Source organism: Carica papaya, chromosome 6 (genome assembly GCF_054855325.1).
Source record: "Carica papaya isolate Zhongbai chromosome 6, ASM5485532v1, whole genome shotgun sequence".
Lineage (NCBI taxonomy): Eukaryota > Viridiplantae > Streptophyta > Magnoliopsida > Brassicales > Caricaceae > Carica > Carica papaya.
Window position 1 is genome coordinate 7,297,797 of NC_142314.1, and position 143,783 is coordinate 7,441,579.

At 35.4% G+C, this 143,783-nt stretch overlaps 12 protein-coding genes and 1 long non-coding RNA gene across 45 annotated transcripts in view; 7 read left to right on the forward strand and 6 right to left on the reverse strand.

Annotated features, from left to right (window-relative positions):
• Positions 1–28,833: 28,833 nt before the first annotated feature.
• LOC110818977 (uncharacterized) lies at positions 28,834–33,694 on the reverse strand. 3 transcript variants are annotated; one of them, XR_015821615.1, is made up of 4 exons: positions 32,995–33,694; positions 32,611–32,802; positions 31,703–32,121; positions 28,834–31,397 (listed from the first exon to the last, which is right to left on the reverse strand). It is a non-coding gene; the product is annotated as an uncharacterized LOC110818977 (long non-coding RNA). The 3 variants fall into 3 exon arrangements; XR_015821616.1 differs by having other exon boundaries at positions 28,834–29,124; positions 29,250–32,121; XR_002540563.2 differs by having other exon boundaries at positions 28,834–32,121.
• A 1,013-nt stretch (positions 33,695–34,707) lies between these two features.
• On the forward strand, positions 34,708–35,999 carry LOC148253269 (putative pumilio homolog 8, chloroplastic). The gene has a single exon (XM_088222715.1). It carries the CDS (start codon positions 34,837–34,839, stop codon positions 35,902–35,904), a length of 1,068 nt encoding a protein of 355 aa, XP_088078841.1. The 5' UTR covers positions 34,708–34,836; the 3' UTR covers positions 35,905–35,999.
• A 5,174-nt stretch (positions 36,000–41,173) lies between these two features.
• Positions 41,174–43,012, reverse strand: LOC110819012 (Octicosapeptide/Phox/Bem1p family protein). The gene has a single exon (XM_022048088.2). The coding sequence runs from the start codon at positions 42,884–42,886 to the stop codon at positions 41,366–41,368; it is 1,521 nt and encodes a 506-aa protein (XP_021903780.1). The 5' UTR covers positions 42,887–43,012; the 3' UTR covers positions 41,174–41,365.
• A 1,570-nt stretch (positions 43,013–44,582) lies between these two features.
• On the forward strand, positions 44,583–54,269 carry HAP6 (ribophorin II (RPN2) family protein). Its single transcript, XM_088206572.1, has 20 exons — positions 44,583–44,736; positions 44,892–45,036; positions 45,367–45,556; positions 45,668–45,757; positions 46,022–46,084; positions 46,356–46,425; positions 46,555–46,619; positions 47,989–48,043; positions 48,981–49,108; positions 49,192–49,307; positions 49,765–49,834; positions 50,530–50,634; positions 50,764–50,853; positions 50,940–51,088; positions 51,272–51,383; positions 51,456–51,539; positions 52,007–52,087; positions 52,169–52,393; positions 53,123–53,245; positions 53,672–54,269. Exons 2-20 carry the CDS (start codon positions 44,894–44,896, stop codon positions 53,786–53,788), a joined length of 2,076 nt encoding a protein of 691 aa, XP_088062698.1. The 5' UTR covers positions 44,583–44,736; positions 44,892–44,893; the 3' UTR covers positions 53,789–54,269.
• Positions 54,270–55,109: 840 nt separating this feature from the next.
• Positions 55,110–62,253, reverse strand: LOC110818952 (nuclear transcription factor Y subunit A-7-like). Of its 10 annotated transcripts, none has more exons than XM_022047999.2 (8): positions 62,102–62,248; positions 61,871–61,937; positions 61,275–61,369; positions 60,177–60,238; positions 59,272–59,414; positions 56,176–56,277; positions 55,907–56,071; positions 55,110–55,758 (listed from the first exon to the last, which is right to left on the reverse strand). In XM_022047999.2, the coding sequence occupies exons 3-8, from the start codon at positions 61,283–61,285 to the stop codon at positions 55,573–55,575; spliced, it is 669 nt and encodes a 222-aa protein (XP_021903691.1). In that variant the 5' UTR covers positions 61,286–61,369; positions 61,871–61,937; positions 62,102–62,248; the 3' UTR covers positions 55,110–55,572. The 10 variants fall into 10 exon arrangements, with proteins under 10 accessions (XP_021903691.1, XP_021903690.1, XP_088062701.1 ...); XM_022047998.2 differs by having other exon boundaries at positions 61,275–61,373; XM_088206575.1 differs by lacking the exon at positions 61,275–61,369 and having other exon boundaries at positions 55,907–56,059; positions 61,855–61,937; positions 62,102–62,252.
• Positions 62,254–65,531: 3,278 nt separating this feature from the next.
• On the forward strand, positions 65,532–80,232 carry FAAH (fatty acid amide hydrolase). 7 transcript variants are annotated; one of them, XR_015821476.1, is made up of 22 exons: positions 65,532–65,799; positions 65,914–65,992; positions 66,080–66,189; positions 66,304–66,364; positions 67,082–67,272; positions 67,350–67,479; positions 67,655–67,732; positions 67,819–67,966; positions 68,163–68,275; positions 68,366–68,441; positions 69,014–69,097; positions 69,566–69,617; positions 71,001–71,081; positions 71,173–71,256; positions 75,244–75,347; positions 75,488–75,580; positions 77,168–77,266; positions 77,364–77,432; positions 77,982–78,046; positions 79,125–79,190; positions 79,636–79,731; positions 79,811–79,895. XR_015821476.1 is itself a non-coding variant. In XM_088222562.1 (22 exons), exons 1-22 carry the CDS (start codon positions 65,797–65,799, stop codon positions 79,868–79,870), a joined length of 1,938 nt encoding a protein of 645 aa, XP_088078688.1. In that variant the 5' UTR covers positions 65,534–65,796; the 3' UTR covers positions 79,871–80,232. The 7 variants fall into 7 exon arrangements, 6 of the variants coding, with proteins under 6 accessions (XP_088078688.1, XP_088078691.1, XP_088078689.1 ...); XM_088222562.1 differs by having other exon boundaries at positions 65,534–65,799; positions 79,125–79,186; positions 79,811–80,232; XM_088222565.1 differs by having other exon boundaries at positions 65,534–65,799; positions 67,115–67,272; positions 79,125–79,186; positions 79,811–80,232.
• Positions 80,233–80,352: 120 nt separating this feature from the next.
• On the reverse strand, positions 80,353–101,386 carry LOC110819002 (Phosphoglycerate mutase family protein). 8 transcript variants are annotated; one of them, XM_088222573.1, is made up of 11 exons: positions 101,126–101,265; positions 99,934–100,049; positions 99,728–99,801; positions 99,469–99,576; positions 99,260–99,339; positions 98,793–98,955; positions 82,276–82,350; positions 82,078–82,166; positions 81,497–81,616; positions 80,891–80,935; positions 80,432–80,805 (listed from the first exon to the last, which is right to left on the reverse strand). In XM_088222573.1, the coding sequence occupies exons 3-11, from the start codon at positions 99,785–99,787 to the stop codon at positions 80,676–80,678; spliced, it is 870 nt and encodes a 289-aa protein (XP_088078699.1). In that variant the 5' UTR covers positions 99,788–99,801; positions 99,934–100,049; positions 101,126–101,265; the 3' UTR covers positions 80,432–80,675. The 8 variants fall into 8 exon arrangements, with proteins under 8 accessions (XP_088078695.1, XP_088078698.1, XP_088078697.1 ...); XM_088222569.1 differs by lacking the exon at positions 99,934–100,049 and having other exon boundaries at positions 80,353–80,805; positions 82,078–82,162; positions 82,272–82,350; positions 99,728–99,819; positions 101,126–101,383; XM_088222568.1 differs by lacking the exon at positions 99,934–100,049 and having other exon boundaries at positions 99,728–99,819; positions 101,126–101,382.
• Positions 101,387–102,877: 1,491 nt separating this feature from the next.
• On the reverse strand, positions 102,878–106,790 carry LOC110818946 (APO protein 3, mitochondrial-like). Its single transcript, XM_022047985.2, has 3 exons — positions 106,163–106,790; positions 104,305–104,735; positions 102,878–104,017 (listed from the first exon to the last, which is right to left on the reverse strand). Exons 1-3 carry the CDS (start codon positions 106,537–106,539, stop codon positions 103,608–103,610), a joined length of 1,218 nt encoding a protein of 405 aa, XP_021903677.1. The 5' UTR covers positions 106,540–106,790; the 3' UTR covers positions 102,878–103,607.
• A 277-nt stretch (positions 106,791–107,067) lies between these two features.
• On the forward strand, positions 107,068–110,324 carry TBL12 (trichome birefringence-like protein (DUF828)). 2 transcript variants are annotated; one of them, XM_022047983.2, is made up of 4 exons: positions 107,068–107,594; positions 108,150–108,290; positions 109,125–109,374; positions 109,618–110,324. In XM_022047983.2, exons 1-4 carry the CDS (start codon positions 107,068–107,070, stop codon positions 109,927–109,929), a joined length of 1,230 nt encoding a protein of 409 aa, XP_021903675.1. In that variant the 3' UTR covers positions 109,930–110,324. The 2 variants fall into 2 exon arrangements, with proteins under 2 accessions (XP_021903675.1, XP_021903676.1); XM_022047984.2 differs by having other exon boundaries at positions 109,641–109,824.
• A 437-nt stretch (positions 110,325–110,761) lies between these two features.
• On the forward strand, positions 110,762–111,575 carry LOC110818991 (uncharacterized). The gene has a single exon (XM_022048059.2). It carries the CDS (start codon positions 110,965–110,967, stop codon positions 111,457–111,459), a length of 495 nt encoding a protein of 164 aa, XP_021903751.1. The 5' UTR covers positions 110,762–110,964; the 3' UTR covers positions 111,460–111,575.
• A 375-nt stretch (positions 111,576–111,950) lies between these two features.
• LOC110819019 (LisH/CRA/RING-U-box domains-containing protein) lies at positions 111,951–122,008 on the reverse strand. 4 transcript variants are annotated; one of them, XM_022048098.2, is made up of 3 exons: positions 121,852–122,008; positions 121,101–121,225; positions 111,951–113,426 (listed from the first exon to the last, which is right to left on the reverse strand). In XM_022048098.2, exon 3 carries the CDS (start codon positions 113,402–113,404, stop codon positions 112,247–112,249), a length of 1,158 nt encoding a protein of 385 aa, XP_021903790.1. In that variant the 5' UTR covers positions 113,405–113,426; positions 121,101–121,225; positions 121,852–122,008; the 3' UTR covers positions 111,951–112,246. The 4 variants fall into 4 exon arrangements, with proteins under 4 accessions (XP_021903790.1, XP_021903794.1, XP_021903793.1 ...); XM_022048102.2 differs by having other exon boundaries at positions 121,101–121,143; positions 121,852–122,007; XM_022048101.2 differs by having other exon boundaries at positions 121,101–121,186; positions 121,852–121,995.
• Positions 122,009–137,958: 15,950 nt separating this feature from the next.
• Positions 137,959–140,804, forward strand: LOC110808586 (peptide methionine sulfoxide reductase B5-like). The gene is made up of 3 exons (XM_022034123.2): positions 137,959–138,373; positions 139,897–140,053; positions 140,478–140,804. Exons 1-3 carry the CDS (start codon positions 138,045–138,047, stop codon positions 140,634–140,636), a joined length of 645 nt encoding a protein of 214 aa, XP_021889815.1. The 5' UTR covers positions 137,959–138,044; the 3' UTR covers positions 140,637–140,804.
• Positions 140,805–141,594: 790 nt separating this feature from the next.
• Positions 141,595–143,783, forward strand: part of KEA3 (K+ efflux antiporter 3) — a 19,963-nt gene continuing 17,774 nt past the window's right edge. Inside the window, exons 1-3 of one of the 5 annotated variants that reach the window (XR_015812874.1) lie at positions 141,595–141,975; positions 142,743–143,132; positions 143,479–143,580. Coding sequence is in view for 4 of the 5 variants with exons in the window: in XM_088206490.1 (XP_088062616.1) it covers positions 141,940–141,975; positions 142,743–143,132; positions 143,479–143,580 (528 nt within the window). In the remaining variant the exon portion in view is untranslated. The remainder of the gene's footprint in view (positions 141,976–142,742; positions 143,133–143,478; positions 143,581–143,783) is intronic. The other 4 variants (XM_088206490.1, XM_088206489.1, XM_088206488.1 and 1 more) reach the window with 4 other exon arrangements.

Sequence of the window (143,783 nt, forward strand, 5' to 3'; positions counted from 1 at the left end):
ACTTTAGATGATCAAGATTCCCATTTTCTTTTATAGTCAATAAAAATATCCATGTAAACTTCTTTAAATAAGTCGTCATTCAGGAAGACATTGTTGACGTCAAGATTAGCCAAATGCCACTACTGAGAATTCGCCACGACCAATTTAGCTACTTGAGAAAATGTATCCAAAAAATTCACACATTCCTATTAAGTATATCCTTTGGTCACTAACTTGGCCTTGTATCTATTAATTTTTCTTTCAAGTCATCATAGTTGATTTTAATATTGCTTAGTGGTAAAATAATGGTTCTTGCTTGAAAAAAGTGTTGAATACTAGAGCCTTATGAATAGCTGATAGATTATCATAACCAATCTACTGAGATAGATAATAAGTAACTGATGGCAAAGTGGAGCTAGAACCAGACATGTTGTAGTAAAAGTCTCTCAAATAGTAAGGAGCGTCACTCGGTCAATAAGTTTGTCTTACAATTGTAGCTAAAAATGGATGAATATAACTATTTGAATTTTGTGGTATGCCAAGACCAGCATCAATAAGGAAATGCTCAAAAGAAAAAAAATAAAAATAACATCATTGTTTGCACCAGGAATATCTATAGATGAAAGAGGCAGAACTAAGTCTGTAAATGGATCTGACTCTTCAACATGATTGAATGCATGAAAAGAAAACATCTTTTTAAAGAAGATTACATCCTTTAATATAAAAATTTGTTATGTTTATAGATCATACAACTTGTATACCTTCATCCCAAGGGAACATCTGATGAACACATTCTAATTCTAGGATCAAACTTTCTTTGGTACTCAAACAATGTAGTAGTAAAAGATAAACAACCAAATATTTTAAATCGATCATATTCAATATATTTATGATATAACAGCTAAAAAAAAATAATTTGTTGTGCAGTAACAGAGATGACATTTGATTGATGAAAAAAATAACTTAAACATACATTCATTTCAAAAAGAAATAAGCATTCTAGACACAAAGTAGAGTGTTTTTGCTATATTAAGATAATGTTGATGTTTTTTCTCGACAATAGAATTCTATTAAGAATACACATGAATATTGACGTAGAACTCCCTTACTGCTTATAAAAATCTAGAGAATTTTATTGAGGCATATCGACATGTGAGTACTAGTTAAGAACTCCCTTACTACTCCAAAAATCAACAAATTTCAGCTTTTTTACATTATTAAATCTTAAAACTTCAACCTTGAAATCAAATTGGTTCTCAACTATATTTAAAAGATAGAAAAAATTGATATAATATCTAATTTATTTCTCAAAAGAAAGACCCATGTAAATCGAGTACAATCATTAATAATCATAAAAGATTCGAATAACTAGTATTAGCCTTTACACGAAGAGGTCTCCAAATGTCATAATGTACTAAATCAAAAGGGGACCTAACAAAATGGTTATTTGAAATAAGTGGTAATCGCTTTTGCTTAGTTAAAAGACAAATATAACAGGCTACTTATTATTACAAGAGATATTAATCAAAGTAATTTCTTGACTACATAATTGTAACAAAAACTGTATCACTTGATTTTATTTTTAAAAATAGTTAAGTATTTAGTTGCATAAACTGTTCTCATTTCTTTCTAAAACTTTATGTGAAAAATTAACCAAATAATAATAAAAATTGATAATTAAAAACCCTTATTTTGTTTATTGTAAACATTTTTTAAAATATTTCATAATTTATAATTATATGGCCCTTAAATCTGAAAATTAAAACAAATTTCCTACTACTTCCTATTTAATAATTTATTAATTTTAGTAGTTAATATCTACTAATTAAATTTATATCTATTTTTTTCAAGTTTTATTTTAATTATTCTTTACAAAGTATGTATGGCACAAAGTTAATTATTTTGTTGAATTTATTTAAAGATTTAGACTTAAATTTTTTAAAATTTTTATTACATATATATATATATTAGTTAAAAATATTATTTAAAATGATCATAAAATAGTATGATATGAGTTTTAAAAGAATATCTTTTTATTTATATATTGAATGCCACATAAATGGAGTTTTTATTCCTAAAAACATGTGAATAATTAACAATGAAGACAACATTTTCTTAACTTCAACAATTTTTTTTTTCAAAAAATTGAAATATGTTTCTTTTTAACATTTTTATACTTAAAATTGTTATAAATTTATAAATAAATTCGACAAAAATAAGTTTTTTTTAGAAAAAAAAAAGTCACGTAACATGTTTAAATGATCAAGTAAAAATAAAAAAAATTAAAAAATAACTAAATTACCTTTAAATTATTACAAAAGTACTTTTAACATAATCTAACTCTAGTTAATTAGTTAGATTATGTTTGAAGTAAATACAAATATCCAAAACAATTTCCTAAATGTAACTTAAGTATATAAAAACTTTTGTAGGTACTTATTTATTACCCACCAAACACGTCATTAAGTTAAGAAAAAGAAAAAGGAAAAGAAAATATTAGGAAAATAGAATTTTAGGAGGATGACATTTTAGGAAACTGGTCAAAAAATTGAATTGGATTCTCATACACTTCAATTAATAGTTAGAAATGGATGGCTCATTTAGATGAATAATAATGTTAATTTTGGCTAATCTCATAACTTCAAAAATATGCATGCACCAATCTTTTTTTTTCCTATGTAGTGAATAATTGTAAAAAAAATATTTTTTTTCTGAAATAATTACAAAATATATATAATGAATGTAATACCCGAGTCCAGAATTTGTCGCAAGATGAATTTTAACATTTTAAATATATAAAAAAATTATTTTTAAATTAATCTATTTTAACTTTTGTTTAATTTATAGGGAAAAAAAATAGGTTAGAGATGAAATTAAAAATAATTTTAAAAAAAAGGTGAAAATTTGGATTTGAAATATGTTTTTGAAAAAAAAATCGAAAACTGGAGGTCAGAGTGCAAATAAGAAAAATTTTGTCACGTAGGAATACAAAGTCCACACCGCGTGGTAAGGTACACTGACGTCTGTGCCACGCGGGATGCCACAGGGGCGATCTGCGTACCCCGTGGTCAAATGGGTCAGGATCGATCCTACACACGTGGACAGTCCGGATTTGTTCTCCCTTTAAACACGATCAGACGATCGAGATCAAATCGTGATAAACAGTTCAGATTCATTTCCTCCTTAGGCACAATCGAATGGTCGAGATCAAACGTGATGAATGGCCAAAAGTAACGCGAGGTAAATATAAATATTTTGCATCACACTAAATCTGAACCCTAGCCACTAGCCTCCCACTGAAGAAGAAGAACCAGTCGCCAGACAAAGAGGCAACTGCTGACCGTCGCCACACCGGAGGCACTTCTAACCACCAAATAAGGTAAAAATTCTCCTACCCGCTCAAAATTCGATTTCGAGCACCCCTGTTGTAGCGCCCGGGAAATTAAAGAAGAAAAAAAAAAAAGGGGGGGCCACATCAGCAGCCACGTCAGCAGTCCCGGCCAACCGGGACCTGCCACATGGCAAGACCACGTCGATCCGGGACGGGCCACGTTGGCGATCCGCATATGCGCGATCGGACGGTCCAGATCAAACGTGCGATCGGACGACTCAGATTCAATCAAAAACAGACGGCCCAGATGCGATCGCACGAACGGCTCAGATTCAATCAAAAACGGACGGCCCAGATTAAATCAAAATGGACGGCTGAGATCAAAAGGCAAAAGGGTATAAATAAGACCCCCACACCAGACCACAAAACCCTAGCCGCCTGCCCTCGCCGGAGAAGACGAACCAGAAGCCGGCCGCCACCACCCGCCGCCGCACCGGAGGGATTTCCAACTGCTGATCGAGGTAATTTCATACCCCGACTCGTTTTTCCACGCTGATTTCCCCTGTGGCCAAATCGAAGCCAAAATTCCGGCCAAACGGTCGGAAAACACGGCCGAAGCCCAGCGGCGCCACCGCGTCCCTCCTCGATTTTTGCCTCCGATGAGGCCCTTCCCGGCCTCTGTTTAATGCAATTTTTATACCACCGTGATCACCATTCTTTTCTCTACAGGTTGATCGGAGCCGAATCACCAAAACACGAACTTCACCGGAGAGCCGCCGCACCCGAGAGCACCGCCGCCGGTAAGCTTCGATTTTTCGTAATGTTTTGGCCCCCCGAGGGCCCTAGAGTTGTTTAATCGCAAGGATCGATGCAAGTGTGGCCGAATTCGGCCGGAAACGGCCGAAAACGGCCAAACCGAGGCGAATCGCCGCCGGAGCACGGCGGAGCCGCCGTGCCGGAAATGCGATATTGGCCAAAAGGGGACCTGGGCCTAATTTGGGATTTTTTGGAACACGTGCAGGTACCAGTAGTGCGTTTCAGTTCCCTGGAAAAAATTCAGGGAAAATTAGGGACAGCCTGTAGGCGCACTGTGAAGCCGTGTTCGGACCCCGAAACGTGTAAGGACCCCTCACCCTATTTCCTATCACGGTTTTAAAGTTCAATAAATGATAAAACGGTATTTCGTGAATCAACGAATGTGTGAAATTGCTTAGGGTCGCTAATGGAGCCCGAGTCTAGTGTGTTTGTCGGTTAACTGTTATTTGGCCTGTTTTACAGTTTTAAATGCAGTATGAGGTTTGATGTTTTTATTTTATAGTTTCGTGTGCATATTGTACTGTTTTATTGATTATGGATTGAATGACTGGGATATTGATACTGTATGTTGTCTGTTTGGCATAAATTACTGTTTTGCTTGTTTGTATGTGGATTGATGATGCTGACTGAGGAAAAAGAGAATGATAGATTATGTAAATGGGTAATTGTATAATGTGGTCAGCCTGACTAGATATCCTGAGAGATGGTGGACGGACCGGGTCCGTAGGGAACCCTACCGGGATTGTGGTCTCCCATACCGGACGGGGTATGGAGATCTTATGTGTTTTGGCGCCCATACCAGACGGGGTATGGGGACGGCCCGTTTCACCCTCATACTGGACGGGGTAATGAGGTCTATAGTTTTGGCGCCCATACCGGACAGGGTATGGGGACGGCCCTGGAAAAATGATTTAAGTGTTAAGGGTTAACGGGTAGCGGGACCCCTATGGATCCCCATAGATACTAGTGGGCTGGTAAATGAGGAAAATATGTTGTGTAACGATTGAATTACGAAAGGCTTGATAAGTATTATGTTATACAGTTTATATATGATTTCATGATGATGATGATGTTATTGTTTTCGTACACTGTTTTATGGATTCTATCGAGGTAAGTGAATGGTAAAGGTTTTATTATTAATAAAATGATTTGTTGTAAATTATGCTCCATTGGTCTTTTTGTGTTTTCTACCCACATTTATCTCCGTGACGGTGAGATATCGTGATGTCTTTACTGGGCTAGTGTAGCTCATTCCTTATTTAATCATTTCAGATCAAGAGGACATCGTTCCCGAGCCGGTTCCGCAGGAGGACGACGAAGGGGACGCCTAAAGACTCCATAGTCATATTCGTAGCTTTTACTTTCAAGTTTCTCCTTTAGGTAGTTTGATCTTTTATATTTTGTGAGTACGTTTTTTGTTTTAGTGTAAGGGATGTTATTCAAATTTTGACTTCGCTTCCGCATTTGATATTTTTAATATACATTTCATTTTAAATTTCCGGGGCCGTTACACCTGTGGTCATATTAGAGCAAAACGAATGTGGGTGAACCAAAAATCGCGGGCAAAGTCTAGCAGCATCGCCATGGGCAAAACCTGCAACCTCATCAAATGAGCCCCTTCTTGATTCTCATTTCAAATAATTTTTCGATCATTGTGTTCACCGTCTTTTTTTATACAGGTTGATCGAAGAAATAATCTCAACGTTGAAGGAGAACCTACGGAGCCGCTGTACCCAGAGGCCCCCCCGACCGGTGAGTTCGATTTTTTATGATTTTGTGGTCAACCGAAACCCCTGACACATTTTTCTACAGGGATACGGCCAAAACCAGCTAAGCTGAGACGAATCGCCACCATGGGCAATAGAGCTAGCACCGAAGCATGGCGCTGCCGCCATGCTGGGATCCCGAAATTGGACGGAACAAGTTTTGGACACCGATTTTAGATTCTTAGGGTATTTTTAGGTACGTGACAAGTATTTCGATTTTCTATGATTTTTTGGTCAATCGAGGCCCCTAACATATTGTTCTGCAGGGATACGACCAAAACTAGCCAGGCCGAGGCGAACCACCACCATGGGCGACAGAGCCGACGCCGGAGCATGGTGCCGTGGCCATGCCAGGATCCCAAAATTGGACGGAACAAGTTTTGGACACCGATTTTGGATTCTTATGGTATTTTTAGGTACGTGACAAGTATTTTGGATTTCGTAAGGATAATTCAGAAAATTCGGTACCCATTAGAAAATATAGTAGACAGCGTGGCATCCCGAAATACCAATCTGGGTAAGGATCCCTCACCATTTTCTCCGCTACGAAAAGTTGAGGCTTAATAATTAATAATTATGTATTTTTATAAAAAATTAGAGAACCTTAAAAATAATTACAAGTCACTAGTGGAACTGGAGCCAGGTAGTTCATAGTTGTTTTGATTTTCTATTTATTTTTTTATATTGCCTATATTTGTTTATTACTATACTGTGCGTAGCTTAATTGATGGTTTTTAGGGTATTTTTGATTATTTTGTTATTTGTTTCCCCTACATTGCATGCTGATATTCCGGTTATTGGTTATTTAACTGTGTTAAACTATATTGTTATTTAAGTAAACGGTGAGTATAAAATGAGATATAATTATTGCATGGTTGATTATTATGCTGATGGAAATCTGTATAGGAAAGACTTACTGGGTACTCGAAAAATGACGGACGGACCCGGTACATAAGGAACCCTACTGTGAACGTTACTTTAGTCGAACGGGACTGAAAAGTCCTTTACAAATAAAATTTGGGAGATATGATTCACCCTCATACCGGACGGGGTATCGAGGTGGTGGCATATTTGGCGCCCATACCGAACGAGGTATGGGGATGACAGGTTAACTGTTTAATTGGATATTAGGTTCACGAGTAGGAAGACATCCCTATGGACCCTCAAGGATACTGGTAAACGGAAAAAAATGTAAAATGATCGTTTCTTGTTATCTTCTATGTGATAAATAATAGTGCATGAATATGAATTTTTATAAGTTATTATTGGGAAAGACTTGTTACACAAATATGAAATAAATGGCTTTCTTTATAGTAAATGAATTTACATTAAACTAAGAACTACATTAGTTGTTTTTCTGATTTTTACCAATCTTCAGTTTTCTATATATGTTATTAGTCTGATATTTTTATTAGGATAGCGTAGTTCACATTTTCATTAACTATTTTATATCAAGATCCAGATCTTGATCAATAAGGGAGTTGTTAATAGTTCATTACTCGGACTCCCTTTAAGAGATAGTAAAAGTCGTCATATGATTGCTTTGTTATTTGTCTTTCGTTTATTTTCTTAATTTTCGTTTGTTCTTTTAGAAGGGACATTCTCGTAATTCTATTGAGCATTCTAAAGTATTGTGTAATGAATGTAAACTCTAACTTTATTATTTCGTTTTTGCATTTAATTTATGACTTTATTTTATCTAAGATTCTGAATCTTTACAACGAAAATCAGCATTTGTGATTACAATTAATTTTTTGTTACACTACGATAACATTAATGATGAAAATAAGTAGATATTTGGAGTGACTATAATTTGTGTCATAAGTATTAAAAATACTGTTAAAATAATTATTAATTAAATTTTTTTAATAAAAATTATTTAATGTTTGATACATATAATTGTAGAAAGTATTATCACTTTAAAAATTAAAAATCGTGTGTTTAGCGAAATTAATTTTTAAAATTTTAAGTGTAATTTTTTAATAAATAATAAAATTATTTTTTAAAATGTATGAATTATAATTTATAATTTTAAACTTGTAAAAAGTAAATTTTATAATGTTAATAAAATACTTTGGATTTTTAAAAAATTAAACAGTTAAAACACATGACATATGCGTGATGCAAGAAAATATGAGAATTAATTCTTAAACCCTTTAATGTAGTAGTAATTAAATTTGTATAATACTTTTTTAAACTGACATCTATCTTTATGATTATCTTAATTCGCATGCAGTAACTACAGGAATCAATCAAAATAATTAAAACGTGAATATAAATATTATTTATATATATATAAATGTAATTATTAGTTTAATATTCAGTTGGGTTTTCAGAATAAGAGTATTATTTTTATTATTTATATATAATATATAATTTCTTTTTTTAAAAAAAAAAAAAAAAAAGAATGAGATGAACAAAACGTGGCAAAAGACAATTCTTGTCGGCATTTCTGTAGTGAGCAGTTTTTTTAGACAACCATTTTCGAGTGAGTAAATGAACTGCCCAATCACATTTTGCCACGTAATATTCTTCGATTTAAATTTGGGAGTCTTCTCTTCCTCTTTGTTTAGTTCCACACCGTAGACCAAGACTCTGTTTGATCATTCCGTAGCTGATTTTTAAGTCTTTTCAAGAAATTTCTCAAAAAAAAGAAAAAAAAAATTAGTTAGAAATAATTTCAAAATTAAAACTTCCAAGAATTTATTATATTTTTAAACAAAATAAATAATTATATAATTGATAAAAAAATTTAATTAAAATATTCACAATAAATTAAAAACTTAATATAACATATTTTTTAAAAAAATGTTATCAAAGCTATATTTAAGTTAATAACTAATAATGAAAAAAGTGTATCATTTTATTTATTTTATTAAAAATATCATCATTTAATGTGATTAAATTATATTAAAAACTCTTTTAATAAATAAATCTAAGAGAACACCATGTTTTGATTGATTAGCTTTTAACATATGTATTTAAATTGCTTATATCATTAACCATATTTGATTATCTTTAAATGAGTGAAGTGAATTTAATATATTTTCACATGATTCTTATCATGTTTAAACAAAACTTACTTGTATGTCATCAAAGTTAAATTTATATATATATATATATATCGATATGCCTATATGAACCCTATAATTCTTTTTTGTCGATTTTTTGAACCTTAATTAAAATTTGTATCTCAATCTTTATTTTTAGTTTAACTAATTCATTAGGTATCTAAGTATTGGATTTGACAATTTTAGAAAGAAAAAGATAATTTCTTCGCATACACATCTATTCAAAATAAGAGCAAACTTAATTTCTAGAAAAATAGTAATACTTTTCTTCACTATACTAAGAAGAATCATTTAAGGAGAATTTTATGTCATTTAACAGATGAATTTCATTTGATAAGCAAATTTATAAAGCTTTTAATTGATTCCCCCATTTCTCTTAATTTTTAAATATGAAACTTCATCACGAGTAAAAAATTTTAGATTAATCTTGTTAATCTCATTAATTACTTGTTCACAACTTGACTTTTACAAAGAGAATGCGGCTCTTAGATTGTACATTATTTGCCAATATAGTAGAGTTAGCAAGAAGATAAACTAAGTACAAAAAAAAAGTGTTGTTGAATCGATTCTAAAAAGATAATTGTAATCAATTGGTCTTTTGTTAAAAATATGATGAGAATGTTTGGAACAAAGAATTATATAGATAGTATATTGTGATATTACATGTTATGTGTTAACTATTTCATTATTATATTCGTCAATGAATCTTCAATTGATGAATTTTTAACAATAAATAACAAATTACATTATTTGTCTAGTGGGTCATTTACTCTAATAACTAAAAAATGAGCAGACTTAGTTAATCTATCAATGATAACCCAATAACATCATGTTGGGATCTTCTTTTAGGTAGACCCATCACGAAATCCATAGTAATATATTCTCATTTCTACTCTACTACTGGTAACGATTGAAGTAGTCATGCTAGTCTCTAACGTTCAGCTTTAACTTACTGGCATATCAGACATTTAGAAACAAACTCTGCTATATCTTTCTTTATCCCACTCCATCGATATTTGGTCCTTAAGTTCTTATACATCTTAGTGTTGACAGGGTCCATAACAAATTTAGGGCAGTACGCTTCTTTTAATATCTCATTTTTCATACTATTATTATTCAACGCACACACTCTGTTTCTAAACCTCAATACACCATCTTCCGATAGTCTGAATTCGGGCTTAAGTTCCTTACTGACATGTAACGATCCCGGAAATATTCAAAGAATATAAATGATAATTGAAGTGCAGAAGCGAAATAAATATTCAATGTTTACATTTCTTACACACATAACTTAAAGTACCAAATAATGTTACAAAATTTACCCTTTTGAAAGAAATATAAAGAAATAAGGAAATGAACGGAAAATAAATAAAACTAGCATCCTACTCGCAATCCTCTTGCGGATCGGGCTCTGGATCCTGGTCTTCTTGATCTGAAATAGTTAAAGAATGAATGAACTACACTAGCCCAGTAAAAATATCACACTATATCACCGATATAAAAAAGAATGTTGGTAGAAAATCAAAACAACTAATGGAGTACTTAATTAAGCAAATCCATTTATCAATAATAAAATCATTTACCGTCCGTTTACCATAGTGAGATTTATAAAAATAACCTATAGAAAAAATAACATTACATAGATCATGATTTCATATATAATCGGCAACATAGCACATATTATAAATCTATATCCATATTTAATAAATCAAACAACAACTGTCACTCTTTTATCAACCTCTGGTATCCATTGGGGTTCATAGAGATGTCCCTGCTATACATGAACCCTTTCCTTTAACATTCTCAATTACAGGCTATCCTCATACCCCATCCAGTATGAGAGTGAAGCGGCCGTCCTCATATCTCATCCGGTATGAGTGCCAAATTACTAAACTTCAATACCCCGTTAGGTATGAGGGTGAAGTGGTCGTCCCCATACCCCGTCCGGTATAAGTGTCAAATTACTAAACCTCAATACTATGTTCGGTATGAGGGTGAAGCGGCTTTCTCCATACCCTGTCTGGTATGAGTGCCAAATTACAAAGTCTTGATACCCCGTTCGGTATGAGACAACATTCACGGTAGGGTTCCCTATGTATCCGGTCTGACCACCATCTCTCAGGATATCCAGTAAGGCTGCCTTTTTATTCATTCACTTAACCACACAATTTTTCGTTTTCCTTTAACCTTCATTTTTCTCATTTCAGCCGTAAATATATAAAATGAACCATACATACATTCAAAACCATAAAATCAATTAATAAGATATTATCATGCATTTAAACTATAAAAACAATTAACAAAACAACAGTAGATAATTTCCAGTTCTAGCTCCATTAGCAATCTCTAATTAATTATGCACATTTTTTAAATTGTACAAAATAATGTATTTATTGTTAATTATATTTCAATTGTATAACAGAGAATAGAGTGATAGATTCTTACTTAACTTGGTGCCCGAAAGTTAAATTGTTTACTGCGCCTACAGGCGGTTCCCGGGTTCCCTAAATTTTTCTTTGGGAATCAAAACGCACGATAAGTACCTAAAAATGTCCCAAATAAACCCAAAATCAGTCTCAGGGCCCACTTTGGCCAATTTCAGAATTTTGGCACGGCGGCTCCGTCATGCTCCGGCGACGGCCGTTGCGGTAGTCCGCCACGGATCGACTGTTTTTTGCCATTTTCAGCCGAATTCGACCTATTTTGCATCAATTCCTATTAGAAAATATGTTAAGGGGCCACGGTTGGCAAAAAAAAATATAAAAAATCAAAACTCACCGGCGGCAGGGTGCTCCGGTGCAGCGACTCATCCGGCTCACATTGCGGTTGGGTGTTTTGTTATAGTCAACCTGTAGAGAAGGAAACAGTGATCACAACGATGGAAAAATTATACATAACAGGAACCAGAAAGGGCCTCATGGGAGGCATTTTGTGAAATTTCCTGCGACGGCGCTGCTGGGCTTTGCCCACGTTTTTCAGCCAATCGACCAGTCTTTTTACTTCAATTTTTCCATGGCTGTGTTTAAAATTGAATTTTGAGTAAAGAAATTTTTTTTCACCTCTTTTGGCGGTCGAAAAAGGCTCCGGCGCGGCGGCAAGTGTTGGCGGTGTCCTTCTTGGCGGCTAAGTATTCTTCTCCGGCGAGGGGATATGGCGGCTAAGGTTAGGGTTTAGTGCGAATGAGGGTTATTTATATCCGTCCTCATTTAATCTGGACCGTCCATCGCGTTTGATCTGGACCGTCCGATCGCAATTAAATAGGGAGTGACTCTGGGTCATTTATCGCGATTTAATCTGGATCGTTTGATCGCGTTTAAATCTGACCGTCCGATTGTATTTGGGAAGGGAACACATCCGAGCCGTTCGTGCGCGCCGGAATGGATCTGGGTCGGTCGATCGCAGGCACGCGGATCGCCCGCGTGGCACCGCGTCAGCTTCCGCTGCCACACAACGCGTCCTAATTCGTCTGGGCTACTGACCGGGCATCCTACGCGGCAAAACTTCTATGAATTGCATTTTGACATCCAGTTTCTGATTTTTCTTTCAAAAATACCTCCAGAACCCAAAGTTTCACTCTTTTTCCCCAAAATTATTTTTAATTTAACCCTCCATTAATTTTACTTCATTTTTACTCTAAATTAAAATTAAAAAATTGAAAAATCAAGAAATTATATTTATAAATAAATCTTTAAATTACATTAAAAATTTATTTAGAGTATTACAACTCTCCTCCCCTTAAAAAAAATTTACTCCCTCAAATTTGTCTCTCTCACTCTCAATCAAACAACTGGGGATATTTGGCTCTGACGTTTGATTCTAGCTCCCATGTGGCCTCTTTCAATGTGTGATTTTTCCATAGGACCTTAACAAAGAGAATTTTTTTGTTGTGGAATAATATGCTCTTTCAGTTCACAATGTCGACTGGTACTTCTTCGTAGGACAGATCCTCCTGAAGTGAAAGAGCCTCGTAAGCCAAGACATGAAAGAGGTTCGGGTTGTACTTGCGTAACATTGACACATGAAACACATTATTGACCCTGAAAAGTTCTGGAGGCAGTGCCAGTCTGTGGGCGGCGGTACCAATTCTATTTAATATTTTAAATGGTCCAATAAATCGGAGATTCAACTTCCCCCTCTTGCCGAATCTACTGATTCCCTTGAAAGGAGTGACCTTAAGGAACACCTGATTGCATTTCTCAAATTCTAAATCTCTTCTCCGGGTGTCCGCATAACTTTTATACCTGCTCTGAGCCGTCTAAATGTTCTTTCTGATCTTAATTATTTTGATTGTAGTCTCCTCTACCAGATCTGGGCCGAACATTTTTTTATCACTCACTTCTTCCCAACAGATCGCCGATATGCATGGGCGCCCATACAACGCCTCATACGGAGACATGTCGGACTTCACCCACATTTTTCGGCCAAACGGCTGGTTTTTTTGCTCTGATTTGGCCATGGGTGTGTTTAAAATTGAATTCTGAGGAAAAGGAAATTTTTTTTTACCTCTTTTGGCAGTCGGAAAGGGCTCCTGCACGGGGCCGGGTGGTGGCGGTCTCCTTCCTACCGGCTGGGTCTTCTTCTCCGGTGAAGGGGTCTGGCGACTAGTGTTAGAGTTTGGTGCGAATGAGGGTTATTTATATCCGTTTGCATTTAATCTAGATCGTCCATCGTATTTCATTTGGATCGTCCATCGCATTTGATCTGGATCGTCCGATCGCGATTAAATAGAGAATAAATCTGTACCGTTCATCGCGATCTAATTTGAGCCCGTTCATCAGGATCCAATCTTGGTCGTCTGATCGTGTTTAAATCTGACCGTCCGATTGAATTTGGGGAGAAAACGCATTCGGGCCGTCCGTGCGCACGAGAACGGATATGGGTCGTTCGATCGCGGGCACGCAGATCGCCCGCGTGGCACCGCATCAGTGTCTGCTGTCACGCGGCGCGTTCTAATTCGTCGGGGCTGCTGACCGAGCATCCTACGGGACAACTTCTCTAAATTATATTTTGACCCTCAATTTTTAATTTTTCTTTCAAAAATATCCCCAGAACCCAAATTTTCACCTATTTTCTCCAAAATTATTTTTAATTTAATCCCCAATCAATTTTACTTCATTTTTACTCTATATTAAAATTAAAAATCAAAAAATTAAGAAATTATATTTATAAATAAATCTTTAAATTACATTAAAAATTTATTTAGGGTATTACACCATCTTCTGATAATCTGAATTCTGGCCTAAGTTTCTTAGTGACATCTTCCATAATTAACATCTTCCGATAGGCATGGTATTGTGAGAATGGTTTAAGTGTTTAAGTAATAAGTTTTAATTAAAATATGACCTTTAAATATTTAACAATAATACAAAAAGGAGGAAAGTTAATGAATAATAAGAAAAAAAAAAAAAAGTTTACTCAAAGAATGTAATAGATATTATTTGAGATAATTTTAATGGTAAAATATCATTACATTGAATATCTTATAAGTTCAATATTATCAATTCAAACTTTAATATATCGTACAATTTTATATTATTATGATCAAATTTAAGTGAATAAAAGACCGTAAATTTTACGAAAAAATAGTATTTTTATATAAAAAATATAATAATACATTTATATAATATGAAATTCTCTTATTTTTAGTACAAGTCTCTAGTCTCCTGCATTATTCTCGTAATAACTTTTTTTTTTTTGGGGAGTCAAATGATATGTGATAACAAAATAAATTATACATACATATATATATATATATATTTGTGTATATGTTCAATGATTATGTGACTATAATTAAGTTACTTTAGCATTACTAATTCTTCTGAATTCTGATGTTACTTAAAATAGGTTAAATTGGCAAACCTACTAAAACGATCTTCAAGTTCAGATATTTTTGAGTGCTTCTCTCACTTGATATTTTGGCCTGGACTTCATTGACAACACATAAAACAGAAAGCTTTAATTCAACAATGGAGTTATATGATATTTTAGTCAATTTGTACTCGCATCAATCAATTCATTTCTTCCCATTTAGTTATATTTTTTTTAAAAATCATACATATACATAATATATATATATATATAGTCGGATAAACATTCAATCATTAAAATCAAATCCTGTTTCAAAATATTTTTGACTGATTTCTTCCAACTAATCCATTATGTTTAATTGACTATGAAGTTTTAAAATTAAACAGCAAAATTTCGTGTTACCAAAAATATTTAACCTCTGATTTATAATTGGTTAAGAACCAAAAGTCAAAAAACCTAGAATCAATTTTGGTAGAGATTCCTTGGGTGATGTTTGTGTCATGTTGTATGATAATTCAACGATTCTATGGGGGGCATGAAGTGATTTAAATACTCTCTCTCTCTCTCTCTTGCAAGAAATCATTATTATAATATTTCATCATTCCTACTTCCTAACCAATAAGATCTATTCATAAAATCTATTAACAACATAATGAAGAAAAGTAGAGAACCTAATTCAAATATACTTTCATCCTCAATTCCTTCAATTGAGAGATATATACACACACACACACACACATATAGATACATGTGCAATATTTATTACCCTATAAAAATGCCCAAAAACCTTAATGATTAGTGAAAAATAAGACAATGAATTTCAAGATAATTCAACAAAAATCTACATTTTTAAAATGATCGTGCATTGACTTTGTCATTTTTGTGAAATGTATTTTTATATTATTAGAAAAATTAGTATATAAAATTTTAGATACATAAATCTAGACGAAAAATTATTTTTTTTTCTAAATGAAGTGAAGAAAAAAGTTATTTTGTTTAGGTTTATTGTAGAGACCCAAAACTTTGGGTAAAATAAATTTGAATTAAAGATGCGAAAGTGTATAATAATGTTAGGGTTTACATTCCTTACACATAATTTAGAATAACCAATAGGACTACGGAAATGTTCATTTCGTAGCGGTTCATAAAAAAACGAAATAAATATATAAAAATAGTAAATAAATATTGTAGAAAGATTAACCTCCACTAGCTCTTGATAGAATTCGGGGGACACTTACTCACAGATCTCCTACTGAATTTGGATCTTCTTGATTTGAAATAGTTAATAGGGGTGAGCTACACTAGACCAATAAGAATATCACACTACTTACCGAAACGAAAACTGAATATTAGTAAAAAAAAAACATAAAACGACTAATGGAGCTCTTAATTTAAGAAAGTTCATTTATTATATGAAAAATCATTTATTGCATACTTACCGTTATGAGATTTTTAAAATCGACTTATAAAGACAATAATTCAACTAACATTATGGTTTCTTATATAAGTGAGCAAGAACAACAGCTTTTTTTTTTATCTACTTACTCGTATCTCTTGGGGTTCATAGGGATGTTCTCCTATGCGTGAACCTAATATCTAAACTTGTCAATTAACCGGCCGTCCCCATATTCTGTCCGGTATGATCACCAAAAATATCATTTCTCGATATTCTGTCCGGTATGAGGGTGAATAGGGCTATCTCTATACTTTGTCCGGTATGAGCGCCAAAAATATCATCTCTCGATACCCCGTCTGGTATGAGATAATGTTCACGGTAGGATTCTTTATGTACTCGATCCGTCCACCATCTCTTAGGATATCCAGCAACACAACCATTTATTAATTCACATAATCAAATAATTTCTTATTTGTATATTAATTTCACATTTTATAAATCAATCGTAAATTATGCAAGACAAGCGATATATGTATCAATGAAACACAACTGAATCATTTAACTATTTTAATATATTATCATGTATTTAAAACTGTACAAATAAATAATCAGTTTAACAGGACAAATAAATAACTAACTGGTTCTGACTCCATTAGTGACCTGTAATTATTTTCAAAGTTTTCTAAATTTCACAGAATACTATATTCTTGATTATTAAACTTCAATTCAATAACAAAGAATAGGGTGAAGGATTCTTACCCGAATCGGTGTCTAAAATACCATACTTTTTACCGCGGCTCCTGGCGGTCCCAAGATTTTTTGAATCTTTCTGCAGAGATAAAACACACTTCATGTACCTAAAAATACCCCCAAAATCCAAAATAAGTATTAAAAATCCATTTGGCAAAATTGGGATTCCAACACGGCGGTGCCACCGTGTTCCAGCGATGGCACCGCCGTCTGCGGCGGCGCCACCGTGTTCCAGCGATGGCACCGCCGTCTGCGGCGGCGATTTGCCTCAGCCTGGCCGTTTTTAGTCGGCTTAGGCCGGTTTCAACTGAATTTACACGTATCCCTATGAAAAAATACGTTAGGAAGTCTCGATTGACTTAAAAAAATAATGAAAATGAAACCTGCCAGTGGTAGGGTTTCTAGGTGCGACAGCTCTGCCGGCTCTCATTCGCAGCTAGGATTCCTCCTTTGGTCAACCTACAGAAAACAGAACGGTGAACACAATGGTGGAAAAATCGCACAAAACAGGAATCGAGAAGGGGCTCATCAGAGGAGGTTGCGAGTTTCGAGCCGCAACGGCCTCGCCGTGCTTTGCTTGTAGTTTTAGGCTCACCTGACGTTCGTTTTGCTCCGAACTGACCACAAGGGTGCTCGGAATCAAATTTCGAGCGGGTAGAATAATTTTTACCTTTTTGGCACTTGGAGGTGGCTCTGGTGCGGCGGTGGTCGGCGGTCGGCTTCCTTCTCCAGTGTCTGCTCCTTCTTCTCCAGTCAGGGGGGCTAGCGGCTAGAGTTTGGCTTCTATATGATACGAAATATTTATATCCATCCCGCGTTAATTTAGGTCGTCCATCGTGATTAATCTCGATCGTCCAATCGCACTTAAGGTAGAAACAGATCCATGTCGTCTACGCGGGCAGGATCAATCCTGGACCATCCGATTGTGGTGCACGCAAATTGCCAGTGCGGCCTCCTGCGTGGTGCCGACGTTAGTGCTCCTGACCACACAGCACACTCTAGTTCGTCATGCCTGCTGACTAAGTAGTTCTACATGGTCGAACTTTTTTTATTTGTACTATGACCCATTGTTTTCAAATTTTCTTTCAAAAACACTCAATGAACTCAAATTTTTGCCCATTCTTTCCAAAATTATTTTCAATTTTGTCCCTAATTCATTTTTTCTTAAAAATTCAATCAAATTAAAATAAAATAAATTTTTTAAATTATTTGTATATATATTCCATAATCCGTAAAATTATTCCAGACTAATTTTCGAGCCCAGATGTTACAACTCTCCCCTCCTTAAAAGAAATTTAGTCCTCCAAATTTGTTGCCTTTTTGCTAGTCAAACAGGTAGGGATAGTGGGCCCTGAAGCTTGATTCTAGTTTCCAAGTGGCCTCTTCCTGTATATGATTATGTCATAGGACCTTGATAAATAGAATTTCTCAGTTGTGGAGTACTCTACTCTTTCGGTCTACAATGTCTACTGGTACCTCCTCATAGGATAGATCCTCCTAGAGTAAAAAAGGCTCGTGAGATAAAATGTATTAGGGGTCTGGGTTGTACTTGCGTAGCATAGATACGTGGAACACATTATGAACCTTAGATAGCTCTAGAGGTAGTACTAGTCAGCAGGCAGTCGTACCAATATGGTTTAAGATCTAAAGTGGTCAAATGAACTGGGAATTTAATTTTCTCCTCTTGCCAAACCTATTGATCCCTTTGAAAAGAGTGATTTTAAGAAACACTCGGTCACCTTTCCTAAATTCCAAATCCTTCCTCCGGGAGTCCGCATAACTTTTTTGTCTACTCTGAGATGTGTAGATGTTCTTCTTGATTTTAACTATCTTACCTGTAGTCTCCTCTATAAAATCTGAGCTGAATAATTTTCTATCACCCACCTCTTCCCAACAGATCGGTAATCTGCATGGTCGACCATACAATGCCTTGTACGGAGCCATGTTAATACTTGTTTGGTAGCTGTTATTGTAGGCGAACTCTATCAGAGGTATGTGATCATCTCAATGGCCTCCAAAGTCTAAAATACAAGCTCAGAGCATATCCTCTAATGTGCGAATTATTCTCTCTGATTGCTCATCAGTTTGAGGGTGGAATGCGGTGTTAAGAGATAGTTTCATTCACATGGCTTGCTAAAAACTAGACTAAAATCGAGAAGTGAACCTGGGGTCTTTGTCGGATACCACTGACACTGGAACTCCATGTAACCTTACTATCTTTCGGATATATATTTTTGTTAACTTATCCAAGGGGTCGGTCATCTTGATAGACAAAAAGTGAGAAGACTTGATGAGCCGGTCGACAATTACCCAAATGGCATCATGTCCTAGGTATACTTTAGGCAACCCTGTTATGAAATCTATTGTGATATGTTCTCACTTCCACTCCGGGATTGGTAATGGCTAAAGTAGTCCGGCTGGGTGTTGATGTTCCACTTTAATCTGTTGGCATAGTAGATACTTGGTAACAAAGTCGGCTACCTCCCTTTTATCCCCCTCTACCAAAATCGGGGTCGCATACTTTGATACATTTTAATACTTTCGGGATATATGGTGAACTTAGAGCTGTGAGTCTCTATTAATGTGTCTCTTTTTAATTCACTATTATTGGGAACACACATTAATAGAGGCTCACAACTCCAAGTTCGCCATCGGTAGAAACTCAAAATTCATCGGTAAAAACTCGAAATTCTGGATGTACTCCCTGTTCTGCATCTTTCTTAAGGGTAGTTATGGTGGAATCGGTTAATTGTGCTTCTCTTATTCTCTAAATCAATTCAGGTTGGACAATCAGGTGGGCCAAGCATGCAACTCTCTTTAAGTCCTGAAGTCGTATATGTTGTGCGGCCCCTATTACCCTGCATTTAGAAACTATTAAGTGAACTAATATACCTACACTTTTTCTACTTAGCACGTCAACTGCTATGTTGCCCTTGCCTAGATGATACAAGATATTACAATCATAATCCTTGAGGAGCTCTATCCAACGCCTCTGATGCATGTTCAGATCCTTCTAAGTGAATAAGTACTTCAAGCTTTTATGGTCAGTAAAAATCTCAAAAGCCTCCCCATACAGATAATGGCGTTACGTCTTAAAGGCGTGGATAATGGCAGCAAGTTCCAAGTCATGAGTGGGTAATTTTTCTTATTACTCTTCAATTTTCTGGACCCATAAGCTATGACCTTTCTATACTGTATTAGAACACAACCCAACCCCAGGTAGGAGGCATCACTGTACACTATATAACCCTTTGTCCCACTTGGTAAGGCCAACACGGGTGCAGTAGTCAATCGCTTCTTGAGTTCTGTAAAGCTCCTTTCGCAGTCTACATTCCATTCAAACTTAACGTTCTTCTTTGTGAGTTGGATCAATGGAGCAACTAGATTGAAAAATCTTTCTACGAACCTGCAATAATAGTTTGTCATTCCCAGAAAGCTATGAATCTTCTTAACCGAGGTTAATTTCTCTCATCCAAGCACTGCCTCAACTTTTTCAAGATTCATTGATACTTCATTCCTTGATACGATGTGTCCTAAAAAGGTAGTATGTTCAAGGCAGAAACCACACTTGCTCAATTTGGCATACAATTTCTTCTCCTTGAGAACTTGTAAAACCTGAGTTAGGTGGTGAGCGTGTTCCTTTATACTCTTTGAATAGATCAAGATATTATCGATAAACACAATGATGAACTGATCCAGAAATTGTCTAAAAATCTTAATCATCAAATCTATAAAAATGGCTAGTGTGTTGGTTAGTCCAAAGGGCATGATCAAAAACTCATAATGTCCGTACCTAGTTCTGAAAGCTGTCTTGGGAATGTTCTCTGCCCTAATCTTTACCTGGTGGTAACCCGAACACAAATCTATTTTAGAGAAGATTTGGGTACTCTGCAACTGGTAAAAAAGATCATCAATTCTGGGGATGAGGTATTTGTTCTTGATCGTGACCTTGTTTAATCCCTTATAGTCAATACACAATCGTAATGTTCCATCTCATTTTTTTGTAAATGTGACTCCGGCACCTTAAGAAGATACACTATGCAGGATGAACCCACTGTCCTGCTATTCATTGATCTGCGTTTTCAATTCTTCTATCTCGATACGGCTCATGTGGTAAGGGGTCATCGAGATAGGTTGGGTGCTAGGCTGGAGATCTATGGTGAACTCAATTTTTCTGTCCACTGGCAATCTAGATAGTTCATCAGGGAACACATCAGAGAAGTTTTGGACTGCCAGAATCTTAAGAAACGCAGACTTATTTCTTAAGTTTGCCTAATATAGAGAAGACAACAGAGTTAAACACTATGAAATGAGAAAATTACATTTAAAATTTTCATTAACTTGTAAACAACTCTTCCTTAGGAGGGTTGAATACAAGTTTCTTGTAGAAATAATTTACGGTGGCGTGGTACGCCTCTAACCAGTTCCTCTCAGGATTACATCACAGTCTCCCGTGTCAATCTCTATCAGATCCACATTTAATTTCCTATTTACTATGTCTATTATACAAGATTTATATATAACCTCCTCTACTAGTGTCCTACTTCCAAGGATGGACACAAACAACACAGAAACAAGTCTTTCTGGTGATACACTTAAGTTTTGTATAAATGTGTGTAAGACAAACGAATGTGAAGTACCAGTATCAATCAAAATATGTGTAAAGTGATTACAGATAGTATACATATCCAATATCACGTCCGGGTTGGCTTCAATATCCTGCTGAGTGAGATTGTAAGCTCTGCCCAAATAGGAGGTCTGGTCAGATTCTGGTTCCGCAGGCACTCTCTCGCGTAATGTTGGGTACTCCTACATATACAACAAGTATTATTGAGACAATAGCAGGACTGATCCCTATGATCCTTGTCACAGTGCTAGCCAGTCCTACCACGTCCTGTTACTAGAGTCTTAGGAGGAGCCTGAGTCACTGGTCTAAGCCTTTTATTCTGCTGAGTCGGGTAGTGGGTGCTAGTCTACGGTGTGAAACTGGGGGTCTGGGATTCCCCATTATTGGAGAAAAGATATGAAGGTTCTTTTCCACTAGTTGTGCCTTGGCCAGAACGGCTAAGCAGGTACTAAGTTCAAATACGTACAACTGCTGTCTGATCTCAAGACGAAGGCCCCACTCGAACTTCCTTGCCTTCCTGCCTTCATTCATCATGCTCTCAGGGAAATACCAACCCAAACCTAGGAACCTTTGGACATACTCTGACACAATCATCTCACACTGGATTAGGTGTACAAACTCCATCTCCTTCAAATTTCAGAGGTGCTCTGAGAGGTACTCTACATTGAAAGCCGTCAGGAACTGTTCCCAGGTGATTGGAATGGGCAAGTTGGCCTGCTTGAGCTGCCACCAGTGGCCTACCTCTCCCACAAGCATGTAGGTGATAAGTATAACCTTCTATTTGGGAACCACCCCAAGAGTTGTGAAGGTCTTCTCTGTCTCAGCTAATAGAAACTCAGTTTCTTCAAAAGAGGATGCCCCTGCAAAGGTATATGGGTATAGTCTCTTGTACCTCTCAATGTAGTTTGGATCCATCATGGGTGGAACTGGGTCCCGTGGAAGAGGAACTGGATTGTGCTGGGGAGGGACCGGGTGGCCTTATAGTGGTGTCGGATGATATCATGGAGGCACCAAATTATACTGTGGTGGCGCCGCACAATACGGTGGAGGAGCAGGGTTGTACCGAGGTGTCTTCAAATCTTTCCACTGTGAGCGTGGCTCAAATTATGGCAGCGAGGGAGGGTTAGACAGCTCCTTCCTTTCCTCCTGAGCCTGCTGGGCAAAGATGAGTCTCTTCAAACTCTCAAAGAGTTTATCAACATCCTCTCAAAATAAACCATCCCGTGTTGCTCGGTTTAGTGGAGGTTTTCCTCTCTTTATTTCTTGCACCTACATTTAACAATGAAAGATTGAGTGATAGTTTTGTATTTGGTATTTTTAAGTCTTTGTGTAAGGAATGGTTCGAAGGAAAACAGCTCTGATACCTACTATAGAGACCCAAAATTTTGGGTAAAATAAATTTAAATTAAAGATACATAATCGTATAATAACATTAGGATTTACATTCCTTACAAATAAATTAGAATATCCAATAGGGTTACGGAAATATCCTATTCATAGTAGTTCATAAAAAAATTAATAAACATACGAAAATAGTAAATAAATATTATAGGGAGGTTAACCTCCACTAGCTCTTGATAAAATCCAGAGGACATCTACTCACAGACCTCCTACTTATTAGAATCTAAATTTGGATATTCTTGATTTGAAATGGTTAATAAGGGTGAGCTACATTAGTCCAATAAGAATATCATACTACTCACCGATATGAAAACTGAAGGTTGGTAAAAAAATATAAAATGACTAATGGAGCTCTTAATTTAAGAAAGTTCATTTATCATATAAAAAACTATTTATTGCATACTTACCGTTATGAGATTTCCAAAATCGACCTATAAAGACAATAACTCAAATAACATTATGATTTTTTATACAAATGAGTAAGAACAACAACTTTCTTTTTTATCTACTTATTGGTACCTCTGGGGGTCCATAGGGATGTTCCACTACATGTGAACCAACTATCTAAACTTATCAATTAACATGTCGTCCCCATACCCCGTCTGGTATGAGCACTAAAAATGTCATCCCTCGATACCCCGTCCGATATAAAGGTGAACCAAGTTGTCTCCATACTCTGTCTGGTATGAGTGCTAAAAATACCATTCCTCAATACCCCGTCCGGTATTAGGTAACGTTCACGATAGGGTTTCCTGTGTACCCGATCTATCCATCATCTCCTAGGATATTCAGTAAGATAACCATTAATTAATTCACATAATCAAGCAATTTTTCATTTGTATATTAATTTCACATTTCACAAATTAACCGCAAATTACGCAAAGTAAGCGATATATGTATCAAGAAAATACAATTGAATCATTTAACTATTTTAATATATTATCATGTATTTAAAGCTGTATAAGTAAATAATTAGTTAAATATGACAAATAAATAACTAACCAGTTCCGACTGTATTAGTAACTTGTAATTATTCCCAAAGTTTTTTAAATTTCACAAAATACTATATTATTGATTATTAAGCTTTAATTCCATAACAGAGAATAGGGTGAGGGATTCTTACCTGAATTGGTATTCGAAATACCATAATTTTTATCTCACGTCCTGGAAGTCCCTGTATTTTCTGAATTTTTCTGCAAAGATTAAACACACTTTATGTACCTAAAAAAATACTCCAAAAATCTAAAATCGGTGTTAAAAATCCATTCCGGTCAATTTCAGAATTCTGGCACGGCGGTGCCACCGTGTTCCAGTGATGGCACTGTCGCTCGCGGCAGGGTTTGCCTCGACCTGACTGTTTTTGGCTGGTTTAAGCCAATTTTGACTAACTTTACACGTATCCTTGTGAAAAAATACTTTAGGGAGCCTCGGTTGGCCAAAAAAAATCAAGAAACTAAAACCTATCAGTGGTGGGGTTTCCGGGTGCGGCAACTCCACCGGCTCTCCTTCGCAGCTGGGATTCCTCCTTCGGTCAACCTACAGAAAACATAACGGCGAACACAACGGTGAAAAAATCGCACGAAATGAGAACTGAAAAGGGACTCATCGGAGGAGGTTGCGAGTTTTGGGTCGCGGCGGCCCCACCAGGCTTTTTCTACGGTTTTTGGCTCACCCACCATTCGTTTTACTCTGATATGGTCATAGGGGTGCTCAGAATTAAATTCTAAGTGGGTAGAAAAATTTTTACTTTTTTTGGCAGTCAGAGGTGGCTTCAGTGCGACAAGGGATCGGCGATCAGCTTCCTTCTCCGGCGAGGGCGGGGGGAGCTGGTGGTTGGGGTTCGGATTTCGTATGATACGAAATATTTATATCAATTCTGCCTTAATCTGAATCGTCCATCGCGATTAATTTCGACTGTCCGATTGCGTCTAAGGTTGAAACGGATTCAGACCGTCCACGTGCACGGGATCGATCATGGGTCGTCCGATCGTAAGGCATGCGGATCGCCAGTGTGGCCTCCTGCGTGGCGCCTACGTCAACGCGCCTGGTCACATGGCGTGCTTCGATTCATTGAGGCTGCTGATTAGACGGTCCTACGTTGTCTAACTTTTTCTATTTGCATTTTAACCTCCTGTTTTTAATTTTTCTTTTAAAAAACACCTCCCATACTCAAATTTTCACTCATTCTTTTTAAAATTATTTTTAGTTTCGTCCATAATTTATGTTTTCTCGAAAATTCAATCAAATTAAAATAAAATAAAAATTTTTAATCATTTATATATATATTTCATAATCCGTAAAATTATCCCAGACTATTTTTCGGGCCCGGGTGTTACATTTATTCTATAATTTTGTAGTTTTTTGTAATAAACAAGATGTATTTCTTTTTCTTTTCACTCGGTAAAATAAAGAACAAAGATTTTTTAATTTGTTGATGTTAATTTTATAAACAAATGAATTTTATAATTATTTGTGTTCTGATCGATGTAGCGCAAGATTATTAATATATTACTTTGTACTAAAAAAAATTATAATTTCACAGTGTCCTAAACAACCCCAAAGATATTTCTTTATCTCAATAAAGTGAAGGTAGAAGAGTTAATTTGTTGAGAATGGTTTTCATAATTTTTATTGTTTCTTAAAGTAGAGAAGAGAGACAAAATAGGAAACGAATCACGTTATTGACGCTGTTGTTTACCCATTTAGCCTCTTTCTGAATCCTCCTCATTCAAGGATACATGTGGGACTCTTTGGATGGAGACGTTCTACCAATGGCTACTCCCAAATTTCATCTTCTCTACCCTAAATTGTACTTACATAATCTCATTAGTGACTTAAGAGATTATAAAGTTTTAATTTCATTCATTAATATTATCTTAATTTTTGTCAAAAAAATTATAACATATTCATTAATTCTCGTCTCTAAATTATTTTAAATACTCTCATTTTTTTATCGAATGAATAATTCTTTTATCGCGTTTGTACTACTTTGATATTAATTTCCAATTCTCTTCCTTTTGTAATCTTATCTTTGGCTACATCTATGCACCCCCAAGGACTCAACAAACCAACAAGCTGAAATTATATTCCACCCACCTAACTTATCACTCTTCAACTTCTTGGATTCTTATGCAATCAAACTCTTCTTTTCTAGAAATTATGGTTTTTTTGGTAAGGAATGAGAAATACTATTTAAGCTCAATTTGTTAGCTTTACGATAAGAATGTTATATTATTTGAATAAAATATTCTTTATAAAATCGTAGATGGTAAATAAATTATTAATTAATTAACTCCCTTTTTAATTTAATTAAGATTTGACTTCCTTGTTATTCCTTAATTTGTTACAATAGTACCAAGACTTATTGTTATAAGAAATTAATCAAGTCAATTACTTTTCAATCTTGTATTGGTAAGAATTCCAGACTTCTACATATAATCAACCTTTTAGACATTCTTTTCTCAATGTAAAAGGCTAGAGATCCTTACCAAAAGAAAAGACATTTAATTTACTTCTCAAAATCACTGAGCTTGAAAGTGAAAGGTATTTATTTAGTCAATAGCTTAATCATACACTATTTAACTATTTGTACATTCCCAAATTAGCTTAACAAATAAAGTTAGTACATTGGTTAAACGAGTTGAAATCAAATCTCGATCACATCACTCATACTTGAGGATATTACGAAAGAAAAAAGTCATTATCTCTTACTTTACAATCAACCATCTAATGAACTTATTCATCAACCCGGATAACATTAATTATAGCTTGTTTCTTACTGCGTTAATAGAATATTGCGACTTAAGAATTACTACCGCTGTAAAAATTTCTTCGAGAGATTTTATTTCTCTCAAGAAAGGCTTGAGAAACAAGTTAAATATTGCACCAGCCAAATCTTATTTTATTAACATTTTTGAAACAAGGCAATGACAAAAAAAAAGGTGCAAGGAAAAAGTGGAGAAAGTGAGCAAATTGTAGTGAAAACAACAGATATATCTAATTAAATTTGATGTAATATTTCATACAACATAACATTAGAAGGACTGTTGAGTTTTGTGTAATATATATATGTGTGTGTGTGTGTGTGTGTGTGTCTATATATTTTTTTTTCTTAGTAGTCTATGCATACAATTGAGGGATCACAGCAGCATTCATCTAGGAGACAACAACAACACAAAGCTGCAAGACTGCAAATCACAAAAATAAAAGGAAAAAAGTTACATTCAGATTCTATGTCAACTACATATATACACACACATAATAAACTAAAAACTAAGTTAATGACTGCTGTATTATTTCAAGATGATTAAATACACCAACCATATTAATTTATTCAAAGTACATCAATCATGTTTAGGAATATACAAAAATTCACTTAAATGAATCTTGATATTTTGACCCTTACCTGGATTCGAATCCAACTGGCCACTCTATACAAGTATTCGTTAAGAAGTTGATTGTATTTATATTTCTACAGGTACCTAAGTATTGCTTCATAATTGAAATATATGAATTTCTATCAAAATTCATTATCTTCCAAAGCATCTAATAATTACTTTAAAATTAGAAAGTTTTTTGGACTAGAAGAGATAAATGAAATGGGTTCGAAAGCGGCAATTCATCGAACAGATGGGATGCATACGAAAAGAGAAGCATTGAACTAAAAACGTACCATCCTTCAAGAAAACCAGGTTCTCTTCTTGGAGGGGGTGCGTAATACTGTGGAGGAGGCATCACTGGAGGTCCATGGTAAGGACATGATTGATCAAAATCAACCGGTTAATATAAAAAAGATTTAATGGTTGATGATCTTGAGCAATCAATAATGGAGAAAGAAAGAAATTGAACTGTACCTGGAGGTGGGTAAGGATGAGCAAATTTGGGTTCCATTCTTTTCGCAGAAAACAGAACAGAAGAACTTGGCGAAATTGATAATGGGTTTAGATGAGGATCGTGAGGCATTTATATAGAAGAGAAAAAGTTGAAAGAGAATAAAGTGCATGGTGGGAAAAAGTGAAATCCAGAATGGTATAGAAAGCTAAAACCAGAGAGAACTATATAGTAATCTTTTTCTAGCTTTATAATATATATATATATATATCACTTCAATTTATATTATTAAACATGTAAGGAACATATTCTTCAGTTTTTACTTGAATTAATTGATGGGCTTTGAAGGAGGAATATATATACACACGCATATATATATATATAATGTGACAAATTCATCATCACGTATACTATACCCTGATTTGGCAACAATTATGCTTTAACAGATATTCTTTGCACACTGAACTAGTTTTAAATGTTTTGATCCTAATTTGATTGCTTTCAGAAAAATTCTTTTTGTCAAATGATAATTGTTTTAGAGTTTGTGGAAATTCTTTTTAAATATTAAATAAAATATTTAGGTAATAATTCAAATTTTTTTAATAAATTTCAAAGTCTAAAATAATTAATTATTTTTAAAAATGTATCTATATATATATATATATATATATATTTTAATTCTTGTAGTGGAAGAGTAATGATTCTCTTTCAGTGATGCTCTTCATCACTTGTCAAGTAATTCCATTTCACTTTTTTGGTTTCCCAATCTATCAACCTTTTTGGCTTTTATGCAAAATCCTTTTCACATCTGACTCTCCAAAATATTTCCTCACAATAAACTTCAAATATATTCTTAATAATTCTCTTTTTCTTATATTTTAATACTTTAATTATCACCAAGTATTTCTGCATATTCTCTCTCAATTCTTCTTCTGTAAAACCGTGCGACCTGATAAAAGTAAAATCATAGTCTAAACCAACAAGAGTTTGAATTAAATATCAAGACTTACTTTTTTTTAAGCAGATAGATCTTCAATCCTACATTAACTTTTCAGAAGAACAAAAATATGTTGAACAATCTTTTTAGAGCCATTGTACTGATGTACTTCATTGTTTCTTTGAGGAAAACTCAGAAAGACAAATATCACAGCCAGCAGAAAATCAACCAACACAAGTGCTGGAAGTTCGAAAAATCAACAGACTCTGTTATGGTGCTTCGGAGTAATCTCCTAATGAATTATTACAACAATGTTAAAATGATTATTATGCAGATTTACTGAATTATAATAAAATGTTAGAAAGTTAAAATAGATGCATCATGCCTCCGAGATTTTTCCGAGTGAAAGCAGCTGGAGAAGATGAAAGTTGCAACAAATGAAGTCATGAAACCAATACATACAGAAATATTAAGAAGAAACTCCAGGACAAAAGGTTATCAATATATCAAAGAATCAGGATATAATTGGTTGCTAACCTGGATAAACAAACACCAAAGAAGCAGAACCCAGATCACCGAATCAAAGCATAGCAAAGCTGATGCTTCACAAAGTTCGGACTAAGCTAGATTGATCAACATAAAAGTTTAACCCAAGTTTGACCAATGCATAACAATTAACATTATCAACTTTAATTTAACATAATATATTATCCAGATCACCAATTCTAGAGAAAATATTTGCAATCTCAATTTTATTTTTATATAATTCTTAAATCTCTAGTCTCCCAAAAAAGATGGTAATGCAAAGAGAATGTTTCTAAAGCTGTTCCCACACTTCTTTTAAGTTTTACAATCAGGTTCACCAAAAAAAGTAATCACACTCCTTTAATTTTTACAATCAGGTTGGCCAAAAAAAGGTTATATTTGCATACCAAGAAGATGAAAAAGATCTTTCTCCAAACATTCTGTCAAGTTAACCCTCTAAAAAAGACTTCACAGATTTCACAATCTTTAGAAACAGCAGAAAGAATATCCAAAATTACTATATTAACTCAGTATATATAGTTAATATTCACAACCATTAAATAAAACTAAAGGTTGTTCACACAGTTCACTGAATCGAGCTTATAATAACAAAGAATAATACAAACTTTGAATCGAGTTTATAATAACAAAGAATAATACAAGCTTTGAGAAAATACCTCATGCTTGGTTTGAATCTGAATTAAATAATAGGAATCAATGTATCTATTCACCCTCAGCAACATTTAGGATGATTTCACATGTTAAATGTGCGCTTACAATTATACTTAAGCTGAAAAGAAGCAGTGAATTATTCCAAAAAAAGTTGAGAATTGTGATAAGATCCATGGAGGAGAAATCAACAAACACGTTTCTTGGTAATAAAATTCTGCCATGCCTCTTTTGTCATGCACCAAAATCAAAAACTCATACCCATCACTAAATGAAATGATAATGTATCATCTAAAGATTAAAAAATTCATCTCTAGCTTTTGAAAATGAAACTATTCTATATGCTTGATATTAAATCTGAAAATTTTAGAAAGTTAAGCCTGTAAGGGTATAAATAACTGTTCATACCAATTTAAAACCAAGAAAAAGGGGGATTAGCGAAAATGTTATTCATTATGAAAAAAATATATGTATATATATATTATTAGATAGATTGGAAAAAAGATATACACCAACTCAACACTACCACTTGCATGAACCCAAAACTTAACTCAAGATAAACTAACTCAAAGTGACGAAAGCCGGAGACCAAGCCACCAGAAAATCCTCAAAATTCATAAGATGAAAATCAAACCACCATGAAATCCACAGAATTGACACCAAAAATCGAGAGATAGGCAGAAATCAAATGAGGAAAAGAGAATAAATAATAAACATAATAGGACCAAGATCAAAACCCACTCTACTGTTAGGGTGAAACAGAAGAGATACCATCAAATAAAAAAAAAATAAGAAAGAAAAAGCAAACAGCATTACTTTTACCTTCCCACTTACTCTCATTCCTTCTGATATTGAGGACAAAGCTTGTGGAGTTCTGGTACAGCCTGAAAAAAGAAACAAACTCCTCGGACTATCCACAAATTCACACTTCTTTCCAACGAGCGGCTGCAGCCTTGAAGTCATATGGTTGAATAAAGCATGAGGAAGCACTAGCAAATGTTTTGTTTTACTAAATGGCACGAAATTTGTATATGAGTAGATTGAAGAAAACTGGCCAACAGATGCTGAGATACTTGAGAATGAGAGTTTTTCCCAAAATGAAGGGTAGTACTTTGCCATAAGTGAAGATACAAAACCAAGCTCAAGCTATAATCACAACTGGGCATGTGTCTCTCTCAGTAGTTTCCAGTTCCCGGGTTCAATTCCATTTTGTTTACATGCCCAGAGGCTTAAAGAGAGAACCCACAACCATCTTGCATCTCAAATGTTAATTGGAATTCATCTCAAAATTTTAGACATCAAATATTTATAACACAACTATATATACACAAAATAAGAAAGAAAAAGTAAATTAATGAAAATGAATCTCCTGAAAAATGTCGCACATGAAAACACAGCTATATACCATATCTCAATTTAAAAGGCGTACCATAATTTTATTAATAATCATAAATGATCCTTAACATCAAGATTGAGTTCCATCAGAGTTCTCTGTTAATATCAAAAGAGTGCGAATGAGAAATTAACTATGATGATAAAGTTGAGAAATCCAGCAATCAAAGAGAAAACAAAAGGAAGAGCAACAACTTGGCAAAGTTAGAGGACCATTGCATTCCAAGATAACACAAACAAAATCAACGAAATGAAGAAATCCCAATAAAATGAAACAATATCACAGGAGAAAAAAACAAGTAGAATCACAAGAGGAAACAGATCAGAGATTAGACAATATAACAAATAAATATAGAGATTATAGATTAAAAAGAAAAGCTAATCTTCCTAGGATTAAGACTGACCAGAGTGACAGGAGGAAGCACTGTTGCCAGGCACCAATCTGCCCAAGCTCCAGTGATGCACTTTCTGACACCCAAGTCAAGGCACAACCAGTTCATATAGGCCCTCATCACAGCATGAAGCCACACATATCTAGTCCTTTCCTCTGACTTAACCCATTCTCTCTTCTCTCTCAAATCTTCCATCTCCATATCTCATATGAGAACACATTTTTTCACTGTATTCTCTCAATCTATTATCCTTCCTGCTGTTCTCACCTTCCCCTTGATCCCTCCCTCATCATCTCATCTAAATAACTCTTCCTTCTCTCCCTCTCACCCACTCTAGCCTCCACAACCATTCCTCCACCCCTATCTGAAAATCACTTTTTGACTGAGGATCCATTATTATCCCTCCCTTTGTTGCATCTCTCAGCTACATACTGCAGACAATTAATGCAAATTAGTCATAACTGAAGATGAAATAATGGAAGAAAGAAAAAGGGTCATTGGGGTTAATCGCAGGCACAAACAATATTGTTTTACAGCGGGAAGAAGAAGGCACACCTTTTGAAATAAGCATAGATTCTAGAAGCCAATAAGACACATGACCTTAATAAGTATCACAGATTCCTTTCATAGAAACCAACCTTACTATAGATTGCTTAACAACTAACAAGATAGCCCTTAAACAATTAAACTAAGCTCAAATTTGCTTGATGCAACCTGGAAAACAGTTAAAGTAATCCCAATGAGAACATCCAGAAAAGCAATCCTTCAGATCAAAGGAAGATTAAACTAAGCTCAAAAATCACCGGAATAGATCTACTGGAACGATAAGTTTGCCATCACAAAACATGAAGTTAAATGGTTGAAGGCATATAAAGTTAAATAACTAAATGGAAATAGAACAAGGGAGAGGGAATTCTCACAGCTAAGATAGCCCTTTCTGGGTTGGTCAGGACTGAAGATTCCAGAGCAAGCAGTGGCTTTAATTGTCACAAAACAGAGCATCAAGTTGAGAAGACTCTGATGGAAGATCAGAGACATGAAAGGATCCGTTGATAGTGACGACAGTGATACGAATGGGCGAGGAGGAAGAGGGGAACGAGGAAAGCTGCTGCCTGACACAAAAAAAGACGAACCATCAAACAGAGGTCTCTTATACAGATTTAGTCCACCATACCAGCAAACAGCTCTTACAACACCCAACATGAATTTCTTCGAGACGTTTACGCAAACAGGTTATGAGTAACCACTCAATAACAGCTACAACAAATCAACTGAACCAAAAACGAAGACTTCTTCATAATTACCTCCAAATGCTACGCGAAATCGAAGAAGATGATTCTGCTAGTCTGAAGAATAAGCCACCAGAAACATGATTTGGTTAACGTTGCCGACTTCGAGAGCGTATCTAGCTATGGGGTTTCCTTTCCTTTTTAGAATTCTACAACAACTCTATTAGGAAACTGAACTCTAAAACAGGAAAAAAAAAAAAGTTTCAATTCTACAACAACTCCAGTAAATCAATCCTAATGACAAACTGATTCGGAGATCCATCCAAAATATAAAGCACCACCGAGCAGCCTCTTATAAATTCCAGAGCTGCACCGTTAATGTCTTCATCCTCTCCAGTTTCTCTTCCAAAACATCAATTTTCCTACCCCCAATAACTCATCTCCCAATCTAGCCGTATGCGTCCTCCTGTTGACATCTCGCAATCCGGAGAAAATCCACAAATTTCTTACGGACGTTCTCAGGTAATGTACTAAATTCTCTCTAGACTTGTTTTGAATGCATGAATTAAATTGATCACTACTTGCTTACTTTCAAATTTTAAACTAAAAATTGTGTATGCTTTATTCTCTCTGAATTCCTCACTAATGTCCTATGAGCTTCTTAAAATATTGTTAATCATTCTCTTTGTTTCCTATTAAATCTTTCACTACTTAGTTAAAATTTTTTAGAAATTTTATTATAGTTTTTTTTTTTTGAGTCGTTGCGGGCCGGAAAGCGTACCGGCAGTTTGAGTCGAGAAAGGCCGCTTACTTTCCCTTAGGCCGGGCCAAGTCAGTCTTTAGAAGCTCGTTTGAAGCCGGAAAACTTTAAACGAAGCTTACATCACCCAATAATCTTTTTTCTGATTAAGATTAAAAAAAAAAAAAACCTACCCATCAATCATCCATCACAACCAACTATTCATAAAACAGAAATTAATTACAGAAATCGAACTCTAAATTCTGAAAATTAGTCGGTACCCTTTTATCAAGTCTACCAGAGGCCAACCATCGTTTCGTTGCATAAGACGGTGCCGTCTCACTTCGAGTTCCTATCTTCTTTTTCATTATCTTCTTTTCTTTTTTTTGGTGAGACTGGGCTAGTTTGTTTTCATCATATGTAATGGAGGATAAATTTTGAGTTGGTTGTTGGTGAACCCATTCCAGAACTGGGTGTTGTGAATTTAGAATCCCGTTCTTTGGTTCCCATTGGGTTTACAGGTCCACCCCATGACAGCAAGAAAAGATGATCTTGTGCTATACTACGCTCATCTCTTTCCTACCGAGGCACGCAGACTCCCATTCCCATTATCCTTACAGTAAGAATAAACAATAGCATACAAATAATGAGTACGAATCGGTTATCCTTTCAATAAGAATAAACAATAGCATGCCATAGCCGAAAATTCTTTGATTCTCTTGCTTTCCTGGCAGATATCCGCAAGTCCAGGCTTTCTAATTTGTATGTTGGAGAACAGGAGAGAATTTCTAATTTGTGAAAATAAATTTGTGGTGTCAATATTTGGAAAATAATATTGTAGTAACAATCAGTCGTACTTTCTTTCATGATTTAGGTTTAATAAATAATATGTATTGTATATATTTTTATCACTCATAAGAATTTTAAAGATTTTTTTAAATATATAAATTTTTAGTAGGAGGTAAAATTTTAGAATTGCATAAATATGATTATTGAAGTTATATGAAGTACTGTAAAACTCACAAATCTTTTATGGGTTTATGCAGATGGATGCTCCAAATTCTTCATCTTCAGACAATATTTCACATCTTTTAGAAAATCTTCAATTGAATTCTGATAACAATAACACCATCAGCTCTCAAGTAGAAAATTCTTTGATTTCACAAAACACCCAACAAATGTCTACTAACAATTATCGTCGTGAAATTAGGTTCAATGATTTTCAAAATTCATTGCATGAATCTCCACCATTATATTCACTTTGGTCTGGATATTATTTAGATAGTAGAGAAGAACCAATTTCACAATTTGGTAATTGGAATCATCAACAAAGTATACATTATGATCATTATGATTTAGAGGTTCAAAGACTACTTGAAATAGCCTTGCACCAGTTGTTCGAGCTAATGATTGATCAAGAACGAAACAAAACTCTTAAGGTGTTCATGGATTCATGTAATGAATCACAGCTGCAATTAATTGTGGAGAAAATAATATCTCAACCTGAATCGTTTCTGATTGCGTCAAAAAATTCATGTGGGTTAAGTGTCATCAAGAAACTTCTTCGTTTGATTCAGAAATCATCATTGATGAACCAAATGTTGGAACTTATTTCTTTTTTATTTTTTGATATGATGATTGACAAGATATCTCATCATATTATCTTGGATTGTCTTCACCTCCTTGATGTAGAGAAGAGAAAAGTACTTTATCAAGTGGCCATTCAGCATACTATGAACTTAGCTAGTCATGAACAAGGATACGTGTCCTTGAATAGTTTTATTACCCTTTTAAGGAGACCATATAGAGATGACATGCTTAACTTAATTTCAACACATGCAATATGGTTTGCTCAGGATCCATGGGGAAACTTCGTTCTTCAACATGTCTTGGAACTTCATAACCCTTTGTATAATGAGAAAATTTGTTCTCAACTTAAAGGCAACTATGAAAGAATCTCAGTGCAAGAAGCAGGGAGTTATGTAGTTCAAAAATGTCTTCAAACACCAGTAGGAATGTCATATGCAGTCAAAGAGCTTATCAAAAGTAAGAAACTCCTGCAAATAGCAAAAGACAAATACGGCAATTATGTAGTTCAGTCGGCACTTGAAGTTACAAAGTCAGCGAATAGCCCACTTTATCAACAACTTGTTGGCAAACTGCAACAACATATGGATGTTCTCAAGCATACCCATTTCGGAAAACATGTCTTCAACAAGATCAATAATGTGAGTTTAGGACGTTGAATTTTATGAAATTGTTTTGTATTTTGGTGATTTAGATTTTTTTTACGTATTTCTTTGTATTTTTTTTTTAAATTGAAGAATATTGTAGCAGTAGTAAAAAGATTCATGTGACTATTTTGTTTAAGTTAATTGTAAAAGACATTATCTTTAATTGTTCTTGTAAGACTCTTTTTTATTTATAAAATTTATTTTTTTACATATCTAATTACTCCATTAGATTTTCTAAAATTTTTAAATATATATATGTATAAGTTTAGATTGTAGACTTAACTCATTGACAAAAATATTTCTGAATCTGTAAAGAAAAGAGGGAGAACTTGTATTTGGTGAAATTTTTCTTATTTGATACATATATGCATATATACATACACACGTATATTTATTGAGTGGCATGGGCTTGGTATGAAATTTTTTATTTGATATGTATACATACATACATACAACGTATAAATTTTTGAGATAATTAATATTTATATAAATTAAAGTTAACAATTTTATTAAATTAAAAATAAAAATAAAAAAATCATAATCTACAATAACATGCGCAGATTACTAGTATATAAATTAAAATTAATAATGAAAATCTATTGGTACCGGTGGCTAATCAAGCCAAGTGGGTCGGTTTTTCGGGTCAACCCGCACGAACAAGTAGAATTAGAAAGAATCAATTCACGTTTTTCCTTATTATATTTTTTATTTTATGATTTAATAAATTTGATTAAATAATTTAAAATGTAAATACACTGATATTATTAATAATCAAAATATTTAAAAAAATTAAAAAAAAAATAGTCTGCAAACCAAAATTTCCCCAACTAATTATTATGGAATAAGCAAAATAAATATATAATAATTCCATAAATTCGAAACTGGGATAAGTAGAAATAATTTGCACAATTAATTAATTAATTAATTAATTATGATGATGATGATGACGAGGATAACATTTTATGTTTAAATTTAAAGCTGAATAAATTAATTGATTATTAGGTAATTAATTACTAATTAATTAGTTGGAAGTTATCTTTCTTGTGAACGTTTTTTATGTTCAGAAATTATAAATGCCTCCCATAAAACAACAATTCTCTTTATTTATTTTTTTTGCTTGCATCAACAAGTTATCTTTCTTGATGTTTTCAGAAATAGGATTATATATATATATATATATATACACACACATTATATACACACCCAATACCCATGTAGGGGGTTCTATATTTTCAATTTCTTTAATAAATAAGTTCACGTGAATACTAGTAAAATTTACACTAATTTAATCTGCATGAATTATATATGTTATGAAGAGGATATAAATGAATGATGTTAAGCAGGGTAATGTTTTTTGGAAATTATTTTGTAAAATAAAATTAAACCCAGTATAATATATCGGTGGAATGTTCATCCAAATATTTTCAACCATAACATTACTATGTATGGTACGTTTTAAATCTATAAAATTTAAATCTTTCCTCCGATAACCAATAACATGATATTCGGTGAATCAAAATCTAATTATTTAAAAAACAAATAAATTATACGAAATCATATATACATATATACCAAAAAAAATTTATCTATATATGCATTGAAGTGATTTGGCACACTGAAATGAGAAGAAGAATGAACCCATAATTCACAATTATCAAAATATATATTTTGATCGTTGTCCTTCCGAGTTTCAAAGACTACTTGAAACAATGTTACCCTGCATGTTCGAGCTAATGATTGATCATGAAATAGCCTTGGAAAAATTTAATATTGGAAAGGCATATATATAGATAAATAATCTGAATTTGCGGAAGCTTATTAAACATTGCAATTAACATCCCTTACGTAATACCAAAACGTGTTTAACAAATGAGGAAATAAACTAATTAAAATAAATGTTCGAAAGTAAGAACTACAATTATAACTATGGGATCTTTAGGCGTCCCCTTCGCCGTCTTCCTGCGGAACGGGCTCGGGAACTACGTTTTCCTAATATGAAATTGTTAAGTAAGGAGTGAGTTACACTAACCCAGTAAAAACATCACTCTACCTCACTGCCACAGGAATAAGGGTGGTTAGAAAACAAAAACGACCAATTGAGCATAATTTGTAATAAACCCATTTGTTCATAAAAACGTTTACTTTCCATTTACCTAGGTGAGATCCATAAAACAATACACAAGCAACACATTATCATCATCACGTTATCACATAGACTTTATAATACAACATTTATCACGCATTTGCATTTCAATCTTTAAACAGTATAATTCCTCTTTACCAGTCTACTAGTATCCATGGGGATCCATAGGGGTCCCGCTACCCGTGAACCCTTAACATTTATAACCTGATTTCAGGGTCATCCCCATACCCCGTCCGGTAAGACTCTTTTTTATTCACAAAATGTATTATTTTCTTTTAACATACCTAATTACTTTTTCGAATTTTTTAAAATTTAAAAAATATATATATATATATATGTATAACTTTTTTCTTCAGTAGGGGGTGTGTACGTATATATGTATAAACTTTTTCTATGGAAGGGTATATATATATATATATATATATATATATAAATCTCAATTACAAAATAAAGTATTTTTAATTTTATTTTTCAAACTAAGGTACTCAAAAATTATTTAAGAAATATGAAATTAATCAAATATTTCAATTAAATTATTTAATATGTTTATGCATACATAGATCGCATTAACTCAAATAACTTAAAAATGAAAGCTTTGATCAACTACTTTAATAATTTAGCTTTCAATTTTTATATCAGAATACAAATAAATAATAATAATTTATCTTAAAACATAATTTTTCATTTGATAATAATATATAGACTAGCTTTTTTTAAATAGTTTTTCATTTTCTACTTATATTAAATTAATTAACAAATTATCATAGGCTCGCTGTTTTTTTTTTCCCCCTTTATTATGTCTTTTAATTACGAGATAACTAATGTTTATATAAATTAAAATTAATAATTTTATTAACTCAAAAATTAATTTTTTTTTTAAAAAAAATCATATTCTACAATAAAATGAGAGCATTAATATTATATAAATTAAAATTAATTATTGAAAATCTCTCGGTGACCCGGTGGTTAATCAAGTGGGTGGGGTTTTCAGGTCAACCGGCATTAACATGTAGAATTAGAAAGAATCAATTCACGTTTTTCCTTATTATAATTTTTAAATTTGATTAAATATTTAAAATGTAAATACACAACTATACATATTGTGTATATATATATATATATATATTTTTTTTTCTCTCAGTTTTTATGATACTATTTCATAATAAAGTTATTTTAAAAAAATTAGGAGGTTTTGGATAGTGCAGCTGAGTCTGCAAAACCAAAATTTCCCCATCTAATCATATTATAGTATAAGCAAAATAAATATATAATAATACATGAATAATAATTCAATAAATTCGAAATTGGGATGAGGATAGGTAGAATTAATTAATTAATTAATTAGGACGACGATGATGATGAGGATGAGGAAACTAAGTAATTGATTATTAGGTAATTAATTAGTTGGAAAAGTCAAGTCAATAAACTTTCCGCATGAAATGGCGCCACGCCAACTCAAAATAAAAAATCAGCAAACGAACTGACAGCTTCTCCGGTGCTCTGCCCACTGTTGCTCCCATCTCAAACCACGTTAATTTTCAATAATTTAATATATAATTTGTACATAATAATATATATATATATATATTTCCCATTTATTCTTTGTAAGGCATGTGTATATATATATATCATTACTCGGTCGCTTACTAATAAGCAAACGACAAAAAATATACAAGAGAAAAAAATTGTCACATCTGTTATAACTTGAATGCAAAGGAATTGCGATGTGATGTGATGTGGTGGGGTCATGTGACTCATCACAAGTCTATTACAATAAATTGATATAAACTGTTTGGTTAGCGAGAAAATGAAAACCCATCTATCCAAAATTTTTCCAGCTACTGCCAAATTAAATGAATAGAAAATGGATAAGTCTATCTCAGTGTTTTCTAAAAAGTCTAATTCGTTGAATTAGTGTAACATCTAACTAATCCTCAACACCTGGCGATTCTATGCCAATATCAAATAACCGAGTTGATGGATTCTTTTTCCCCTTTTATATCTGGTTTATTATTAAAATGATTAAAAATCAATGTTTAGATCCTAAAATATCTTTAGCCGATTGTTACATTTTCTGGTCGTTTTGTGAACGCTTTTTATGTTCAGAAATTACACCTGCCCATAAAACGACATTTCTCTTCATTTTTTGCGTATCAACTAGTTATCTTTCTTGATGTTTTCGGATATAGGATTCTATATATATATATATATATATATATATTATATACACACACACACCCAATACCCATGTAGGGGGTTCTCTATATATATATATATATATATATATTTTTTCATAAAACAAGTTCACGTGAATACTAGTAAAATTGACATTAGTTTGATTTGCATGAATATGATCATTATTTTCTCATATTATTATTAATTATTATTATTCTAAAATTTTGACCATTATCTTAAATTTATTTTTAAAAAATGATTGCTAAATTTGCAAATCACTTGTTAATTTATGTGGGTACTCTACCTCAAATAAATTAAATCATTATCTTTGTTTATAAACGTTGTGAGGAGGACATAAATGAATGATGTTTTTTTTTTTTTATGAATTATAATTATTATTTTGTAAAAAAAAAAAATTTAAACCCAATATAACATATCATTTAAATTGAAATATTTTCAACTGTAAACATTAAAAGTATTAAAAATTATGGTACGTTTTAAATCCATAAAATTGCAATCAAATTTTGTAAAATCTAGTGACTTACAAAACAGATAAATTTTGTAAAATGAAAAGTAGAATGAACCCAGAATTCACAAACGAAAAAAAGAATAGAAGGACAAATCTGGATTCGAGACGCCATTGATTTGATTCTTTTTAAGCAAAAACAGAAAATAGTTTCAACACCAAAATTGATGCCACGGAGTGCCAGAATATGACAAAGTAAGGTCCAAAAATGCTGCAAGCAATCCACTCAAAAACATGGACCAAGTTAGAGGTATACCAGATCAGATCAGATCAGATCAGATTCAGACAATTTATAAATCATGAAGAGCTCCACCATGTCCAATACCAGTGTTTGAATATGGGTTTCACCTATTACCTCCTAAGCCAACAGCTTAAAAGCACTAGATCAAGAAAAAATTATTAATAAATTTTCACGATAACGTATACTCGACCGGCAGTTAATTCAATCATAAATTCGTTTCATTTCCACCAGCACAGTGTACGGAGAACGAACAAGTAAAATTCACAAGAAATTAAAACTTCAAAACTTACAAAATTCAATTATAACAAATATATATATTTGTAGGTAAATATGGGATATAAACTATATAATATATAATATATTCATATACCTTGACTTTTTTCAACACTCAAACTGAAGCCTGAGAAACTTTGGCCACCACTTTCGTCTCTTGACTCAAGCCTCCACCCACCGGTCTCATTTCACCCGTAACGGCCGTACCAACTCCCTGGTACTGGGGCGATACCACAACACCCCCTCCTGCGGTGTAGTACACCTGTCTCCCAACTCCACCCTCGTACGCCATAGCCGCGTACCCACCATCTGTCACGCCTACTGCGCCGCCGCTCCCACCAGCTTGCCGCACCATCCCCATCGGAACCTGCCCCTGAACAGTATGTTGCCCCGCCGCTGATAGAGGCGGAGCTGTCTGTGTCTGCGTTGGTTGCTGCGCCACTATGTTGTATACTTGTTGCTCCCTGTATACATCAGCTGCCATTCTCTGCATGTTGGGGTAGTAGCCTTGACCAGCTGGCGCGGTAACAGGTCGCACCATTGCCGCCGGTGCTGGTGCGTGGTAGACGGTTCCCGGAGCTGGACCTGGTATCATGAAAACCTGCTGCTCCGGTGGTCCTGGTGCTCCAGTCATCGTCGCCGGGAAACCTCCCGCAGGAATTTGCTTGTCTGTCCAGAATCCAGCCGAGTGCTGCAGGTGCTGTTGAATGTTTACTGGTAATGCTACCGGTGACGATTTCTCCGGCAACTTCTGAGCGTAGTATCCTCCGGCTTCGGCGTAAGGTCCTCCCACTAAATTGTCATCAACCTTTCTCCCGTACATGATCTGCTGTTCTTGCTCCCTAATCTGCAGCCTCTGTAATTCATGCAACTGCCTCTGAATCTCCACCGGATTCAAACCGTGATCCGATCCGATGACGCGATCATCAGGCGCTAAACCGACTGGTACCTCCGGCTGAGGCAGGGGAGCAGGGGGCGGCGTGGCTACCGGCTCTGGAATCGAGTCACGAACTTTCACAGGAGGCGGCACCATTCCTTTCTCCAATCCAAACAAGAAGTCAACATTATGCGGATTGCTGACGGCTGGCTTTTCAGCTATAGCTTGTGCAGGACCTAAATTCAAAGCCTCAACGAACCGGTCCCGCTCGGATCTGGAGCCCTCGGATCCGAAGCTACCTGTGGAAGAAACAGGGAAGAGAAAGAGGCGCATCCTGGCAGGCTTGGCGGAAGCACGGTAGAGACGATCATATTCATGCATCAAGTGCTCGAGATCGTCTTCGTTGGTGACAGAGATCAAAGCGTCGAGGTCCTCGCCGGGAAGCTGGTACTTGAAGGAGACATCAGGGTCACCGCAGAGAGAAGCGAGCTTGGAGATCATGACGGGGAGCTTAATCGATCGGTCAACGGCAAGAATCTTAGTCTCGCCGCCGACGTAGGCAAGCTGGTTATCATGTGGACGAGGCTGGATCTTACCACCATAACTGCACATAAACTTAGCCTTGTAGTTCTGTGATTGCTGCTGCTGCTGCTGCTGTGACTGTTCCTCCCATGGTGGAGGAGTATCAAAATCGATCTCGCGAGAACGCGGTGATGAATCTGCCGAGTCTGGATAGGAATTATACGAGTGTTTCTCCATTCCGAAAATTTAAAAGCTCTCTCCCCTCCCCCTCTCCCTTCTCTCTCTTCTGTGTATCTGTTTCGTTTTTTGGGTCAGGAAGTGGGTGCTCTTTGTTTGTTTTTGGTTATATTCGTTAGAAGATAAGCAGTGTCTATTTGAGAGTGGTGTGAGAGGGAGAATGATATTACGACGGAGCGGTGCACGAAGATTTGTGTGATGTTAGAGTTTTGGGGACACGTGGCGAAAAAAGAGGGGAGTTGTATGGGATAGGGTAAGGGTGTGAGTGTGAACGTGGGTTGGACTTTTATGGAGAAGTGAGTGGGGACCACAGAGCATTGATGATGCGTGAAGGGATAAGAAAGTGATGTTTTGACTGAGATGGGCGCTTACATGGTTTTTTTTTTTTTTTTATAATTATTATTTTTAGCTCCTATTTTCCATAAATTTTGAAAATTTTAAAATATTAAATTCTATATGTATTTTAATTTTGGTAAATTATCAAAATGTGGATAAGAAATTATTGATGAAATTTTCGAAACTAAAATTTTAATGTACGCATAGGATGGAACAAAATCATGACTCACGTACAACTAACAAAATCTTTTCAACTATCAACTGCATCAAATGGCATTTATTGTTGGATCTGAATTTGATTGCTTTTAGTAAATGATTTAAAAATATAACAATAATTATTGTTATAAATATATGTTAAGAATTTATTTAATTTTGAATTCATTGATTTTAAAAATATTTTTATATTAAATATATAAGCACTTTGATTATTATTATTTTAAAATGTCTTAGAATCCTAATACTTAAATAATAAATCAATAAACTTATTTTAAATTCATGATAAAAAATTTAAACATATTTTAAATATATAATGATAACCACAAAAAATTATAACAATATGAATAATAATAATAATAACTTATTACTTACTTTTTAATAATAATAATAACAATTTCGTACCAACCAACTACCCATTTGTATCATAAATTAAATATTAATACCGTTACATTCATTCTTTATACAAATTTTAAGCATATCGTAATTAGTGTTAGTATTATAGAAACAAAATATGTTTCTAATATCATTTACTATATATTAATAACTTTGAAAAATATATTTTTTGTAAAATTATATTAGGAGGTAAATTCATAAATATATAAACAAAGCGTTTAGTTTTAAAAAATATAAAAAGAAATTAATGGAAGACAAACGAAGTTTATAAAAATAAAACGCGGCATAGTAGAGAGACCATTAAGAGTTTCACAATCAAATTACTTGTTGGATCATTTTTTATTTTCATTTTCATTTTGCCTTTGCAACATATTTGAAAAAAATATAAAATTTATTTATAAATTATTTCTTATGAGAATATGTGAAATTGTAATAGAATGACAACAAATTAAATATATATATATATACTTTTTGTGAAATTAAAAAATAAAATTTTAAAATTTGGATTTAATTTTCATTATATTTTATATTTTTTACGTAACCTATTGTTCAAAGTATTTAATAACACATATTCGATTATTAATTACTACAATATAAATTGTGATTTGATTTATAAATCTATATAAGAAGGCCCTTGGGCCTTATACCCAGTACAAATTATTTTTTACTAAAAAATATACTGGATCCGGATCCGAGTTATTGCCTTCGACAAGTCCAATCCAATAGGTATAAAATGGGCTTGTACAGTATTTTGCAATTTCAAAAGAAAGTCAAGGGTAAAGTTGCCACAAAGAAAATCTTACCTTCCTATGTTAGAACACCCTTCCTCCCCTTCGTTTTACGCTAAAATCACAGTCTCATTGACTGCCAAGACCATCGCACTGAGCATTCTCTCTTCGTTCTCGGTATGGTTTCGTCTGGATCGTAGCCCTAATATCCATTTCTGGTTTTCTCAATTGTTTTAATTGTTAGAAATTCGTGTTTTATTTACGCATTTTTGCGGATTATAAGGATGGGAGATGTGGATTCGATCGCGTTTGGTTTGTGAATTTTATTGCAGGAATGGCCAGAAGTCTAGGAGGATTTCTGGTGCTAATCCTAGCGGTATCGCTATGCGAAGCTGCTTCGATTTTTGAACCGATCTCTGATTCTCATCGCTCTGCCGCTCTCGAGCTTTTTACTCCAATCGACGGATCATTTGGCAGGTCATTTTTTTGAAAACCGTAATGAGATTCTCCCTATTGCTGGTAGATACAATGTTTTTTCTAGTGTGAGAAATGGAATGGAAATTTCAGTTTTCTTCACCTTTGACAGTTGATCTGATTTTTCTCTTTGTTTATGTTCGATGAATCCTGTGTAATGATCCTCTTGATTTTTCTTCTGTGCTTTTGTGAACATCTCCTCTCTTATATGTTTTCTGTAATGTCAAATTACTTGGAAGTATTTGTTAGTTTTCGCTATCTTTTTTTTTTATTTTTTATTACATGATCTGAGCTTAAGGGAAAACCAGTATCTGATTTGACTAGTCTCACCAGCTTGGAGAAGACATATGAGGCACTTAGAACATTTGATATTCTTGGAATCAAGAAGTCTGACGTTAGCACCCAAACTTGTGGTTCTGTGTCTGAAACTCTTGCGTCACCATCTTCAACTCTCATGGATCTGTTTGAAGCGTTAAAGGTCAATGGCATTCTAAAATGCAAGATTAATGAGGAAATCTTTGAGGTACTATTCCCACCGAAGTATATATTTTAGTTTGAACTCTTTGCCTTTGTTGTTCAAACTTGTGGCATTATGTCATCTGGATACGTTAAAATCTGTTTTGCTATTTTAAAGGGTGTCATCTCACGACTTCAAGCTGCTGTAAATGATGCCAATTCATTGCTTGAATTTCACCATTCAGTAGGAAGCTTGGTGCTTATCAAGGTAATGCTAATAGAAAGATCATATTTCTAAGTTTAAAATGTGTTTGTCTTTTCCTTTTTTATCCCCAAAAAATGATATCCTCCTCTAAATATTTGCATATTCTTCTTGCATATAATACATACTTTTCCCGTAAAATTCGTTTGTTATATGCTGTTAGACTTTCATCTGACTGACCTTCATCTTGGAGGATTTATAGAATTAAATTCTCTGTTCTTTGATTTTTCTTACTCCTTTCCCCATTAATGATTTATTTTCCGAATGCAGGGTCAAAGTTCTAAAACTGATTTACAACTTGGTGATGCTGAAGGAATTTTCCGTTCCATCAAGGTTGGTTCCGAGATTAACTTCATTATTTCTGAATTAAATCTTCATATTAAACCTTCCTGATCATACTCGATAAGGTAAAACCCTCAGTCAGGTGCACATTTAATCAGCACTGATGTGTGATATTGAGTGCTGAAGTTGCTTATCTCCCATCTTTTAACTGTATGTTCTTTTTAATCTTTTGACATAAATTTGATGTGCCTATTATGGACTATACATACATGCGCAGATACACAAATTTCAATATTAACTTACGTAAAAAATCTTCTCCCAGGCTCTTAGCCAGAGTGATGGAAGGTGGCGCTACAGTTCTAACAATCCCCAGTCTAGTGCCCTTGCTGCCGGTAATGATTTATGAAACATGATGGAACCAATATTGTGTCTTTTTTTAGGTTGGAGATCATATTATTACCAACTTTTTATGTTTTTGGCATGTCATTTCTTGAATTCTAATACTCATTGTATTCTTGCAGGTATAGCATTTGAAACACTTGCTGGGGTCGTCTCATTAGCATCTTCAGAGATTGACCAATCTTTGGTAATTTGAAATTTTTGACCTGGTGTATTGGAAAGGGAGGCTTGGTGTTAATTGCTTGGGATTATATACTACCTTTATTATTATGGGACTAATTGCTTTACAAGAAAGTTTTATCATGATATGGCTTATGTTAAGAGATTATTCAAACTTGGCTTTATCTCAGGTGAAATAGCCGTTTAATATCTTTCTAACTGGGGATTTAATTTAGCTCTTCTTTTTCTGCTTCTCTTGATTTTTACTTTGGAATCTTATTTATGTATTTATTTATTCTTTCTTTATCTTGTTCTTGTGTGCCTTTTGCAATATAAGTTTTCTTCTTCAAGCGTTAATTTGATGAGTGACGGGTTTAGCTAGCCAAGCTCTTACATTAGATGTGTATCATTTTATCCAAAAGAATTAGTTCTAACAACCTAAGGAAATTCTTATGATCAATTAACAACGTGTTTAAAATTTTAGCCTCTTTCTCGTCTTTTTTTTTTTTTTCGTGAAAGAAATGTTACTTGAGGTTCCCATATTTGAATTTTCAGATATTGCTGTAGAGTGAATGCATAGTTTTGGATATCTAGTTTCCTTTTCAGTGTTTCGGGATATACTGAAATGTTGGACTTAGGATAAGCAGTTGTTTTTTTTTTTCGCTGTCATGCCTGTGTGCTGTAGAGAAAATGATTCCTCAATATGTTCATGGTAGTTCTATTCACCATTCAAATGGTCCAATCCCTTAAGACGAAATATATATATTTTTGGTTGTGGAAAAAGAGTGTTTCCCCATGGTATCAAGGGAGTATCAACCATGTTCGGAAGTATATCATACTCTACTCTAACAAAAAGTCTAAAAAGTCTGGCTATTCTCACCTAATTGTTAGAGCCTGGCTGTTTGTCTGTGGAATGAGGACCTGAAGCCAGTTCTACCTAATATAATGTAAAGGGATGACAATCCCTTATAAAACCTTTTGATTTTTTCTCTCCAAGATACCACAAATATAGTTAAAGGAGTCACTTTGGCAACTATATTCTTCTCCTTTGATCAACTATATGGCTTCAAGCACAGAGTTTTGTTACCACTGTCCTCACTCCTATCACAGCTACAGTTACTTTCCTAAGACTCTTTCGCTACCGGCTCTCAGTGAAAAGGTGCCTAGATGTCTCAGCATTTAGACTTAAAGGAAACAATGTCAAATGTCTAATAGCTAACCAACTGCATGAAAGTGCTTAGTCTCTTTTCAAATTGTTAATGGTGAGGATCCCTTCAAGCCGAAGATCATCACTTTCTTCCCATTTTAAAAATGTCTCTAATGTGTGTGTCGGATTTTAATGTGTGTCGGATTTTACATCATGCCGAATAATTCTTTTACTGTCGTGCCATTTACAGGTTGGTACATTAAAGAATGACATGCTGAAGCTTTTTGACAGTATTGAGAAATATGGTATGCATGGTTTTTCTTCCAAGAGTTCTTGTAAAATTTTAATTTTTTGATTATTGATGATAATCTGATATGATCTTTTTGAGATTCTGTCTAAATAATATATTTTTGCTTATATTATGCTTTTGTTGATAATATTGTTCTGCACTTAATAATAATCGTCTTGGCATTTTGTTACTATATCATATATTTTTCATTTTGACCTACAAATTCTTTTTATATTTGCTCTAATGGGCTATTTGTACTGTTATATTTCGTTCTGGATAACATGCCAAAAAGATGACTTCAGAAATTTAAGAGTGTCATGGTAGGAACAGTTGCCTGCAAGCAAGACTTAGATTAAAGTTGATGCATCCTTTATTGGAAGCAATGATATGAAATGAACGAAAGCTCTCGTAAGATTGTTTCAGTTTGGGGGAACATTTGGTCCAATTTCATAGGTGCTATAATGCAAAGGCAAGGTGAAAACAGGTTGTGATTAAGGCAAATTCAGAAGGCAGAGTGGCTGCTGAATATGAAATACTAAGTCTTGGGTGTACAGCGGTTAAAAACCATATGTTGTTATGGCTAATTCTTTGTCAAGAAGTTCACCGGATAAGAATTTTATATAGTACCAATATGGTATCTGCTTGGGGGAAAGAAACTCTTGCCTTTTTCTGATAGCCAGAGATTAATTTTTGTGAATGATTACACATATTTTGCATGCAATACCGTGCATCTGCACTGGGTTAGGAACTTGGGGGGTGTTGAGGACATGCGCGTGCACAGGCATGTTCTTTGGACAATTCGAGCAGCTTCATCTCAGCTGGATGTGCAAATTTGCTTAAAATAAATAAATAGATGAGTTTAAGTTTTTTGTACATTGTATTATCTGTTTGCTTAAATTTTCTTATAAAATACATATTGTATCCTCTGCTATAAACCATGTTTCTTGTCACAGATGACGGTGCCTCTTATTTTGATGATAAGCTTGTTGATTCACGTGAACATCAAGGTCCACTTTCAACTACTGCTTCAGTAGTAAGAGGGTTGACAGCCTTTACATCTGTAACAACTGGAGGATTGAATGTGAGTGGGAGCTAGGATTGTTGCCGATGCCTACTCTTTCTGTTCTCAGAAATATATTTTATGCTTATGCTTGTTGTTTACAGCTTCCTGGAGACAAAGTGTTAGGTTTGGCAAAATTCTTCCTCAGTATTGGGATTCCTGGTGATGCCAAAGACTTCTTCAACCAAGTTGATTCATTAGCTTGCTTGGAAGACAATAGGCAAGGCTTTTCTGATGGCATTTACTATATCTTTGTTTTCTTTTATGTAATTTATTAGTTTCTATCTTAAAATTGATTTTTAAGGAACCCTAAATTGAATGGACACAAAAAAAATTGAGCCATTTTTTCAAGGAAAAGAGAAAATGCTATTTCTTACTAATCTTATTTTTTCAACATAACAAAATTCTAGGAATCAAAAATATCAATTGTTTTGCTGTGTTTGACTATTTAAAATGCTCTTATACATGCTTTGCTTGATGCTCTCTATATTCGGGATTTAGAAGATGTTGTCATTACTTCACCACTTTATACTGTTGAGAGTACGAAATGTTGGCGACTTTTGTTTGTCGTCGTTGTAGGATAATTCAAATTTATGACCCAATAAATCCTTAAGTTTGTTGCTATTTAAAATGAAGTAATCCTTTTTCCATTCTGCTAAACATCTTTATCGTTACAGGTTGTCCATCCCACTTATTTTGTCACTTCCATCTACAGTGATTTCATTGACTAAGAAAGAGCCACTCAAGGTATGTATTGCTCTCTTGTTTTTGTTTAAACCGATGGTTGTTTAATGAGGTTAATTCAACAATTGGAATCCTGCTTTTCTTACTCTGATTAGGGAAGAGCGGAGAAAGCTGAAATCTGTAATTCTCTTCCTTGGATTCAAATATTATGATCTATCATTATCCAATTTGACAATACCGAGGGCTGAGAATGTCACTTCCCTAGGCAAAACAGTTCAATCAAGTGCATTTTTTTTAATCATTTTGTGGTACCATATTCCGATTATAAAATCCAATTCGTGATCCCGTAAATATTGGTGCATGTCAATGTAGCTCTGAGATGTAGATAATTCTTTTGGTCCTCTGTAATATTTATGGGGAAACTTTTTGCCATTATGCTTCACCCACCTGGTTACGACTTTAACCAGAGCGTATGCACCTGTTAATTTTGGTGTGAAGATACTCCTGTAAGTCAAAATAGTTGTCTGGTAGCCCAAAAATAGCAACATTGTATGACTGTCTAACATTCTGAACATTATGTTTTCAAATTCCTACTTCACAGTGAAACGGTTTAACAAATACCGAGGCACAAATCTGCAAACTACTTTCCATTGGATGCCTTTATAAGGCAATATTTTCCATGATTTGCTTGACAATTCTATATTGGAATTTAAATTAGTCTTGATCATGACATCTCATGCTCAATCGATTTTAATCAGGTCAAAGTAAATACTGTTCTTGGTTCTACTGCACCAGCCCTAACGGTGAAGCTTGTGCAAGCATTCAAATCTGGTGCAAAGGATGCTTCCATAATTGAGAGTCAGGTAAAGGCGTGCTGCTACTTGGTGAATTGTACTTTCCACTGACTATAGTATATTTCCAGGATTTAGCACTTGGTATGCATTTACTTTCAACTAGTTTATATTGGTATTTACCTAACCTTTGTGATGCAGGAACTTAAGGTTAACCCTGGAAGTGCAGTACATGTCTTGGATGCTTTGCCTAAGAATGTTGATGTTGGAAATTATATTTTCGTATTTGAGGTATCATGATTATTCTCTTTAAAATCTTTAAAGCTTGTATTCACATGATGTTTTGTCTGTAATCTGATGAATTTGGATATCAATAGATTGTGCTTCATGATCCTGAGCATGAGACAGTATATGCTACTGGGGGCAAAACTGAAGTACCAGTATTTGTTACGGGATTTATCATAATTGAGAATGCAGAGATTGCAGTACTTGACAGTGATCTTGGAAGTATAGAAACACAAAAGAAGTATGTTGCTTACTTTTTTAAATATGTTCTCCTTTGCCTGTGTTGTGTGGTTAGATACATGTTATGTAAGAGATCTTCATATGTTTGGTTGTATTCAGGAAGCTTTTCTTTTGCTGCCTCTTTATTTATTTTCTGAACTTTGATCTCATTATTCACGAATGGCTACGTCCTGCATTTATGTAGATTAGATTTAGCTGCAGATGATGTTGTATCATTATCCGCTAACCACCTTCAGAAGCTCCGCCTATCCTTTCAGTTGACAACTCCTCTCAAGCGTGCTTTTAAGCCACATCAGGTTTATAAATCTCTGTTGACATTTTGGATGATATATTCTCTACAACTTATTGACAAATTTTCTTCCCTGCAGGCATTTCTGAGTTTGAAACATGAGTCCAAGGTCGAGCATGTATTTGTGGTTGGGAATTCTGGAAAGAAGTTTGAAATTGTTCTAGTTAAGTTTCTCGACTGGTTTGGTTTTGTTTGTTCTTTAACATTGTTCTGGTTAACCAGATTACTTAGGGAGGAAGTCTTGTGCTTAAAATTTTTTATGGCTTTGCATGAATTGGGAGATAGAAACATTTGGAATTGTTTGAACGATCTAATGGTTTATTAAAAGTTTTCCCAAGAGTTGTGAGATGTTCCGTACCCTTTCTTTGAATTATTCTTATAGGCACATGCAAAAACTGTTTCTTTTTCATAAGTAGCTGCAAATTCTGTTCAGCATCTTTGAAACTTGTAGTGTTTCTGAGTTAAGATTGAATTGCTTATTTAAATTGCATCAGAATTTCCCTGGTTGCTGTTCACTTTCTCACAAAATTCAGCATGCTCTTGCAATGAAAACAAAACATTGGAAACAGTTTGCTATGGCTGGAAAAAATCTAGTTTCATTATGTTAACTGCATTTAAATGTTTTCTCAGGATTTCCTTGGACTGGTCGAGAAATTCTTCTATCTTTCAGGTAGATATGACATTCAGCTAACTGTCGGTGATGCTGTCATGGTAAGCTTTATTTTTACCCTAATAAAATTTTCTTGAGTTTTAGTTCAACATTTTGAGGAAACATTTCTTTGTTTTGCTCAGGAGAACTCTTTACTACGGGCTATCGGCCATGTTGAGTTAGACCTACCAGAACCTCCTGAGAAGGCGCTCCATCCTCCACCACAGCCTGTCGATCCTTATTTGAGATATGGGCCTAAAGCAGAGATAACTCACATTTTTAAGGCTCCTGAAAAGCGTCCACCTAAGGAGTTGTCTCTTACTTTCTTGGGACTTACCTTCTTGCCATTTATTGGATTCTTGATTGGGGTAAGAAGTCTCTTTCTCTCTGCACCTGTCCCTTCCTCCCCTTTTGGCCACTTTTTGCCTTATGGTTGACTATGCAGGTGGTATTTTTTCTTTTTTAATTTTTGGTAGCTCAGATAGTGTGTTGACAGTGCTAGGAGCCTTAGAAATAGAATGGTAGACCTTTTGAGCTGCATGTGGAAGTTGATCTCATTCGGGAAGTTGTTTAAATAGTGATTTTTGAGATAAAATTATCAAGGTCTTTCTGCATCTGCACTTGTCTGCATGCTCTCATGGGTTTTCATGTGAATGGACAGCCAGTTCATTTATATGTGCGTGCTTGAGTGCTGTTTGTGGCCTGTTGCACCTGCCTGTGTAACGACTGTTGGCATAGGTGTTTGTTCAGTGAATGGACTCTTGAGATCAGTAGTTCTAGCCAATACTTTTGTTTACTTGGGGGAAGTGAATCTTTATTAGTTATTGAAATCCCTATAGTATATACTTACACTATGTCTGGAGCAAACTGGTCCAACAAAAATATGGAAATTATTGCCAATTTATAATTTTATGATTAGAACAAAAAATTGGATTTCCAAATGAACTCTTTCTGTGAAATCCATCTATGGAAAATATTAGCATTCTCTATGGCCCTCATTACAATGTGGACGGATCACTGTGGTCCAATCATGTTTGGACATTTTCATATTCTTGGGCAGTGAATTAATATTTATTTGCTTTAATTTTTTCTGACAGCTATTGCGGCTAGGGGTGAACCTGAAGAATTTTCCTTCTTTGGCTCTCCCTGCGACATTTGCAGTCCTCTTCCATTTGGGCATTGGAGCAGTTCTGGTGCTATATGTGTTTTTCTGGTTGAAGGTTAGCCTTTCACTTTGTAGTTTTTGTTTGCTCAAAGTTTCTATCTGTGTGCCAGATGGAAACTTTGAGCAAATAGTCTTGGATTGCCTTCCAGTTTTTATATTCCCTTAGGAAAGAAAAACATAATCCCTTAATAATCTTAAAAGGAAAGATTATTTTGAAATTAAAAAAAAAAGAAAAATCTTAAAAAGAAGAAAATTTTAGTTTCATGAAGACTATTGAAAATGTACAGTCATTTTTATTTGTAGGCAGACCAAGAATTATATTTGGACGCATAGTGCATGCATGTACACTAGGTTTTGGAAGTTAATTTTCCCAACTTCATTTAAGAATAGGGCTGAAAATCAAGACATAAAATCTTCTTATTTTGTTTTCTTGTGTTTGAGTTTCTAATTCTTGTTTTATCATCTGTTGTCTTTTGCACAGTTGGATCTATTTACAACATTGAAGGCACTTGGGTTCTTGGGAGTGTTCCTTATGTTTGTGGGACACAGGATCCTTTCATACCTGTCGTCAACATCAGCCAAGTTGAAATCTGCCTGAGATCACTGAGAATTTTACTTATCTACGAGTTACTCGAGGTTGAGGAAAAAATGAAAACATTTCTTTTATGGTACAATTTTGTAGGACACTTGATAAATTGTGGTAACGGTCCTTCAAAGAATTTCTAGTGCAGTCTTTAAAGAAAAAGCTAATTTACTAGAAACCAGTTAGGAGTTTGGGTGATCTTTGGTTAGGCCATTGTGTGCGTGGTTTTCAAGGGTGGTAGATGCTGCAGTTGCAAGGTTGGTTGAACAGATTGTGGTTCGCAAACTTGAAACAAAATATGACTTAAAAAGGAACTCTTCTCACTTTTCAGAAAACTAGGAATGCTTAAAAGGAAGCAGTTTGTAGCCCGTTTGCTAGGAAGAATAGCCGAGAAAAAAGGCTTAGCAATGATGCCGTGTCAATCCAAATTTGATGTATTACTCAATTTTCAATTTTACTTTTTATATCGTAGATGAATAATTCAAGATATTAGTTATTTTGTTGTCTGAGTTATCATTAGGTCATCTTGAGTTGACTTCGGATTTTTTGATGATATGTATTTCACAAGGTAGGAATTTGAGTTCTTATTTGAAATGTCGTAAGGGGAACGTATTATCACAAATACCCACTGAGCTAAATAAACTCTTTATAGAAATAAAATTTTTATTGGTAATTAAATTTTTTTAATTCGTAATTAATAACAATAATAACCTGTCTCTACGGAGAAAATTAAATTGCATATTTTCTTATATAGTATATCTTCAAATTAAAACTTAAAAGATAGAAATAAAATTTTGACAACAAAAAATATCAAAATAAGCTGTATAACCAAATCTCTGTATCTCTAACGCAATGCAATGTTTCACAGTACCAATTCATTTTGCATATTAATCAGATTTCTTTTATTCCCAGTGCAGCGAATCTTTTCAGCCAACAGAAATTAGAAATAGTTGACAGAAACTCTTTCCGAAGTACAATTAATTAAAGCTTTTAAATATATAAATTATACCAAATTAGACCGGGCCAAATGAACTCACCACATTTTGTTTTGTCACTCGATAAAGAATAATTAAAGTTAATAAAAACAAGAATAAAAATTTAAGAAAAAATTGTTTTTTTCCCCCTTAAAAAAAACAAAGCCTAGTCCAGTCTGATCCAGGTCACGGGCTGTGTCCGGTCAGTCCGGGGGCCGTAGAACCAGGTTCTTATCTCTGTTGTTTACCTTCGATTCTTATTATTTCCATCCTAGTAAATTAATCAGATGAAAATCACGTTTAAGGAAAATGAGAAAGCACCTGTAAGCAAATATACCAGACACGGAAAGCCTACAACTCCATTAACCAAATATGCCATCTTATTATCCATCACCAATAATAACAAATGAAAGAGCTAATACACATCTTACCTTAAGCTAACATAATCAAACCCAACAAAGCCACAATACTCTGTTAGACCAAAAACCCTCAAATCACCTACAGTATAATGCCCAAACTAGTGCACCACACACAACAAACTTAACCATCATCCCCTTCGGGATAAAAAAGCACAAAGTCTTGGAAAAAGAAAATTCCCTTTTCCTGGAGAACTATAACCAAACCTCATGATACTAACGCCTCTTGCCTGCAGCCTCCCTACGGACCTACTACATTGAAAGCCTCTATACATACTAACCACAACGTAAGTAATACAGCAGTAATGAGCAACACTGAGAAAACAGAGGCTAGCATAGGACCTCAGTTCCAGTGCAATCATTTGCAGATGATTGTTTGCATGTCCATTGTGTCACTAATTATGAAATCTCAAGATGTACCATTTGTTGAAGTAATATCATTTTTATCAGAGTTGAGGTTGATACTGGGCTGAGATTTGTCACCTGATGCTGCCTCATTTTGTTGGTTTTCATTCTTTTTGGAATTGAGGAACCGGCCTCCACATCCTCTAGCTCTTCTTAGTGCATGCAAATGCCGAGATTCATGCAAGTATGGCTGCAAGAGCACAAGTAACACTGAACCTAAGAGAAGCTGGGATAGTAAAGAGACTTAAATGACCAATGACAATCCACATTTATTTTGACCATCCTGCAAGGTTATTTGACTTCTTAAAAAAGTAATTCTGTTGCTGTTCGTGAACTACCTTCCTTGACTTGATCGCTTTATTTTCTGTTTCAGCTTTTGCACGAGATTGTCGACGTCGCAAGATGCCATGATATTGCTTTGCATTGACAAACACAGGTTCTTCAACTGCATCTGACGGTAAAGGAACTCCAGCTTGCTGAATTCCCATCAACTGAAGGTGGACCTAGAAACAGTGTAATTGTTTTATGCATGTAATTGCTTGTCAAAGTAACAATTACCATTTCACCAATAAGTCTTTAAAGAATCAAACATAGATGAACAACATACCATTGGTTGCCCAGCATAGGGCTGAGAAGGATATGGCTGTGCATCATAGGGTGCAAAGATACTTCTGTAATAAGGATCTGGATAAGGATAAGCTCCGGGTGCCTTCATTGCAAAAGCCAAAGAAGAAAATGAATTATTTTCAATCTTTTGCACCAAGGAAATAGGTTATGCATCAACTTCCTAGTTTTACTTTCTTAACTTTCATTTGCACCATCTGGTTCAGTTCTAGAACATCATCCAGAACTAATTGTCAGTAGGAAGGTGAATCTTAGAGCAAACAATTAAGAAGCCCATGACAAATGCATCTTCAAAAGCTTAGTGGAAAGGAAGAAAAATATTGTAATTTACAACTTACAGCAGCAGTGTTCAGCTGCACAGGTAATTACTTGCGACTCCATCCAGTAGCTTTCAATCCCACTAGAGAACTGGGGCATTAGAATGAAGAATGAGGAACTTATAATCCTCATTCTCATATTCATTATATGGAAATCGAGGGAATAGAAAACGATGAAAGACAATTTCCATAATTGCCCTTCTTGGCTCACCACAAAACCAACAGAAAATGCTAAGTTTATATGCTTAATGATGATTAAAAATCACCTATAGGACAGAATGAAAGACTGAATTTAAGGACAAGAAATTGTAGAAAAGCAACAGGACACATTGGTGGAAAGATCATTGGAGAGATCAATCTCATCTGTTATTCAGATTTATTCAGCCTTTTATCAGAAGTAGCATGGGAGCTGAAGAGTTGCTACTTGCTAGTGCTAAGATAAGGATGAAAATTTACCATAGAGAGGGAGAAACAAGATTGAGAAAGCTAACATAAGGAACACAAAAAATCATGATGATCCCAGCAAACTGGCAGCAAAGCATAAAAAGCAGACAGAGGAAACCATAATGATATTATTATGTGGAACTAACAGGTATAAGAATGAAGGAAAGAGAGTGATCAAAAAGTTGAATCAACTATAAGGGTCTCTGATAAGAAAAACTACGAGGAGATCACATAAAATTTTCACAAACTCAGCTTCCTCTACCAACAAAACATTATGTCCACCTACAACTGTCTCCTAGACAATTACTGACACAGAAATTTGCCTTTATTATTCATCAATTCCTCATCTATACAGTAATTGAAGCTTTACTAAGACTCAGCATATTGTTTGATATTTAATCAAAGCTTCAAAGCAAAGAGGAAAATATCTAATTGAGAAAATAAACACTCATATAGACATAATTTGCAAAAGACAAACACTCATAATCAGATAAGTTACAATTACAATGATTGTTCTTCCAAGAAAAAACATATACAATATTGTCATTAATATATATTTAACCTAAAAAATAACCAAAAGAACTTCCCTTTGTCTAAACACATGGCACTAGTGCACATAAAATTGCCAAAACTAAGATCTGGTCTCTGTACTACTTATTTTTGTTCAAATTAGTCTCAGTCTCATTTTTCAATCAACTTATTTCTAATATTTTTGAATTTTTTTTTTTAACTCTTCTCTTAACAGAAATTAATACCATCAACTTAGGTGCCACATGTTATTGCAATGTAGCACATTCTTTTTAGTTCAAACATTAGTTGAATGCCACATTAGACGCCACGTGGCAGTTGACGTGATATTTCTTTTAACTTGGACCGGTTAAACGGAAAAAAAAAATCCTTAGCTGCCTTCTTCTTCCTCCTCATCCTACGCTCCCCCTTCCCCCCCACACTCTCTTGCTGAACTCGTTGATAGCAATCTGGCGCTGCCGATACAGCAAGTGCATTATAAGCGGCAACAAGCATGCAACAACAGCATAAAGATACTTGCATCGTTTCCCATTTTCATTCTTTCCCAAGAAGAGAAAATGAATAGTATTCTCGTTTAGTACTTTCTCACTCCCACAAGCATCTCTTCACATGTCTCTCTGACCAATGTATATTCATTCAATATCCCAAACCTTGAAGAAATCTCTCTCTCTCTCTCTCTCTCTCTCTCTCTCTCTGACCAAAGTTAGAGATCGAAGCAACGGATCCTGGTATATTAGAAATTAGCACTTCTACTGCAATATTTTTTGTATTCAATTCAAGAATTAAAGGAGAATGTCTTCGACAAGATACCAGATAAGGAATGAGTACAGCTTCGCGGATCCATAGTTGTATAGAGCTGCGGGTAAAGATGATCCAGAAGCTATGCTTGAGAGTGTTGCCATTTTTTGTCTCGTCAGTGTCTTCCGCCAGCTCAGGAACCTTGTCGAGTGAGTCTCTTTCTTCATTGAGCTTTCATATTGCTACTGATGGTGGAGCCAGATTGCTATCAACTGCATCAGCGCAAGATTGGGGGGAGCGTGGGAGGAGGAGGAGGAAGAAGAAGAAGAAGAAGAAGAAGAAGAAGAAGAAGAAGGTGGCTTAATTAGAGATTTTTGTTTTTTTTTTTTAAATTTGTATCGGTATCCTGTTCTGCTACGTCAACTGCCATATGATATCTGCCATGACATCCAACCAACACTTGGATCAATAAGAAGGTGTCACATGTCAATAAGTTTGACACATGATGCTCTAAGTTAATGGTATTAACCTCTGTTAAAGGGAGGGACTAAACCAAAAACTTTCAAAGTTACAGGGACTAATTTGACCAAAAAATGAGGCAGAGATTAATTTGAACAAAAGTAAATAATACATGAACCAAATCATTATTTTAACTCATAAAATCAAGTGCCCCTATTCGTACCAGAGCATGAAATAACACTCACATTTCTTCATATTGAAATTATAAAGTTAAAACCAAAAGCAAATTGTACTTCGATTTAGTAAATTAAGTTAGTGGAAACAATAATTTGCAGATCATTAATAAAAAAATATAAGAATGAAGAAACAAACATAAAAAATGCATTTAGAAATTAATTTGATCAGGAAATTCTATGATATAGTCATTGGAAGAGAACTATTTAACATTGTCGAACAGAGATATAGACATAACCAAAAGATTCTAACACTCACAATATAATTATAAGAAAAATGCAAGTCAAGTATTACGAACAAAAACTGGAAGGAAGTTTGAAAGACACAGGATGCTAAAGAAATCATCTTAAAGATATTACCACAGCATGTCCAGCTAGTTGAGGAGGCATTGGGTATTGGACATTTGGGGTTGTGATTCCAGGGTGAGCTAATCCAGGTGCAGGAGGTGAGGACTGGATATGTGATTCTGACTGCTTTCGCTGCTCATCACTCTCACTGTTATCTGACCAACAGTTTCTCAGACCATGAGCAAAAAGTAATCCAACCATCAAGATTCAGAAGGTGCGAGTTAAAATCACAAATCATCACTCAAATAGATGAAATATATTCCACATGAACCTCTACTCCTTAAAGACAGTACAGCAACCATAGAGATTTCTTTTCTTTTTTTTCTAGTTGAAAGAAGGAAGTCCATGAGCAAAAAAATGAAAACTTGAACAAGATGGTCAACCCTTTCCATAAAGTACAATTAAGAGAGAAAGTTGGATTTGAAAATATTCTTCAATTTATTTACTTTAGAAACTAAATTTTCACCAAAAAATTTGAGAGAAAAAAAAAAGAAATTTATTAATAGCACAAAGGTTCTGCCACCTAGAGAAGATAACTGCAGGATTTTACACATTCCTCAAAAGATAAAACTATCGAGAAGGCCCAAAAGAAATACCAATGTTTCATACAGTTTAGACTAGAGGAAGTATGGGTCATCTAGAAGTAATTTCACCTCATTAGAAAAAAATTTCTAGAAAAATAAAGTCTCATGATTCATGGACAAGATGGTTATACCTACAAACAGGATACCTTTTCCAGGTAAAACAATATGATTTGCAGCAAGGAAGCAGAAATATAAGACACATTGGATATATCAGTGCTTCATTTCAATGTGACAATAAAGCACCACTCAGATTTAATATCTGAACTTTGGAGCTAAAGAACTAAAGAAGAAATATATGTGCGTAAATTTAGTCAAGATTTAAACGAGAAGTACCAGAAAAGTCTTGAACAGAGGATGTCATGAGGCTGTTGTGTGCAGAATCTGCAAACTTAAACCTGGCAGAACAATTGACAGAATCTAGGTCACAGCCATGTTTTATATTTCATCTGAATAACATGCTAACTAAATTACAAATTTTTGTTCTTGTTTGGCCAAACTAGAGTGATCTTCCTATAGTTCAAAAAGAGTAAATGCTAAACTCCACAAATCATAACAAATATCCATATAATATGCAATTTAGAAAAGCCCCTGAATAATGTCTCTATGCATGGTTCGGAAGCACTTTCTGATTGAAAAAAATCGTCAATATTTTGGGCTACAATACATAGGCTAGAAAATAACAACACCGATATACAACTTGAATAGAAATCACTGAATAACAATACATAATCATGCTAAACTCCTCCAAATACAACCACCATCAACAGGAGACAAACTTAACCACCATGACAGACTGCACCCTAGCATGCCATCACAGCTCTATTGATCTCAAAGTTCCTATATGGCTAACCACAACGGCCTAATTGAACCACCTCCATCACAAAACTGCAGTCACAGCACAGTGACCCTGTTGCAAGCATCAGAAGTTGTCCCCATGTAATGCGAAGTAGCAGTTACAATCTTATGAAGGCAAGAAATCCGATAGCCAACTTTAAGAAAATGTGCCCTTCAGAACTGACAAAAATGTCATCTTCTACTGCCCTCAAGTATAAGTAACAATCTTGGGAGTCACTATATGGATTACCTAATAACTAGACAAAACCATGAGGAAATCCTGTTAACTTAGACGGATAATATCAACATCATAAACCCACACTGTATATAGGTATTTGAAATATTTTAAAGCCAAATCAGCACCAAGAAAGGGATCATTGTACCTAATATGAAAGCCATTGCATAAAATTGATCCTTGAGATATGGTAATTAGAAAATGTGGAACTTCTTTTAAAATTTCAAAAGGAAAGTCATTAGATGCTTGAGCGGTAACTTAAAGCTAAATCAGTTCTGAGTTTTGCTTACTTAGTTTATCTAAAATGTGAAACGTAAATTAAAGACGAGTCCTCAGCATATCTAGCTGCAGAGTATCCTTACAGAAATTTCATTCCACGTTCCCCGGCAAAAAAAGGTCATTTGCTCCTGCCTACCATCTGGGTTACCACTCAACTAGCAATCAACTCAACTTCAGTCTATCTAACAGAAAGCACCAAGAGAGGTAATCACATCTCAAAAAAGAGGTTAAATTAAAATCAGACAGTTTCTCAGCAACAAAAATCCCAAAACAGAACCAGCAAAACCAAAAGAAATCGGCCCACATCCATTTTTAGATAAATAGTAAAACAGCTTCGTTAATCAAGTGAGTAAAACCAACCGAGAAAATTACTACAAAATATTTTTCAATTAATCAAGTGAGTAAAACCCCAAAAATCAAACGAACTAACAAACGTAAATCTTCAAAATGAACTCAACCAAACAGAGGACCAAATATGCAACCATTAAAAAACGCAAGAATACTTCAAAAATTCAGCTCTAATTTCCATAAATTTGGAAAGGATTTCACACAACTCGAACAAGCAAATCACCACGGCGGGGAAATTGCTTCCGACAAATATAGTAAAGACCACCAACCATCCGTTTGGTAACGAAGAAACAGCAAAACGACGAAAATCAGAACCTTATCATTTCCATACCCAACTCGATTACAGTCAACCAGGCCACAAAATCCCCAATCTCCCAATTTTCTTCAAAGACATTTTCCTAGCAATCAAACGGAAAGTCAATTACGTAAAGGAGCGGCAATCAGAAACACCTCTAACTTTAGGAATCACCACATTGTATAATGCCTGGAACCGAATTTACCCAAGAGAGTAAAGAATAAAAATGAAAAGCTAGGGTTTGGGGCTCGGAAAGCAAAGTTTTACCTATAATCGAGAGGAAACTGTACGTTTCTTGAGACAGAGCTGTTGTGTATGTGGTTCTCTGTTAGTGGTGTTGTAATTCTGTTTTGCTGTTGCAGGTGAAATAATAATAATAAAATCAGTGCTGGTGGTGTGTTGTAACTTGGGGAAATGGAGAGAGAGACAGATGAGGAAACGTACTTCCGAATTTAGGAAATTTTGAATGAGTAATGTTACTGTGTGGTTAAGTCCACGGAATTACATTTGAAGAGTAGTATAGTGACCGTTGGATTATTATTTTATGCTTTTTTTAGTTATGAGAATCTAACGGTCAAAAGTTTAATGATGACTTACTATTCTCAGCTCATTACCACAGTACACTCACCTAACTCTTACATGTCCACACCACACACCTTTCTTTCACTCCTCTTGGCATTTTCCACATTTTTTTTTTTTCTACACATTCACATATTTCCTTTTAAAATTTATATGAAATTTAGGAAGAAGAGATTTTTTAAAAGTTCAAATAATAAATGTGCGTGTATTGTTTGTCAAAAGAGTATTTTTAATGATAAAAAAAAAAAAAAATTTATCAACAACAAAAATTAATTATTATTTGTAAAATTTTTTGAATTATCAAACTTTATTTTCAAAAAAAGTTCTGATTTTTTAATCTGTTTACCTACAATTCTTAAAAAAATAATAATAATAAAAGCGTATTTATTTTGAAATTAACTAAAGTTACCAAATTATGGTTGAATTTTAAAATAATATGGGTGTTATTCAAACACAAATAAAAAAATAATTTTTTTCTAAACTTTAATAATATAAAAAGTTTTTAAATTAATATTTAATTTTTATTTCTTTACAACATAAATAAAATATGTGACATAAACTATATCAGATTAAAAAATATATAAAATTACCATAATTGTTAGAACATCCCCACAAGTCACGAGATAAATTTCTAGCCTCTATTAAATATTTTTAAAACTACTTTTTCCGGACGAAAAGAATAATAAGCTTCTTGACATCTCCGTTGGAAAATTCAATACTTTTATCTTTCGGGAAAAAAAAAAAAAAAAAGAAATGGTATCAACAAATATTTTAAAATTTTTTAGGCCTATTCATTTTTGATACATTGAATTTGGGTATATACACATTTTTTTATATCATTAGTTTTTTTAATTAATTATTAGAAATCAACATTAACGAAGTTTAATTCAATTTATGTTTTGATATATATATATATAATTTATGTAAGTTCACTAAAATTATTATTGTTAAATAAAAAAAATGATTTTACTAAGTTACCCGTATAAAGCGTACAAACTTCATTATAAAAAATTAATTAAGAGGATCGAGTGCGTGCTTAATTTAGTCATCTTAACCATGTTTCATCATAAGTAGAAATCAATCAGAGCCGTTGATAGAGAAGAGACCTGCAAGAGAAGTACGGGCAGAAATTTCTGCCCGTAGAAACACACAGCTAATAAAGACCACGTATTCAGTGGCCCCCACATTACGAGTGTGGACCGTGGATAGAAAAGAGAGGGGATTGCTGACCGTTGCGAAAGAGAGGAAAGAAAGTGTAAGGAGTCACGGACGGTGCCCACGTGGTGTGGATTTTTTCTCATCCCGGCCTTCTGTTACGTGGCAATCTAAGAATAGACCAGAGCGACTCGCTTTAACTTTGGGTTACAAAAGTAGATAGCTTTGTTGGCTTCCTCCAACAAAGAACAAAAAAAAAAAAAAAAAAAAAAAGTGGCATTATTATTTATTACTTGGTGCTGCCATTTCTGAATTTCATAAATTTTATAAAATATAACAAAATTTTACATAATAAATTAAAATTTATATTTTTTATTTATAAAATTATAAGTTCATTTTATATTCTAAATAAATCTCTAACTATTCATAAACTGCAAATAGCAAACAAGTTTGTGTTTGTCTTTTGAAAGAATCTAAAGTTTGCGGCCAAGCTTTTTCTGCCATTTTATTCCCATGAGTTGGGAATATATGCAGAAAAGAAACATACCAAAAAAATTATTTATAATTAATAAAATAATATTTGATAACATATAAAATTAAAATATATATATATATATATATATCATGATAGTGGAAATTCAAAATTTAGTAATGCATAAAAAAAAATTATCATATTGGAAATTCAACGAAAAAAAATCATAATCATAATTATAATCATACTTTAAAATCTTCAATATCTTTTAAATATAGCTGTTCATAATTCTCTATCTTCTTCCAAATTTAGTTGGTCATGGCTATTGTCTACTTGGACGTTACCAAACAATCCAAAATTTTCATTCAAAATATGACAACTTGCTTAATCTTTAAAATTTTCATCTTCTGTTTCCTTCTCCTTAACTTGTTTCTCCTTTCCAGCTTCTGCTTCTTTTTACTCACTCACTTCTGTCAACCTGTCCCCCACGCCTTTCCTCTCATGCTTCCTTTCATCACTGACCATCGAACGCCGCAGCTACGTCGATCTCTCATCTCCGCAGACCTTCCGCCTGTTTCCTACTCTGCATGTCCAGTGCATGTGTGATTTTCGTATGTGTTATATGTGAAGTGTGTACATGCGTACGTAGAGGGAGCTGCTAGGAGAAAAGAGGATGCAATAAAATTATTTTTAAATTAAAACAGAAAAATATTGAAAATTTTGGTTCTGTAATTAACTAATTATGAAATAATTTAATTTTTTTTCAATAATAATTTTGATTGATATATATATATATATATATTAATATCACAATTCTGTCTACACAAATTTATAGACCATTAATTACAATTAATTATGATATAATTATACATCGAATTTCTTCCTCATTAATATTTTGATTTATTTTTTCTTTAATACTTAATTTATTTTTATCTTTAATATTTTCGATCTAAATTATAAATCATTTTCAGTTTCACTCTGATCCAACCTGGTCTCAAACAATCCATTGCACACTTCTTTTTTTACTCATGTATTACGTCAAATTAATTAAATATAATTTTTAATTTAAATAAGTTTGATTTGGTTGATCATTAGTTAACTGCAAAATTATGTGATTCAAATTTGGTATGATATATGCCTTAATTACATGATTAAAATTAGATTCACAATTATCGCTTAACTATACATTAGTCACAATTTCAAATTTGATGTGATTTTTTTTTTAAATAGATCACTAGTATTTAATAAATATAGATGTTAATTTTCATTCTGTAAGTTTTTATAAAAAATTAAAATGAATCGACCATATCTATAATTACTGAAACATGAATAATATATATATATTTTAAAAAATAGAATAAATATAAATAATTAGGAAAAAAAAAACATTTGGGTCTACAGGGCTCAATAACCCGACCCGAGGAAAATGCGGAGCGAGTGGGTAGAAATTGAATGCGCTGTGACGATTTTGTAGATTTCCAAAGACAAGAGACGGCAACGTATTAATCAACAAATGGCACTCAACAACTTCAACTGTCCGCACTTGCTTCCTCTTACTCTCACGTCACTCTCTGTCTCTGTCAATTTCTGGCGACGACTTTTTCAATCGCACAAACCAAAGCATTTGATGACAAGAACAACGAACTTGTCGTCTCTCTGCATCACATTCTTCTTTTCATTCTAACAACTCTCTCTTAGCAGGTTTGTGCGGCTGATTTCCAGATTTTCCTCCATCTTTCTGATTTTTAAACTCCGCATGGTGTGACATCTTGTTCTTCCTGACTTCGTTCTTCTTCAATAGTATTGCTTGAGTTTTGATTTGGTGGAGGCTTTGATTTCGTGAAATGTGAATTGATTTTTTTTGGTTTAACAGATGGGGAAGAAACGCGTGATGTTGCCGGCCAACGAGGTGGATTTGTCCACCGTCAAGTACGAACCGGAAGTGATCAAAGGTGAACTTCGGCCTTTCTCGCTTTTTTACGTACAAGATATACGGAAAGTATAGACAGCTTATTTTTTGTGTTTGTATGGATTTGCAGCTCCGCATTTGACTGGACTTATTTTCAAGTTGTTTGTTAAGCTAGTTGAGGCACCAGTAATTGGTTCTCTGATTATTGCTGTCTTGAAGAAACAGAACAAGATTGTTGAGGTCTGTAACTGTTTTGTCGGAGGAAGTTCTTAATGTGTTACATTCTTCCTTTCATCTTTACGGGCTTCGTTAGTTCGTTGCTTAGGACTTAAAAAGAGCTTATGTGATTGGCAGATGTTGCAAAATACTGCGATACCAGAGGCACCCATGTTTAAGCCTGAATTTCCTACTCAAGGTCTATCCTCTTATTTCTCTGATTCTTATTGTTTTTTTCTTTTCGGCTTCGTATATTATAATATTTAAGTTTTTAGGAGGAGCTTCATCTTATGGACAGAAAATGAAGTTCTCCCTATCTTGGCTCTTTATTGTATTTTGTCTGTAAAAGAAAATTAATTTGGAAAATTATGGGATACACTATTTATAGGAAAACAAAATACAGTAACATTAGAATAGTTCTTAAGAGTTAGACTATAATAAGTAGAAAGAGATTAATTATAAATAATTTGAAGAAAATAGAGCGCCTTACCACTGGGCACTGCCAATGTCTATATCAGCACTTGTGCACGTTTTCTGCTGGTACTTTAGATGCCTCCGCAGGCTCTTCTCTGTTTGAGACAAATTCTAATTTGCTTTGAAATCTTTTGAAGATACGATTTGCTTGTAATCATATTCTTAACATTGTCTAATACTAATCAATAGCTGGCATGTCTTTTGAGCGTCTCTGTTGATTATAAATACTTACAAATTAAAACCTACTATACATGGTTTTTTTTGTTTGAAAAATCTTCAAATGTAAAGATTGTTGAGGAATAAGGAAATATCTGCATCAAGATTGGCAGCAAATTTTAGATAAATTTCAAGTGAGAAATGAAACATGTTAAAAAATTACATGTGAATGCCAGAATCCAGTTTTCATTTCATAAAGCTGACTGTGACCATGATGTTAAATTAGAACCAGAAATTGATGTTACCGTCGTTGATGAAGATGCAAAGCCTGAAGATAGAGTTGAGACAGCCTTGAAGTGTCTTCAACTTTATGATCCTGCTAGCCGTTGGAATAGTGATTTAATTGCATCCTTTCGATACTGGAAGATACGCGATTATGCACATGCTTATCGGTCTAAGCTTGCAAGTCCTTCAATGGTTGGTTATCTTCATATACTGGGATTCTCATTCTTTACAGATAAATTGAAGAGGAAGAATCATACTTTTACTTGTAGGTAGCAGAGCATATAATTTCTGTCATAAAGGAATTTAACTATGACAAGCCCCCGACTCCACTATTAATTTCTTTTGATGTTGACAAAGTCAGAAAGCAAGCTGCGACTTCTACACGAAGGTTTGATGAAGGTATTTCTGATGATAGTATAGTATGTTATTCCTGTATTAGCAAGCTGCAGCTTTTTTTTTTAAGATTAAAAAAAAATAAAAATTTACAATTTCTGACATTTTTTTCATGCTTTGTCGAAATTTAACATCAAATATTAATGAAAGGACCTCTCACATCTGATTTTTGGTTGCGCAGGAAATCCTTTATCCATCTTGGATGGTATTTTCATGGCAATTAAGGATGATATTGACTGCTTTCCCCACCCATCGAAGGGTAAATAATGATCACCAGTTTCTTGATGTTTATTTGATGTATCCTCTTGAAGATTGATATGCTTAACTTGGTCTATGTGGTGATAGGTGCAACAACATGGATGCATGAGGTCCACACTGTTAAGAAGGATGCAGTTAGTGTTTCAAGGTTGCGAAGATGTGGTGTAATTTTCTTAGGAAAGGCAAATATGCACGAGTTGGGCATGGGCACAACCGGGAATAATTCAAACTATGGGTAAGTTTGTCGTTTAACAATGTAGGATGGGTAAAAAATGTTGTATACTATTTCAGAAGGTTTCTAATTGATAACATATCTACTTATGGCTATCTTTTTTAAAGAAATTTATGACTTGTCCGATTCCTTAATTAGCAAAAATTATTGCAAATCTTCTGCTTTTTATTGGTAAATTTTCGAATAAAATTGGATGCAGAACAACAAGAAATCCTCATGCACCTGAAAGGTACACCGGAGGATCTTCCTCAGGTCCAGCAGCAATTGTAGCTTCAGGACTATGTTCTGCTGCCCTTGGGACAGATGGCGGAGGTTGTGCAAATATTATACTATGTTAGGCTTGCTCGTAGATGTTATCCATTATATCCTTATATTTTAGGCTTAATTTAATTGAAAAGGCAGGTTCAATCCGCATCCCTTCTTCCCTCTGTGGTGTAGTGGGCTTGAAAACGACATATGGACGGACAGATATGGAAGGGTAAGCCTTCTAGCTCACAGGCTACTATCATGCATAGACTTGTTCTTGGCTGTTTGTAACAAATTATTTTGTATTCACTTGATATTTCTAGCTCAGACATCACAAAAATGCTATGGAAGGAGTCCTTGACATTTTCATAACTTCCTTATTGTCTTTTTGGAAACTGTCACAAACTTTTTTTATTCAGAAATTTTGGCACGACTTTGATTTTAGAAAATGCATATATGGAGATTATGTATTTTCAGCATGAACCTATCTTGTTGGATAAAATAATATGTATTAATTTGGGATGGATCTTAAATTATATTCTCTTTTTTTAATGAAATAAAGATTTTAAATTATATTTTTATGTGGCAGTGAATGATTAAGGTAAATAGCAACATTCGAGTACTGCTTACTAAAGCTCGTCGAAATAGTGAATATTTGAGATTGCAGCTGCCAATTTTTTTTTTTTTTCTATTTACATATAAGGGTGAATGATAATCTAGAACTAGAAGCAAGATGATTTTCTTTTCTTTTATGTGGTAAATCTTTGTCAGGTCGAAATAAGTGAAGCAATTTTATTTTCCAAGTTGTTTTGACAGATCATTATGTGATAGTGGGACTGTGGAAATTATTGGACCCATTGCTTCATCGGTGGAGGATGTCGTGCTAGTGTAAGCATTTCATTCCTACAAAAATGGTTTTTGTTTATGTGTATTTCATCCCTACAAGGATGTCATGCTAGTGTAAACATTTCACCATACAAAATCATTTTATATATATTTACACAGTCCAGATCATCAGGACATGTAACCTTATGTACTTTGCATTGCAGAACTCTTTCCATCCTGTACAAATTTATCAAAACTGATTTAGTATTTTAAGCTGTACACGACTAGATGCATCCCTTAAATTGTTTATTCCTTATTTCCTATCTTATTTGCTCAGAGGACAAACTATCTCTTTTTGCCACGTCTATATAATTGTTGCCACAAGTCATTTATCATTATTCTGCAATCATAATGCTCAAACAGAAGAAATAGCATAGTCTTCTTTTGTTTTCTTCTTGACTGGGATCAATGAACATGCTAATTTCTTGCTAGAGACATTATATCTTCGTGATTGCATTGTTAATTTGTCAGATATGCAGCAATTCTGGGTTCCTCTCCGACCAATAGAATCTGTTTGAATCCGGTAACTTTTTTTAACCTTATTATTATTTGTGTAAATAAAAAGAGGGTGGTCAGTAGCTTTACTTTTTGTTTTCCTGTTAAAGTAATAATCATTTCAAGGGCTCCAGAGTGCATTGCTTTTCACAAAGAATGTTCAGAGTATTTTCCGCGTGCTACTAGATTTTAGTATTAAAGAATTGGCATTACTGTTTTGGATATCATGTAGTCAACACTACAAGATGTAACAGAAGAAGTCTTGCTGGATGACATTCAGCAATATTTTCTATGGTCCTAAGGAGTTAATATTAGTGGTAGTATTTGTGGTATGACTAATATCGTAGAACTAGCCATCATTTGTGTTTGGTGCAAAGAGGACACTTACAATAGAAGAACAAGAATTTAGTTCTTTCATTTGGTGGGAAACGATTGTTCCCCAGCATGTTGGGAACTTAGTTCTTTCATTTGGTGGGAAACAATTGTTCCCCAGCATTTTGGGAACTCAAAATTTTAACCTCCCAAAATGACATATTTTAATTCCTAAAGTATTCTTACTCCTACATCAAACAAATCTCATGATTACATTTTCTTTTTTGTTTTTATATCTTCTTTCACAAGCCTGGCGTGATTACATAACAATAAATTAGATTTAACATACTAATGTTTCGGAAGCAATTTATTTATACAAGTAGTTTCATATTTAGTAGAAAAATTTAACTAAATCAAAGTTGGTTAGAAATATTGTCATTAGCATTCCTTAAAAATATGGAAAACTAACTTAAATCATATTATTCTATTCAGTTTTACAAAAAAAAAATCAAAATTAATACGAGGTAATATAAAGTTTGTTAATTTATACACTATATATTAGTTCTCCTTGACTACCCAACATGAAAAAGAAAGCATACCAACTCAAATATGTCAAATGCATCATTATAATATCCTATGCTATTTGTTTATGCCATCCTATTCATTTCTTTCATTCTGCAAACCACCGGCTGTATAAGGTTTGGTTATCAAAGATCATGATGATTGATTCAACTTTTGTGTTAAGTAAACTATTGTCAAGGAGCAACTACATAAAAAGGACCTTCAACTTGATAAATATAAAAATTAGATAATGAAGATAGCTAAGCTTGTTGTTTGTTGGAATGAAAGGAATAAAAATACAAAACTATATCACTTATTGAGGGGCATGCTTCAACTAGAAGGTCTGCAATAGAACAAATAAACAAGTAACTTCAAGAAATAGATGTTTGTGTATGACTCTGGATAGGTCCAAGTGTCAATTTGAGATAATGCTTATGTGATTTTTTTGTACCAGACTATCATACATTAGCCAATATTCCAATGTTAAATTTTATAATTCACAGCTCTGTTATGATTATTGTTCATGTCTTTCTTGTAGTCCCCTCCTTGTTTTCCAAACTTATCATCATATGATAATCTGAATGCTTTGCAAGCAATGCGTCTGGGGAAATATACGGCGGTGATTTCTCTTTCTTTTCTTCTGGAAGACGATTAAATTCAATTTATTTCATATCAAGTGAAATCTTTAGAACTCAATTGCTCCCCTGCAGTGGTTTAATGATGTATTTTCGAGTGAGATCTCGGATAAATGTGAAGATGTTCTTAACAAACTGTCAAAAGCTCATGGATGTGAAGTAAGTAGCTGTTCCCATAACATAATTTTTTCCTTTCTTTACCTTCTAGTTTGAAATTGATGAAGTTTCCAACTCTACTCTTAACATGATGATAATATGTTTGGATATAATACTCTTCTTCCTTTCATATTATACTCTTTTCTTTCATGGTTTTAGAAAATTGTTTATGTTGGCATCTGAATTTTTCATTAATCTCCTACTTAATTGACAGCATACATGAGCTTCCTTGAAGCTGTCTATGACGACAGAAAAAACCAGAAAAAGAAAGAGACTTTCCTTACATACTTAAACAAGATAAAGTATATATTTACCTTTCCTAATTAAACTTATCCACTAATAGAAGCAATTATCATCCAAATAACCATTGATCATCTAAACAGCTTTTAACAAAAACATAATTGTAGATGATTGGCAGCAAAAAAGCCAAACATTAACGCTCCTCCTTGACAATTTTGCTGGAAACACCAAACATCAATCTTAATGTCTCAAACTTGGACTTAACAGTCCATTGTTGAAAATATCGGCCATTTTTCCCTGGATTTGCAGCGTAGTAAGTTGATCTCCTCATCTTTTTCAGCTTCTTTCACATATTGGTAGTTGATCTTAATGTGTTTTATTTTGCCATATAAAGATTTTTGTAGCGAACAAATTATTTCTCTTCCTTCTTCAAGTAGCCATTCAAGAAGGCTGATTTGATATTAAGTTGATAAGTGTTCAACTTTTGAGCTACTAGATTGACGAACGAGCTCACTGTGTCATATCTTGCTACTGGTACAAGAATGTTATGAAACTAATCCCATATTGTTGACAGTAGCCCTTGCCAATCAATCTAGCATTCAGTTTGTTAACAGAGCCACCAACATTCAACTTGGTTCTATACACCAATTTGAGCCTAATGACCTTCTTGTTTGCAGGTCTTGCGGTGAGAATCCCAGTCTTGTTTGTCATGATCATCTATTGTTCTTCCTCTATCACTTCCTTTCATTTTGATGATTGCGATTTAAATATTGGTGGGTTCTGATAAGATGAAATTGCAGCAATTATAGAGGTCTTAAAAGAGTTCTTGTACCCTTACTAAATGGTCAGAATCTGTTTTATGATTATAATCTGATCTCTCTTTCTCAGCAAGCACTTAAGGGCTTTCAATAACATCCCCCAGTACACACTGATTTCTTGAAGCTCAAATTCTAATTTTGTCTGATGCCGATAAGCATTCTTATCAACTTTGACTTTTTTGACATAATATCTTCCTTTATTTGAATGTTGAGGACTCTGACATTGCCACTTATGCTCGACAAGATATCAGCTTGAGTCTTTTCATCTAGCTTATCTCTTTTAACTTCTAGAACATGAATATAGCAACCACTTGTGCTCTGTTGCTGGTTCTCAGCAATACCAATGTTTATGTGGTGTTTTATCCTTTAATGCTTTTGTGGGTAGCCTATTTTGAAGGTAGACTGCTGTGCGCACAGCTTCTATCTAAAAGCTTTTGGGTGATTTTTGTCAAACAACAAACACCTATCCATCTTCACGGTAGTTCTTCTTTTCCTCTTGCTGACCCCATATGTAATTAACTGTAGGATTCCTTTTATTACTCCAAGAATGTCTGTATCTAGAGTGTTCTTATTCAATAATAACATAACTTTCTATTCTTCCAAACTTGAAGGTGTCATCATTGAAATATCTCCCTTTCCCTCAAACTCCAAGTTCTCTCTGTTGCTTATTCTGACCCTAGACTTGTTGGACTTGTCAAGCTTCTTAAAAAACCTCTGCTCAGGTGTCATAGGATGGCTGCAGCTGCTGTCAACGAACCAAGTGCTGCAGTCCGAATTGGTTGAGTAGCATTTAGCAACAAGGAAGCTTTCTCCTTGTTGCTTTCATTTTCCACAACTTTGGCCTTCTACTCATCTTGTTCTCCTTTGTTTTTGCAATTTTTTTCAACATGCCTGAACATTTCACAAATCATTTACTGGATTCCAGGCCTATACTAATAATACTTTTCAAGATGGTTGGTCTTTTTGCAATTTGGACACGGTGGATAGCTGCCTTTTTTGGTCCTTTATTCTTATTGCTTCTGGCCTCTCCTTATGGAAACCTCCCTTGCTTCAAGCATTATTCCCTTCAGCTTTGACTTTGGTTTTCATCACAAAAGCATCTTCTTTTGCATCATTCATTCTCAAGGATCTTCTCTCCTAACTGACCTGCAAAGCATTCACAAGTTCGGCTAATGGAATTGTTGAAAATCATTTGATTCTGCAAAAGAAGATATCTTTGCTTCAAAACCTCCCTGGAAGATGCATAAGGACCTTTCAAGCACCCTCTTAACAATCAGCTCCTCTCCCAACATTTTTACTTGATTCACAATCTTCATGACTCTATTTGTGAAGTCTTTTACATTTTCCATATCTCCCATCCTAAGAACCTCAAATGATTTTCTCAAATTGAGTATATGTATTTGGTTTATTTGTTCACTCCCTTGGAACTCCTCTTTTTTAAACATAAAATATGAAATTTATTCAAGAGCACCAAGGGGATGCAACCCATGTACAAAAGGATTAACAAACTAATCAAAATATTGATAGGTCACCAAGATCCTGAGTACAATAATGCGGATTGTTCCTAATCACAAAACTTAGAGTCTGGAATCAAGTGTCTTTACATCTATCAAAATTAGTTTATATACTCTCAAAAACCCTTTTATTACTTTCTTTCTATATGAACAAAAGGTAACCAAAGAAATAAGTTTTAACCTTTTATCCCCTAGGATGTCTCTCCAGGGATACAGTTCATTCTTAATTGATCCTGCAATTACCAATTTAACCCCAATAATCCATAAGCCAAACTCCAAATCCTAAATGTGAAAGGATACCACAATGGGATGTGATCAAAGATTCTGCATCTCTTTTACATGAGTAACATCCATTTACAAGAATTTTGCTTCTCCTTGTCAACTTATCCAAAATAAGAATGCATTCCTTAGCTGCCTCCCAAGTGAAGAAAGCCACTCTTGGGATTGCCTTTATCTCCCAAAGCTGTCTAGCAGGAAATCCTTCCCCCTTCACCCCATTGTTGCTCAAATGATCACGGAAAGACTTCAACAAAAAGACGCCCAATGAGTTAAATTCCCCCCCTTGGTTTTTCTCAAGTTGTGTAATCCATTTCCATCTGTGAGAGAGAATTTATAAAGTTCATATATTCTGCATTGCCCAATCATTTCAATTCATGTTCAGGTCAATATTCCATACCTCGATGCCTCTGGTGCCCGCCAAAGACTCCAAGGAACTCCTTAATTCTTTACCAGGCTTCTTTTCTAGTTTTAGAAGACATAATCCTTGTGAAAAGGTTTGAAAAATCGCTGAGTGAATGAAAGAAAGAGCTTTGGATTTCTTTGCTGTCTCTTTTGCATGATGCTTTGAGCAAGTGTTGGATTTGCTCTTAAAGGAGAGGGTCTTCACTGAACTCCACAGTTTCTCAAAGGTCCATTGCTTTCAGCGCAACATTCATTCTAACAGTGAACAGCTGGTAGTTTTCACCATTGAAGTTAGGAGGTGAGGAAGAGCTTGAACCGTTGGAGGCCATTTCTATTTGTGTGGTGACCTTGAGTTTTTTACGATTGGTTTTCCTTCTTTCTTGGTCCCGGTCTTAAAGCTAGAAAGCTCTTCTACAATTTGTTGGCATTTGACACAGCAAAGAAGCGAATCTAGAGCAGAAACACTGATCTGAATTTCTCATTAATCTCCCACTTAATTTACAGCATAAATTAGCTTCCTCAAAGCTGTTGATGACAGCAGAAAAAATCTAGAAAATGGAAGATACTTTGCTTACTTGAGCAATCTAAAGTCTATATTAACCTTTCCTAATTAAGCTTATCCACTAAAGACAAACAATTGTCATCCAAATAACCATTGGAAACTAATAAACATTAGACAACATAATTCTAGATAATTCACAGTAAAAATATCAAAAACTAACACTTCATGGTTTCAGATTATTGAGGTTGTAATACCAGAGTTGCATGAGATGCGCACTGCACATCTTGTTTCAATTGGATCTGAAACAATCTGTTCCTTGAATCCTGATTGTGAAGATGGGTATGTTTCATGCCTTCAAAAGGAAAATTGTTATTATAATTGTATAGCTCCAATGACACAGTAGCTATATGTTCTGACTCAGAAGGATTATTTAACATTTATGATTTTAACTAGTTTCCTTCTTTTTGACTATATCTTAGGAAAAATGAAAGATTAACATATGATACGCGTACTAGCCTTGCACTTTTTCGATCATTCACTGCATCAGATTATGTTGCTTCCCAATGTCTAAGGTGAGGTGAAACATAATGAATTTACTCAAGTATCTCTCTCTCTCTCTCTCCACCCTTTATCTTTCTTTTGTAAGATATAGAGATGTGTGTGCACATATGGATGTGCTAGAGTGCTTTTACAGCAGCTGAAGTTTTCAAAATACTATCTATCTGACCCATACACTAAAAGTGAATAAAGAAAATTGTCAAAAAGAGTGGAACAGACATATTTTATCTTAGAGATGTAGAGGTTGTGAATTCACCTGATAATTTGAGAGATATAACCTGTGTTTAATATTTTACCGTACTAATTTAACTCTAGCTAGTTGAAGTTGACCTGGATAGTAACCTGCAAAATAGTGGAAGACCTGCCGACCGAGAGAGGGGATTAATGTCTGAGAGGATATGCATGCTGATCCAGAAACATTATTGTTTGCGTGAGGATTACATTGTTGTAGATTATCGTGAGGACAAACTTCTTGGTTATTTCTTCTTGGAAAATGGTGGAACTTAATCCAGATAATTTTTTAATGCAGAGTAACATTCTAGCATGTTTACTCTTAATGTGGGATTGCAATCAAGGGAATTAAAAGAAGGTTTTATTCTCTCTTATTTGGATGTTTTTTGAAATTTGGGGAAGAATGAACTTAGGAAGTCCTACAACAAATTTAAGAAACTGAAGTTGTTTTCAGGTTGTCAATATAAAATTTAATGAATATTTGAAAATTCTCCAATTTTCTATAATTTATTTAATCTGAATACTTAAATAAAATTAAAGCATTGAGTATGATGGAAAACCCGGTTTAAAATTAAACCACGGATTCCATTTCTGATGTCAAATTAGTTTTGAAGATTTGAGAGTTACATCAAATAACCATAAGCTGAATTATTTTCACTTGGTCCAAAGGATTGAAAATATAAATCTGGAGGAGAAAAGGTAAAGATCTAGATGATAATAGTTTTTTACTGTTAATGAAATATGGAGTTTCTCGTTAAATTTGTCTTGTGATGCCCTGTATCCTACTGATGTAGTACCCTAGCGAAGACAGTTTATAATTTCACGATCCAATGATCTTAAAAGCACTTTTGGGTGACAGATCCGTGAATTACAAGTGATATCAAACTTGACTCAGGCCCACTACTATGCTGGAATTGTGGGTCTTGTGTTACATATTTAGGAGCATGAAAGAGGATAGAATGTCAGTGGTCTGTGAGATCTTTTTTGGACGAAAGAAATGAAAATCAGTTTGTGATTTGGCTTGAAAGTTTATGTTGCTTCCATGGGAGTTTGTGCGTGACACCATACATCTTGCATCATAATGCCTTGGGGAAGATCATGGTAGGTATTTGTGGCCAATGATCTAGTACTTTTAATTGGCAGGCCATGGTGTTATAACCATGTTAAGCTCATTATAATTTACCATATTTTTTCATTTTACAAGCCACTATTTTAGGGAAAAAGAAATGCACTATCACTATTTTCATTTTAGATATTTAACATGTTCAAGGCATTTTTTTAATAATTCAACACAAACACTATAGTTAACTAAAATTACTTTTCTTGCCATCTCATATTTACTCATAGTTTTTTTAATTACCTGTCCAAAGGATGACAGATGCATTGATTACCGGAGATCTGGGTTTTGGTGGGAGTCTTCTTGATTTGTTACTTGTATGGTCTTGGGAATCAAGATGCAGTTCTTGTTTGTATGGCTCATGCTTGGTGATATTCTTTTAGGACATAACTATAATTTTCTGGCTGTTTTGATTTGTTTCTCTTGTAATTTTATCTCATTTGATCCAGGCGAAGGATAATGTATTACCACATGGAGATTTTCAAAAAGGCTGACGTGATAGTGACTCCTACAACTGGGTAAGTAAGCTAAATATTAGCAACTAGCAAGTAAAGAAAGCTCCTCTGAATCAACTGCATCATAACATGCCTTAATCCAATTAATTCATGGAGTTTGGTTATAAGTCGTTTCTTCCAAAATATGGTCTGAGCAGATTCTAAAGATCTTTCCTGAAATCATTACCCTATGACATTTGTTCATATTAACTGGTAAATTTCTAGCCTTAAAATTTGTAGGTCTGATTGCTAAAACAGAAACTTCAAGGTCTAATTAGGTCTAGGACTTGTCTGGGGATCTATTTTCATTTGTTAATTGGTGCAGTCATAGTTGGTATTTCTTTTAACATTTTTTTAGAACTGCTATAGGACTTGGTCACTTATCTGTTTATATATAGTAGATTTTTAAAATTTGAGTTGGCTTTAAGATTCTGCACATTTTTCCGAGTAAATACAAAGTTTTTGCTCATCAGTTTCCTGCTAGAGCATTGGGTCACTATTTATAGTTTGCATTTCACAAATGCTTTTGTGAAGTTTTTTAATTAAATTTACATGGCTTTTTGTGTCTAACAGCATGACAGCACCTATAATCCCTCCTAGTGCCCTTAAATATGGGGAGACAGATATGCGTGTAACAGGTTTGTTTTATGAACTTCTTTAAACTTGTAGCCTGCAAACAAATTGTCTCAGTTATTTTTCTAGAAAAGATGCATTAAACTGAACTCTTAGTTTCTGGATCAGTAGATGATGAGAGTGGTAAGAAATTCTCTTAAGAACTACCCTTAGGAGTTAAGAAGGGAAGAAAAATGTGTTTCATTTTACACGTTTGCTCATTCTCACAGTCGATTGCCTAAGGAAGTTGACAAATTGCAATAATGCAAATCATTTTGTTTATGAGAAATAGAAGTGTGAACAATGACAATGATGGTACAAAAGGTTCTTCCAAATCTTGAACTTATGGTCATTTTAATCTTAGTGGGACGAAGTAAAAGCATATTTGATTGTATAAGCCGCACTTGCTGGGTCCGATTAATACTCACTATCAGTCATGTTTTGTTGGTTATAAAGACTTGGCAATAAAACAAATTCGCAAACTGAGTTGTCTTGATGCAGAACTCTGTAAGTGTAAATAAGTTAAAAGATCTTTTTAATTTTTATAACTTAAGGAAATAGTATTTAGGAGATATGAGTTATTTAATCATTCAAGGTTTAAAACATTTTTTCTTCTGCTAATTGTTTTCTATTTTAGTTTGGGTTAGGACTTGTATAAAAGGTTTCCAATCAACAACTTTAAAATCTTGGAAGTGATAATTTTCTAGTGAATTTATTTCTTGTTTTTATATATTATTTTCTCTCTCTATTTTTCCATGCCTACCATGATATTTTATTCTCTCTAAAGTCTTCACCTTGATCCTTTTTTTCCTCTATCTGTCTATTCTTCTGATCTCTTTCCTGTATTTTCCTTTAAAAGATCTGTTGTACGACATCCAATTCCAAAATCAATTTTATGCATATGATCTGCAATGAGAAAAATACAATTTTATGCATATTTGGGTCCTCTTTTTCGGTCAAAGGCAACAGTTCGCTGTGGAAGAACTTATTATATTCTTCAGGCAGTAATGGTCACATGTACTCAACAATGATGCCGTTTTAGATTTGAAATTATGTATTTTCTCCTTCTCCAAGATTTCTGATGCATCACTTACTTGGTTTCAGGTTATCTCATGAGTTTCATTCTTGCAGCAAATCTTCTTGGCCTACCAGCCATTACGGTTCCCGTGGGTGATACTTCTCTTTTCATTTGAACTAAGTAGTTTGAAGAATTTGACTTTTACCAAAAGGAAAATACTAATATCAAGTTCACATCCAAATGTTTTTTCTTTTCTCTTCCTTTTTGAGGGGAAACATATCCAAAAGCTTTTACATCCTTGTGGACCAAAAGGGAAGGATTCAATCTTTTCCCACTAGAATGTCTTTCATGGAACTTTGGAAAGAAAGTTTATATTTTAGAGTTTGATAGTTTTTCCCAGGTGTATATACAAACGACCTATACCTTGTCGGGAGCACGTTTTAGGGTAGGTATTAGCACTCTATGGTGACTGAGGGTATGAATAGCAGAAAACAAAGAGGTAGAAGGACAAGGAAGCTTTATTAGCTTATATTAATGATTGTTTTGCTAGGTAATATTTACTCTTAAACTTTTTGAGCCCTTCTAATGATATTCCAGGTTGGCTATGATAAACAAGGACTTCCAATCGGTTTGCAAATAATTGGCCGTCCATGGGGAGAAGCTTCAATTCTTCGATTAGCTTCTGCAGTAGAGGTACAAGTTCTCACATCTTCCAGACATTATATATATGGAGGCTATAGGATCTTACTAACCCCTTTTGTATCTCTTAAAGGAACTCTGTGCAATGAAGAAACAACCTGTATTATTCTACGATGTTTTGAAGTCAAAATAGAACAGCCCAGCTTCCAAGATTGAAATCTGATATCCTCTTTGCAACATTGTTTGTGACATCTCTTTGCCAGTACAAGTAACTCCAAAGTTTCAAGGATGTCATGCAGATTGATAACTTTTTATCCCATCATCTCTGGTTAAACGCCTTTCTTTTCTGGGATAAATTAATCTTTTCGCATTGGCTTTGGCTTTTAATACTTCCATCTTGGCTTTTCATTAACTGAAAGTGACTCTCATTTTGGCATCTACTCGGTGTCAAAAGATGCTATCTATATCATTAACCATGATGTGAATCTTTACTATATTAAACAATCTAATACCTGCTCATTCAGAAATAGCAAATAAAAAAAAGTTGGTAACTGACATTGGCTGGCAAAAATATCTGTTTTTATTATTATTGGAAGAGAAAAATATGAGTTATTAGTAAAATTCACAAACTTGTTTTATAGATCTATGAAAATGCTACTGAAATGGGACACCACATCTAAGAATACCTCTTGGATAAATTTGCAGATGGAACCTGAAGATGGACAGGATACTCTGTTGTGAGTGTCCAATACAATTCTGCAACGTTTTCCACTTTGTTTCAACTCCAAACAATTTCTATATCATTGTTTGTACACATCAAAATGCACCTAGCTTGCTATAAAAAATAGGATGGTGCTTTAGTCACTGAATATCACAATACAACATGGTATGCAAATATGAATCATAGATCTTAGAATGGGTAGAAATCCCAGGATAAATACTGCAAGCAGAAATCCCCACCTTCCCACACTAAATGATGAATATTATAATGTTCTAAGTCAGACGGTAAAATTTGTATTGGACTCTCCCTCCTCATGGAGCTTCTTGTCTGCAACATCACTGGGAAGATCAAGCTCAGCAGGGATCTTTCCAGGATAATTAGTTGTCGAGGGATCTGACCCCATCATGCTGCAGATAAAAGGAAGTGTGTAATTATCCTAAACAAGCTCCAATGTGATATCAGTAGCATTTGATGAGCAGAGGGCAAACTTGCCTTCTATCGACAATGATCATTGACCGCAGCTCACAATTTGCGAAACTGAAAGATAATACATAGTAAGATTGTATTATCAAACACAAATTAGATTTCAAAATACCTTTAGACCATGTTCAGGACAAATCAAACTTAGAATTTTCCTACGAACTTAATTCTCATCGTTTTAGATAAAATTTTTACTTTATTGAAGTTAAATTTAGATATTTTCATTAAATTTAGATATTTTCATGTGAATTTTACAAAAGTTCTTGGCTTGGAATATAGTGATAAGTGTTACAACAACGAGATGTGTGCTAGTGAGTCAATTTCTCTTTCAGGCCCAGAAACATTACTTAGGACAAAGGATGAGCACAATAGAGTTTTTGGCAGCAGTATCTCAAGCAATTTCAAAAATGACAAAAACAAAAAAACAGAAAAAGCAAAAACTAATGCTGGAAAGAAATGTGTGCACTATTTTGCTATAGGGAAAAAAGGCTTCCATTATATCTCACAATTAAGATTGGGGGAATTGTCAAGAGACAGATCATCCATAACCTGCAGGTGGTTGAAGAATGCAAATCAAGATATTTTAATAAGTAAAATTTGGGCATTATTGATGCGTACTGTTTGCATATTTCTTTCTTCACAACTGGATGACAGTCATTTCCAAATGCATTTAACGTGTGGAACAAGAATCCACTGTGAGTAACAACTGCTATCTCCTTCTCTTTTCTTGTCCATAACCTGTAAGTGGATTAGGAAGACTCAATTCTCATAGCCACTCATACTTGTAGAAAAATATTTCACAGAATGGTCTCAGATAGAAGGAGAAGAAGAATGACCCAACATACAAGTCAGTTAGGATGAAAGCAGAAACTTTCCATGGATATTCACTCTGCTTACTGGTAGGATCTTGAACTTGAAAAAAAATATAGGATTTTTGGAAAACAAAAAAAATTGAATCCTACATTACGATGGAGGAAATTACATAATGATCTTGTCAACGCTGATGAGAGCATGTTGCTTTTCGCCCAGAATGCATAAATACAAGAAATTGCAATCCAATATGATGTTTAGGTTAACATTCTTGAGGTCGAAAGCCCAAGCAACCTATAGAAACATCCTCATATCCGATTTTATTAAATTTTAAGAAGGTTTAAGGTTTTGATACAAACCTAAACCAAGACCATAGGCATGGGACTCACCAATTCATAAACTTCAATCCCCTAGCTGCAAGTTCTTCGTTTGTCTCTCTAACATTTGCCATCCACATTGTGTCCTCATCACTTTCTATCTGAAAATAAACTTGAAGTTATTCAATAAACACCTACAAGAGATCAGCAGTCTATATCTAAGTAACAGAGAATCATTTCGAGGTGCATCTTAGATATTTAATTACTTGCCAGTGAAAAATCAATTGCAGGAAAAAGAAACTGATATTCACTGATATTTCTTCTTCTATCACATGGATGGACTCCCTGCAACCACAAGTATAATACAGCCATCATGAGTTGCTTAATGTGTGTATCAAAGAAAGAACCAACATAAACAAATAATCTTCAATTTACTCTCGAGGAAATAAATCACTAAATAAGATAGCAGGCATCAATATTTTATCTTTAAGTTCAGGCAGCTCCCTTTTGCAGGGAAGAAGCAACGAAAGTGAACCCTAAGCCATCCTCGCATTACAATAAATCACACAGGAATAATTTTTCCAATCAAGCAGGCAGTGAGCCCAAGCTAGACGCATCAGGACTGCAGCAGGTCTGTATACTTCTATAACGGCCCCGGAATTTTGAGATGAAATATGTGTATTAAAAAGGTCAAATGCGGAAGCGTAATAAAAATTTTGATTAACATCCCTTACACTAAAGCCAAAAATGTACTCAAAGTATAAAAGAACAAACTAACTAAAACAGAAACTCGAAAATAAAAGCTATAAATATAACTACGGAGTCTTCAGGCATCCCCTTCGCCGTCTTCATGCGGAACGGGCTCGGGAACAATGTCTTCCTGATCTGAAATAATTAAATAAGGAATGAACTACACCAGCCCAGTAAAGACATCACACTATCTCACCGTCACGGAGGTAAAGATAGGTAGAAAACACAAAAAAGATCAATGGAGCATAATTTACAACAAATTCTTTTATCAATAATAAAATCATTTATTATCCACTTACCTCGGTGAAGTTCATAAAACAACATACGAAAGACCAATAACATTATCATCATCACGTTATCACATAGACTTTATAATACAACATTTATCACGCGTTTGCATTTCAATCTTTAAACAACATAATTCATCTTTTACCAGCCTACTAGTATCCATGGGGATCCATAGGGGTCCCGCTACCCGTGAACCCTTAACACTTGTAATCAGATTCCAGAGCCGTTCCCATACCCCGTCTGGTATGAGCGCCAAAACTATAAACCTCAATACCCCGTCCGGTATGGGCGCCAAAACACATAAGGTCTCCATACCCCGTCCGGTATGAGAGACCACAATCCCGGTAGGGTTCCTTACGGACCCGATCCGTCCACCATCTCCCAGGATATCTAGTCAGGCTGACCACATTATACAATTATCAATTTACATAACCTTTCATTTCCCTTTTTCCTCAGTCAGCATCATCAAATCACACACAAACAAGCAAACCAGTAATTTATGCCAAACAAGACAACATACAATATCGGGTTCTCAGTCATTCAACCCATAATCAATAAAACAGTGATATATGCACACGAAACTATGAAATGAAAACATCAGACCTCATACTGCATTTAAAAACTGTAAAATAGGCCAAACAACAACTGACCGACAAATACACTAAACTCGAGCTCCATTAGCAACCTTAAACAATTTCACACAGCTATTGATTCATGAAATACCATTTTATCATTTATTGCACTTTAATACCGTGATAGGAAATAGGGTGAGGAATCCTTACTTGTTTTCGGGGTCTGATTACGGCTCTATAGTGTGCCTACAGGCTATCCCTAATTTTCCCTGAATTTTTTTCGGGGAACTGAAACGCACTACTGGTACCTGCACGTGTCCCAAAAAATCCCAAATTAGACCCAGCACCCCTTTCGGCCAATATCGCAATTCCGGCATGGCGGCTCCGCCGTGCTCCGGCGACGGCGATTCGCCTCGGGTTGGCCGTTTTCGGCCAAATTCGGCCACACTTACATCAGTCCCTGCGATAAAACAACCCTAGGGCCCTCGGGGGGCAAAAAAATTACGAAAAACCGAAGCTTACCGGCGGCGGCTCTTCGGCGAGGTTCGTGTTTTGGTGATTTGGCTCCGATCAACCTGTAGAGAAAAGAATGGTGATCACAGTGATATAAAAATTGTATCAAACGGAGGCCGGGAAGGGCCTCATCGGAGGCAAAAACCGAGGAGGGGCGCGGCAGCACCGCTGAGTTTCGGCTGTGTTTTCCGGCCGTTTGGCCGGGAGTTTGGCTTCGATTTGGCCACAGGGGAACTCAGCATTGAAAAACGAGCCGGGGGTATGAAATTTACCTCGATCGGCGGTCGAAAAACTCCCCGATGCGACGGCGGGTGGCGGTGGCCGGCTCCTCTGGCGTCTGGTTCGTCTTCTCCGGCGAGGGCTGGCGGCTAGGGTTTTTGTGGTCAGGTGTGGGGGGTTTATTTATACCCTTTGCCTTTTAATCGCAGCCGTCCATCTTGATTTAATCTGGGCCGTTCGATCGCGATTTAATTTGGATTAAATCTGTGCTGTCCATCGCGATTAAATTTGGGCCGTCCGTACTTGATTGAATCTGGGCCGTCCGTGCGCGCGGGGACGCATCTGGGCCGTCCGATCACGCGCACTCGGATCGCCCACGTGGCCCGTTCCCGGGTCGGCGTGGCCTTGCCACGCGGCAGGTCCTGGTTGGCCAGGGCTGCTAACTGGGCCGCTGACGTGGCTGCTGACGTGGCGCTGACAGGGCACAATTTTTCTAAATTGCGTTTTGACCCCCGGTTTCCGATTTTCTTTTCAAAAATACCCCCAGAATCCAAATTTTCACCCATTTTTCCCAAAATCAATTTCAATTAAATCCAAATAATATTTTTACCCAATTTTATCATTATTATTATTTTTAGTTTTATTAAATTAAATTAAATTAAATTAAATAAATCAATTAAAATTCAAAAATTATAAAATAAACTAAATAAAATAAATTAAAAATTAATAAAAAAAATAATAAAAATGACAAAATTAGTGGGTGTTACAACTCTCCCCCCCTTAAAGAAATTTGATCCCCCAAATTTGCCTCTTACTCTTGGTCGAACAAATGGAGATATTGGGCTGTAAAGTCTGATTCTAGCTCCCAGGTAGCCTCTCTGGGCGTGTGGTTCTGCCACATGACCTTTACAAATGATATTTCCCTGTTGCGGAGTATCCTACTCTGTCGGTCCGTGATACCAACGGGTACTTCTTCATAAGACAAGTCCACTTGGAGTGGAAGCAGTTCATGAGTCAAGATATGAGAAGGGTCAGGGTTGTACTTACGTAGCATGGATACGTGCAACACGTTGTGGACTCTGGAGAGCTCTGGAGGCAGTGCTAGTCTGTAGGCAACAGTACCAACCCTGTCTAGGATTTCAAACGGCCCAATAAATCGGGGGTTCAGTTTCCCCCTCCTGCCGAACCTACTGATCCCCTTAAAAGGAGTGACCTTAAGAAACACTCGGTCGCCTTTTTCAAACGCTAGATCCTTCCTCCGGGTGTCTACATAACTCTTCTGTCTACTCTGGGCTGTCTGAATGTTCTTTTTGATTTTAGCTATCTTCGAAGTGGTCTCCTCTACCAACTCCGAACCGAACAATCTTCTGTCACCCACTTCCTCCCAACAAATCGGTGACCTGCATGGGCGTCCATATAACGCCTCATACAGAGCCATGCCAATGCTCGCTTGATAGCTGTTGTTGTAGGCAAACTCTATCAGGGGTAAATGGTCGTCCCAATGGCCCCCAGAGTCAAGGGCACAAGCTCGGAGCATATCTTCCAGTGTACGAATTGTTTTTTCTGATTGTCCATCGGTCTGAGGATGGAAAGCAGTGCTGAAGGACAGCTTTGTTCCCATAGCTTGCTGGAAGCTATTCCAAAACCGAGAAGTGAATCTGGGGTCTCTGTCGGATACCACTGTCACTGCGACTCCATGCAATCTGACTATCTCCCGGATATACATTCTTGCCAACTTGTCCAAGGAATCAGTCATTCTGATGGCCAGGAAGTGGGAAGACTTAGTGAGTCGGTCAACAATTACCCATATAGCATCATGTCCTGATCGTGCCTTGGGTAGTCCCGATACGAAGTCCATGGTGATATGTTCCCACTTCCACTCTGGAATCGGTAAAGGCCGAAGTAACCTACCTGGGCGTTGATGTTCTGCTTTGACCTTCTGACATACCAAGCACTTAGATACAAAGTCAGCTATATCTCTCTTCATCCCATTCCACCAGAACCGAGGTCGCATAGTTTGGTACATTTTGGTACTTCCTAGATGCATGGCAAACTTTGAACTATGGGACTCCGTCATGATGTCTCTTTTTAACTCACTGTCGTCTAGGACACACACTCTGTCCTTGAAACGAATCAATCCGTCGGCAGAGATCTGGAATTCTGAACTCACTCCCTGTTCTGCATCCTTCTTGCGGGTTACTAGGGCGGGATCGACTGACTGGGCTTCCTTTATTCTTTGGATTAACTCGGGTTGGACTGCTAGGCGGCCCAAACATGTGGCCCTCTTCAGATCTCGCAGTCGAACCTGTTGCGTGGCCCCAATTGACCTGCATTCTGAAACCATCAAATGGGCTAGGGTGCCTGCACTTTTCTTGCTGAGGGCATCGGCTACCACGTTGCCCTTACCTGGATGGTATAGGATATCACAATTATAGTCCTTGAGGAGTTCCATCCACCTTCTCTGACGCATGTTGAGATCCTTCTGAGTGAAGATGTGCTTCAAACTCTTATAATCGGTATAGATCTGAAAGGTCTCTCCATACAAATAATGGCGCCAGGTTTTCAAGATGTGTATGATTGCGGCAAGCTCCAAGTCATGGGTAGGATAGTTCTTCTCATGATTCTTTAGCTGTCTGGACCCATATGTTATAACCTTTTCATGCTGCATCAGGACACAACTCAGACCCAGATAGGAGGCATCACTATAAACTGTATACCCTCTTGATCCACTCGGTAGAGCCAGCACGGGTGCAGTAGTCAGTCGCTTCTTCAATTCTGAAAAACTCCTTTCGCAGTACTCATTCCATTCAAACTTTGCATTCTTCTTTGTGAGTCGGGTTAGAGGAGCTGCTAGGCTAGAGAACCCTTCGACGAACCGGCGGTAATAACCTGCCATCCCCAGAAAGCTGCGAATTTCCTTAACTGTTGTCAACCTTTCCCAACCAAGTACCGCTTCAACATTTTCGGGGTTCACTGATACCCCTTCCTTCGATATAACGTCCCAGGAAGGCGGTTTGCTCAAGCCAGAATCTACACTTGCTCAACTTTGCATACAACTTCTTTTCCTTGAGGACCTGTAAGACTAAGATATTATCGATGAATACGATGACAAATTGATCCAAGAACTCTCTGAAGATCCTGTTCATTAGATCCATAAAGATGGCCGGGGCGTTGGTTAGCCCAAACGGCATGACCAGGAACTCATAGTGTCTGTACCTGGTTCGGAATGCCGTCTTGGGGATGTCTTCTGTTCATATCTTTACCTGATGGTAACCTGATCGTAGATCTATTTTAGAAAAGACCTGTGCACCCTGCAACTGATCGAAAAGGTCATCAATCCGGGGAAGAGGATATTTGTTTTTAATTGTTACCTTGTTTATCCCTCTGTAATCAATGCACAGTCTCAACGTTCCATCTCCCTTCCTTGCAAAAGTAACTCCGGCACCCCAAGGGGAAACGCTGTGTCTAATGAAACCACTGTCTTGTAATTCAGTGATCTGTTTTCTTAGTTCTTCCATCTCAATGCGACTCATTCGGTAAGGAGCAACAGAGATGGGCTGGGTACCTGGCTGTAAGTCTATGGTGAACTCGACCTCTCTGTCCACTGGTAGACCGGGCAGTTCATCCGGAAATATGTCTGGAAAGTCTCGGACTACTGGAATCTCTTGGATACAAACTTCTTTCTTGGGTTTACCTAGTTAGAGAAAATACAAGATTAAGGCACTGGGAATTAAGAAAACTTGTCATCAGGGAAAATCAGTACTGAATGATTTTATTAACTTGTAAATGGCTCCTCGTTGGGAGGATTAAATACAACCTTTTTGTTAAAACAGTCTATGGTGGCGTGATACGCCGCTAGCCAATCCATTCCTAGGATTACATCAAAATCCCCCGTGTCTAACCCTATCAGGTCTACCCTCAGTTTCCTATCTGCTATCTCCACGGCACATGCCCTGTAGATAACCTCTCCTAGCAATGTTTCCCCCCCAGCGGTAGATACAAGCAACAATGAATTAAGTCTATCAGGTGATACACAAATTTTGGAAGCAAGAACATGTGAAACAAAAGAATTTGATGCACCAGTGTCAAACAAAACATGAGCAATGTGGCCAGATATAGTATACATACCATGTACCACGTCCGGGTTTGCGTCGGCATCCTTCTGGGTAAGGTTGTAAACTCTGCCATGGATTGGAGGCCTTCTTTGATTCTGGTTCCTCGGGCATTCCCTTGCATAGTGCTGGGCACTGCCGCATATGCGACAGGTGTTGCTGAGGCGGTAGCAGGGTCGGTCCCCGTGATCCTTGCCGCAGTGTTGGCAGATCTTCCCACGTGCTGCCCCCGTAGCCTGAGGAGGGGCCTGGATGGCGGGTCGGGGCCTCTTACTGGGTTGGACAGGCGCGGTAGGTGCTGGCCTGCGGAGCGGGGCTGAAGGTCGGGAACTCCCCGTTAGCTGAGGGTGGGTGTCGAAGCTCCTTTCTATGATCTGCGCCTTTGCTAGGATTGCTGAATATGTCTCGAGCTCCATTACCAGTAAATGTTGTCTGATCTCCGGGCGGAGACCCCACTGGAATTTCCTGGCCTTTCGGCCCTCATCCATCAATGTCTCCGGGGCATATCGGCCCAGCTCCAAGAACTTACGGCATACTCCGACACTGTCATGTTTCCCTGGACCAATTGAGCAAACTCCATTTCCTTTAGGTGTCTGATGTGTTTAGGGAGATACTCTGCGTGGAAGACCGCTAAGAACTGCTCCCAAGTAGCTGGTGTAGGCAGGGTGGTCCGCTTGAGCTCCCACCAGCATACTGCTTCCCCTACCAGCATGTAGGAGGCAATGGCAGCTCTCTGCTCAGGAACTACTCCCAAGGTCTCGAAAGCTCTCTCAGTCTCTGCCAGCCAGTATTGGGCCTCTTCAAAAGAGGATCCCCCTGCAAAAGTAGAAGGGTTCAGTCTTCTGTACCTCTCTATGAAGCCGGGGTCGATCAAGGAAGGAGTGGGGTCCTGAGGTAGAGGGACTGGGGTCGGCTGAGGGTGAACTGGGGGGACCTATGGTGGCACCTGCTGATGTGGTGGGGGTACTGGAATGTGCTGTGGCGGTGCCTGGTGGTACCGTGGCTGTGGTATCGGGTCGTACCGCGGCTGTGGTGCCGGGTGGGACTGTGGAAGCGCAGGCTCCTGCCGGGGTGGCTCGGGGTCAGCCTGCTGTAGCGGGGGCTCAACCTGCGATAGCGGAGGAGGTTCGGGTAACTCCCTTCTCTCATCTCGCCTTTGCTGGGCAGCTACGAGAGCTTCCACCATCTCAAATAGTCTGTCTAAATCCTCCCAAAGCGAGTTATCTTGGGCCGCTCGGTTTAGTGAGGGTCTTCCTCTCCTCATTTCCGTGTACCTGCATTCACAAGGAATGGTTGAGTAATGATCTATCGGTGAGTATTTCTCTAAGGCACTATTGTGTAAGAGATGGGTCCGAGGAAATGCGGCTCTAATACCAACTATAACGGCCCCGGAATTTTAAGATGAAATATGTGTATTAAAAATGTCAAATGCGGAAGCGTAATAAAAATTTTGATTAACATCCCTTACACTAAAGCCAAAAACGTGCTCAAAAAATAAAAGAACAAACTAACTAAAAGAGAAACTCGAAAATAAAAGCTATAAATATAACTACGGAGTCTTCAGGCGTCCCCTTCGCCGTCTTCCTGCGGAAGGGGCTCGGAAACAATGTCTTCCTGATCTGAAATGATTAAATAAGGAATGAGCTACACCAGCCCAGTAAAGACATCACACTATCTCACTGTCACGGAGGTAAAGGTGGGTAAAAAACACAAAAAAACCAATGAAGCATAATTTACAACAAATTCTTTTATCAATAATAAAATCCTTTACTATCCACTTACCTCGGTGAAGTTCATAAAACAACATACGAAAGACCAATAACATTATTATCATCACGTTATCACATAGACTTTATAATACAACATTTATCACGCGTTTGCATTTCAATCTTTAAACAGCATAATTCATCTTTTACCAGCCTACTAGTATCCATGGGGATCCATAGAGGTCCCGCTACCCGTGAACCCTTAACACTTGTAATCAGATTCCAGGGCCGTCCTCATACCCCGTCCGGTATGGGCGCCAAAACACATAAGGTCTCCATACTCCATCCGGTATGAGAGACCACAGTCCCGGTAGGGTTCCCTACGGACCCAGTCCGTCCACCATCTCCCAGGATATCTAGTCAGGCTGACCACATTATACAATTATCAATTTACATAACCTTTCATTTCCCTTTTTCCTCAGTCAGCATCATCAAATCACACACAAACAAGCAAACCAGTAATTTATGCCAAATAAGACAACATACAATATCGGATTCTCAGTCATTCAACCCATAATCAATAAAATAGTGATATATACACACGAAACTATGAAATGAAAACATCAGACCTCATACTGCATTTAAAAACTGTAAAATAGGCCAAACAACAACTGACCGACAAATACACTAAACTCGGGCTCCATTAGCAACCTTAAACAATTTCACACAGCTATTGATTCATGAAATACCATTTTATCATTTATTGCACTTTAATACCGTGATAGGAAATAGGGTGAGTAATCCTTACTTGTTTTCGGAGTCTGATTACGGCTCTACAGTGCGCCTACAGGCTGTCCCTAATTTTCCCTAATTTTTTCTTGGGGAACTGAAACGCACTACTGGTACCTGCACGTGTCCCAAAAATTCCAAATTAGACCCGGGGCCCCTTTCGGCCAATATCGCAATTCCGGCACGGCGGCTCCGCCGTGCTCCGGCGACGGCGATTCGCCTCGGGTTGGCCGTTTTCGGCCGAATTCGGCCACACTTACATCGGTCCCTGCGATAAAACAACCCTAGGGCCCTCGGGGGGCAAAAAAATTACGAAAAACCAAAGCTTACCGGCGGCGGTGCTCTCGGGTGCGGCGGCTCTCCGGCGAGGTTCGTGTTTTGGTGGATTTGGCTCCGATCAACCTATAGAGAAAAGAATAGTGATCACGGTGATATAAAAATTGTATCAAACGGAGGCCGGGAAGGGCCTCATCGGAGGCAAAAACCGAGGGGCGCGGCGGCGCCATTGAGTTTCGGCCGTGTTTTCCGGCCGTTTGGCCGGGAGTTTGGCTCCGATTTGGCCACAGAGGAACTCAGCATTGAAAAACGAGCGGGGAGTATGAAATTTACCTCGATCGGCGGTCGGAAAACTCCCCGGTGCGGCGGCGGTTGGCTCCTCCGGCGTCTGGTTCGTCTTCTCCGGCGAGGGCTGGCGGCTACGGTTTTTGTGGTCAGGTGTGGGGGGTTTATTTATACCCTTTGCCTTTTAATCACAGCCGTCCATCTTGATTTAATCTGAACCGTTCGATCGCAATTTAATTTGGATTAAATATGGGCCGTCCATCGCGATTAAATCTGGGCCGTCCGTACTTAATTGAATCTGGGCCGTCCGTGCGCATGCATCTGGGCCGTCCGTGCGCACGCTTGATCTGGGCCGTCCGTGCGCGCGGGGACGCATCTGGGCCGTCCGATCGTGCGCACGCGGATCGCTCACGTGGCCCGTTCCCGGGTCGGCGTGGCCTTACCACGCGGCAGGTCCTGGTTGGCCAGGGCTGCTGACTGGGCCGCTGACGTGGCTGCTGACGTGGCGCTGACGGGGTACAATTTTTCTAAATTGCGTTTTGACCTCCGGTTTCCGATTTTTTTTTTCAAAAATACCCCCAGAATCCAAATTTTCACCCATTTTTTCCAAAATCAATTTCAATTAAATCCAAATAATATTTTTACCCAATTTTATCATTATTATTATTTTTAATTTTATTAAATTAAATTAAATTAAATTAAATAAATCAATTAAAATTCAAAAATTATAAAATAAACTAAATAAAATAAATTAAAAATTAATAAAAATAATAATAAAAATGACAAAATTAGTGGGTGTTACAACTTCTGCAGATAATCCCTTAAAAAGCTCAGATATATAAAATACTTTAACCTTCCCAGGACACTAATATATAACTGATTCATAAGAGATTACTGGTTTTGAACTACTAGCTGTTCTACCCATAAATGATGAGAACTTCAGCCCTTTCCGTTGAAAAGAATGCTCCATTTGATACTTGCAAACATATTCTAATTTTTGTTTTTCCGACTGTCTCACATGTTTTCTTCTACTATTTCATATATATATATGTGGCATTACTTTAAAAATAATCATAAGCTAATTTTAGTATTTAGAAAATTGATCTGTTTATATTCAAGTATTATATATACATATAGGAATATATACATAATCACACGTAACCATATGTCTATTTATACACATAAATACATATATGTATAGTGTATATGCTTATTTCGAAAAAAAAAGAAATGAATAGTGTACATGCACGAATAAATACATTGAGATATATACATGTAATATGTACTTCTATATATATATATATATACATATATATATCAGCAAACATACACAAGAATATTCTTACCTATGTACCTATATATGCATGTAATTATGAGGGTGTTTGGTCAGTATTTATTTGAAACTTATAAACAGCTTAAAGCACTCTGCTCAAAATTAGCTGTGTAGAATTATTTTTTTGTATTTTTTCTTTTTCAGTCTTTTACAACCTGATAATATAACAACATAATTACTGGCAGGTTGTGCTGTTTTTTCCCTTCCACCAGAGAAGTTTGTTAGTTTTTATCTTTTTCTTTTTTTCCTATCCCTATAAAATGTTGCTGATTATCGATGAATAAATAAAGAGAAAAGAAAAGAAGAGCTATTTCTTATTCTCAAGTTCTTCATGGTATCAGAGCAAGCTTGATCCAAATTTTTTAGCATCCCTCTTGCATTCAATAGGCAATGGATGAACATATCCCTTCTCTGCTCGAAGTTCTTTTGAGCTTTCACCTTCCGGTGCCTGTCCGCCATGCTCTTGCTGATCAGCCTCCATCTTTTGTTACTGGCCATCGAGTAAATGGCAGTAACTATCTTTAATAGTCGTCCTCGGTGTTGATGTTCATCCGAGGAAAAGGCCGAGATGAGTATCTCACTGGAGAACTTTCACCTCCTTCTAAGAACGATCCAAATGCTCGGATATGGAAAGTTGAGAACAATCTTGTTATGTCTTGGTTGGTGAACTTAATGACCACTGAGATTGGTGAAAATTTCCTCTTTTATGAGACTACGCACGATATCTGGGTCGTAACTCGTGAGTTCTACTCCACTCGCAACAACACTTCTGCCATCTTCGAAATCAAAGTAAGCCTTCACGACCTGCGCCAAGAAGAAAAAACAGTAACTCAATATTACAATTTTCTTACTCGAAAATGGCAGCAACTTGATGTTTTTGATGAACATGCTTGGAGTTGCCCAGAGGATACCAGGAGATTCCGAAGCATCGTGGAACAGAGACGAATCTTCAAGTTTCTTTTCGGACTGAACAAAAACCTTGACGAGATAAGAGGACGCATCCTTGGAACCAAATCTTTCCCGAACATCAAAGAGGTGTTCTCTGAGGTGCGACGCGAAGAAAGGAGGAAGAAAGTGATGATTGGTAACTCGCAACTCAATCCTAACCCTACTGAAAGCATATCTCTCTCACCCGAGACTAGTACTGTTCTCACAAGTCGGGTAACTGAGCGAAAGAGACGGTCATGATGTGAATACTATAAAAGGCCGGAACACGTTCGTGGAAGATGCTGGAAACTTCACGGGAAACCAGCTGAGAAGGAATCGGCTGAGAAGAAAAAAACACCGAAGCAGGAAATGGAGAAAATTCATCGGGGCAATTTTATCTCAACAGATGAGGGATCCACTGCAGCCGTTTCTACTGAAAGTCCTTAATTTAGTCCTGAACAAATCAGCCTCCTCCAAAATTGTTTTCACCTAATATGGTTCTCAGTAATGCTTTTACAGCTCATAAAGGTAATTTTTCTGGTTTCTCAACTTATTCCACAAAAAAGAGAATATGGATTATTGACTCAGGTGCTTCCGATCATATGATTGGGGATATCTCACTATTCAAGGAATATAGTAAGTGCATAAGTAAATTTTCAGTTAAAATTGCTGATGGCTCTACCTCCCAGGTCAAAGGAACAGGAATAATTGCACTGACACCCAAGTTAATTTTGTACTTTGTGCTATATGTTCCAAATTTGGATTGCAATCTCCTGTCAGTAAGTAAATTATCACAGAACTTGAATTGTGTGGCTATATTTAACTTTAAACTGTGTGAATTTCAAGACTTGGACTCGGGGATGACGATTGACAATGCTAGTATGGATTCGGGTATTTATCTACTGCAAGTTGACAACTCTTCTCTTAACAGACAAACTCATCATGCAGTATGTACTAATTTTGAATATGTAAACAACTTAAATATGGAATGTCCTATCATGTTATGGCATTACCGTTTAGGACATTATAACTTCGTGTACTTGAAAAAACTATTTCCTGCTTTGTTTCGAAATGAAAATCCAACTTCCTTTCAATGTGAAGTGTGTCAGTTGTCCAAACATATTTGAAATTCATTTCCCAGTTCTGTTTACAAACCCACAAAATCTTTTTCATTAATTCATAATAATGTATGGGGTCCCTCTTGGGTCATTAATATTACCAAAACAAAATACTTTGTATCTTTTATTGATGATCACATTATAATTACCTGCATTTTTTTCATGAAAGAAAAATCTGAAGTTGAACAGATTTTTAAAAACTTTCACATTATGATTCAAAATCAATTTCACACCAACATTCAAGTAGTGAGGTCAAACAATGGGAGTGAATACTTTGAAACTACTTTGAGCCAATATTTTTCTGACCACGACATTATCCATCAAAGTTCCTGTGTCAATACTCCACAACAAAATGGCATAGTTGAACGAAAAAATAGACACATTTTTGAAGTAGCCCGATCAATCATATTCACTACCCACATTCCAAAATTTCTTTGGGAAGAGGCTGTTCTCACCGCTACATACTTGATAAACCGTATGCCCTCCTGAACTCTCTCATTTCGAACACCCTATGATATTCTCCTCAGGGCCTTTCCGCAATCTCATATTTTTCATACCCTTCCCTATAAAGTTTTTGATTGTTCCGCCTATGTTCATGTTCATACCCACCTCAGGGGTAAACTTGACCCACGGGCCATTAAATGTGTTTTTGTTGGATATTCACCAAGTCAAAAAGGATACAAATGTTTTTGTCCCAAGATTCGTCGTTTCTACAACACTATGAATGTCACTTTATTTGAAAACCAGTCCTTCTATCCCACTACTGATATTCAGGAGGAGAATCCTCAGGAATATCAAGTATGGGATATAAGTACACCACCTCTCACTTTTTCTCTCCTCACTATTCCCGAGTCCTCATTAAATTTTCCTGAAACCAGTATCAACGAGTTTGAACCTGAACCTATACCTACTACTATCAACAAAGAGTTACGTGTCTATATTAGGAGACACAAAACTCCAATTAATAAAGATTTTGAACCAACTACACATTGGCATGAGTCTATTCCAGTTCCAAGCAGTAAAAACACATCAAGTAATGAGTTTTCAAGCACAATTTCTGATATGGTTACCGCTACTGATCATGATACTGAGTTACCAATTACTTTGCGGAAAGGAACTCGATCTTGTACTAAACACTCTATACAGGATTACATTTCATTCAGCAACTTGTCCTCAAAATATCATGCATATGTAAGCAAATTTGATGGCAGCCCTACTGAACCTAAAACCATTCATGAAGCTATTGCATTGCCAATGTGGAAAGATGTTATTTAAGAAGAGATTAGGGTCCTTGAAAAGAACAAGACTTGGGAACTGACAGAACTTCTACCGGGAAAACATAAAGTTGGGTGCAAATGGGTATTTACTGTAAAACACAATCCTGATGGAAGTATGAATCGGTACAAAACTCGTCTAGTAGCTAAAGATTTCACTTAGTCCTACGGGATAGACTATCAGGAGACATTCGCCCGGTGACTAAGCACAACACTATCCAGATATTACTTTCTCTTGCCTCTAATCTTGATTAGCCTATCTGTTAACTTGATGTAAAGAATGCATTTCTCAATGGAGATTTAGAAGAAGAAGTATATATGAAAGTTCCTCCAGACCTTGAGGCCACATATAAAACTCACAAGGTATGCAAACTCAAAAAGGCACTCTATGGTGTAAAACAATTTCTAAGAACTTGGTTTGACAGATTTACCAAAGTAGTTAAACATATGGACTATGAGCAATGTTAATCTGATCATACTTTATTTGTCAAGAACAGTGCATCTAGTAAGAAAGCTATACTAATTGTTTATGTTGATGGTATTATTTTAACAAGTGATAACATAGAGGAAATTCAAAAACTCAAAAGTTTTCTTGCCACATAGTTTGAGATAAAAGATCTTAGAGCACTCAAGTATTTTCTGGGAATGACATTTGTTCGTTCTAAAAATGGGATATATGTGTCACAAAGAAAATATGTTCTTGACCTGCTAAAAGAAACAGGGATGCTTGGGTGTAAACCAGCAGAAACTCCCATGGAAACGACTACAAAAGTTGGGTTTAAAAAAGGCAAACCGGTTGATAAAAAAAAATATCAAAGACTTGTGAGCAAACTTATATATCTTGCTCATACTAGACCTGACATCAGTTTTACTGTAATTACTGCAAGTCAATTTATGAACCAACCTACTGATATTCATATGAATATGGTATATCAGATCTTAAGATACCTTAAGAAAACTCCAGAACAATGACTATTTTTCTAAAAAACAATGAAAATGAATATTGAAATCTATACAGATGCTGATTGGGCGAGTTCTATAACTGACAGAAGATTTATGTCTGGGTACTATACTTACATTTGGGGAAACTTAGTCACTTGGCGGAGCAAGAAACAATTTGTTGTGTCACGGAATAGCGCAGAAGCTGAATTTCGATTACTTACTCATGGAATATGTGAGAATTTGGTTAAAAAGAATTCTAATGGAAATGAAATTCTTGGTTACTACTCCAATGAAAGTATAGTGCGACAATAAAGTAACAATTAGTATAGCTAAAAATCTGGTATATCATGATCGAACTAAACACGTGGAAATAGATAGGCACTTCATCAGGGAGAAGATTGAAGATCATACCATTACAATACTCCACATTCCTACTAACCAACAAACTGCAGATATCTTAACAAAAGGAATTTCCAAATAACTCTTCAACGAATTAATATCCAATCTACGCTTACTAAACATTTATGTAACCTAAATTAATGGGGAGTGAAGAATTATTTTTCTGTATTTTTCCTTTTTCAGTCTTTTACAACCTGGCAATATAACAAAATGGTTACTGCTAGTTTGTGCTGTTTTTTCCCTTCCACTAGAGAAGTTTGTTAGTTTTTGTCTTTTTCTTTTCTTCCTTTCCCTATAAAATGTTGCTGATTATTGATGAATAAATAAAGGAAAAAGAAAAGAGGAGTTATTTCTTATTCTCAAGTTCTTCAAGCTGTCTAGGAGCATAATAAGCAATGTATTTATTTAAATGCTTAAGCAACTTTATGAAGCACAAAAATAAGCATATCCCCCTTAACTTTCTTAAAACATTCAGATACTTTGTATAAGGAAAAAATATTCAGATACTTGTTTAATCTCATTATTTATCTTCTTTTACTTATTGTTCGTACTTTACAGTAAACATCTTTATCAAAACATGTAATAACTTAATTTTCTAAATGAATGTCTCAGAACTTTAACATAACTCAAAGCATCTGCATTTTTTAAGTACAGTCTTTTGGCATTCCCAAATACTCTCCCTTTATACATGCACATGAGAAATAAAAATTAGAAATCATGTTATGTACCAAATGCAGCCAAAAATGTTTATTTTTCTTGGTTCAACTGTCATGGTAAAGAAATTTCAGATAGCAGTCTATTACTATGAAATACATGAGCTATAATCAACTGAAAGAATAAGGAAGATATCATCTGAAACATTCAGGGCATAAGGGGAAGCACCAGATTTTTGTCCCTATAGTACTGTCTATCTACTGACATTGCTTAGAAAAGCCTATTTAATGACAATGCAGCATCGCACATTTGCATTAATTTTAGTTGAATTCCTATCTTTTGGTTGCAATATATGGAGTAAAAAGATTCTATCCAAAAAAATGTAATAGGCAAAAGGAAAAGCCAAGAAATCAATAAATAAACATACATTGATTCTTATAAATGGAAGAAATTGTTTACAATGACCAAATATGCCCAATGGATAAGAAAACTGGGATACGGTAGTAGTTACCACAGTTTATAGACATGATGCAGTAAGTTATTACATTTCCAAGACATATCCACAGTATCAATTCTTATTAATGAAAGGGACATGTCATGGTAAGAAATACCGAGATTTATTGTCCTTACCAAATGTTCTCTACACAGCTCTGAAGCAATGATTGGAGGGCAGTTTAGGCTTGATATTGCAGCAAGGCCACTATTTCCTGCATTTGCAACCATTAGGGGCAACACATCCATCCTGTCTGTGTAGCCCTCACCTCCAAAGACTCCAACAGCTGTTTGCAATGTCCTATAAGTCAAAACAACCATACTTTCACATGTAAAATCATCTGATAATTGCAAGACAACATGAGGGGCTAGAAGAAATTTCATCTAAAACTCTAAAAAGTTGCTTGTCTGACAAACAACTTAGGGAAAAATATTTCTTCTCCAATTAGTAATACACAGAAAAGAAGAAAATTTTCTTAAAAATTTATCAGGGACTCACATCTTTAATGAAGAAAAGCCTCAGGGTAGAATAAATATTTAGACTATTGTGATGTCTAAAGAAATTCACGAAACGCAATGGAAATAAGAAATGTTGAAATCAATACCTTATTAGTGGAGATGTAATGACTAATTCAATCCTCTTGGAGAGCCCACTTGCATGGACATGCTTACGCAAATTATGGACCTGCAATAGAAACAACAACATTACGACATTCAATTCAAACTGGCATAAGATTCTAATTTTGACAAGGTTGATCTCTTTGCTTTTCTCAGAGTATTTTGCTTATGGAGCTTTAAATGACCTGTTCCTTACCTGCTGCCAGCCCAATGGAGTGAGGTGTGCATCAAAATATTCAGGAGACATGTAGGCTTTGTAGTTCTTATCTCCCTCCACATTGTGGATTCCCTGTGCATGCCTCACCTGAATGTAATGTTTTATAAGACCAAGCCTTGATTTGCGAGCAAAAGCCAAGAAACAAGGCAATCTTGAAGGTCCTTCAAACCAAATATTTAGCAGCTTCAAATCTGTGATGGACATGGCATTTAAACTTAAAGACAAATTTTATACCCACCAGGTGAATGGTTTTGCAGCGGTGCAACGGAAACAAACTTGGACCAGCACCATTGTCCATGGCTGCAACCGAACCTAACACACAGTAGTTTTCTATTTTTCAGCAATTAGAGACATGTAGGAGGGCAAGGGAATGTAAACAAGTCCTAAAGGAAACAAAAGAAAATTAAAATAACAGAATTTCAATACTCCTAAAAGTTTAAGAACCTTTATTATTGGCAGTTTTTAGCACTATGTGGATAAGTGGAGCTTTAAAAGTTCTGGCCAAGAGCTTAGGAAATAGTCAACTCACCCAAGTTCTCTTTAAGTCACTTTGACATCATCTAGAGGAAACGAATTATTAAGAGTATATTTGGAAAAAAACCAAAATGGTGAAATTCATTAGCCAATCTACTTTCAATTCAACTAAGAGAAGATTGAAATTTTGCTAGTATGTCAAAAAAAAAAATCTTGTGTGGAAATTAAAATAATACATTCCAAATTCTATAAAACTGTTGGAATTTAGAATACATTGTTTCAATTTTACAATAAAGTTCATATTTATCTTCTAATATAATTTACATTATTTCATAGTTACATTGAGTGTAGATTTGCAAATGCATTCCATCAAATTCATAGAGAACTGTCCCAAACGCAGCCTAAACTTAATAGCTTTAGTATCTCCAATCAGCACTGTGCACCTAGATAAAGCTTTTCTTTTGCCATAGCACTTGTGTATGAAGCCCTTTACAGTTCCTATGCTTACTTTCTGCTACTTCTATGAGCCCAGAATTCTTGATTCTGTTCACCTAAAAAGGGCTTTTTTCTGTTCATAAAACACCAAGTAGGTTCTTGAATAAAAATGATGAGCAATACTTAAACCAAAAAACTTGGAACTGATGACTCTGAGTAATCAATCTGTATAAATTATTTCTTATATCCTGGTGTTAGATCTTACTGGATACTAACTAGCTTGAAACAAGTTCCTCCTAGGAAATCAAGTCACAACAAAAAGCAGTAAAGCCTACATCAAGAAATTACATCAAGAATTCTAATCTCTCTCATCTACCAAGTTCTCATCTTCTACCATCTACCAAGTTCAGAAGCTCCTGCATTGTTTTTTGAAGTTTTCAGCAGCTGAATCAAAATCCCACTACAAGGTACAAATAATCTTGTACTTTTACCATACAATAGAAAAACCCTGATCATCCCATTTCCAAAAAGTCAACAAGAAAACGAAACATAACCCAGAAACAAAAACAAACCCCAGAAGCTAAACCAATACTTACTTACCAAAAAAACTCAGCGCTACAAAAGAAATCCCACACACCAAACCAGAACAAGAAGGATAAACACAGGCAAAATTGAGTCCAGAAAAGGCAGAGAACGGAAGATACAGAGGAAAAAAGTCAGCGCTTACCAGAGGCACAGAGAGAAGAGAAGCAGAGAGGGGAAGGAGGGAATGAAATGTTGGAAGGGGAGGAGAGAGAGAAGATGTTTTGTTGATAACTGCTACAGGTTGAAGCGAAAGTAGAATTGACAGAGATTGTGGTATTACTATTACTAATAAGCATAAGCATACTGCTTTTTCAATTACTGAATTTCTTAAATCTTGAATTTGATTATTCTGTAACCTGAGAAGATGATCTGGTTTTCCTTGATCCCTATTCTTTCATCTATATTTCCCTGTGGGGGTTAATCACAATTCTTTTAAAGTTCAATTTAAAATAAATACATAATTACTTAAACTTTATTAATTAATAAAAATATAAAAAAAAATTCTGAATCTTTATCAAATTCAATTATAAACTTTTATGAACTAATAAAAAGAAATCACAAATAAAATGTTGTGGGAAACTAAAATAATTTATTTCAAATTTAAGATGTATATTTTAATTTTTTATGAGATTTTTCTGTGAGATTAAATTTTTTATTATTTGACACAGACACAGTTTACAATATTTTTAAATTTTTGTACCAATTATAAATAATATTTTTAAAAAATTATAAACATAGTGTTTTAGATTAATAATTAATATCTTTTAAATTTTAATATATCGAAATTAATAGAGTTACTTTGTGTTTAGAATTTCTCGTAAGCAAATAGATTTCGGATAAAATAAAAATATCTTCGACAAACAAATCATACTCCGAACCTTTAAAAAAAAAAAAAGTTAATCAAACAATTTATGATTGCATTGGCAAGAAATTTGTGAATGTATTCACTCCCAGTAAGAGTGTAGCAATGTGTATTTGTTTCATACGTTGCCAACTTATTACAAAGATATTGAGCTAATCAAAATTATTAAACATCAAGAAATTTTTAATATCAAATTTAGTTTGTGAATAAAAATATTTTTTATGAAAATTTAAATAAAAGTAAATAGAGTAATATCATAATAAATAAAAGAAAATATATCAACTTTAGATTATTTAGATTTTTAGTTAATTAAGAAGCTAAGGTTATGATTCAAAGTTTATTTTAAAGTTATATAAAAATTTATTTAATTTAGAAACATGATTAGAAAAATCTTATCTCTAAATTTTTATGCTTGAGAGATATATAGTTTATTTTTAAATACGGATATATTTTTTTAAAAAAATAGAGAAAAATATTTAAAAAACAAGATATTATTATAGATGGAGTGAATAAAAAGGATTAGTTTTATATGAAAATAAAGATAACCTATTCATAATGTAAAAAAAAAAATAAAGAGTTACTCAAAATACCAAGAGGAAAAGGAAAAAACAAAAAGATATTTTTAGCACTAAAATAGAAAGGCAAGACTAATTTAATAAAGAAAAAAAAAATATAGGTTTAACTATTTCTTAGATATAGAAAATATTTATATGCTTACTATCCAAATTCTAATTTCCTAAATTATTTATAAATTTAGGTCTAATGTTGTTTAATATAACAACTCTCTGAATCATTATAAGAATACAAATCCAAAACATAAACATTCTCATTGATCTTCTACAAGATTCTGTATTAGACCATACTTCTCTACTTTCAGTTTCTCACAGGTTTTGAAAAGGAAAAACTTATTTTCATAAGAAAACCATGAACAAATCCTCTTTTTCAGACTTCTTTTGTCTTTAAGTGTTTATCAGTTATTGCTCTGAACTGATTGAATTTGTTGCCGCCGTGTTATTAGTTGCTAGAAGGGAAGGTATGAATTAGCGATGTATTTCATACAAAATTTAAATTTATTACAGACATATCCAGATTTTTCTTCATCAAAACTAATTTAAAAAATATCTAAGGTAACAAGACTGAGCATCAGGGCTAACAACAAGACAGAGAAGAGAGGAAGCTTCCTCCTTTTTTTTTTTTGTTCTTTTTCCTCTGCATAAAAGAAAATAAGACCACCTCATGGAGACTTTGTACCTTATCCACTCAACAATAAATGGATTAAACTTTGATAGCTCCCATATGAGATGCCTGCAATCTCCTCACACCCTTGGATTGGGAATTCCTTTTCAATATAAGGAGACAATACCACTAAACTCCGAGAAAAGAACTGGAAGTCGCTTAGACTTCTCAGTTTAGCGAGTACAGATTGCTGAACATGTTTGGGATGATGAACCAGAAGACCCATGGCCATTAACCTTGTGACCAGCGTTAGTTTTTGACATCCTTAAGTGACGAGAAGCTCTAATAACAGGTTAATTATATGCCTAATTTTGCTGTCCATGTTCCAAACCTACACTTTCCTGCTAGATACTTGCGAACTGTAAAGAGATGAGTGATCATGACTCGTCACCCTTGACCAACTCAAGAAAACCTGCAAGAGCTTCATCGTTAGCGTTTGAGCTTAAGACGCATCCTCCATTACCATGTACCAAATCCCAGGAATAATCTCAAGGCCACTTCAATAATCAGAGGTATAATAACTTCTTCAGACAACAAACATTTCTTCATCCAGTCTAGGCACTGTAACATCTTCCCTTATCACCCCAGCATAATCATCACTGACATGAGCCCCTGCCTGAGCAAACAGTTCCACAACTGCAGGCAACATCCCATAGTACATCTTTAAATCATTTAACAACGGCCTGTCACTGTCAAGGTCTTGAACATGCCACACATATACAGGAGGAATCAAATCATCAACTGTTGCCTCCTGCCATGCATGTTGCCCATCCCTCATCTGGTGCTTGTAAGCTTGGCAATTCCTGACTCTGTGTCCCTTAGGCCCCACTTGTACATCTGGGCAGTATCCACAAGTCTGAACAGCATATTTCTGCATAAGTTTGGAAGCTCCTGACCTTAACCTCTCCCATGCATCCATTCCTCGAGCAGCAGTTTCTATGGAAGAAACCAGTGAGCTTAGAATTTTGATCCACATACCAAACAACCTTGTCAAGCTTCTAGAGATTGAATGTAGAAAAATGAGGTAACTTCATATGAGAGATCTTAGTGACCATCAACCAAGAAGATAAGTTAATTGGATAAAAAAGGTCTTGGAAATTATAACAGAAAGTAAAATAAGATATATAATCCAGATACCAAAACATTTTTTGGTAATGTAAGGCAGACATAAAAAGTAACAATTATGGATAAGAAAGAAACAACAAGATTCAGACAAAACAAACCTTCTATATCATCATTATGAGAATCGTTAGAACTAAAATTTTCACTTGACTTCTCTTGCTTATGCCAAAATCCAAATGTACTTATGTCTTTGTCAGGTGCATCTATTTTTGGAAACCTTCGCTCAAAATCTATAATCCGACCAGCAATACAATAAGCAGGGAATGCCCTTCTCCTAGTTGGGTATTCAGGGATGTCAAAACCTGCTTGAACACACAACTCTACAATTGCAGGTACTCGATCTACATGGAGTCGTTCATTGTGAGAAACAGCTCTTCCTAACCGGTCATATAGATGAAAAGATTCCACAACAGGCAAAACATGTTCCAAATCTCCTTTTTTCCAACTGTGCTCTTTGCTTGTCAGGCTGCCAGCAACATTGCACGTCTGGATCTTATGTGGTGGATAACCAATATGAACTTCACTGCAGATGCTGCATGCAATAAATCAATTATGTAAAACATGTTATTTTAGATCCATGAAATTTGACCAGCACCCCAGAAATTTTCCTTAAAATTTGCTCTTTTTTAGATAATCTAGCTATATTTCTAATTTCAAATTTTGATTTTTCATCCAAGTGATCTCATGGGAATTTAACATTTCACATTTGGAGTCAATGGGGAAAATCATTGATGCTTTGTGTACCTTTGGTCCAATTACTTGTCCAGAGAACACTTTTTTGATAACAAGCATGTATCTTCAGCATCAAAATTGAAGTTTCGACTTCTGTAGACTCTACCGTCATTGATAAATGATATGAATATTTTCTGAAAGTTGTTTCTCCACTGTACTGATTTCGATTTTCTTGTCCCATAGTATTCCCACATATGCTACTCTACAATCAAATATGTTTTCCAATCTTTGAACTGTAATGCTTTTGCAGTACCCTAGTCTTAATCTAAGCTCCAGACCTATTGAATGTCCCTACATAATCAAGCAAACATGTCATAATCTCCAAGGAATTTGCATGAGCATCAAAATTCCTCCTGGTCCTGGAAAATTCGGAAAAGCTGGAAAGCATTGATGATATTGGTCGACAGAGGTGGTCCTCCACTAAAAACAGGAGCCTCAATGTCATAAAATAGCTCAATATTCGATAGGAGGATAATTAAAATCCTTGTGGACAAATACACTTTTGGTAGTGAACTACATGGAGGAATCTACTTTGCCCTTACCTCCACTCCTTAAGGTATTATATAATGATCATGCCCCGAATAAGAAACTTCAAAGCTATATCATGACTCTGCTACCAGAGACCTTCCTATAGTTTATCAGCCAGAGTAGAGTCTTTAAAACATAATTACTCTTAAATCAAAGTAGAAAAATATCAGCACCATTACTCGTAAACCAATATCTTCACATTACGCTAGCAATATAAGATGTTAGAGCAACATGTATCTAGATCATCATCTCCATAATAACCATATTTATCTTAATTAGATGTATATATGTGCAAACAATGAGAAACAACTCAGGGTGGCATTACCATTGAAACTAATAGTATAAATCTTAATCATTAAACAAAGTGACACGAATAATAATTAACAATCTTTTCTTTCTTGTATATTTCCTATATAAACATCACTCCCCATTCAAATGTGATACTTATGATTCCACCAACCAACAAACAAACGCAGAGCTCTATAACTCTGCTTCATTTTCTCCAAAGGCCATATCTTTTTTCTTTTGAAATAAAACTTCAAAGGCGATATCTTAAGGATCATCAAGAATTTTCTTAGAGAAAAAAAAATGGTGCAATCATTATTCTTCTCTTTCTCTTTTAAAAAATTAGTTCACTATGACAACCTTGCTCATAAAGTCGATAACTTCAAGTTTGATTATATAAGGAAGTTCTTTTACCTGCATACATATACTGCAATTCTCCTGACAACTCTTGAAACACAAGCGAGTAGTTCAGACCTGGCAGCATACACTTCATGAGCTACTGGAATTAATTCCTTGACCAACAATCCATTTTCAGGAGGTCGTAGAATCTTCTCATGCACCATCTGCTTCTCTTTTCTCTCCTGCCTAGCTCTGCGTTTGAGCTCACTGATGCTCGTGACCCATGGCTTGCGCTCAGACTTCTTACGCTTCATTGGAAGGTCCGCGTAATTCGACCCAGTAGAGAACAAGCAATGGGCATGCTTCCATCTGCTTAAAAATACAGAGGTTGCAGTACAGTTCTGTCTCGACAACACTGCTGCTGACAAGAACTTGCTCATGTACACTGGCATTATATCATTCCATGAAAATTATCCTGCGAAAAGGCCAAAAGTTGCGTCTAGGGAATATTGAATCAGTTGGGTGAAGAAACAAAAGAAGGAAAAAAGTGAAATTCGGGGAAGAAACACTGTTTTATTCGATGGAGCATTTTGACAAACAGTTTGTAGGCAAGAGACATAAAAATAAAAAGAGAGCACATCAAGCACGTTTCTTATGACATCATATATATATATGTATATGTATATATATATATAATACGATGAAGTGGGTTACTCTGGATAAAGTGGATGAACACAGAAACAGAAGAAGATTGAGAAGAAGACGTATACAACGTTTCCGCTAGGATGGCGGCTTCTTTAAAACCCGTCTTTCGTGAGGGTTCCTCATTATATAAATATATATAGCCCAAACCAGCAAAAGAGGTGGACGTTGTTTATTTTGATAACACAAAAAGAAACTCGAGAGCATGACAGCTGTATGTTGCCTCCAAACACTCTTCTTTCACTATTCCATCTTTGAGGGTCTGATCAGGAACGATAATGCCTTCCAAGCTACCCTCATCCGTGTTGCTGCCATACCTCATGGTCCTCTCTATTCTCCTCCTCTTCCTCTATTCCTTTCTCCTCTTTCCTCTCCATAAACCCGAAAAAACATCCTCCCCACAACAATCTGCTTGCAATCTATTCGCTGGCCGCTGGATTCTCGACCCTCAGAATCCGCAACCCTTATACAATGAGACATGTCCTTTCCACAGAAACGCTTGGAATTGCGTCAGAAACAAGAGGGAAAACATGGGTCTCATCAATTCCTGGAAATGGGTTCCACATGGCTGCCGCTTGCCGCGGATCGATCCGGGTCGGTTTCTGGATCTGGTGAGGAATAAGAATATTGGGTTCGTTGGGGATTCTTTGAATGAGAACTTTCTTGTTTCGTTTCTGTGTATTCTTAGAGCAGCTGATTTGGGTGCCAAGAAGTGGAAGAAGAAGGGTGCTTGGAAAGGAGCTTATTTTCCCAAATTCAATGTCACAGTTGCATATCATAGGGCGGTTCTGCTCGCCAAATATGAGTAAGATTTTGATTCTATACATTTCTTGATTAGTTTGAGGGTACGTTTGAAAAAAAGTTTAGAAATTTTGTAGAATTCATTTGCAAATTCAAAACTTGCTTCAGCTGGAAGATGAAATGGGTATGTTTGGAAAAACTTCAGAAATTTTGTAGAATTCATTTGCAAATACAAAACTTGCTTCAACTGTGAAAGATGAAATGTATGGATTGTTTGGATTAGTTAATAACTGTGTTGAGATCTTCCTGATGAGATATTTGAAGATGGTAATCTTCATGCTAGAAGATAGATGCTTTGGAGGTCAGAAGTAAGTCGAACATGGTCAAGAGAGTCAACTGTTTGAATGTGAATCAGCTTGTTCCAGACACTATTGCTTCTTGTCAAGTGAACTACTGTTTTATTCTTCCCCCCCAACCCAAACACAGAACAATGGATCATGAAAATTTCTACTGCATTTGGCTTATCGATCTTCTTGTTGTTGGACATGTTTTAGCTGTAGTTTTGCTTTTGTGTGTTTTGGAATGTGAACCTCATGTGCTTATAACTGATTAAATAAAGGTGGCAGCCTGAAAAGCCCTCTGCACTTCCTGATCAAGATGGGTTGAAAGGAATATATCGAGTAGATGTGGATGTTCCTGCGGATGATTGGATCAACATCACCAACTTCTATGATGTCCTTGTCTTCAACACTGGCCATTGGTAAATACCTTCTCCTGATGCTACTTCATAGAATAGTGATGAAATAACCTCCATTAGTTAGTTTGTCTTGCACTGACATCACACCTGCTTTGTTTTGTATTTGAGAAAGTTGATTGTTAAAATGCAGAATGCGCTTTTTCGCGACAATGATGAGTTTTCTTGGCACCAAAACAAAGGTGTAAATATTACTGTTTTTCTGAGAGACACATTCTTGCTTTGTGCTCTCTCTGGAATAAAATGTCAGGAACCTTTGTTGTGTGAATAGCAGCAGTAAGAATAGAAATCAAAGATTGAGAGATATAACTAAGAAGGGAAGAGCTTAATGGATGAAGAGAAGGAAGGGAATAAGATAATTTCTGATGCTCAATGACTATGGCTGAGTGAATTCTTTAGATTTTCCAGAATGAATAAAATTCAGCAGTATGTGGCCTTATCTAGCTTTCTTCTCCTTCAATAACAAGAAATTTCAGTAACAGAAAAGAAACAGAAAGAATTGTATGCAAAAATAATAGATGCAGGAACCAACAAATACTTCAAATAATCCAGAGCGAAACAATTACTAATACTAAAATTATTCAATGTTATGGCAACTTGACAGCTGAACCGACACGTCCTCCTCCTGCAGCCCTCTAATCCTTAGTGAGTTGCAATCAGGTCCTAACATAAGAGTGCCTCAAACAGGGAGGAGACACACTTTTTGCTGTTCATATATTTCTATTTTGTTACATGCTCTATGTTTTCAGTTAGAAATTCCTGACATTGTGTGCTCTCCTTGGCCTGTATATTTAAAGCTATAGGAAAAAGTTTGATGGTATAAAATTTTATTTTGATTAGGTGGGGTTATGATAAATTCCCCAAAGAGACACCTCCTGTATTTTATCGTGCGGGACAAGTAATAGAGCCCCCTCTTCGGATTCAGGAAGGGCTCAAAGTTGTTCTTGAACATATGGTTGCCTACATACAAAGAGAAGTGCCTAGAAAAGCTGTGAAGTTCTGGCGCTTACAATCACCAAGACATTTTTATGGTGGTGAATGGAATCAAAATGGTAGTTGCTTGTTCAACAGGCCCCTCGAGGAATCTCAGGTAAATTGATTATTACTTCTCACTCCAAGATTATGGTATTAATTTGGACCTGGCTTACATCAAAGTCAAATCTAACATTCTGTTTTTAACTTTATTGCATTGCTGCCTAAAACATTAGAAGAACATGGTTTAAAATCTGAGTTAAGTAATGTACATATGTGAACTGAATAAAAACTTTAGATTTGTTATTTTCTGAATTGTGATACAATTCTTTCCTGGAGGATTTTGCTAATGCCTAGACAGCTTGACTCTTGGTTTGATCCCAGCAACAATGGAGTAAACAAGGAAGCAAGACAACTTAATTATCTTATTCGAAAGGCATTACAAGGCACAGATATTAAGTTGCTTGATCTGAGTCACTTGAGTGAGTTTAGAGCAGATGCCCATCCAGCTATTTGGTTGGGAAAGAAGGATGCTGTGGCAGTCTGGGGTCAAGATTGTATGCATTGGTGCCTACCTGGTGTTCCAGACACATGGGTTGATATATTATCAGAATTAATCCTAAATACCTTTTGGTACGAGGTGAAGAATTACACGAAGAATACTACAATATAGCATTCGATTTGAAAATACTTACGAAGTTGAGAGGAAAATCCCTATTGCATTTTCTAACACGTACAGATGATCTGAAATGTGGAGTTTTGATTATCAACCATACAAACGCGGTGCCTCGCCTTGCTTCTCTGGAAAAAGTTGTAGCCTTAAAAGTGGACAAAAGTATTGGTAGCCTTTTTCCCTCGAAAAGGAGAAGGAGCTGATGGCAGAAATTTAGCCAATTGTAACAGGTATATGTAGATTCCTTTTTTTACTGAAAGTGATAAGAAATTGATGAGGATGAGTGAAGTATTCTGAGGAAGAGTTGTTTTACCTCATTCATGTTGCATTCATTCTTTTTGTAAAGAAGTGAGATTTGAACTTGAAGCAATCTTTCAATTACCACAATTCAGGCACTTTGATTGATGTTGATCTAATTTGGCTGCCACCTTCCTTTTAGAACTTACAAAAATTTTAATTTTAATTCAGAATTAAAGATAAACTTTTACAAGTGAAAAGAAAGTTAATTAATTTATTTAAGTTATTTAAATAACAAAGGAAGAAATAAACTTAAATGATTTTGAGATTAAGAAATATATGTATATATATATCTATATATACACACACACACACATGATTTTAGCACAAATAAAACTTGCATCTTGTTTTCTTTACAGAAATGTAAAAATAATAAAAATATTATATATAAACAAATTTGTGCAAAAGTATTTTGTTAACATAATTAGGACTTCTATGGTTGATAATCATATTATTTATTTACGTTTTATATTTCTTAACAAAGAATAATTTTTTTTTTTTTTTAAATCTTCTCCAAACGGATAATTTAGCAAAATTTTATGGAAACACGTTTCCGCCAATCTGCAAAAAGAGACAGAGGGCTCTGGAAGAACCTCACTCCGTCACAATTGCCCACGTACGAGTGAAGTCAAAGATCAAAATCCATTCATCTAAAAAGTTAAAACACCCACAAACCCTCCACTGAAATCTGTCAAAACCCTAATCAAGATCAATACGGCCTCAGATAAAACCTTAAACATGGCTCTAAGAATCAATCTTTTTCCCTCAAATACCCTCCCCCAAACCCCAAAGTTGTACGCCTATCCCACTCCCACCATCGCCAGACCTAAATCCCAGATCCAATGCGGCACCAACAACATCGACATCAGCGATGCAGAACTGGCCTCAGATTTGGCGACGGAGGTGGCAAAGCTAAACTCCCATTTGGTCCAGAAAGAAGAAGCTATGAAGAAGAGCAAAGAGCTGTTGTTCGACCAGTTTTGCCAGTTTCTGGATTTGAAAGAAGAGGAGGTGAAGAATAAATGGAGAACAAAGATGAGTGAAGAAGAGAAATGGGTTGTGGTTAATGGATTTGTTAGCGAGTGGAGTGTGAATTTCCATCCGTTGTCTGCAAGGTCTGTTAGAGCAATGATTGAGGAGTATTTACATGAAGGGAAGGCGTCGCCGCAGCCTTCTCCTTCGATTTTGTTTCGTGGTTTGAGGAGAATAATGGGGTTTTCACAGAACAAGTGAATAGAAGAGATTGGGAATGTTGGGGCATATTTAGAAAGTTTTTCAATTGGGATTTCAGATGTAGGGTTTTGAATTTCAGTTGTTCATTTAATTGATTATTATTAGTTTATTAATTACTTCTTAAAACTGGTTTGTAAGATTAGTTAGTGAAATTCTTATTATTTGCGAAATAATCTTTTTTTTTTTTTTTTTTGTTGGGATTTTTTTTGAACAAAGTCAAGATATTTTTTAGTAGAAATTATTTGAAAATTTAATTAGAAAAATTATAATTCATTTTGTTCAATTAAAGTCATGACAATATTTTAATCAATAATTAAAAAATTATACAAAATACAAAAATTACTGATGTATAATTTTATTTTATTATACGAAAATTTTGTGGTTTTTATTATTGTCTTTCTAAAAAACTCCTATAAATAACATATATGAAGTCAGATTGGATCATGTTTTTATGCAAGAAAATATTTAATGATAAATAAAATTAATTACAATTTTAAAATAAATCCTGTTTGGAATTGCATAAAAGATTTCCCACTTACATGGTATTAGCACATACAAGACAAGTTTCTTGGTAAGAATGTATCATTAACAAGTTGACTAGGAATTTTAGTAGCTAATTTGGTTTTTGAAAGTGAAAAGAAAAGAAATAATGTATAAAGAATTTCTATATACAATAGCAACAAACAAATGTTTTAATTTCAACAATCACCTATATAAATCACCACCCTCACACCTCTATCAAACAACAGTGGCATTCAGTCCACAAGGAGGGCCTCGGAGAAGCGGATCAGAAGAATAACTGCCTGCATTGTGCAACTGATGCCTCAGCTGGACAGTATGGACACTTGAAAGTCCGAGCACTACTTCTTGAAAGTTTCATGATAGATTGCTTGCAGAGAACATGCAGACAAGGCATCAACATTGGTGGGTTTTCTTCGCTACTTTGATCTCTACTCACGGGACAAACAAATATTGAGTGGAATTGAAACTCCTTCCCCAATTCCACAGGGACTGGCAATTGTTTCATTGCCTGCCACTCCTGCTTCTTTGCTGCCATTACATTTGCCAGTTTTAGCAGTGTAGGCAACCCTTCAATGCCAGCTGCTACAGCCACACTCAGTGGGCTCTCGTACGACTGACCCATTAGACTGCAAAACTGCTGGGTCACCTCTTCAGTCAATCTCTCCCAATGGGATGGAGACGTCAATTCTGCATATGGGGAGTTGTCAAGCCTTCCTGCCCACAAAAGGGAAGCCATAAGCTTCTGGATCTCATCCAAGTGAAGAGAAGCAAAAGGTGCAAGATAAGTTCTAGCATAGCTGAGTGCATCATCACGATTTCCATTCTTTAAAATCTCCACGTATTGTAGACGGTGGAGCTTCAATTCAAGATTTGAACCATTCTGCTTAAGCTTTTCACGATTGGCAGAGACCCAGTTCAGAGCAGGCTTCAGGTTTCTAACTTTCATAGCCTCCAGTATTTGATGCATTTCCAAGAACTGAGATTTCACTTCAGTGGCCTCTGGTTCCCCGGCCTCATTTATTAAGCAATCTCCAAGGTCAAACAAGCCTTGCCTGTAAAAATGGCTTGCAATGATCTGATTCACTACGTGGAAATCAAAATCAACATTTCTATATGCCTTGGATATATCAGGGTTGAAAGACTTCTCAAGAACCTTCGGGTACTTGCTAATGCTTATATTTACTTCCTTCTGTGAACTTTCTAGCTGGTGGAGTGGACCAAGGGCATTGAGCTTGAGTTTTAGTTCAACAAGGAGGGATTTCAAATCTACAGGAGATAGGAGTTCATTAGCTGAATGGATTTTAGCCAATGTCTGCTCAATCTCATGGCCAACTTGATCAATTACTTCTTGGGATTTAGAGAATGACAATTTCTGCTTCTTAGCAACACGATCAAATGCATCTTTAACCGTGTTCAGTTCCATCTGATATTAGTTGGGTGAGATCCTGCAATAAAGATACAAGGACATCATTACCCTCATCCACAGAACTCATCCAGTAAGAAATAAAATCAAATTTCTAGATTGGAGGATATTAAAGACAAAAAATTAACACCGTGTGGAACTTTTGGACAAAATATAACTTCCCTTCTCCCTAAGAAATCTGATTAGATACAGAGACTCATCTATAACTTTTTTGAAAACCGAGAGAAACAGTGGCTTTATCGCGTATCTATGTTTTTGTCTTTTTTGAAATATAAAATGTGAGAAAAACATTAGTATAGACACCAAAAAGGTAGTACCCATTTATAATATTTACAAGTCTGTTAATATATCAACAAGTTCCGCTAAATCCTTCATAAAAACTGAAGGATGATCCCGTAACAAAAAACTAAAGGTCTGTAACCATCTATTCTTTAGAATATCAAAACCATTAACATTTTCAACCTCCTCAAAAGTTCTCAGACTCTCTCCTACCAAACAACCCAAAAGATAGAGAACAGTATTAAGTCCATTTGTTTCTGTCGATACCCTTCCACGCTCAAATTTCCTCTCACCGATCCTGCCATCACCCAACTAATGCCGAACGGCCCATAAACCAAAGTGCACAGCTTGTATACCTTCGGACACCAAAATAAAACATGCTTACAAGTCTCCTCATCCCTCTTACAGAGAAAGCAATCATTGACCAATATCTTTCCCTCTTTCTTCAAGTTGTCAATGGTCAAAAAATTCCCTACTAGCCACCTATGCAAAAAAGGAAATTCGGGAAGGGACAATATTCTTCCAGATCTGCCTGATAGGGAAAAGTATACCATCATCACCATACTTGTACAGCTTCTTGTAGAGGGATTTAACTGAAAAAGACCCATTGAATATAAGTATCTATGTTTATAGGTGAAAGTTTTGCTTCATCCAAGTAGTTAAAACAAAATACATGTTTTAAGAAACTCCTAGAGTCCAAAGAAGCAAAGCGAGATAGCTCGACAAAAGGAGCTTTTACTGCCACACCACTGGTCCTCCTGAAAATCCCATAGTTAATTGAACCTCAAGTTCAGCTCAACTAAGGTACCATATAAAACCCCTATCAAGCCAAATCAACTAGACTTGCCTTCTATCCTATTTAAATCAGCTTATGATTTAAGCTGTGCTAAAGTTTGATGTCGACTACAGTTCCAACTTTCAAAGAGTTGGCATACCACAGGTGAGAAAAAACAGATATTGGATTTCAACCACGGTGGCGCTCCTTATGATCAACTGGATCAGGACTATGTAGTAGGTATTAGTATTAATTTATATAATGGTAAAAAAAAAAGAAAGGTAAGAGGAAACAAAGGGAGAAAATGGCAAAGAAACAAAATGTAAAATTAAGGAAGTTTTCTCCAATGACAATTCAGTGTCTGCACATAACTTTTAAGATTTATTAGAACAATGCAAGGACCTAGTCCAAGGGACGCTCATGTCAAAATGTTCATAACTGAACAATCAACCAGACACAGGTTACTCCCTTTGTTGTTAAATTAAGCTTGTCTTGAAATTAATATAGTGTAAGTACACTTAGACACATCTTAGTTCATAGTGGCACGCTATTAATTCAACTAAAACTTAAGTAAACTCATCAGCCAAATACCAAACTGGTAAGACCCATATGATAGTGAGAGTAAATGAAGTGAGTGGTATACCAATATATATGACCTTCCTTGAATAGAACCATTTATTGCCTAACTAGTATTTGGATTTCCTATTTGTATCAAATCTACTAGACTACTTAGGATTATTATTATTTTAGTAACTTTAGGGTTTTATTCTTATTAGTATTTAGATTTCCTATTAGTATTAGCAAATATTATTTCCTAAGTATTAGTATTTCTTAACTTAGCTCTATTTGGAAAAGATTACTTAGGAAACATCATAAATATCATTGTAGTTTACCTTTTGTTAGTTTTTCAATTTTCTTGTCATGTGATACAGCTAAACTTTTAATGCGGTGTTTAACGCTTCTTAGAGATGTTGTTGTGGTGTCCATTGGCGTACAAGTTATAGACCATGATGTATGGACTATAAGGAATCAGTTGGGTTATGGCAGATAATTTAAGAGATAAGATTTAGGAGTGGAAGGATATTAGTGGTGGAAAAAAGCATGTCGGTCTCATTCCCCTAGCTAGTTTTTGAGTTATGTGGAAAGAAAGAAATAGAAGAACTTTTTTTTTTCGGGGGGGAAGGGGGGGAGGGGGGTGAAAGCTAACTTCGATAGGGTTAGGAATAGATGGTTCCAAACTGTGAGCTTATTAATTACGTAACATTCTTTCCAAACTATGGAAGATTTTGGGAATCTTATAAGTATCCTGATTAAATTGTAAATAATTTTATACATGGGTTAGCACCTCTTTGGTGCTTGTAATTAATAATAGATACTATACTTTTATTTAAAAAAAAACACTTCTTAGATATGATGTCCAAGAAATCTAAGATGTGATGTCTAGGTTTTCTATCCCCAAATCCCTAATTGAACAAATTAACTCTAATTTGTTCTACATCACTTTGTCCCTCTAATATTTTCTAATTCTTACACCTACAATGATGTAGGACAAATAGAGTTGATTTATTCAATCAGGGATTTAGGAATAAAAACCTAGGCATTACACCTAGAATTTATTAGACATCACATCCAACAAATTTTACATCACATCCAACAAATTTTAAGCATTACACTAAAGGATTTGACTATACATCACAACTAAAAATTTGAGAAATTCTCAAAATATTTTATTAAATAACTGCATTCTCTCTCAAAAAATAAATTTATAAAGATGCTTATACTGCTCCCTAAGTAACCTTTACTAAATATGAGTAAACTAAGAAATAGTAAAACTAATAAGATTAAGAATATTAATCTTAATAAAATAGGAAACTAATATTAATAATATTAGGAATAATAATTCCAATACAACTAGGAAACATTAAAACAAATCGGAAAACTAAATACTAATAAGAATAAAATCCTAAAGTTAGTCAAACTATAATACTAGATTCCTGAAATATAGTAATTTTACATGTAATAGAATTATAATTTCTTGTCTATTTAGGCAATTCAAAGCTAACCCATTGAGCATCATAATCAATCTTATTGACTTCTATGTCAAATTCTAATCCAAACTCCCATATTTTATATTTAGAGTTTGAAGAGCACCAAAAAACATCGTTGAATCAAATGATCAATCATTCTGACATGCATCTATCATGAATAGAGCTACACATTGTTAAGTCTACAGGAGGAAATGGAACACTTGCATATAAAATTCAGTTTACATTGTAAACTTCTTGTGCCAATGCCTAGGTAATATTTTGCAAATAGGAGGATAATACAAAGAGAAACTTCACTAATTAACAGTATGCACACTAATAGGTTCATGTCCTTCATTTCTTTCTATCCATCTTATGGAACATAACCCTGATGTTGGATTAAGCTACCATTCAAACAAATCTTTATATTTATAAAAAATAATTACTGTTAGTTAACTAAACGACCAATTACATTTTTTCACCATTCCTTCAATCATGCACTATCGAGAAGCTTCTCAAGTGACAACTACATATGATCTGTTCTAAGAATTTGACAGTCAGGCAAGTGGGGAAAAAAAACCTATGTTCGACAAGTAATAAAATGTTAAGGCACGAACAGAGAGGCAGAAGCCATCTACAAACAGAATAAAGGTGGGATGCACCAAAGAAGTGCAGGAGTAGTAGAAAGCCTAAGAAAGATACTATTTACAGGCAGGTTAATAACAGATGCTGTGGACCCAACTTCCACCAATAAAAGCCTATTAGCATTAAATATTTCAATCTCAAACCTTAGTGGTGGAGGAGTGCCAAGACATCTTTGCTAGGGGAGGATAATCCCTAGATGCGAATTGCTAATTTAAGTGGTGGATTTTCTATAAAGGACTAAGGTTGCTGGGGGAGGTGAAAGAGGGATTTTCATTTGAAAGAGGGTAGCTAACACTTATAAGGAGAACTCTTTCTGATTTACTTATCTACTTTCCAACGTTGTTCTCTATTCCTACCAGTGTGAAAAAGAAGCAAGAGTCCACTCAGTGGTGTTTCTACCGGGATGACTAGGATGAGAAAAGGAGATTCCACTTGTGGTTTTGAACATGATTAAGCTTCCATTTCAGAAGAGTGGTTTAGGGATCATATTGATGATTAATCTAAAAAATATACATATATATTCTTAATAAGTGGCTATGGAGATTTATGAATGAGCGTAGCAATTTCTGCTGGAGAGTAATTAAAGCAAAATTTGGGCTTGGGATAGTTTATATGCAAACGGCAATATTGCTAACCTAATTCCACTGACTGTTTTTTGGATTATTTGGAAAAAAAAATGAATTCTAGAACCTTTGAGGGTGTTGAGAGTAGTATATACAAAATAAGTAATAGGTGGATTCATTATTTTAGATCTATTTTTTAGGTCATGACATTATTAGTAATGATAATTTTGGGAATATCATAAATACGCTAACACTACTGTAAAGTCTATGTACATTGGTGGTGCCCCTTTTGGTTCTATATTAATACATACTTCATATTTGTATTTAAAAAAAAAAAGCAAAATTTGGATTGGCACTTTGGGGTGGAGAACCAAGTTGTCTACAGTTACTTATGGCAAGGGGCTCTGGGAAAAAAAAAATCAACATGGTCACGGATGGGTTTCTTAATTACATTACATAGACGACTAAGTCAGGACAAATGGTAAGGCTTTGGATGGCTGAACGTAATGAGGATGAGATTTTTGAGCAGTGTTTTCTTATATTTTTTTCTTTAGCTTGCTGTAAGGAGGCCACAGTAGTATGGAGATTCTGGAATGACAACAATAGCCTTTGAAAATCAATCATTATGAGTAAATGGTTCAATGGTGACTGCAATGATAACTCTAAAATAAAAAACAACAATTATGGTTCTAGCCTATGGAGAGGTATTTAGAATATAAATAACCTTGTTCTTCATAATTCTAGGTGGAGCATCGGTAATGACACCAAAATTCATTTCTGGAAAATATTTGGCATAACAGAGAAGCATTACAATCAAGATTTTCAATGATTTATGCGATTGCTAGATACAAAAACATGATAGTAAAAGATGCTGTCGAACTGAATCAATAACAGATGATACTGTCTAAAAACTTGCAAGATTGGGAAATTGAGGAATATGAACATTTGCTCCAAACTTTATCTCACATTTACCTAACTGACAACAATGACAAACTCATTGTTTCAGTTAAGTTCCTGTATAAGATTTTAGTCGACAATATTCCACAAGAATAGACAAAATTTTCAGCTAATATTCTCTCACAGCCTCTGATCTACTATTCTTGGCCTCATGGGACTATCTTGGGTCAAACATAAATCAATTTTGGATGAGCTGCTTGCACGGAAAGGATTAATTTGTCACAAGAAAACTTTTACACTCGTCCCTCTCATTTTGCGTCATTTATAAGGAAAGAAACAATCATACTTTCGAAGAAAAAGAAGTCGATTTCAGATTCATCACTGACAACTGGTTCCATTATTTCGGGTCCACTATTTTAGAACATAACATCGAATGCTTTGATGATCTTGACTTTATACTCAATTGTTTAATTGATTTGTAATTTTTTTATAAATGGATGGTGCCCCCTTGGCATCTTTATTTCAATACAACTTCATACTTTTATTTCAAAAAAAAGGAGACCACAGTGGTGAAGTCCTTCTCTTGTGTATCCCACAATGGCATTTGGGTTGTCGACCTGATAAGGTACCTTAATGATTGGCAGGTGAACGAATACACTAATTTCCTTCATTTCTTTTCCCATGAGGCTCAAGATGAGCCAGTTTAGAAGCTAAATTTGAAAAGTGTGTTTTTGGTTAAATTTTTTATCTGGGAAGTGACTGAGGGAAGCACTTTAACCTTGGTAACCTTAGTAAAAGGAGGAAGATTGTAAAGATTATTCCTTTTAACTATTTTTTTTGTGGTGTGGAAAGAGAGAAACAATACAGCATTTGAAAGGTGTGAGGGAGATATGGTCAAAATTAAATATAAGTGGATACATGTTTTTGGGTCTTTAATTCTGGGTCATGACATATATGAGTGGGAGGATTTTGGGAAGGCCATTGATGTTTTAACTGAATGCAAATATTTTGTACATGAGAAGCACTCTTTTGGTACCACATACTTAATACATATTCTATTTATCTAAAAAAAAAGTAAAAGGAGGAAGATTATCATGAAGCAATTAAGTCTGGCAATCATCTTCTTCTTTAGTGTCCTTTCTTCTTTTGTCTTTGGAACATGGGGTATGGACTTTTGGGAGTGAGTTTCATGATGGTTGGTTCTGTCGAGGAGATATGGGCTTGGAGAGGCATCCATGATGATATGTGTTATAAGATCTTATCTCTTATCTCTTTGGCTACCTTATGGGTGATTTTAACCGATCTAAAACTTATGATTCTAAATCCTGAGCTTTTCGATCAAGGTCATACTCTAAATTCTTTTTAGATAGAAGAAGAAGTAGGTTCATCCTCTTAATTCTTTTGAAAATCTAAGGGATCTTTGACATTTTGATAGATTCATAAAGTCCTAGTACATGTAGGTTGCACCTTCTTGGTGCTTTGTTAATGTATTACTCCTTTTTATTCTAGAAAAACGTTAATCTTTTACCTTCAACAGTAGATAGGGGCTTGTACATTTAAATCCTCTAACTTAAAACAAGTACTATATGATTACAAATGAAATTTCTACGAAAAATCAGTAGGTAAGTATAAGTAAGCGAAAACGAAGACATGATCTGCTCCTCTTGCTTAAAATAAGAACCCAATAGACTTACCAAATACCAACTCTAGTGTGATAATAGTCAATAAAATGTAACAGAAGGATACAATGTCATTCTAGACCACACTAGATATGTTGTTCTGCTAAAGAAAATAAAATATTAAACAAAAAACTACAGCACTCTCCACCATTGGGCCTTACAAGTGCGTCCTATATGCATGAAGAATGGAGCAGTATGCTCCCAAACTAACAATTGAAGATTCTCAGTATTTAGATTTAGTCATTGGACAGCATAAATTAGGAAAATACAATAAACTTGAGGTGCTTAGGATAGAGAGTTATGTGTTTTACTATATAACAACTAACCGACAATAACATATTCAGACTGCATCCAATTGTATTGCTATTAAGAAAATATCATTATGACAAATGATCCTAAAAAAGAAACAATAATTTCTTTTAGAGATTTTGCATGATACATATGCCCTTGTCTTACACCATCCTGCTAGATAAGTTCTCAAAAACATTCCTTCAACAGAAAGGCTCTGGGACAAATGAACATGTAAGTAACTACCTATTCAAGCCATCCATAGAAGTACGTCCCTAAAATTCATTTCTCTTTCATATCCATGGATTATATGGCTTCCACCTGTTCAAAATTTTTTCTTTAACTTTCTTTTTGATTTGCATTCTATCGACAAAACATTAGATGCAACAAAAAGGAAATCAGTGAGGATAATAGATTCTGCAGCCATAATATCAGTGGAAAAGCAAACTCCAGCTTACAAAATATGGTAAAACATATAAACTTATCAAATGATAGAACTTCATGCATCCACAAAACCATACACGTCTAATGAAATATAGGGCATACCTTTCTTGAACCTTGTGACTCCTTGAACCTAATCAGCTGCTCACTGCAACAGAAACACGATCTTACTAATTAAAATCTAACACAACCTGCAAAACAAATGCTGTCAAACAAGCTTAAATATAAGCCTGCCTTCCAGCATTAAAAAAGAATGTCACTCCTGTACAAATGTACAAACTTAGGCATGCACCAAACAAGAAAACCATAAAAACCACTTCCAAATTCCATTTAAGTAATCTTCGCTAAACTTAATTCAGTCTGCTATTAGTTTATACTTGAAGAAAATTAAAATTTCAAATTTTTTAATAACAAAAGTAGAAACGAAAATTATTTCAGAAAAACAAAAGAAATGATAAAAAGTCAACATTGTTCGTGACCCATTAAATAAAAGCGACCCCTCTATGTATGGCAGCACTGAATCCAAACCGAGAAGGAAAAAACTTTACTTTCTTCCATTTTTCACTTGACCAAACAAGCAGCTGTTCTAAAGAAAGAGAAGTGCGACACAATTGAAAATCCTCTTTCCCTGGCAAATCTAACAAAAATGCAAACTACAATTGTAATTGAATCAAGTACAAAACTCAATTTTCCCTTCAATTCGTACCCTGACACTGAATGTTAACAAAAATCTAAAATTGTAATCTGATTCTCTTTCGTTCTCGTCGTTTTCCGGGGAACCAGAAAAGATGATCACGAACATAAAAAGTAAATAAAAAAAGTAAATATAAATTGTCGAGAGATGAGAGAAACGTACCGATTTAGGATCAAAATGGAAGAGAAAGCGTGCAGGGACGAGAGAGAAAGGGAGACGAAGAGCGAGAAATGAAAAGACTGTGAAACCGGAGAAGGGTAAGTGAAGCGAGAAAGTACAAAAATCGGAGAAGAACACGTGCGAGAAGTCTACGAAAGGTATGGCACACGTTTGGTAGCTTTTTTCGAGCTTATTTAAGGACAGAGTAAAACGGCAGTAAAGTCTGTGTTTGATATATTTCTTATCTGGTTTATATAACGGCGTTATGTTAATATAATAAGAGATACATGCTGAGGTAAAAATGATATAAACGTTTCTAAATAAAAAATACATATTTTATGGTTATTTCTCGTATGTATTATTTTCTACATGAATTAATATATATATATATATAAATAAAATAATATATACATGTGTATACAAGAGCTTTTTGTGAACCTAAAAATAAGCAATAGAGAAATTTCATTTTTACTAAATAATATGGTATTAACGTCAATTTTGCTATTTTAAACACTAATAATTTAATATTATATTAAATCTTTTATTTTTTAATTTTTTATTCTCCATAAATAAATATTTTCTAACACTCAAAACTTATATGGCTAAAATATGTTTGGTATATGTCTCCTATTTTGTTTGATGTTAAATGAGAAATTATCTTTGTCTGACTATAATCTTTTTTATAATCATATATTTTTCTGAATAAATATTACTAATTTTCTATAAATTCTTACTAAATCTAAAATAAATATTAACATAATAAAAGATATTTTATAAATTCTTATTAAATCTAAAATAACTATTAACATAATAAAGGATGTGTTATTTGAATAATATGTTAACATAATATAATACATACATATATATCTTTAAATAAGTAATGTTTGTATTATATGATTCTTTACTTTATATATTATACGGTTTTCTATACATATAAATACAAATTTCATGTGAACCAACACTAAAATTAATTAGAAGTTATAATTTATACTAAATCTAATAAATTATAATTTTAGTACGATCTAGTATTTTATTAATAAATACGTAAATTAGTAAATGAATATTTTTGAAACTATTAATTTTTAACAGATGATTTATCTATATTTGCAATACTTTGGTACGAAAATTTGGTCCGAAATAATTTAATATATATGGAATAATAAATTAAAATAATTTTATTATTTGAAAAAAAAATTAGAAAATTGGGATAAAAATAAATTTAATAAAATTTTGGCTATATGGACCGCGTTAACAGCACGCCAGTCTCCGTGCGCCGCGTGGCAAACACGTGGACACGCGTCCATGCGGGAGGCCACACGAGCAATCCGCGTGCCAGTAGATCCAACAGCCCATATCGCATCCCACACGCACGAAAGGTTTAGATTCGTTTTCTCTTCAAGCGCGATCGAACGGCTAGATTTGATCAGATCGTGCGGTTCAGATTAATTTCTCAAATAAGAGCGATCCAACGACTGAGGATAAGTCACGTCTCCTCGAACGGACGACCTATATTTAATGAATAGAAGTATTTAAAACTCTCTTTACATGAAACCCTAACCTTAGTAGCAGATAGAAGATTGGAGAAGAAGAAGAGCGGCGATCAAAAATCAAACCAATCACCGGATAATAAGATCGGCCATCGTCGTTGCCGCACTAGAGCCACCGTCAACGCTGAAAAGGTAAAAATATTTCCCCTTCCATTCAAAATTGAATTTCAAACCTCCCGACACCTATATCGAAACCAAAAGGCCAAAAGGTGAGACAGAAAATGCGAGTGGAGCTCGACAGGACCTGTCGCAGTTGCAACTCGAAAACCCCTCCGATGAGCCCTTTCTCATTTTCCATTTTTCTCACTTTTTTGACCTTCGTGTTTCTCGTCTCATTATGTTGTAGGTTAACCGAAAGGAAGCCTTGACTGCAAGAAAGAAATGGTGCAGCTGTCGTACCAAAAAACTCCTCCACCGGTGGGATATTGGTTCTTCCCTTTTTTGATTAACAGAGGCTTCCTAACCTTATTTTTTGCAAATTTCCATGCAAAACCAGCCAAAACTGGTTAAAACCCATGGCGATGGAGCCAGCACCGGAGCTCGGTCGCGCCGCCGTGCCAGAACCCTAGACCGGCCGAAAAAATTTAAAAATGCTCATTTTGGTCTTTTTGGAGTATTTTGGAATACGTAACGTGAGTTTTTTTATTTTCGTAGAAAAAATTTAGAAAATCCGCGAATCGCTAGGAGGAGCAATGAAAAAGACAATATTTCAAACACCGAACTCAGGTAAGAATCACTCACCATTTTCTCTCGTTACGGTAAATAAAAGTTTAATAATTAACAACGGTGTATTTTATAAAAATTAAAAATTCTTAAATTAATTACAGATCACCGGTAGAGGCAGAACTGGTTAGTATATATTTGTCATAGTTGTGTTGTCTATTTATCTTTATACTGCCTAAATTGCTATTATTTATTGATTTAAATTACTTTCTCATTCATTGATTGCTTGACTGATTATTCTCACCTATTGACTGATTCGAAGCAAATGCTCTAATCACGTTTTCTTAATTTTCGTATTGTCTATTTACATGACTAACTGTTGATCTCTAAATATGAAATATTGGTATGTAATGAGTAATTGGTCGATGATGTAGATATATTTATGAAAGGTTTATCGGGTACCTAAGAGAATGGTGTATGGGCCCGGTGCATAGAAAAAGCTCTACCATAAATATTATCTCAGTCGAACAGAGCTGAGAAATCCTATACCGAAAGGGGTTGTAATGTATATTTCACGTTCATACCGGACGGAGTATTGAGACACTGATATGTTTGGTGCCAATTGTCGAACGGGGTATAGAGGCGACTGGTTAAATAATAAATTGGATATTGCGTCCACACATAAAGGGGATCCTTATGAACCCCCAAAAATACTGGTATGGGGGATAAAAAGGTAAGTTTATTATTATTGTTCATTTAAATATGTAATAAAGTATTATATTGGGTATTATCTTCATAAATCGGTTTTGTAAATTCATAAGAATAAGTATGAAAATAACAGTTTTTATGCTAAATCAAATTTATTTAAAAAGAAATAATGGCTCCATTGGTTGTTTTACGATTTTTATTAACTTTTGATTTTTCGTATCGGTGTTAAACGTGATTTTCTTACTGAATTACTGCAGCTCATTCCCCTTATTTAACAATTTCATATTATAAATATCAATATCCAGATCCTAAACAATAAGAAGTTGCGAATAAAAGTTGTCTCCCGCATCCCATCAGAGTTGTCCAGTGGAGGTTAACTCTATAGGATTTTAGTGTGTTTCTTTTATTTATTTGTTCCGTTATTAAAACTTCCTTAAAGGGACATTCACGTAGCCATCTTCGGCATCCTGATTCATTGTATAAGGAATATAAGCCATAAACTCTTAATTACTTCCGTCATTATAATGTGTATTCATTTGCTTAAGATTTTGGGCCTTTACAGTTTGTATCAAAACTGCGTTCCTCGGAACTATTCCTTGCACAAAGATTAGAATCATTCAATATAACCCGACACTCAACTATTTCTTGTTGAATGCAGGTACAAAGATATGAGGAGAACAAAACATCCACTAAATAAAGCAGTCCGAGATGAGTCACTTCGATAGGATGTTGATCGGGTCTTCGAGATGCTAGAGAGATTTATCTATACCCAACAAACCTAAGAAGACAGGAGAGAGTTGTCTGACCATCTACTACTTCCACAGTATGAGCCACCCCTTACAATGAGAAGACCTAGTGGCTCATCGATATAACTCTGCTCCTCCACCGTATCATTTGACACTACTACTGTATAATTTGATGCCCTCACCATACAATCAGGTGCCGCCGCAAGGTCACCCGGCCCCTCCTCAATATAATCCAGTCCCTCTTCAACAGAACCCAATTCTACCCGTGATGGACCTAGACTACATTAAGAAGTATAAGAGACTTAACCCATCAACTTTTGTTGGGGCATCCACTTTTGAAGAAGTCGAGTACTAGTTAGCAGAGACAGAAAAGACATTTGCAACTCTTGAGGTGGTTTCCGAACAGAAGGTCATACTTGCTACCTACATGCTCGTGGGTGAGGCAGGTCGTTGGTGGTAGCTAAAGTAGGTCATCTTGCCCATTCCGGTCACTTGAGAACAGTTTCTAATAGCTTTCAATGCAGAGTTCCTCTCAAAGCACATTCAGCATTTGAAGGAGATGAAGTTTCCACACCTGGTTCAGAGTGAGATGACAGTGTCTGAGTATGTCTGAAAATTTCTCTTAAAAAATGATGGACGAAGACAGAAAAATAAAGAAGTCTAATTGAGGCTTCCGTTATGAGATCAGACAACAACTGTATGTATTCGAGCTCAACACTTATTCAATAGTTCTAGCCAAGACATAGTTAATAGAGAGGAACCTTCATATATTTCCTTCAATAGTGGGAAAATTCAGACCTCTAGTTGCACATTGCAGGCCAGCACCTACTGCATCGATTCAGTAGAACAAGAGACCTAGGTCTACGACTCAAACTCCTTCTCAGGTCCCAGCAACAAGACACGACAGGACTTACCACACTATGGTAAAGATAATGGGGACTGACCTACTATCGCTTTAATAATACATATCGCATACGTGAAAGTTCCCAACACTACACGAGAAAGTGATCATGGAATCAGAATCAGGTCAGACCTCTAATCCAGGGCAGAGCTTACACCTTCAACCAACAGGATACTGAAGCCAACTCGGACGTGATACATGGCAAACCTAAGAAAGAAATTTGTATTCAAGAGATTCATGTGGTCCAAGAATTTTCGAATGTATTTTCTGATGACCTATCCAAACTACCAATGGATAAGGAAGTTGAATCTACCATAGATCTTCAGCCTGACACCCAACTCATCCCAGTTGCCTCTTACTATATGAGTCATGTTAAAATAGAGAAACTGAAGAAATAGATTAAGGAATTGCAGGATAGTGGATTCATCCGACATAATATATCTTCTTGGGGTGTCGGAGTCACATTTGTAAGAAAAATGGACGGTCTCTAATGTTGTGTATTAATTACAGGAGGTTGAACATGGTTACAATCAAGAACAAGTATCCCCTCCCTATGATCAATGATCTTTTCAATCAGTTACAAGATACTAAGATTTTTTCCAAGATTAACTTGCGTTCAGGTTACCATCAAATAAAAATCATGGCAAAAGACATCCTCAAGGCGATATTCAGAACCCAGTACGGGCACTATGAGTTCCTGATTAACCAATACACTAATTATTTTTATAGACTTAATGAACAAAGTTTTCAGGGAGTTCTTATATCAGTTCATCATAGTATTTATTGATGATATCCTGTTCTATTAAAAAAGCAGAAAAAACACGTTCAGTATCTGACTCAGGTTTTACAGATTTTCTAAGAAAAGAAGTTATATGCAAAACTGATCAAGTATGACTTTTGGCTTGAACAAATTACTTTTCTAGGGCACATAATATCAAAGGATAAGGTTTTAGTAAATTTTGATAAGGTTGATGCATTAATGGGTTGGGAGAATTTGACTTCAGTTAAGGAGATTCGTAACTTTTTTAGGATGACAGGTTATTACTATAGGTTTGTGGAAGGGTTTTCAAGTCTAGCCACCCTCTTAATCTAGCTTATGAAGAAGAACGTCAAGTTTGAGTAGAATGATGATTGTGAAATGAGCTTTACAGAACTCAAAAAGCGGTTGATTACCGTGTCAGTTTTAGCTATACAGAATGGGAGAGGCAGATACACAGTATACAATAACGCTTTTTACCTAGGGTTGGACTGTGTTCTGATACATCACAGAAATGTCATAACCTATAGGTCTAGGTAATTGAAAAGTCATGAAAAGAATTACCCTATCCACGACTTGAAACTTGCTACTATTATCTATGCATTGAAGAACTGATGTCACTATTTGTATGAGGAGACTTTTAAAATTTATACAGACCGTAAGAGCTTGAAGCATATATTCACCCAGAAGGATCTCAACATGCGTCAGAGGCATTGGATAGAGTTCCTCAAGGACTACGATTGTAAGATCTTATATCACACAAGTAAGGACAATGTGGTAGCTGACGTGCTTAGTAGTGAAAGTGCAGTTATATTAGCTCACATATTAATTTCTGAATGCATGGTAATAAAGATTGTGCAATAGATACAACTTTAGGATTTGAAAATGGCCACATACCTAACCCATCTAGTTGTTCAATTCGAACTGATTTAGAGAATAAAGAAAGTTCAACTGAATGATTCCACTATAACAACTATCATAAAGGATACAAAACATGGTGTAAATTCAAAATTATGAGTCTCTGCCGATAGGTTACTTAGGTTCTAGGACATGGTATGTGTTCCTAATGACAACGAACTAAAAATGGATATAATGACAGAGACTCACAGTTCAAAGTTCACCATGTATCCCGGAAGTACTGAGATATATCAAAATATACGACCTCGATTCTACTAGAGTGGGATAAAAAAGAAAATTATTGATTTCATCTCCAAGTGTCTTGTATGTCAGCAGGTTAATACAGAGCATCAACGCCCAAGTGAGCTACTTCAGTCATTGCGAACACCGGAGTGGAAATGAGAATATATCACTATGAATTTTGTAACCGGGTTGTATAAACACGCTTGGGGTATGATGAACTCTGAGTAATTATTGATCGACTCAGCAAATCTTCTCACTTTTTGGTCATCATAATGACCGACCCCTTAAACAATTTAGCAATAATCTATATCCAGTAGATAGTTAGTCTACATGGAGTTATGGTGACAATGGTATCAGATATGGACCCCAAGTTAATCTATTAATTTTGGTCAAGTTTTCAACAAGTAATGAGAATGAAACTATCCCTTAGCACAATATTCCACCTTCAAATAGATGGAAAATCAGAACGAACCATTTGCACACTGGAGTATATGCTCAGGTTCTGTGTTTTAGATTTCGGAGGGCATTGAGATGATCACCTACCCCTGATAGAGTTCACCTATAATAACAGTTATCAAATAAATATTGACATGGCTCCATATGAAATATTATACGGTCAACCCTGTAGATCATCGATCTGTTGGGAAGATATGGGTGATAGAAAATTGATTGATTTAGACCTTGTAGATAAAACAACAGCGAAGATAATTAAAATCAGGAAGAGCATCCAGACAGCTCAAAGTAGGCAGAAGAGTTATGCAGACACCCAAATGAGAGATTTAAAATTTGAGAAGGACGATCGAGTATTCTTTAAGGTCATCCCTTTTAAGGGTATCAGCAAGTTTAGAAAGAGGGAAAAATTAAACCCTAGTTCATCTGACCGTTTGAGATCTTGGACATGGTTGATACATCTGCCTACAGACTAGAACTATCTTCAGAGCTATTTAGAGTCCATAATGTATTTCATGTATCTATGCTATGAAAGTACAACTCAAACCCCTCACATATCTTGTCTCATGAGCCACTTTTACTTTAGGAAGATCTATTCTATGAGGAAGTACTAGTAGGTATTTTAGATAAAAAAAACAGAGTACTTCGCAACAGAAAAATTCCCTTTATCAAAGTCTAATGGCAGAATCACTCAAACGATGAGGCTACTTGGGAGTTAGAATCAGACTTCAAGAACCAGTACCCTCAACTGTTTGACTAGTGAGAGAGCGACAAATTTGAGAGACTAAATTTTTGAAGAGGGACAGAATTATAATACCCGAACTTGAAAATTTAGCTCGAGATAGTTTAATATATATGGAATAATAAATTAAAATAATTTTATTTTTATTTTTTTTAAGAAAATTGGGTTTTAGGATGCATTTGAAAATATTTTCAAAAATCAGGACCGAAGTAGAAATAAGGAAAGACCTATTTAAAAAGAAATCTGAAAAATTAAAGTAAAATTAAAATTAATAAAATTTTGGCCATGTGGACCGCCGCGTCGGCAGCGTGGCCAATCTCCGTGCGTCGCGTGTTGGACACGTGTACACGCGGGAGGTCACGCAAGCAATTCGCGTGCTAGCAAATCCAATGGTCCAGATCGCATCCTGTGCATACGGAGAATCTAGATCCGTGTTCTTCTCAGACAGAATCGAACAGTTGGATTTGATCAGATCGTGTGGTCCAGATTAATTTTTCAAATAAGAGCAATCCAACAGCTGAGGATGAGCCACATCTCCTCGAACGGACGACCCAGATTTAATAAATATGAGTATTTAAACTCCTCTTCATAGGAAACCATAAACCTAGTCGCCAGAGAAAAGATCAGAGAAGAAGAAGATGGGCAGCTGGAAATCGAATCAGTCACTAGAGAAGAAGATCGGTCATCGTTGTTGCCACATCGGAGCCATTACCGACGCTAAAAAGGTAAAAAATTTTCCTCTTCCATTCAAAATTGAATTTCGAACCTCCCCACACCCATATCAGAGCCAAAAGGCCAAAGGGTGAGGCAGAAAATGCGATCGGAGCTTGGCCGAGCCGCGACCTGAAAATTCCTCCAATGAGCCCCTTCTCGTTTTTTGTTTTCTTCACTTTTTTAACCTTCGCGTTCCTTGTCTTATTTTATTGTAGGTTAGCTAAAGGGAACCCCAAACCGCAAGAAAAGAATAATAGATCTGCCGCATCGGAAAATCTCTCCTCTAGTAGGGTCTCGGTTCTTTCTTTTTCTGTCCGACAAAGGCTTCCTAACCCTTTTTTTGCAGGTTTTCATGCAAAATTGGCCAAAAACCAACAAAAAACGACCAGGCCGAGAGGAAGCACTACAGTGGACGGCGAAGCCCACGTCGGAGCTCAACGGTGGCACCGTGCTGGAACCTTAAACTGGTCAGAAAAATTTTAAAATGCTCATTTTGGTCTTTTTAAGGTTTTTTGGAATACGTAACATGTATTTTTGATTTCTGCAAAAAAAAACTCATGAAACCCAAGAACTACCAATAGGTGCAGTGAAAAATACGATGGTTTGAACACCGATACGGAGTAAAAATTCCTCACTTTTTTCTTCCATTATGATAAATTAAAATTTAATAATTAATAATTGTGTATTTTGTAAAAATTAGAAATTTCTAAATTAATTACAAATACCAGTAGAGTTGAAATCGGTCAGTGTATATTTGCCTTAGCTGTGTTGTTTATTTATCCCTATACTGCCTAAATTGTTATTATTTATTGATTTAAATTACTTTCTCGTTCATTGATTTTGTAGCTGATTATTTTCACCTATTGACTTATTTGAAGCAAATGCTCTAATCACTTTTTATTATTGTATTGTCTATTTGAATGACTTATTGTTGATATGTAAATATGAAATGTTGATATGTAATGGGTGATTGATTGATGATGTAGATATACGTATGAAAGGTTTATCGGGTACCCTGAAAAATAGTGTACGGACCCGGTGTATAAGAAAAATCTCATCATCGACATTATCTCAGTCGAATGGGGCTGAAAAGTTCCATACCTAAAGGGGTTGAGAGATATAGTTCGCACTTATACTGGACGATGTATTAAAGCGGTGGTTTGTTTGGCTCCTATTGTCAGACAGAATATAAGGACGACCAATTAAATGATAAATTAAATATTGGGTCTACGCGTAATGAGATCTCTATAGGCCTCCAGAGGTACTGTTAAGCGGGTAAGAAGGTAAGTTTACTGTTATTCTTTATTCAAATGTGTAATAAAGATTTATCCTGGGTATTTTCTTCATATGTCGGTTTTGAAAACTCATAAGGGTAAGTATGAAAATAATAATTTTATGTTAAATGAATTTATTTAAAAATAGATAATGGTTCCATTGGTTGCTTTAAAATTTTTACCAATTTTTGGTTTTCCATATCGGTATTAAGTATGATATTCTTACTAGGTTAATGTAGCTCATTTTCTTTATTTAATCATTTTAGATAAGAAAAACTAAGATGCAGATCCTGAACAGTAAGAAGATTGCGAATAAATCTATTTTCCGCATCCTATCAGAGTCATCCAACAAAGGTTAACTCTATAGGATTTTAGTGTATTTTTATTTATTTATTTATTATGTTATTGAAACTATTTTAAATTAACATTCTTCTAATCCTATTGAACATCTCGATTCATTGTGTAAGAAATGTAAATTCTAAACTTTTAATTGCTTCCACCATTACAATATATATTCCTTTTCTTAAGGTTTTACACCTTTACAATATCAATTTTAAGAAATTGGTAAATCTATTAGTGATAATATTTAGAATAAGATAGCATAATTTTTAATATGCATGCGTAACGCCCGGAAAATATGGAAAAAAAAAAAATTGATTATTTTATTTTAAATATTTTAATTAGGTTTAAAAAAAACAAACAAACACCACGTCAGCAGCCACGTCAGCAGACCCAGTCAGCAGTCCTGGCCAACCAGGACCTGCCACGTGGCAAAACCACGTCGACCGGGGACGGGCCACGTTGGCGATCTGCATACGCGCGATCGGACGGCCCAGATCAAGCGTGCGCACGGACGGCCTAGATGCAATCGCACGGACGGCCCAGATTAAATCAAGATAGACGGTTGAGATCAAAAGGCAAAAGGGTATAAATAGAACCCCCACACCTGACCACAAAAACCCTAGCCGCCTGCCCTCGCCGGAGAAGACGAACCAGATGCCGGAGACGTCGACCGCCGCCACCCGCCGCCGCACCGGGGAGATTTCTGACCGCCGATCGAGGTAAATTTCATACCCCCGACTCATTTTTCCACGCTGATTTCCCCTGTGGCCAAATCGGAGCCAAAATCCCGGCCAAACGACCAAAAAACACGGCCGAAACCCAGCGGCGCCGCCGCACCCCTCCTCGGTTTTTGCCTCCGATGAGGCCCTTCCCGGCCTCCGTTTGATGCAATTTTTATATCACCGTGATCACCATTCTTTTCTCTATAGGTTGATCGGAGCCGAATCACCAAAACACGAACCTCACCAGAGAGCCGCCGCACCCGAGAGCACCGCCGCCGGTAAGCTTCAGTTTTTTGTAATTTTTTGGTCCCCCGAGGGCCCTAGGGTTGTTTTATCGCAAGGACCGATGCAAGTGTGGCTGAATTCGGCCGGAAACGGCCGAAAATGGCCAAACCGAGGCGAATCGCTGCCGCAAGCGGCGGCGACGCCGTGCCGGAATTGCGATATTGACCAAAAAGGGGCCCTGGGTGTAGCACCCGGAAAGGAGGGGGAAAAAAAAAAAAAAAAAAAGGGGGGGCCACGTCAGCAGCCACGTCAGCAGGCCCGGTCAGCAGTCCCGGCCAACCAGGGCCTACCACGTGGCAAGACCGCGTCACTCCGAAAGGAGCCACGTTGGCGATCCGCGTGGGTGCGATCCGACGGCCCAGATCAATCGCGCGATCGGACGGCCCAGATTCAATCGCACGGACGGCCCAGATTCAATCAAAAACGAACGGCCCAGATTAAAACAAAATGAACGGCTGTGATCAAAAGGCAAGGGGTTATAAATAGAACTCCCACACCAGACCACAAACCCTAGCCGCCCGCCGCTCGCCGGAGAAGACGAACCAGAGGCCGACCGCCGCCACCCGCTGCCGCACCGGGGAAATTTCCAACCGCCGATCGAGGTAAATTTCATACCCCCGACTCGTTTTTCCCCGCTGATTCCTCCTATGGCCAAATTGAGGCCGAAATCCCGGCCAAACGGCCGGAATACGCGGCCGAAACCCAGCGGCGCCGCCGCACCCCCTCTCGGTTTTTGCCTCCGACGAGGTCCTTCCCGGCCTCCGTTCGATGCAATTTTTATATCGCCGTGATCACCATTCTTTTTTCTACAGGTTGACCGAAGCCGAATCACCAAAACACGAACCTCGCCGGAGAGCCGCCGTACCCGAGAGCGCCGTCGCCGGTAAGCTCCGCTTTTCCGTGATTTTTTGGCCCCCCGAGGGCCCTAGGGTTCTTTTCTGACAAGGACCAATGCGAGTGTGGCTGAATTCGGCCGAAAACGGCCGAAAACAGCCAACCCGAGGCGACTCGCCGCCACCAGCGGCGGCGCCGTCGCCGGAGCACGGCGGAGCCGCCGTGCCGGAGTTGCGATTTGGGCCGAAAGAGGCCCTGGGCCTAATTTGGATTTTTTTTGGAACACGTGCAGGTACTGTTAGTGTGTTTCAGTTTCCCGGAAAAAATTCAGGGAAAATTAGGGACGGCCTGCAGGCGCACTGTGAATCGTATTCGGATCCCGAAAACAAGTAAGGACCCCTCACCCTATTTCCTATCACGGTATTAAAGTTCAAAATGATAAAACGGTATTTCTTGAATTAACGAATGTGTGAAATTGCTTAAGGTGGCTAATGGAGCCCGAGTCTAGTGTGATTGGTGATTTACTGTTATTTGGCCTGTTTACAGCTTTAAATGCAAAATGAGGTTTGATGTGTTCATTTTACAGATTTGTGTGCATATACTACGTTTTTATTAATCATGGGTTGAATGACTAAAAAACTGATACTGTATGTTGTCTGTTTGGCATGAATTACTGTTTGCTTGTTTGTATGTGAATTGATGATGCTGATTGAGGAAAAGGAAAATGAAAGATTGTGTAGACTGATAATTGTATTATGGGGGTCAGCCTGACTAGATATCTTGGGAGATGGTGGACGGACCGGGTCCGTAGGGAACCCTACCGGGATTGTGGTCTCATATGCCAGACGGGGTATGGAGATCTTATGATTTTGGCGCCCATACCGGACGGGGTATGGGGACGGCCCGTTTCACCCTCATACCGGACGGGGTATTGAGGTTTATGGTTTTGGCGCCCATACCGGACGGGGTATGGGGACGGCCCGTTTCACCCTCATACCGGACGGGGTATTGAGGTTCATGGTTTTGACGCCCATACCGGACGGGGTATGGGGACGGCCCTGGAAACTGATTATGAATGTTAAAGGTTAACGGGTAGCGGAACCCCTATGGACCCCCACGGATACTAGTAGGCTGGTAAATGAGAAAAAGATATGTTATACAATGATTGAATTACAAGAGGCGTGATAAGTGTTATGTTTTACAGCTTATATTATTCAATGATTATGATAATGTTATTGTTTTTCTTATATTGTTTTCATAAATTCCACCAAGGTAAGTGGATGGTAAAGGTTTTCATGTTAATAAACGAGTTTGTTGTAAATTATGCTCCATTGGTCTTTTTTGTGTTTTTCTACCCACCTTTACCTCCGTGACGGTGAGATATCGTGATGTTCTTACTGGGCTAGTGTAGCTCACTCCTTATTTAACCATTTCAGATTAGGAAGACATGGTTCCCGAGCCCGTTCCGCAAGAGGACGACGAAGGGGATGCCTAGAGACCCTGTAGTCATACTCATAGTTTTATTTTCGAGTTTCTCTCTTAGTTAGTTTAATCTTTTATATTTTAAGTACGTTTTTGGTTTTTCGTGTAAGGGATGTTAACTGAAATTTTGATCTCGCTTCCGCATTTGATATATTTAAATACTCATTTCATTTTAATATTTCCGGGGCCTTTACACTGGGCCTAATTTGGAATTTTTTGGAACACGTGCAGGTGCCAGTAGTACGTTTTAGTTCCCCGAGAAAAATTCAGGAAAAATTTGGGACAGTCTGTAGGCGCACTGTGAAGCCGTGTTCGAACCCCGAAACGAGTAAGGACCCCTCACCCTATTTCCTATCACGGTATTAAAGTTCAATAATGATAAAACGGTATTTCTTGAATCAACGAATGTGTGAAATTGCTTAAGATCGCTAATGGAGCCTGAGTCTAGTGTGTTTGTCGGTTAACTATTATTTGGCCTATTTTACAGTTTTAAATGCAGTATGAGGTTTGATGTTTTCATTTTATAGTTTCGTGTGCATATTTTACTGTTTTATTGATTATGGATTGAATGACTGAGATATTGATGCTGTATGTTGTCTGTTTGGCATAAATTACTGTTTTGCTTGTTTGTATGTGAATTAATGATGCTGACTAAGGAAAAAGAGAATGAAAGATTATGTAAATTGGTAATTGTATAATGTGGTCAGCCTGACTAGATATCCTGGGAGATGGTGGACGGACCGGGTCCGTAGGGAACCCTACCGGGATTGTGGTCTCTCATACCGGACGGGGTATGAAGACCTTATGTGTTTTGGTGCCCATACCGGACGGGGTATGGGGACAGCCCGTTTCACCCTCATACCGGACGGGGTAATGGGGTTTATAATTTTGGCGTCCATACCGGACGGGGTATGGGGACGGCCCTGGAATCTGATTTCAAGTGTTAAGGGTTAACGGGTAGCGGGACCCCTATGGATCCCCATGGATACTAATGGGCTGGTAAATGAGAAAAATATGTTGTGTAATGATTGAATTACAAAAGGCGTGATAAGTATTATGTTATACAGTTTATATATGATTTCATGATGATGATAATGTTATTGCTTTCGTATACTGTTTTATGAATTTCACCGAGGTAAGTGGATGGTGAAGGATTTATTATTGATAAAAGAATTTGTTGTAAGTTATGCTCCATTGGTCTTTTTGTATTTTCTACCCACTTTTACCTCCGTGACGGTGAGATATCGTGATGTCTTTAGTGGGCTAATGTAGCTCATTCCTTATTTAATCATTTCAGATCAGGAAAACATTGTTCCCGAGCCCGTTCCGCAGGAGGACGACGAAGGGGACGCCTAAAGACTCCATAGTCATATTCGTAGCTTTTACTTTCGAGTTTCTCCTTTAGGTAGTTTGATCTTTTATATTTTGTGAGCACGTTTTTTGTTTTAGTGTAAGAGATGTTAATCGAATTTTTAACTTCGTTTCCGCATTTGATATTTTTAATACACATTTCATTTTAAATTTCCGGGGCCGTTACAACATGAGTTATGGTTTAGCTAATAATGAGACCTTTAAAAAATCATTAAAATAAAATTATTATATTAAAAATATAATGAAACATAAGATATAAATGAAGCTTGGTTATTCCTTGTTTTTCTTTTAACAAATTATTTAATCCGTTTGGTTGTTCATTAAAGTATGTATGTATATATACATATATAAAGTTGGGGTGATATCTTCACCGTACTAAATTACAATATCAAAACGTATTAATATTTTCATAATTAATTTAATACATACGTAATATATGTATTATAAGTTTAATTGGATTAGCTTTTGATTTTCAAATGAGTATAAAAATATCCGATGTATATAATATATTTAACTATAAGATATTTAATAATAATAAAAATAAATAATTACAAGAAATAATGTGTATTTAAATTAATACTAATGACTAACATACTATATATATATATTGTATACTATATATTTAGTTATATATTTACTACACATTGTATATAATATTAATTTGTCTTTATATTTTGAAATTTGAGTGAATAATATTTAAAATTTTATTTAGATACAATATATGGAATTTTAATTATTATATAAAAATAATATTTTATATGTTATGCATTTAAATTTTAAAATATAAAAATAAAATTAATATAATAACTATAATTTTAAATATGACATTAAAAAAATTTGTCTAAAAATACAAAAAATATAGAAAATATTAACTAAAAACATGCATATTATTTATTTATTTATTCAGTTAAAAAATATTGGAAATAATATTTTAATTACATGAAATAATGTGTTTTTAAATTTATACTAATGATTAACATATGTATTGTATATTATATATTTAGTTATATACTAATATACATTGAATATAATATTAATTTGTCTTTATATTTTACAATTTGAGTGAATAATATTTAAAATTTTATTTAGATGCAATATATGGAATTATAACTATTATATAAAAATTATATTTTATATATTATATATTTAAATTTTAAAATATAAAAATAAAATTATTGTGATAATTATAATTATATATGTCACATAGAAATAAAATTTGAAGTGTTAAAAACTCAAAATTTAAAATATAAAAATAAAATTAATATAATAATTAGAATTACATATATTATATCAAAATAAAATTTTGAACTATTATTCACTCAAGATGACACGGAAAAAATTTGTCTAAAAAAATACAAAAATTCTATAAAATATTCACTAAAAACATACATATTATTTATTTATTTATTCAGTTCGAACATACTGGAAATAAACCGGTTGTTAACTAGAGAAAGAAGATGAGGCTTGTAAGGAAATGACTTATCAGTAATCCTTCTCTGTGTCTCTCAGCTTTTCAAAATGGGCTTTCACGTTCTCAAATCCACACCATTCTTCCCATCCCAATCCAAAATCTTCACCACAACCAAACCCAATTTCTCCAGACGACTCCTCTCGCCATTGACCAACACTTTTTGCAGGACCCAGTTCGCGTTGTCTTCCCCCAAGCCCCTCCTTCACTCCGCTTCTGCATCTGGCTTTCCCTGTTCTCTTCTACCGAGTAGCCGTAGCTTTCGCCGTAGCAGTGTTGTCGCCATGGCTGCTTCTGGATCGGTGCAGAAATCGGAGGAGGATTGGCGTGCGATTCTATCTCCCGAGCAGTTTCGGATTTTGAGGCAAAAAGGCACCGAGTATGATTTTCTCCTTCATCTGTAATTTACAGTTATAGGTCGTTTGCTTTCGTTTGTTTTTCCACTCAGAATTTTGTTTTTCCATTTTTCAGAATTGTCAATTATATTTTTCATCGGAATACGAGATATCTTCTTGAGTGATAGAATGTTTTAACCATAGATTGTTTTTCAGAAATGTTTTTATGTTAGATGTTCTAATTAGATTTTTAGATCGTTAATCTCACTTAGGGCCAGCTGAAATTTTCTGGTAATATTTCTTATTTCGTGCCTTCCTGTTCTGATTAATGCTGATAGCTGCTGCCTAAAGTTGGACATATTTTGTCTGGGGAAGATATTATAGTTCCCATGATGAATGGGAGAGAAAAAAAATGTTATGAGAAAGTCCTGATTGGATTTTTTTTTGTCTTGCCAAGTTTTTAGAAGGGTTTTAGTTTGCTTAGTGCCTGGATGTAACACAGTGTCACTTACATCTAGAACTGGTTTTCTTATTAGTACATGGGTTGATGATGACCTATTCATTTATCATGGTGCAAATGTCTTAATGAATCTTACTAATGGTCATAAGAATCCCCGGATATTCAGCCTTGAGGGAACCTGGTAAAAGTGCGTTTGTTCCTTGGTTTATCATCAATTCAGAAAATAATCATGATTTTTGCAATAAATTATTATATGTGGTGAATTATGTATGTTGAGGATCACAAGATATTGAGTAGCGAAGTGAGCTGGAAGAAGAGAGTATAATGAATATTGCCCCATGGGCTCCTTTTAAATATATGCGATATATTGCAGCACCTAAAGAGGTTTCCTTGCTTGCTTATGAATGGAATTAGGCTTCCGACAGGGAGTACAGTGTCTGGCCTTGTGATTATAAACCTCCAATAAAATAAGCATCTGGGAAACTGGTAAACCGCCTTTTTTAGCTGAGAGAGGACATTAACTCTTAGTTCTCTCAATATGAAATATACAGTATTTATATCATAATTGGCTTTTCATCCATATAAATAAGTACATTTGAAATATTAAGCAACCTCAGTGTCTAGCAAGTACAACTGGGTTTCTCAATCTTTATTGCAAGAATTTCCATGAAGATAGAAGTTAGAAGTATCAAAGACAAGTTGTAGGTACTGGTAAACCAGAAGATTTTCGGTGTATGTTTAAGCTAAATTGAATCCTTTTGCATTTAAGTGTGGGAAAACTAAAAGGGACTATAAGATGGGAGAAATTTCGCTTCGCATAAGTTATCTCAAAAATTGCCAATTGCAGAACAAATTTCGGGATGCTTACCATAACTCATACATCTAATTTTTCCTTTCATTTCGAAAACTCAGAAGAAGTTCGTGTTCTTCGAGGACATGATTCGATAAACAGGAAGTACTCTCTTTAAGTTGTTGCCAAATGCTACTTTTGGTGGCTGCATCAAAAGATAAATTCTGGATGGTTACAACAGTAAACATCTTATGGTTGGGGAATCTTATAATTAAATGTCTAATATTTGGTTCTCGACATTGTTTGATACTCTATAGGTACCCAGGCACTGGGGAATATGATAAGTTCTTTGAAGAAGGTATCTACAACTGCGCAGGATGTGGGACTCCTCTTTATAGATCCACTACCAAATTCAATTCTGGGTGTGGCTGGCCTGCTTTTTATGAGGGATTGCCCGGTGCCATAAACTGTAATGTGAGCTTTCTTGTTTCCTGCACCTTTCATTTGTTTGTACAATGTTTAGGTAGGAGTCCGTAAAAAGAAGAGAAGGGGCAGGAAGTTTTTCAAAAGAGAAGGGAGGAGACCATGATTCTCTTGTTGGATAACTAAGCTTGAAAATATAAATAAAAAATTGTCAATATTGTCAATTATACTTCTTCTCAGGAAAATAAGAAAATCATAAACCTAGTATAGAAAAAGATATCACAAAAAAGTGTTGAATCATTCGCTCTCCTCTCCTCTCCTCTTTTCCCTAATCTGGCAGGAATAAGAAAGACAAGATTTTGAAGGATCATTTCCCTTGTTTTTCTTTCTTCTCCCTTCAGTTTTTTTTTATCCAAATATTCATTTTGGTTATCCATTTATATGAATTTTTAACTAAACCGTTGTATGTTATCAGCCGGACCCGGATGGGAGAAGAATTGAAATTACATGTGCAGCATGCGGTGGACACTTGGGTCATGTATTTAAAGGTGAAGGATTCCGCACACCGACTGACGAACGCCATTGTGTCAATAGTATATCACTTAAGTTTGTCCCTGCAAATTCTGGCCTGTGATTTCTATCAAGTGGTTATTTTGGTTCAAGATCACCATTTCTATGAACTTTTTGTTCATGACTGGATATTTTTAGTTGTCCATTCTTCTCTATTTGTTCTTCTGTCTTTGTATCTATCTACTGAATTTACAATAATTCAGCAAGATGGTGTTTGAGATTGCTGGAAAAATATGTTTTTAAGTGTTTTAAGTTTTTAAAGGTAAAATTTTTATCTTTCACTATTAACTTGAGAAAAAAATGATTACTTATTGTTTATTGTGAAAATGTACTTATCCCCAAAAGTTTGCCATGGAAGAAGCGTTTTTTTTTTTTTTTCAAAGAGAAAATTAACATGTTTTTTTTTTATTTAATAAATTATTAAATTTATATTTTTGAAAATTTTTCTCGTTAGCACGTGTTTTCACTGACCTTCCCTTCGGTTTAACTCACTTTTTATTTTTATTTTTTATTTTAATTTATGTAAGACACAACTTAAAAGTAGTAATGTTCTTATTTTAATACATAATTTATTATTTTTAAGATAAATAAGTTTTTCTTAGCTTATTTTTTAGACTAATATGAAATTATTAAAAATACCTTCCTAATTAATTATTATTATTTTCATATTTACACATTCTTTGTCCCACGTGTCTAAGTAGGGGTAACATTTTATTTATTACTGATAAATAAAAAATATATAATATATCTATTCATCTTAAGATTTTTTTGTTTCAAATTAACATTGTTAAATATTATTATCGTAATTATTTAATATAATATTTTATTTAGTACAACATTTTATATATAAATTAAAATTGAAATCTCTATATTGAATTATGATTGGAAGAAAACTCTTTCGCTGAATATAATAATTTTATATGATGTATCTTCGTACAAATAAGATGAAGCAGCCACGTGTTCATAACGCTTTAGAAAACTTGCTTGCTTCCCGGTTTAAAAAAGATAAATCGACTTTCCATTTGTGGCCAATGATTTCAGAAGAGCGACAAAACTTTCAAATGCAACCGTGGAGTTCCATTTCCTCCACACGCATATAATACATATAAGATTATTTATGCAATACGTATATATATATATGTGTGTGTGTGAATATATTTTCCAAAATTGCAGGGACTTGAACGTGGTCGCTTGCTTGTCTTCCTCAGCTTATCATGAATTGAGTCAGTCCCTTTTATAAAAATTCCCTCATAATAACCAAACCTCAGATATATTCGCTTCCATCTTTAGGGTTAATCACTGAAACAAGAAATGTCCTTTACTTTCTGTCAATTCGTGTTTTCTTGATTATTAAGACCATCGCCACTATGTTGGAATCCTTGTCATGTTGCCATACTCCCAAGGTAATTCCATTTCGGTCCAACTGATCTTTTCCTTTACTGCTTATTCCTGTGTTGCTTTGATAATGGTGAAACAGACTGTTTCTTTTTTCGGTTTTTATCTCCTCCTCTTCTTTTCGCACAAAAGAGATGGAGAAATGAATAGGAAAAAATAAGGGAGTAAAAGATGTTCGTCGCACTTCAGTTTCAGGTTTCTTGAAATTGAATTTATTAAATTTTCTATGTTTATAGTTAAGTACTGAAGATGTGAACTAATGTGTGCTCGTAGCGACTAGTGAGTGCTTCAATAACTATATTTGATCATTTTCAGGAGTTGATATTTGATTAACATTTTAACGGGAAGCCAGTTTTGTTTATTGAGGCAGTTCTGTCATTTCCAAAATCTTATCCATCTGTTTCAACCTGTAATTTTTCTTTAGAATGCTAAAAAATAATTTTTTTATAGCTTGTTGTAAAGAATATTTAATGTATTCTATTAAAAAAGAACATGAAATGTAATGATCCGCTTAGAATAAGAACAAGTTGATATCAAAACCATGCAAGCATTAAATTGGTTAGAATATTGTACGGGATATGAAATTTTTCTGGAGATGTAAAAAAATCTATTATGTATGACATACATATATGTACATATATATATGCAGATATATAACTTGATACATAAGGAAATTTTTAGTGAAGACATTCATAAAAGACATCAAAACTTGATTTGCTTAGCAGGGAAGTTACATTTGGAACTCTGATTTCTTTCCTTATTTGTGGTGTTGCAGGGATATGGCATCACCAAACAAGCTAGGGCCATTATTGGATACTCCCATGATATTTCGCGCTCTTGTTCACATTTATACAGCTCCCTGTATTTACACAAGGAACGCATCAGGGTGCCATTAAATGCCATAAGTTATAGGACAAATAATCAATTTGTGGCCTCAAGAAATAGTATTGAGGGCTCAGTTTTATTGAGTTTCCCAGTAAGCAATTGTAGAGGATTCTTTTTTTCCACCAATTGCTCGAGTCGTTTGAAAAACTTGCGGATGCATGTAGGACTAGATGTTGCCAGTGCTGTTGATGTGATCAATGATTTAGGACTGGATACTCTGACATTTTTAGCGGTGACAGTGCTTGTTGTTCCTGCTTTCAAGATTCTTAGAGCTAGTCCGGTAAGAATATCCCTGATCTTTTGTTTATTGGTTTAGGCTTCAGAATGTTTTTTTTTTGTGCTTCTTCCCTTCCGTAGATTTTCAAAAGTATCGATCTTGATCTGCATGTATGCTGGTCTCAAAAGGGGTTATATATTAATAAGTATTTTACATAGAATTATATCATAGTTCACGAGTATCCATGTTCATATATTTGCATGCATGTAACTATATGCTGATGCTGATATACTTGTGTATTATACTGACTTTTATCATTTACACAAGAAAGCAGCAAGTTCGTAAGTTAAACTAGAGCTAAGGACTTCATTTCATATGTCAACTGATGCAATGTGGTGATTACTTTCAGGTACTTGGTTTTTTCTTTGCGGGCATTGTACTCAATCAATTTGGTTTGATTAGAAATCTCACAGATGTTAAAGTTCTGTCTGAGTGGGGGATCCTTTTCTTGGTAAGCTACTGCTACTATTTATTGAGCTGTTCCTGCTGCTGTTGCTCTGTGGCTTTTGTTTTCATAATAATAAGCATCATATGTTTACTATTGTTCATGATGTCTCTGTCAGTGCCAATGGGCAGGCTGACAATTTCTTATACTGTTGTTTTTTTTTTTTTGGACGGGGGGATATGTATCTTGAAAAAGAAGCTCATTGTTTT

Coding starts and splice junctions, on each gene's coding strand:
- LOC148253269 (XM_088222715.1), top strand. CDS start 34,837: ATGTCTACTAACAATTATCGTCGTGAAATTAGGTTCAATGATTTTCAA.
- LOC110819012 (XM_022048088.2), bottom strand. CDS start 42,886: ATGGAGAAACACTCGTATAATTCCTATCCAGACTCGGCAGATTCATCA.
- HAP6 (XM_088206572.1), top strand. CDS start 44,894: ATGGCCAGAAGTCTAGGAGGATTTCTGGTGCTAATCCTAGCGGTATCG. Junction 48,044..48,980: donor TGACAGTATTGAGAAATATG/GTATGCATGGTT, acceptor TTCTTGTCACAG/ATGACGGTGCCTCTTATTTT. Junction 52,394..53,122: donor TTATTGGATTCTTGATTGGG/GTAAGAAGTCTC, acceptor TTTTTCTGACAG/CTATTGCGGCTAGGGGTGAA.
- LOC110818952 (XM_022047997.2), bottom strand. Junction 59,415..60,176: donor CTCTGTTCAAGACTTTTCTG/GTACTTCTCGTT, acceptor ACTGTTGGTCAG/ATAACAGTGAGAGTGATGAG. Junction 56,072..56,175: donor CCTATGCTGGGCAACCAATG/GTATGTTGTTCA, acceptor CACTGTTTCTAG/GTCCACCTTCAGTTGATGGG.
- FAAH (XM_088222562.1), top strand. Junction 65,993..66,079: donor CGAACCGGAAGTGATCAAAG/GTGAACTTCGGC, acceptor ATGGATTTGCAG/CTCCGCATTTGACTGGACTT. Junction 79,732..79,810: donor GATTAGCTTCTGCAGTAGAG/GTACAAGTTCTC, acceptor TATCTCTTAAAG/GAACTCTGTGCAATGAAGAA.
- LOC110819002 (XM_088222569.1), bottom strand. CDS start 101,285: ATGCTTATGCTTATTAGTAATAGTAATACCACAATCTCTGTCAATTCT. Junction 99,820..101,125: donor CTCTTCTCTCTGTGCCTCTG/GTAAGCGCTGAC, acceptor GCTGAAAAATAG/AAAACTACTGTGTGTTAGGT. Junction 98,956..99,259: donor ATTACATCTCCACTAATAAG/GTATTGATTTCA, acceptor TTTGACTTATAG/GACATTGCAAACAGCTGTTG.
- LOC110818946 (XM_022047985.2), bottom strand. CDS start 106,539: ATGCCAGTGTACATGAGCAAGTTCTTGTCAGCAGCAGTGTTGTCGAGA. Junction 104,736..106,162: donor ATTGCAGTATATGTATGCAG/GTAAAAGAACTT, acceptor TATTGCATGCAG/CATCTGCAGTGAAGTTCATA. Junction 104,018..104,304: donor TCATAATGATGATATAGAAG/GTTTGTTTTGTC, acceptor TTTCTTCCATAG/AAACTGCTGCTCGAGGAATG.
- TBL12 (XM_022047983.2), top strand. CDS start 107,068: ATGCCTTCCAAGCTACCCTCATCCGTGTTGCTGCCATACCTCATGGTC. Junction 107,595..108,149: donor GTTCTGCTCGCCAAATATGA/GTAAGATTTTGA, acceptor GATTAAATAAAG/GTGGCAGCCTGAAAAGCCCT. Junction 109,375..109,617: donor GGCCCCTCGAGGAATCTCAG/GTAAATTGATTA, acceptor ATGCCTAGACAG/CTTGACTCTTGGTTTGATCC.
- LOC110818991 (XM_022048059.2), top strand. CDS start 110,965: ATGGCTCTAAGAATCAATCTTTTTCCCTCAAATACCCTCCCCCAAACC.
- LOC110819019 (XM_022048098.2), bottom strand. CDS start 113,404: ATGGAACTGAACACGGTTAAAGATGCATTTGATCGTGTTGCTAAGAAG.
- LOC110808586 (XM_022034123.2), top strand. CDS start 138,045: ATGGGCTTTCACGTTCTCAAATCCACACCATTCTTCCCATCCCAATCC. Junction 138,374..139,896: donor TTGAGGCAAAAAGGCACCGA/GTATGATTTTCT, acceptor GATACTCTATAG/GTACCCAGGCACTGGGGAAT. Junction 140,054..140,477: donor CCGGTGCCATAAACTGTAAT/GTGAGCTTTCTT, acceptor GTATGTTATCAG/CCGGACCCGGATGGGAGAAG.